Source organism: Leucopleurus acutus, assembly GCF_964270905.1.
Source record: "Leucopleurus acutus genome assembly, chromosome: 14".
In the NCBI taxonomy this organism is placed as follows: Eukaryota; Metazoa; Chordata; class Mammalia; order Artiodactyla; family Delphinidae; genus Leucopleurus; species Leucopleurus acutus.
The window spans coordinates 71,457,298-71,601,476 of record NC_139156.1 but is presented as its reverse complement, the minus strand read 5'-3'; the positions used below and the strand labels follow the sequence as shown (position 1 = coordinate 71,601,476).

General features: G+C 42.7%; 1 protein-coding gene across 5 annotated transcripts; it reads right to left on the bottom strand.

The window, feature by feature from the left end:
* Positions 1-23,676: 23,676 nt before the first annotated feature.
* Positions 23,677-138,500, bottom strand: RHOBTB1 (Rho related BTB domain containing 1). 5 transcript variants are annotated; one of them, XM_082854372.1, is made up of 11 exons: positions 138,405-138,490; positions 90,948-90,998; positions 62,087-62,288; positions 61,466-61,569; positions 44,902-45,087; positions 41,145-42,124; positions 39,329-39,447; positions 32,954-33,104; positions 29,145-29,233; positions 26,397-26,502; positions 23,677-25,855 (listed from the first exon to the last, which is right to left on the bottom strand). In XM_082854372.1, exons 3-11 carry the CDS (start codon positions 62,276-62,278, stop codon positions 25,686-25,688), a joined length of 2,097 nt encoding a protein of 698 aa, XP_082710498.1. In that variant the 5' UTR covers positions 62,279-62,288; positions 90,948-90,998; positions 138,405-138,490; the 3' UTR covers positions 23,677-25,685. The 5 variants fall into 5 exon arrangements, with proteins under 5 accessions (XP_082710498.1, XP_082710497.1, XP_082710499.1 ...); XM_082854371.1 differs by lacking the exon at positions 138,405-138,490 and adding an exon at positions 93,054-93,161; XM_082854373.1 differs by lacking the exon at positions 90,948-90,998 and having other exon boundaries at positions 138,405-138,500.
* Positions 138,501-144,179: the final 5,679 nt, after the last annotated feature.

The following is a 144,179-nucleotide window of genomic DNA, read 5'->3' as shown; positions in this document are numbered from 1 at the left end:
AAATATTTTTAAAAGGTAAGATACAATAACATTACAAAGTTTTAGAAAAACAACAACAAAAAAATTCGCTTATGATCTTACCAGCCTGCTACAAGAACTCATCTTTTTATAATCTTTTGTGGACATATGGTTTTCATATTGTTATGCAATTTTGTATCCTGTTCTTTTCTTCCTTATTACAAAATAAGTTTTTTCTTATGTTGCTACATCTTCCACATTTTAATTTAGAATTTCAGTGGTTACATGATATTCCTTCTAGGAGATGTGCCAAAATTCACTGTTTTTTGTAGGATGAAATATTTAGATTTTTTTTCCATTAAAAAAATGCAATGAATGTATAAAGTGCCCCTCCTTCATCTCTTGTCCTGGTTCCAGACTTTCAATTATTTCTAAGAAAAGGGATTAATGGGTAAAATGGTATAGGACATTTTCTTGGCTCTGAATAGTTATTGTTAAATTACTTTTCAAAAGGGTTGTTCCATTGAAATAAAACACTACAGTGTATCAAACCAGCACATTCATTATACTCACTAGCGTTTTGTCTTTTTTTCTTTCTAATTTAATAATAGCCATTTTTAATGTGTGTTTTTTCATTGTGAGCTAGAGCTAAATGTTTTTGCTTGCATTTATTTATTTTTTTATGTCCATTATGTATTTAGGGCTTAAAGATGTGAACCTAAATTCAATTGATGACAAATTTATTAAGTTTCTGAGAATTTGTTAGAAGACAGTAATTTACTCCCAAGTTAAGTGAAAAAATTTTTAGTTATATTTGAATTAAAAATGGAATGTTTCTAATGAAGTTTAATACTTTTAGATAACTGTTTTCTCTGGTTACCTCAGTCTCAGACTAATTTCTCTCAAAATATTAATAAGGATTCACTGAAGAAAAGAGTTCCGTGATCAAAAATGTTGGGAGAAAGCACTGAGGGGGATGGTAGGCAAAAAGAAGAAGGCTTTTTCTGAATAGTTTAGACAAATTGAATCATATAATCCCATATTCCCAGTTTGTAGGGTTCTCAATCTCTTCCAGGGGAACCAGGCTCCAGCCTCCTGGGGCTTTCCGAAGCATATTAGCATATTAACAGCTCTGGGAGGTCCTATGCTAAATATATATATATTTTTTAAAGAAGATGTTGGGGGTAGGAGTTTATTCATTAATTAATTAATTTTTGCTGTGTTGGGTCTTCGTTTCTGTGCGAGGGCTTTCTCTAGTTGTGGCGAGCGGGGGCCACTCTTCATCGCGGTACGCGGGCCTCTCCCTATGGCGGCCTCTCTTGCTGCGGAGCACGGGCTCCAGACGCGCAGGCTCAGTAGTTGTGGCTCACGGGCCTCGTTGCTCCGCGGCATGTGGGATCCTCCCAGACCAGGGCTCAAACCTGTGCCCCCTGCATTAGCAGGCAGATTCTCAACCACTGCACCACCAGGGAAGCCCTGGTGAATCTTTTTAACGAACACTTGATCATACTATTTACGTTTTTCGTGGGTGTGGTCTGGAGAGGTACCTATGACCTTCTATTCTTCAATCAGAGGCATTTCCCTCCTTTGACTCTGCCCCTTCCTACCAAAGCCAAATGAGTAGGCAGCGGGTGTCGGAGCAGGGGTTGCTTCTCTGGGTCCGAGGGAGAAGCCTTCATTTGCCCTGGATCTCCGTTTTCTCGCTCTTCTTTGTGGGAAGATCCGCAGCGGTCGTGGTGGCTGAGGACGCTTTGGGGTGCATGAGAACGTCCACTAGAGCTTTAGGAGAGCTTCATAGAACCTCTAATTATGTTTGTGTTTTTCATTTTATCTTTTGGATGTTTCTATTTCTGTGTATTTGATCACGTAGTGTTGCATATATTTATAATAAATACACATGTATGAGGGGTACACAACCGAATCTGGATACCAGTGATCTAAAATGGCTAAGAATAGCTTGTGAGTTTAAAAAGAAATGAAGAGGCTGTTCATTCATTTATTCAACATTATACTTCTTGAGCAAATATTGAGGGTCAAACCTACTAGGCACTGAGGATATTATAAGAAACAAGGGTCCCTACCTTCACAGAGCTTTTAGGACTCAGGCTGGAGGGACAGAAGTTCTAGTACCTCACATGTAATGAATGGGGCTCATTAGACAAGAACTTTGGGATTTGGAGCAAAGTTTTACCTAGAGTTTCCTTTCTGCACGTGTCCATCTTCAAACTGTGATGGCAAACTGTGATTCTCATTAAGAAATTGGGACTGCTATTACCTGGCCTTCTTTCTTGCTATGTGTTTCCATATTAAAGATAGGATGTACAGTATGCTTGATTCTAAAATCCATGATTCGCAAAACTGAGTGCACTTTAGAATTAGTCTAGCTAAGAGGTTCAACGTTATATGAATCGTCCAGGTGATTGATACCAACTTGGGGTCACGTGATGACATCAGTTTGCTAGGGCTGCTGTATGTAACAAAGTGCTACAAATGGAGCGGCTTAAAAAATTTTATTTTCTGGAGGCTAGAAGTCTGAAATCGGGGTGCTGACAGGTTTGGTTTGTTCTGAAGGCTCTGAGAGAGAATACGTACCATCCCTCTCTCCTAGCTTCTGGTGGTTCGCTGGCAATCTTTGGTGTTCCTTGACTTGTAGATGCATGCTTCCCCGCTCTGTTTTCATCTTCACATGGCATTCTTTCTGCATGTGTCTGTCTCTGTGTCCAAATTTCCTCTTTCTAGAAGAACACCAGTTATATTGGATTGTCTCACTCTAATGACCTCATCTTAACTCGATCATCTGCAAACACCCCATTGCCATATCAGATCACATTCACTGGTACCGGGGTTAGGACCTCAACATCTTTGGGGAGGGACACAATTCAACCCATAACAGATGGTTAGAATGTGCTGGCAGCTGGATCTGGAGTCCTACTCTGAACCTGCCCCTGTGGTGGGAACTCGGGCCACCCACCTAGCCTTTGTGGGTCTCGCTCTCCAGGGTGATGGATCCTATCCTTGTCATCCTGGCACTGGTTTCTATTGGAAAAAATGTGGTTACGTGAGACGGGGAACTGCAGAGGACTCTTGGCGCCTCTAGAGATTTGAGAAGCTTTGTGCTGATATTGAAAATGAGAGAGAAATGGAAAAGGTCATGAAAATATATTGCCACCATAAACACAGACGTGGCAGAAGACAGGACATATACGTAAGCGACAGTGATTTTTATCTTGGAGGGGATGCATTACCCAGTACTCTCTGAAATTATCCTCCGCCCTAAGGACTCTGTGGGGTATCCTGCTGTCTGTGACTAGGAGTCTCATTTCCTACCCTGTACTTCCCTTTATTACAGGTATTACTACAGTCTGTGCATTTGCTTATCTGCCTGTCTCTTTGCAAGACCGTGAGTCCCTCAGTACTTCATTTTTACACCCTTACCATTTGGCAGGGCACCTGGCATTGAGTAGGTGCTCAATAAACGTTTGCTAAATAAATGAAAGATTTAAGTCACTTTTTATTAAACCACGTGGTAAAGGTATCAAAAATTAAAAATAGTCAAAAAATCAAAACAAAAGAAATAGTCAACATTAGAGGCGTGGATAGATACATTATGACCAGAACCACACAACAGATTATGTTTTCAAAGAAAGTTTAATGACATGAGATAGTACATACTTAAGTTAAAGAGCAGTGTATAAAACTCTATGGTATCATTCCCATTTTATAAAGGATGTTCTATATCTTGGTGCATACGTATGTAAGGGCATAAAACATAATTATGTGTATATATTAGACATACAGGACTGAGGAAGGAAAGAAACAGACCCACATGTGATCTGTGATCATCTCTGCTTGGTGAACTAGTTTTTATTTTCTTTGAGAAAAATGTCTGCATTTATATTACAAATTTTCTACATGTATTTTTATGTTCTGCGAGAAATTGATGGACTGGGTTAAAAAAATAAAACGCAATCTAAGAAGCCTTCATGAAGAGTTGTGAAGGCTGTTTTCACGACGAATAAAAAGGGGAACAGCATCATTCATTACTCCAAGGGTAAATTCGAAATTTATCCTCAGGCCTTGAGCGCCTTAAAGGAACCCTCTGCTGTTTCATTTCTAAAAGCAACTCCCTGGAATAACCCCACCTGCCCCGGGACGACCGGGGTCAGCCTGGCAGGTGCCATGTGAGGCATGACAGCTGCTTGCAATTTTGCTGTTTTTCCCTGTTGCAGTCCAAGGTGCCTTTAGGACAAGAACTCTACACAGAACTGGCCCCTAGTGGTGGCCTCCCCTCTGTCCCGCCGAGGCTGACTCCTTCTGCAGGTGCACAGACAGCCTCAGAGGCCAGAGTGGCAAACACAGCACAGCCACGTGCCTCTGCAGAGCGGCTTGGCTGGCCACAGCTTAACACCTTCAGGTAGATAATTTCTTATTTAGAAAGAAAAAAAAATCATTGCAAGGATTCTCAAATGAGGGCTGTTGACACATTCTGGGACTAATTTAAGAAGGTGGCAGGGTTTCAGAATTGGCCCTGATAGAGGAAGATGAGGAAAGGACGGGAAGCTTCTGAAAGGAGAGGTAACCAAGGAGAACGGGAGACGAGGCTAAATTTATACTAGGCTCACGGGTCAGGCTGACCTGCTCGGGAGAGGGAAGTTGAGATTGGGGCTGAGCGTGCTGTGAGGCAAACGCAGAAATAGAAGTGGCTCAGGCCCGTGCTGCTCTGACTCTCACAGGCACACAAATCCCCCTGTCCCAACCCCCAGGGATCTGGTTAAAACGCGGCTTTTGATCCAGTCACTCTGGTTGGGGTCTGCATATCTAACAAGCTCCCAGGTGGTACCTACGCTGTCGGTCCACGGACCACACTTTGAGAAGTGAGGGCTTGGAAGGCAGAGGGGGCAAACGACGAGCTCTGAGGGGCCCAGAGGGGTGCAGTTCGCCTCACTGTCTGAGCTTGCAAGCTGTTGGGACTTTCGAGTGACAGGAGACATTGTTTCATCAAGTGGGAGGCCATCTGGTCACAGCCAGTCATATTTGGGAAGCTATGTGGTAAAAAGGAGGTCAGGGTTTTGAGTCTTGTTGACGCGGGTGTGAATCTTAGGGAGCTTAGTGTCTACCTTGTAGGGGATGGGGAAGCTTTGAGGGTTTAAGCTTCCACTGGTCAATTCCTTCCTTGACCTCCTGGCTAAGTGCCTCCTTTGTGCTTGAGACGTGGCCAGGTCTTCAGTGGAAATGGCCCGCTGCCACCATCCTGGCCAGACTGAGGGACGCCTCCCGCCCAGAGCCACTTGCCCAGAAAGGGAGAAAGGTTTGAAAGGCCAGACTTATAGCTGCGGTCAGGGTACACACTGGGCCCTCAGGGCCTCTTCTCACAACGAGGTTGGCTTCTTGGTTACCTGTTGTTGGTTACCTGTTACCTGTGCTTTATACCCTCTATACTCAAAGTCCGTTCCACGGCCCAGCTGGAGCTGCATTACCTCGTTAGAAACACAGAACCTTTGACTGCATCTCAGACCTTCTAAATCAGAGTCTGCATGGCAACAAGCTCCCCAGGTGATGTGGGTGCCCGTGAAAGCTTGAGAAGCGCCACCTCACATGACACGCCCCTTGGCACCCTTCTGTCCAGGAAAAGAAACTCAGTCCAGTAAACAAACGCTCGCATAGCCGTACGGTGGACTAGCAACGTTCTGAACACGTTTCAGATATGAGCTCTCTCAGAACCCATCAGTCGCACCGTTGCGCTCTTCTCTCACCTGCTGCCTGTGTCAGGGCCACCCGGAGGGCAGCAGGTGCCTTGTCCCATGGACCCCCATGCTGGCCAGGCCAGCGGGGGGTGACGGGAGCCTTTTTCTGGGGCCCATCCTAAGGCAGAGCATAGTGGGGGGCGCCCCTCTGGACCAGCCTTTTCCAGGCGCTGTGGGATCTTTCTGGATTCTGCCTGTGGCTGCATCTCAGACATGGGGTTGGTAGACTGGCTTCCATCCTCTCTCCAACCACTCTTCAACCTCTGGAGGGAAGGGGAAATGCTGTTTTAAACCTCAGGTCATGCCAATGGGGTGAATCTCTGGAAGGGGAGAACCTGAGATGGCGCTTCCGGCTTCTCACCCTCGAGGGTGGAGGCTTTGGCCGCACAGAGAAGTGGCTTCGGGTTTGGACTCTGAAGACAGACTTCTTGAGGGCAAATCTGCATCCTGTCCCTTACCAGGGGTATGGGCGTTGGATATTTGGCTTAACATCTCTGTGCCTCAGCTCCCCATCTGTAAGAGGGGGATATAAAGTACCTCCCTTATAGATGTGTGGTGAGGATGAAATGAATTAAGACTTGTCATGTACTTAGAAGCAACCAGCTAGTGTTACCTATTGTTGGGGCGGTTGTGTCCCACGTCAGACTTGACTTCTCTCCTTCGTCCAGGCACGTTGGGTTAGGGCCAGAGCCAAGCTGGAGGATTCCAGGGATGCTCCACGATGTGAGGAGGAGATTAGCAGGTCTTCCAGGGCGGACAGGGATGAGGGGCTGTATTCGTTTCCCATCGCTGCGGTAACGGATTACCGCAATTTAGTGGTTTAAGACAACACGAATTTAGTCACAATTCTGGAGGTCAGAAGTCTGAAATGAGTTTCACCAGGCTAAAGTCAAGGTATCCGCCCAGCAAAGAGCCTTCAGGAGGCTCTAGGAGAGAATGCATTTCTTTGCCTTTTCCATTTTCTAGAGGCTTCCTAGGTTCATGACCCCCTTCTTCAAGCCTCAAAGCCAGCAGCCTAGCATCTGCAAACCTCCCTTGCATCTCTCCCTTTGCTTCGGTTTTAACCTGTCCTTCTCTCTCACTTCCCTACCTTCGACTTTCACCTATAAGCACCCTGGTGATGACACTGGGCTCACCTGGGTAATCCAGGGGAGCCTCTTCATCTCACAATCCTTGATCACATCTGTGAAATCTCTTTTGCCGTGTAAGGTAGCATTCATAGGTTCCAGGGACTGGAACGTGGATATTTTGGGGAGAGAAGCATTATTTTACCTACCACAAGGGCTAAAAAGATTAAGCAGCAGTTTACTTTGCTAAGTAAAGGAAGAAAACCCATGTCAATGCTCAGATGAGGTTGGTAAGAAGCTCTTGGTAATCACAGGGCACTACCGTTGTTGGGCATTTCTACATGCCAAGCCCTGCTATAGGTGCTCCTGTGGTTTTTAGCATTTAATTTGCATACTAACCCAGTTTACAAATGAGGAAACAGAGGCTGGGAGAGATGGGTCCGTTCTCTGGTGGCAGGGCTGGTGTTTGAACTCCGGTGTGTCTGGTTGCAAAGCCCATCCTCTTCCCATCGCGCCATGATTTTTTTTCAGAGTAAATAGAGCCCAGCAAGGCAGGCTCATTCAGAAGGCTAAACATCGCCCTGGAATCCATGTTTACTAATACTGCTTGAATATTTCTACAGCTGGGAGCTGGCCAGAGCGGAACTTGGCAGTAGCCTTTGGAGTCTCATTACCCAGGGCGGGGGAGGGCTGGGGGAGCCCCTTAGGGAAGAGGTCTCCATTTGCTGTGGGCGCCCCCCACCTTGGACTTCATCTCAAAGCCCCGTGGTTTCCAAGGCAATGTGGCCCAGAAACCTAGTGCCCTGCACTGCCTGGCCCAGCCTGTTGCTTAGCCCAGGGTAGGCTCCTCTCACATAAATAGATGAGAAGATCTTATATATAGTGCGCAAACCACTCCACAAAATCAATTCGGCCCCTCTGGCAGCAAAGCTTTTGGCATTAAGACTACTGGAAGAGTTCATGAATAATGGAAATCACACTAAACGGCAGGAGAGAGAAACATGGTTTGGTGAGAGTGCTGTTTTCTTGGAGGCAGAATATTCAAGAGTGGAAACAAACTTGGACAAAGCCCCTCCCCGATGGGATGATGGCCAAGGGGAGGAGCCCCAGGAGTGACTGTGATGAAGGCGCTCTTGTACGGGCAGGGGGCCTGCTCCCTCCGTAGAAACTGGGGAGCATCTCTGTATGGCTTCTACTGGAAGCAGCTCTGGGAGATGCCAGTGACCAAATGGGTTCATGGGGGAAATGACAGAGAGGCAAACTTTGGCTTCATGTGGGAAAGAGCAACTAGAGCTGCCCATAGATGGAATGGGTCAATACAGAGAGCAGGGAGCTGTGTTCAGAATTATTTAAGGAGAAGATCTGATAGGAAGTCTGGAGAAGGAGTTTCTACCGTAACCTCCAAGTCCCTCACTTGTGGGTTTAAAGAAGGCGGCAATAGCCTCTAAGTCCACACTTGAAAAGTGTGTTCCACCTGTAGAAGCCTTCTGGGTTATTGCTGGAGTCCCCAGATGTTTTGTATATGCTCAGATCAGTTCTCCTATGGTTTTTTGTTTTAACTTTCCAAGGCAATTTTTATTTATTTTAATTTATTTTTTCCTTTTTATTTTTAAAAATTAAAAAAAATTTTTCTTGGAGTATAGTTGCTTTCCTATGTTGTGTTAGTTTCTGTTGTACAAAAAAGTGAATCCGCTATATGTATATATATATATATATCTCCTCTTTTTTTAGATTTCCTTTCCATTTAGGTCACCACAGAGCATTGAGTAGAGTTCCCTGTGCTAAACAATAGGTTCTCATTAGTTATCTATTTTATACATACTAGTATATATATGTCAATCCCAATCTCCCAATTTGTCCCACGCCCCTCTTCCCCGCTTGGTAACCGTAAGGTTGTTCTCTGCATCTGTGACTCTGTTTCTGCTTTGCCAATAAGTTCATCTGTACCATTTTTCTAGATTCCACATATAAGTGATACTATACTGTATACTATAAGTGATATTTGTTTTTCTCTTTCTGACTTCACTCTGTATGACAGGCTCTAGGTCCATCCACATCTCTGCAAATGGCGCTATTTCGTTCCTTTTGATGACTGAGTAATATTCCATTGTGTATATGTAACAAACCTTTTTTTTAAACATCTCTATTGGTGTATAATTGCTTTACATTGTTGTGTTAGTTGTTGCTGTATAACAAAGTGAGTCAGCTATATGTATACATATAGCCCCATATCTCCTCCCTCTTGCATCTCCCTTCTACCCTCCCTACCCCATCCCTCTAGGGGGTCACAAAGCACCGAACTGATCTCCCTGTGCTATGTGGCTGCTTCCCACTAGCTATTTTACATTTGGTAGTGTATATATGTCCATGCCACTCTCTCACTTCGTCCCAGCTTACCCTTCCCCCTCCCCATGTCCTCAAGTCCATTCTCTACATCTGCATCTTTATTCCTGTCCTGCCCCTAGGTTCTTCAGAACCTTTTTTTTTTTTTTTTTTAGATTCCATATATATGTGTTAGCATACGGTATGTGTTTTTCTCTTTCTGATGTACCACATCTTCTTTATCCATTCCTGTGTCAGTGAACGTTTAGGTTGCTTCCATGTCCTGGCTGTTGTAAATAGTGCTACAATGAACACTGGGGTGCATGCATCCTTTCGAATTATGGTTTTCTCTGGCTATGTGCCTTTCCTGTGCTCTTTTGAATCATCCTGCTTGTTGATGTCATCTGCCTGTGAGTTGCTAGAGGAGGGCCTCTCATGCCCATCACGACTCCGTCTGTGCAGCTGATTGCCAAATGCTTTATGTACCAAGTGCACTGTAGTCCCAAAGAACGGGAAGAAGGCAGGAGGGTGCTAGTAAATGTTTGGTCACGGGTTCTCCAGAAAAAAAGAAGAAAGTTTCTGAGTTATAGTATTTTTCACTTTCTGTGGTATAAATACTTCCACCACGGCTGATGGCAAGCTACCAACTCGTTGTCAGCTGGCTTGCGGAATTCCTGAGACGTTAACAGATGCAGGTCAGCCCCGGCACACCCCTGGAAAGAAGTTTTCATTGTTTCTCTTTGTCATTCAGAGCCCCTGCTTCTTGTGAACAGAATGCATTGTGAGAGCAGCCATCGAGTTTCTGCAGGTGGCACCCTTTCCTCGGGGGCTCAGTCTGAAGTTCTGGGACAGTCTAGGGGGTGGCATGCCGTCTTGTTTCTCATCCCCACGGCACAGTGTTTTCCTGGCTCTAGGCACAATCGGAACACACACTCACCATTTCAGGAGAGACCTTCCCACGTGTGCTAATAGTTCCCTCATGTGGTCTCTAGATCATCACCCTTCACTCTCAGTTTAAATCTAGCTGCTTCTGCAAAGTGGCCGATCATCAGAATTTAATGGCGGGCCATAACAAGTAGAATTCTGTGCTGCTCCTTTCTCCAGAGATTCTGATTTGGTAGATAAGGTCTGGAGCCTGGAAAATTGTAATTACCTGAAGTTCCCTGGGTGATTCTCTTGATGGGACAGGTTTGGAAGTCACCATGCGTCTTTGCTTTGGGAAGGAGTTTAGTTAGGGAGCATAGCCTTTAATAGCCTTTCCAGAAGAGTCAGCGCCATCACATCTGCTTCTCAATGGGAACGATGTCCTAAGAAGTGAAGCAGTGAATCCAAGGGATAAGACTGTATCTTCCTTCTGCCCGTAGCAGAGCAGGTTCAGAAAGCCACACCACAATCTGAGACAGCAGCTAAGTAGCAGAGTGAGGTGCCTAAGTCGCTCTGAACCATGTGTTATGCTTGTTTAATTGGAGTGTAGTTGCTTTACAATGTTGTGTTAGTTTCTGCTGTACAGCAAAGTGATTCAGTGTTATATATATTATATATATGTATATATATTATATATATATATATAGAGAGAGAGAGAGAGAGAGAGAGAGAATTTTTCATATTCTTTTCTGTTATGGTATATTATAGGTATTGAATATAGTAGTTCCCTGTGCTATACAGTAGGACTTTGTTGTTTATCTGTTTTATATATAGTAGTTTGTATCTGCTAATCCCAAACTCCTAGTTTATCCCTCCCTGACCCTTTCCCCTTTAGTAATCATGTTTATTTTCTATATCTGTGAGTCTGTTTCTGTTTTGTAAGTCTGTTCATTTGTACTATTTTTCTAGATTTCACATATAAGTGATATCATATGATATTTGTCTTTCTCTGTCTGCCTTACTTCACTTAGTATGATAATCTCTAGGTCCATCCATGTTGCCACAAATGGCATCATTTCATTCTTTTTGATGGCTGAGTAATATTCCATTGTGTATATGTGCCACATCTTCATTATCCGTTCCTCTGTTGATGGACACTTTAGGTTGCTTCCATGTCTTGGCTATTGTAAATACTGCTGCTATGAATATAGGGGTACATGTATCTTTTCAAATTATAGTTTTCTCTGGATATATGCCCAGGAGTGGGATTGCAGCATCATATGGCAACTCTATTTTTAGTTTTTTAAAGGAACCTCCATGCTGTTCTCCATAGTGGCTGTTATCAATTTACATTCCCACCAACAGTGCGGGAGGGTTCCCCTTTCTCTGCACCCTCTCCAGCATTTATTATTTGTAGACTTTCTGATGATGGCCATTCTGACCAGTGTGAGGTGACACCTCATTGCAGTTTTGATTTGCATTTCTCTAATAATTAGAGATGTTGAGCACCTTTTCATGTGCTTCTTGGTCATCTGTATGAACCAAGTGTTCCCAGTGACCGTCACCCAGTGCCGCTGGGCTGTGGCTGGACTTCCCCTCGGGCTCTGCTAGCCCTGCCCCCATCCCTCATCCTTTCTCCCTAAGTCTTCCTCGGCACCTTGCGTGCCTGCCGCACAGCTTGGATACTGCGTTTCTCCAGAGGGCAGAGGAGCTTTCTTCTCAGCCTGGCCTAAGAGAGAATGATATCAGACACAGGCAAAGAAGGTAGAAAGGGCAAAAGAACTAAGGGGGCTGTAGTGGGAAGAGACCGGGGTGAGGGGAGGTCTGAAACGTTTCAGAGTCCTCACCCAAAGCGACAACCCAGGCTACAGAGCCTGCTATGAGCAAGGTGGGTTAGAACAGCAAGGCTGTTTAGGGGAAGAAGGCTTAGGATTTATGGCTAGGGCTGGGGATAAATCATGAATGAAGCCTGGGTAAGACTCTCAGTAGCCATCTGTCTCTGCCTGTGGAACCTCGTTCCCTCTGCCTCTGATCTCGTCCTTCTCTGAACTGTAGCACATTCTGTGCTGTACACACCAGCGCTGATTACTAGGATTGCTTACCGGGTTCACACTGATGGCCTCCTTAAAGACCCACTAGCGTTTGGATTACATGACCTCACAGGGCCCTTCCAGCCTCCTAATTTCCAAATTTGCTGCCAGGACACTTGAGGGCAGGGAATAGGTTTTCTGTGTCATTGTTACCTCTCCCAATGAAGTGTCTCCTAAACAGGGGTTACCGGAGAAATACTGTGTCCAGCTGGCTTCCTACCTCTCCAGAGAACAAAGGTGCAACTGCAGAGCCCACGTCTGCCAGACTCGGGGCTCATCTGTTACCTGTAGCTGCAGATGACTGCTCTGGTGAACTGTGGATGACTTCAGAATCCCATCATAGGTTAAACTCTAGCCAACTAGCGAGGTGGAAAGGAGATGCGCATTTCATTCAAAGGATCCTGGAACCTAACACTGGATGCTGTGCACATAGGGATAAGAGGGCTTTGTAGGTGTGAGAGACAGTTTGCAGACGTGGCCTCAAGAAGAGAACAGGAGGGTTATGGGCAGTATTAGAAAGTCACGGGGGACAGCATATGGAAGTACCCAAGAGTGAGGTCAAAGAACCTGGCCTTACCCTCAGGAGTTTACACTAACCCCCTGTGGCCTGGGTTACGCCACTTACATTCTCTGGCTCTCAGGATAGAATTTTGATTTTATATAGTTGACACTATCAGTTGTTTCTTTTATTTCCTAAAGATTTGAACCAGACTCATAAATGTCATCCCACTCTCAGGAAATTCACCCAGCGTTTTGTATTAGTTCGCTCTAGTTATGTTTGTTTTATTTTACACTGAGATCTCTAAAGTTAAAAATGATGTGGAAGTATGGGTGTGTTTCATTTTTTCTTTGCAAATGGCTATCCAGGTGTCCCAACACCATGTATTAAAAATTCCATATCTTCCCCAGTCCTGTGAAGTACAACTTTAATCATAGGCTAAATACACTCTGCAGGTGTTTATTTCTAGACTTTCTATTGTATTCTATTTTTATGTCTGTTCTTGGACTGACATTAACTGTTCATTGTAAAGCCTCCTTAGACATTTTCATATCAGATAGGGCTGTCCATCTCCTATTTTTTTCTCCTTGTTTTTAGAGCTTTCATGGTGTTTCAGTCGTTCGGGCTGCTATAACAAAAATCATAGACTGGGTGACTTATAAACAACAGAAATTTATTTCTCACAGTTCTGCAAGCTGGGAAGTCCAGGATTAAGGCACCAGCGGACTCTGTGTCTGGTGAGAGCCCACTACCTGGTTCCTAGATGGCTGTCTTTTCTCTGTGTCCTCGCATGGCAGAAGGAGGGAGGGAACTCTCTGAGGTCCCTTTTACAAGGGCACTCATCCCACTCATGAGTGCTGTACCCTCATGACCTAATCGCCTCCCAAATGCCCTACTTCCTAGTACCATCACACTGGGGGGTAGGTTTCAACATATGAATTTGGGGGTGGGACACAAATATTCAGCCTATAGCACATGGCTATTGTTATCTGTCTCTAAGAACTTTAGAATAAATTTGTCTAACTCTAATAAAAAAGTAAATAAGTAAACAAACAAACGAAGGGTGCAAATGAGGTACTGAAGCGAGTTAAAATCCCTGTTCTGGTACTAAGTGTGGAAACTTGGTGAATTTTCCCGCCTCTCTGGGTCTGGTTTCCCATTTGTAAAACAAATAGGAAGATGTATTGCAGAGCACTATGAATTGTTGTGGGGACAGTGCAGTCTCTGAGTGAGTGGAAAGAAAAAAAGGTACTTGTGTGCCTGGGGAGTCATTTAGCCATCTCTTCTTGTCTGCAGGTTCTAACCACTAGAGGAAAGATATAAGCACCCAGAAGGCGATCCTTGTTAGCTACATGGTGTCACGTATGCAATAAGCCTGAATTTCAGGGTTTCCTGGTGACGTTGGACTGGAGACCAAGCAAGGGCTTCCTGCTGCTTCTCAAACCCAAGCCTTCGTCCCTGTCTGTGGGGAGCGCTGGGTGGCACAGTGGGCTCGGGGCATTCTTACCCAGTGGGCTTCAGCAGGGCGGCAGCCTGCTCACAGCATCCCTTGCTGGCGGAGAAAGGAAGGTCCTTGAGAGAATGGCGGTCCCCAGGCAGCCCCTTGAAGTCCTGACCCAGGTGTTCTCTCCGTTGGGGCAGGGAATAGAAAGGGTCCTTTCCCTTTCTGCACTTCCTGGAGGCAAGGGAGAGAGACTGGGCCATCCCATCCTCTGCAGCTCTGTGGGGAGGAACCACAGGGGTACAGAGAGGCTCCGGGACTTTTGCTCCAGGAACCCTCCACCGTGGAGAGGGCTGTGAAAACTCTGCGGAAGCATGGACAGGAGGCTGAGGGCTCCCGTCTAAGGTGGTTGTGCCTGCGGTGCTGAAAATAACAATTAGACTCTCATGAAGAGCTTGGGCTCGAGGTATTTGCAAGTCTGGCAGTTGGGTGGCACCAGGAAACCTATTGGATGAATACCCTTTCCGACACCTGTCTTAGATATAATCTGCCATGTGTCCATCCACCTTGCATGGTCTGAATATCAGTTCCTGTCGAAGTTTCTGAAAGCCAAGGGCAGAACAGCTGGGGCTTTAGAGTGCCAGATGCCCAGGAATACATAATGAGTTGGTGATTTTGAGAGAAAGAAACAGCATGTCTGTGGTTGGAAAGGGTACCCTGGGGGAAGGGGGACTTTTTCCCCCCCAACATGCCCATCCTCTGGCCCTCACTGCTATACTAGGACTTCCTAACCGGTCTCCCTGCTGGTCATTTCTTCGCCCTCCACTCTTTCTGCACCTGCGTTCGGCCTCCTTAGACCCAGAGGGAGGGGGAAGCCAGAGAGCAGCTGGGCTTGCAGCCAGGCCAGAGGGCTGGTTTGAAGGTAGAACAATGAGTTTACCTAGAAATCGTCAGCACTCTTTTCAGGCGTGTGGGAGACTGGGTTGCTGCTTCGTTGCACTGATGGTAACATTGACAAGCGAGCCGTGATGTGTGTAATTACGGAACTTCCAGGCTGAATTCTTTTCAACCCTAAGCTGAGATGGTTTCTTCTAGTTATCACGTGAGCCTCTTGGGCCTCCTTGAAGATGGTTATACCACTGGATAGAAACTCAATGAGGTTTATATGGTGGGACATCCAAGGAGCAAGAGGGGTGCTTCTTGAAGCTTTACGTTTCTGGCGCAGGTCCTTGAATCGAGGGGTGAGTCGAGCAGTTAACTGGGGAAAGAGCATCTGATGGCTGAGGGAAAAGCATGTACAAAGATCACAGGACAAGGACACAGCCTAGTAAAAGCTCGTCAAGAAGACCTGTTAGGGACTTCCCTGGTGGTCCAGTGGTTAAGACTCCACACTTCAACTGCAGGGGACCCGGGTTTGATCCCTGGTCAGGGTAAGATCAGGATGGCCCCCCCCAAAAAGAAAAAAAAGATGTGTTTGACTACATATAAAATAGATAACTAACAAGAACCTGCTGTATAGCACAGGGAACTCTACTCAATATTCTGTAATGACCTGCATGGGAAAAGAATTTTAAAAAGAGTGGATATATATACATGTGTAACTAGCACAACATTGTAAATCAACTACACTCCAATAAAATTTAATTAAAAAGAAAAAGAAGAAGAAGCCCTGTTGGGCTGAAGCACGGTAGGCAGGGGAAGCAGGGTCAGGAAGGGAGTCAGGACACATCAGATTGACAGAGCCGCTCAACCCCCACGCACATTGAATTGCCCGGAATGCTTTCAAAACACAGATATCCTGGCACCGTCCCCTCAGCCGTCTGAATTGACTTTTGGGCTGTCTGGTTCCTCCACTGAAAAGAATGTTATTGTTGTTTGTGAAGAAATATTTGTTCTCTGAACTTTTACTGAACAAAAGGCCGTTAGCTCAAGAAGGTCAGACCCTCTCTGAAGAGTTTGTGTGAGGATAAAGAGAGGACATAGCCTTTAAAGAGGTTGTGTCTTTCACGGGAGATCCAATAGGAAAATAGCTGGGCCTCCAGCTGAATAATTTTCAGACAGTTGAAGCTGCTGAAATACAGTAGCTGCCCCTCTTGGGGAGGTAACCATCTTTTTTTTTTTTTTTTTAAATTTTATTGAAGTATAGTTGATTTACAGTGTTGTGTTAATTTCTTCTGCCCAGCAAAGTGACTTAGTTATACACGTATGGATATATATATATTCTTTTCCATTATGGTTTGCCACAGAGTATTGAATATAATTCCATGTGCTATACAGTGTGACCTTGTTGTTTATCCATCCTATATATAAGTTTGCCTCTGCTAATCCCAAACTCCCAATCCTTCTCTCCCCCACCTCCCCTCCCCCACCTCCCCTCCCCCTTGGCAACCACAAATCTGTTCTCTGTGTCTGAGTCTGTTTTTGTTTCGTAGATACGTTGATTTGTATCGTATTTTAGATTCCACATATAAGTGATATCATATGGTATTTGTCTTTCTCTTTCTGACTTACTTCACTTAGTATGATAATCTCTAGGTCCATCCATGTTGCTGCACATGGCATTATTTCATTCTTTTTGATGGCCGAGTAATATTCCATTATATATATATACACACATATATATATACATACATACACACATATATGCCACATCTTCTTTATCCACTCCTCTGTTGATGGACATTTAGGTTGCTTCCATGTCTTGGCTATTGTAAGTAGTGCTGCTGTGAACACAGGGGTGCATGTATCTTTTCTAGTTTTCTCTGGGTATATGCCCAGGAGTGGGATTGCTAGATCACATGGCAGCTCTGTTTTGGGGGAGGTAACCATCTTGATGACCAGAAGCTTGGGTGAAGTGGGTGGAGTTCCTGTCAGTTAAGTGAACGTGCGTTAATGCAGAAATCGGGCAAGGAAGTACAGAGAGTGGTCCAGGCAGTAGCTTTCAAGAAAAAGAAGATGTCACATAATAAAGCAAGCAGTGGCAGAGCTTTTCTTCCTTGCTCTGAGCCCTGACTCCACCTCAGGCTCTCCTTTTCTCCCTTTGGTTAGCTCAGTAAAAATCAGGCAATGAATGCCGTGGAAATCAAGCAGTTGGTATTGAAATAAAAATTTTTAAAGACTTAAAATCTTTAGACTTTGATCATTTCCTCTGGACTGATTCTGGTGTGTGTAGGGAGATGGTGGGTGTGTTGAGAGAGAATCAGAATTGCCATCCTGGGCTTTTTTCCGAAATTGCTGTAAATCTAGAAAATGCTGTGTGGCAGAAATTTGTTGAGGTTCAACTAAATCGTTATTAAATTTGTTTTGCACAATCTAGGGGAAATTCAATGATACCCTTTCCAATAAGGTCTTGGGTACATTTTGGGGGAGGATGATGATGTTTGAGATTCGGTAATTTTGAAAAATTAATCCAAGATGAATTTCTCTTCTGATGCTCTTCAAGTTGATTTCTGAAGCTTTTTGACAGGAAGCAAAAGAGGATGCAATGTTTTGTCAGCACACAAGACTGCCATCAGTGTGCCCCATCAAACAGTCCAGGTTGTTTTTCAGAATTTCAGGATAGAGGTTAGTGGCCAGAGTAACCTGGCGCCGTTAGGTCCATTTCACTTTTCTGGGTGTCCCTCCCCAGCTTTTGTGTTCTGCTTACCTTTAACAGCCGACACCCATGACTCACCTCAGAGGATTTCCTACATGCTACTGGAGTCACTTTATTTTTTACAACTCATTTTAAAAAATTGAAGTATAGTTGATTTCCAATGTTGTGTTAATTTCTGCTGTACAGCAGTGATTCAGTTATATATGTTGACTATAGTTCCATCTGCTAGACAGTAGCACCTTGTTGTTTATATATACATAATAGCTTACATCCGCTAACCCCAACCTCCCACTCCAGCCCTCCCCCAACCCCCTCCCCCTTGGCAACCACCAGTCTGTTCTCTATGTGTGTGATTCTGTTTCTGTTTCATAGATAAGTTCATTTGTGTCATAGTTTAGATTCCACATATAAGTGATATCATATGATATCTGTCTTTCTCTTTCTGACTTACTTCACTTAGGATAATCTCTAGTTGCGTCCATGTTGCTGCAAATGGCATTATTTCACTCTATTTGCTGGCTGAAGAATATTCCATTGTATATATGTACCACATCTTTATCCATTCCTCTGCTGATGGACACTTTAGGTTGCTTCCATACCTTGGTTATTGTGAATAGTGCTGCTATGAACATTGGGGTGCATGTATCTTTTTTTTTCCACTCTGTAGATTTTTACTTGCACCCTGTGTGCATATATCTAGGGCACAGAGGACCACCAACATGCGCCAGTACAGTGTAGGAACCCTGCATTACATCCATTAACTTAAACCTATCTTTAAGATCCTGCTTTGAACAAAAGAGAAAGCTTAGAAGGCAATATGTTGAGTGGGAATAAACATTGAAATATAGCAATCATGTCTTCAACTTCTACAATTGTCTTTACGAGCCAACTAACATTTGTGCAGCCTCTTACAGGTACTTTACCGTGTAATTTAAGTTTTAGAAGCTTTGATAAAATCACTAGTGGTATATAACCATGCAGAAAACACGTCACGCTGACAGCACAGAGGCAAAGATTTTGCACAGCTTTCCACATTGTGCAGGTTACACACAATACAATATCAATCTTATTCCTAACAGATCCTAAAAAAGATATTTCAAGGCCTAGCTGTAAACTACAGTACTTTATATCTATATTCTTAATAAAAACAGAATCCACAAATCTTAAAAAGGAATTTTAAATGCAGGGCTATATTGAATGGGTAAACTGCAACACAAACTGGCGCAACAGAGGTAACTGAATAGCAGTCTCACTCTATATGATGCAAGCATGCTACCTTCCCACTAATTCTTTTTTTTTTTTAACATTTTTACTGGAGTATAATTGCTTTACAATGGTGTGTTAGTTTCTGCTGTATAACAAAGTGAATCAGCTATACATATACATATATCCCCATACCTCTTCCCTCTTGCGTATCCCTCCCTCCCACCCTCCCTATCCCACCCCTCTAGGTGGTCACAAAGCACCAGGCTGATCTCCCTGTGCTATGCGGCTGCTCCCACTAGCTATTGGTTTTACATTTGGTAGTGTATATATGTCCATACCACTCTCTCACTTCATCCCAGCTTATCCTTCCCTCTCCCCGTGTCCTCAAGTCCATTCTGTAGTAGGTCTGCATCTTTGGGGTGCATATATCTTTTTGAATTATTGTTTTTTCCAGATATATGCCCAGGAGTGGGATTGCTGGATCATATGTAATTCTACTTTTTGTTTTTTGAAGAACCTCCATACTGTTTTCCACAGTGGCCGCACCAACTTACATTCCCACCAACAGTGTAGGAGGGTTCCCTTTTCTCCACACTCTCCCCAGCATTTGCCTTTTGTAGACTTTTAAATGATGGCCATTCTGGCTGGTGCGAGGTGATACCTCATTGTAGTTTTGATTTGCATTTCTCTAATAATTAGTGATGTTGAGCATCTTTTCATGTGCCTGTTGGCCATCTGTATATCTTCTTTGGTGTAATGTCTATTTAGGTCTTCTGCCCACTTTTGGATAGGGTTGTTTTTTTTTTTTTGTTCAGTTGTATGAACTGTTTGTATATTTGGAAAGTAAGCCCTTGTTGTTTGCGTCATTTGCAAATATTTTCTCCCATTCTGTGGGTTATCTTTTCATTTTGTTTATGGTTTCCTTTGCTGTGCAAAAGCTTGTAAGTTTGATTAGGTCCCATTTGTTTATTTTTGTTTTTATTTGTATTGCCTTGGGAGACTGATCTAAGAAAACCTTGGTGTGATTTATGTCAGAGAATGTTTTGCCTATGTTCTCTTCTAGGAGTTTTATGATGTCATATCTTATGTTTAAGTCTTTAAGCCATTTGGAATTTATTCTTCTGTATGGTTGGAGCCACTTTTTTCAACTCGCCAACACAGGCCTAAAATGCTCAGAAATTTACACTAATCCCTTCCCCTGCCCAGAGCACTTAGCCTTTGACTATCTGTGCAGGAGTAGGAAAGCCAACTCCGGGGTGTAGTTTATACTGCAGGGCACACCTCAAGACCAGGCTGAGAGTGGGACTGTCTGAAACTGTGCCCCTGCTTGGTTTCTTACCTTTCTGCTTCCTTCTGCCTCCCACGTTGGTCTCACCTAAGGGCACTTCCTAAATAAATCACTCGCCTGTGACTCTCTGACTCAGGGTTAGCTTCTGGGGAACCCATCACCTTCCCCATAAGACAGTGTCATGAGAATTAAATGAGGTAAGTGCATGTAAAGCACTTATTGTTTGGCCCCAATATGTACTAAAAAATGTTAAACATTATTAGCTTGGTTCTCATCTCTGTGTTTTGGACTCTGATAGATTGGTGCCAAATTGGAACATCAATCCATTGGGTTGGGCGCTGTGAGGAAATAGTGGAATAAAACGGGAAGAGCATGTGAAAGTGCATCTTAGCCTCCCAAGGCCTCACCACCCTGGCTACCCATGCAAATGTCAGCAAAATGGGTGCAAGGGTACCCGCAGTACAGAATTTGCTGCGGAGAGAGTCTACCTTATTATTATTATTTTTTTAAAAGATTGGTAAGCCCATTTCTCTAAGAGTTGGAAATTTCAAATGTTTGGCCATTTACTATGACTACTTACTTTTAAAGAATTCTCTCCAATACAAAAATTGAAAGATACACTAGTGGTGGTCATGAGGTCCCAGCATCCCAGTGGGCGTGAGGCTGGGGGAGAAATCACAGCGGTCTGAACACCCATCTCATGAATTTCATGAATTAGGTAGTGTTGCTCTGTGGTTCACTACCCAGAATGGAAAACTAAGTTTTATATTCACGTTGATATGACTCACAGAATTCAAGAGGCTCTTTGAAAAATCTGTAGAATTTGTACTGGTAGGTTACTTTTTCTTTAGACTTCATATGTGAAATAAAATTAGAAGGCAACCTTCAATGCATATGCACAAGCTCTCTAGGGACGTATTTATTTTTTTGGAAAGGTTTATTGCAGGGCCAAGCAAGGAGAACATGTGGCTTGCGCTCAAAAACCCCGAGCTGTTGGATGGTTTGGGGGGAAATGTTTTTTCTCTCTCGGGTTTTTTTTAAAGGCAGAAAATCCAGCCCTTATTCTATGGAGAGAAGGGAGGAACAGTGAGGGCAGTGTCTTCTTGGAAAGAGCCATACTCTCCTCCGTCCTCCTACCACTTGCCTTTTCTCTTTCTATAGCTCTTGTTTTCTAACTCTTTAATCACTGTCCTGAAGAACTAAGCGGCAAGGCTGGCGCACAGCTTGAGAGATGCAGGCAAAGACAACACAAGAATTTTGTAATGTGCGGAGTTGTCCTCTCTCCTGGATTTCTTGCCTGGGTATTTCACATGCTGAGTACACAGGTTTATTTACTGAGTGATAACTATGTGTCAGGCACCGTTCCAAGTGCTTTATGTAAATCATCTCACTTAATCTGCACTAAAAACTCAGTGAAAGTTGTTTCCATTCTTTTCTGGATGACTAAAGCTTGGAGAAATAGTGTATCTTTTCCCACACCAGTTAAACTTAACATTCCATGGGTATTATCCCTCCATTGGAGACTACCGTGAATCATCAAATCAAAAGGATGTTTATTTTTATCCGATTGGGAGGAAACAAAAAAAAATGCCCAAACTTTGGTTGGCATCCAAGCAGAGAGAGATGAATCAAGTTCTTTTCTTATTGATTGCCTGCTCCGTCTAACCATTCTTGTCTTTGGGATTGAGAATGTATTCAGACTCAAAGAATTTAAATACTCCTTCCATGGGGCCACATTTGGGAATCACCCATTTCATCTACATTCTGGAAATGCATGTCACTTACATGTTCTGTTCCTGGAGAACTGGTGAGCAACAGGAGGGAGTTGCTGGCAAGTCACTTCATGTCTCCTACTGTTGTTTCTAACACTTTCACGTCTGTGGATGTGCAACTGTATGATTGATTTGTTTCCACCCAAGAGTTATCTGCTCCCAAATTATTTCCATATTTTGTAGACTATAGTCTGTAAATGTCTAACTGATGAGGCACCTGCACATGAACCCAGTGAAATATCCCGCATCTAAATGGCTTAAGTGAAAATACCCAACTTAAAGGCACTAGCAGCACAGGGTGAGATTTTCAAATGCAGCCAAAGGGAAGAGCATGGCTTCTCCTCTGACAGGAGGTCAGCAGTGTTGCCATGCCAGTGCATACATCACCTGCCTCCTAATTGGAAATTTAAGAGAGCAAACGCTTCATCTGAAAATTAAGTCATGAGATATGGAATAATCTCATAAATTAGCACTTTGGAAGAAAGAGGTGTATCCAAGGCTCACGGTGCTTAATTCAACTTCGGTGGCTCTGGTCAGTGCCCCTTCTCCCTCTTTATTTTTTAAAATTGTGTTTAGCCTTTTTTTTTTTTTCTCCCTTGTGTTGTTTCTTGATTACTTACACACATACGCACACACACAGAACACAAACACATTCTCCATGGCTAACTTTTAACTCTACCTCTTTTATGCAACAGTCACATTCTTCTAGAAAAGAGCAATTATTGCTGCTTGTCCACTGGCATCCAATTAGGGCATTCAATTAAAGAAATACCCCATATATTTCCGTAAGAAAAAGGCTGGTAAATCTTTAGCTTGCAGAAAAGCATCCATTTCAGAAATGCTGCCCTCATTAAGTTTCCAAATTCAGAATTCACTTTGTTTTTTCCTCTGACTAGCAGAATTTATTCTACTTAGCCAATGTCACAGTGATGAAAAACTGAATTTTGACAACTGATATACCATACAATGGAAGTCAGTGTGAAAAAAAATCTTAGAAGCATAGAATTCCTGCTTTTGAATGTCTATAATGAAAATACTGGAGTTCCCTCTAAACCAGTACAATTTGTGGTTCCCATAATGCTGATATAGGGTTGTTGAAATCCTTGATGGTTTGCCAGGCATTGCCACAGGAGAGAGTTAGACCAAGACTTTCTATATGTAAGACCCCCCCTGGTATGCGTTATGTAAAAGGTGTCTGATCTGGACCACCCACCTTTAAAAGGTGTGTAAATGCATTGGAAACTCACTGTCTTTTTCCTGCGGTTATTTTTTATAGTTGTCAACTCCTTTCCATGGAGTCATAGGGAATTTGCCGCTCAGAAAATCCCCCCCTGTGACCTCACTGGAGACCCTTCTTCCTTCTGAGCTTGGACAAATATTACACTACCTAGAAGTCCAGAAATTTTTAACAGATTTTTCCAAAGGCTTTTCTCAGATCTGCTTCTGAAGAGAAGACTGATCTTCATGAGTCCACCAATGCAAACTTTGACTTAACTGCTGGTGGAATCCCCCAAAATCCGGTTATAAGAAGTCCATTAGGGCAAAGACATCATTTTTGTTTTTTCCAGAACTGTACCACGTCTAATGACATAACCATATTAGCCAAGAGCCAAGATCCAGACCCCTCATTTACATCATGGCATTGCACCATGCTGGCAATACTGAAAACAAAGATGACGGTCATTCAAGCTGCCTGGTTCCTAGAGGACACACAGCCCCCGTGACCCAGCACCTTTAAAGTTTTGACAGTTTTTTTAAAAAGCAATGAAAATTACACACAGGATAATGATGGTAGTCCTTAAAGAAAAACTGGAGGCATTTTATAGCTAAACGATTTTACTGGCTTTTCGTGAAATAAAAAACACAAAACAAACCACCATGGTTAAAAGGCCATAATCAGCGTTAACCAAATGAACCAGCCACTTGGTTACAGTAGCTGATAACAAACACTAGTGGATATTATTGCTTATACCCAGGTTCATTTATATGTCCATTACATTTTGGCAAGATTACAATCACATGGGAGCTTTGGTTGTATAAATTCCATTCTGACTACTCATCGAAAACTCAACTTCTACCATTTTATGATGGGATATATGCCGATTCTTCCTCTCATTCTGTCTCCTTTCTCCTTCCATTAATGACTTACAACCTATTGACCCCAAATTAAAGTAGAGGCATTTACAATCATCCTATCCTTCCCTACTCTACTGCCCCCTCCTTTGTCATGAGAGGGTGATAAAGGAGCCTCTTTATGGCTGGGCCTCTCCCAGCTTTTGAATCTGGTGTGTATCCCCTGCCAGTCATAAATGTCCATCTGTAATCTGGATAGATTTTCAAATATATTTGGCTGTCAACATTGGAGTTTGGATTCAACTGTCTCTTTTCCAACTTCTGAAAGGTAGAAAAAAAAATCAACAGCTTTTAGCATCAGTAAATTGACTTCCTGAAAGAATAAGTCCCAGCCTCCACCATACAACATCCCTTGACAGGTATGGAAGTGTGGCCTGAAAATGCTCTGCGTGAGTGCTGTAACATTTTAATTTACAGAGAAGCAGTGATTGACGGCCTCTCAAAACTCCCCTGCTCAGTACTTTCTATTTTAACACTGAAAACTCAGAATGACAAAGGGTCAGAACTAACTCACGATAGCACCATTTCCTAGACTCTTGGAGTAAAATTCCCATCTTCGTTGGAGAATGCAGTGACCCTAGACGACCCAGCCTCCAGCTTCGTGCCTTCACAGGCCCCGCTGAATTTCAGCAGGGGTGGGTGGTCTGCCTTGGTATACTTCTGCAGCAACATGAGTTTTCCCTGGGAAGAGTTAAAAATATGGGTCTTACAAAGTGGAGTTGGCCGCAGGTGAGAGACCTGAGGAAGCCTGTTTCCAGTGGGGAGGTGTGACAAGCCTGCAGACGTTGGGACAGAGTCCGGGGACCCTTTCCCTTGCCCATCTCGATTCAAGTCAGTGGAGAATCTGCATGCAGAAACACGGCAAGATCAAGGAACACTGAGAGATGGACATCCTAATACAGCAATCCGAACACCAATGCTCTTACGGTATCTTCTGTATTCAGGTCCACCAGAGAGTCTGCCCTGGATAATGCTGGGATTTAATAAGCCCTTCTAATGATTATAAAGATTGTCCTCTTAAATCTAGATGTTTTATACAACAGAAGATGTGATATCACTATATTTTACATGGCACATATAACCATATAATTACTAGCACTTACATGGCAAATATCGTAAATATTACATATTCTTGGAGTGGACTTTGTAATTATGCCGATGCTATTCAGCAGAACAAAGATGAAACACTCCCTAACTTGCACTTTGGGGAATTTCATTCCAACCCTTTACTTCACGACAGAAGGATAACCCTCTAAGTAATAATGCTTGGTGATCACATGGGCAAAGAGAATCACAGGGCGACTTCATGGTTAATGTGTGGCTTGTAAAATAAAGTAATACACAGTATTTTCATTTACAAGAGACCATATAAAAATATTTTCCAATTTGGAATTCGAAACATGAGAGCTGGATTTTTTTTTTCCTTTGTATAAAAAGAAATGAGATAACGGACTAAAGTTTATTAAGCCTTCTAACAAAAAATATACAAGTTTAAGGAATGCAGTGGGCGTCAACTTCCCTTTTTGTCCAGGCTCATGGATGGTGAGCTTGTGCTTTGATCCCAACACAGATAAATGCATGAAAGTGGAGGAAGAGCGGTGCCTGCCACCTGAACTACACCTTATCTCTAATAGTAAGACCGATTTTACAGCAGTGCTTTGAAAAGTGGTGTGTCAGATTTCTCCTTTTTTTTTTTCTCTTCTGCCTCAGGCGACCGCTGGAGATGAATTCCAGAAGCACCACTTTCGTCTCGAGTGATGTTTATTTAGTGCAATATCTTCCTTCTCTCTTTCCCTTTTCACACGCTGGTAGTGGTCTTCTTCCTTCAGGTACCACACAGGGGGCCAGCGGTGCCGCTCAAAGTATTCTTGGTTGTCTGGGGAAGGAAAGATGCAGATGGTGATACCTGCTGTTCATTCATGGCCTCTTTGTGCCAGTAGGTTCTGTGCTTAGGCTTCTTATATATGATTATCGTGTGCTCATCCCACTACCCAATGGGCAGGGACTGTGGGTAGGGCCAGTGGCAGACTGTGACACCAGAGTTTTGAGAGGTGGAATCACTTGCCTAAAATCACACAGCTGGACACAGAGAGCCTGAACCCAGGACCCCTTCACTTCAGAGCGTAAGCTCGCTCCCAAGCACGCCTCCCTGGACAAGGGCGAGCCAGCAATCTCTGCTCGCTCCACAGCAGGGCATCCTGACCGCCCCCTCCGCCCAGATCCCCCCGGCCGTGGAGTTCTCCAGAGATGACTTCCAACCTCCAATTCCTTGGGTCACGTCACGTGAATCTGTGACTACCGCACAAGGAATTCTCCACGAGCTGGGGGCTGCCCGCGTTCCTTCTCGAGGGCAGTGAAGGTAAAGCCTTCAGTCACAGGTGAGGGGAACTGGACAGATGGGGACCGCACGGCCTCACCTGCAGATTTCGATTTGATCTCCTTGCGGAACTTGGAACAAACACTGTTGTAGTTGGTGCAGATGTGGTGCAAACACCAGGCGGCCAACTGGTGGGCGTTGTGAAACTGCAGGGAAGTGACCAAAAGGGGGTCAGACTCTGTTTTCTAAAGTGGGGCTACAAAGAAATAAAAAGCCACAGGACGGGTCAAAGAAATAAAGGGCCCAGATGACTAATTCGGAAACCTCTTGTTTTGACTACACGGTTTTGACTCTGCCCATGGTTCCGACGCCAGCCACGCGTAAGCGTTCGGCACACTCCCCCCCCCCCCCCCGGGATATGTGCGCTCAAAATAATCACTGTATCAGATCAGGAGTCTAAAGTATGCCTTGCCCTCCTCTTCTCCCCTTCCACCTGCCCTCTAACGGTAAGTGGCCGTGGCCTCTGGAAGGCACCAGACCACGGGAGAAAGCAGTGATGTCATCTCCGTTGAAGGAGCCTGGGCAACAGAAGCCTCCGTGTTGAATGTCGAAGCTCAGGTGGCTGGGGCCCGAGAGCTAAAACAGGAGCACGAAAGATCAGCGCAGGAGCACGCGGCATGTGTGCCTGTCCTCCACCTGTCCTCTGGTTACATAAGAAGAGCAGGCAGTGTGGGCGGGGATGGAGGGATCCAGACCCTCGATCCACCCTCTCCTTTCTGAGCAGACGCTCAGGATAGTGGCAGCTGAGGAAGCCGTGACTGCAAAACACCCGATGCTCAAAAATCCACAGTCCACTCCCCATTCCCTCCCCCACTTTGGCAGGTCCCCCATCCCTCACTCTTTCTGTCCAGGCCCCTTTCAGGCATCCATTCTGTTGTCTGTTGCTCTTGAAGTTTCTTTGAGCAGGTGAACCCCTGAAACCTACAGTGTGCTTCCTCCAGGGCCCCCGTCAGTGCCCTGAACAGAGGCCAAGAGAAAAGCCAACGCCCTCAGAAACTAACTCAAGGAACTCTCTGCAGATCACAAGCCCAACAGGACAGACAGTTCTAGCAGGTGCTTCCGACTTCTCTCGATAATAGACTTCCGTCTGCAAGTCAGAGCAGAGCAGTGCGGTACTGGCGTTGGCTTGTACCTGCTCGAGAGCATCACGGGGGGGCATCCCTTCTGGACTCGGAGCTCGGTGACTTCAAGTTGTTAAAGTTGGCCAGGTAGGGGTTTTTACACCCCAGAAACTGGAAAATGCAACAGATCAGCGCCCCACCTGTCCCCAAGCTGACTGTTAAATACTTACCCCTTGGGTTAGGGTCTAACAAATGAGCTAAGATGTGGGAGACTCTGTCCTAAACTCTTCCTGCCACGGCTTGTCAGAGATGAGCAGGAATCATATTATTTCTTTGCAGGGTGTATGTGTGGGCGGGGTCGGGGGAGGTCACGGGGTGGGAACACACAGCAAACAAATAGACACAACTGTAAATCATTACCTCAAGTGGGCTGGCCCTATATGAAGTTCTGGGTCATCTGATTGTTCTCGAGGAGGAATACTTACTGGAGAGGGCACAGGTCATAAGCTGTCCTCCAGGCCTGTTTCAAAACACCCCCAAATTCCCTTTTGGACAGTGTTGATGGGGGCTTGCTGATTTGACTTGTGATTGATGTCTGCTCTCAGTTTTAACTGGAACCTCTGTGAGGTTGTTTTTCACATTGGATTTTAATAAGTTGTGCTTGTGTCTGTTTCCCTCAGTGGCCTAGGACGGCCCCAAGGGCAGAGAATCTACCCTGTTTGTATCTCCATGTCCTCTCGTCTAGGGTGGTGCCTGGTACAGGGGGAGAAAATACCAAATCCTTGTTGAATGTTAAGTCAGAGTGAGCAGGTTGCTGTGAAGTCCTGGTCCACCGTTTTCCCTTCTGAGAAATCTGGATTGAAACTGCCTGACCTAAGACTTAGTGAACCACTGCCCTGAGAAAGGGAATGAAGAAAGCCAAACCTAATAGGCCACAGAAGAAACGAAAGAGTTTATTCTTAGTTCCTTCAGAGTATAAACTCATCGCCAGTAAGTCTAGGCCAGGGACTAGATAACTCTGCATACGTGCCTTGTATTACGAGAGGGCTTCCTCTCTTTGGTGCTCTTTCTGGAACATTCTCTCCCACCTGATTCTCAAAATAATCTGTAAGGTTGACAGGGTGTGAATTACCGTCCTTCTTTCCTACAGATGAGGAAACTGAGGCAGAGTTTAGCTTTGTGCATTAAGTAAGTTACGTAGTGACCAAGCCGAGGCTGGATCTCAGACCCTCTATGGAGGAAGGGGGCAAGTGTGTATGGGGATTATGGAAACACAATGTCAACAGTAACAAGTACTGATGTAAAAAAAAACCCAGGAGGGCTGCAGTGAGACGTGAGGCATCCAGCACTGGACTTCACGAAATTCTAGAAACTGTCTGATCTCGGCCAATCCGTGTCTGAGAATTCAAAGGAGAGAGAATGCCTTCTCCTCCCATGCCCTGAGTTGTTCTCCCACGTGTGAAGCTGGTGCCTCGGGGCAGGGGGAGGGGGGCACAAGGGGGCTGGCGTGTGGGTGGGGTCCTTGTTGTTTTATTCAAACAAAGCCCAGCAGGGTGAACCGTGCATGAAACGTAAAACTCTCAGATCTTCTCGTTGCACACAGTGGGGGGCCTCTGTGACTCGGTGGTGACATCTTTATTTAGACAGATGCAACAGCGGAATGTTGCATCAGCGTTAAACGAACTGGTTGAACACACTGAAAAGGTGAAAGGCAAACTGCTACAAACCTGGGCCAATTCCAAATAAGAGAGCACTTCCCCGTCGATGCCCACGCCACTCATGGCGGCCCTGGTCAGCTCCTGGACAGCGTGCTGCTCTGGGGAGGAGAGAGGGAGCGGGAGAAAGTTAGTGCCTGGAGGCCGTGGCCCGGGAGCAGCCACGAGGGGAGGAAGCACGGGTCACAGCTCCACGTGAACTAAACTCGGGGCCCGCTCTGCCGCGCGCCTTTCAGCACGGGGAGTCCTGGTCTCCAGCCAGTGCACCAGCGACTCCGGGGATACTTGTTCGCCTTCTGAAATATCTAGAGTGCTCCAGACCTTCTCTGTCCAAGATGGTAACTACTGGCCACCTGAAACTATTAAACTTAAATTAATAATTAAAAGTAAACCAAGTAAAAACTTCAGGTCCTCAGCCACGCAAGCCGCATTTCATGTGTATCGGCCCATGCGGACACAGGAAGTTTCCATCACTGCACATAGTTCTGTTGGAGCGTGCTCTGGACAGGCCAGTACCTGCCTAGAATCCTCTTTTTTTTTTTTTTTTTTTTTTTGCGGTACACGGGCCTCTCACCACTGTGGCCTCTCCCGTTGTGGAGCACAGGCTCCGGACGCGCAGGCTCAGTGGCCATGGCTCACGGGCCTAGCCGCTCCGCGGCATGTGGGATCTTCCCGGACCGGGGCACGGACCCGCGTCCCCTGCATCGGCAGGCGGAGTCTCAACCACTGCGCCGCCAGGGAAGCCCTAGAATCCTCTAGACTCCGTCATATCTTCCTGCTTGACAGTTTCCCCATTCACATCCCTCCAATTCTCAGTACTCTCTGACCGTGGAGAGACTAACCGGAATGAGTCCAAATGGGGAATTAAAATTGTGAATGTGTACGTGTGTCTCAGCAGCAGCAGACAAGGGACATGTTCAACCTCTCAGATTCCAAAGGCTGGGGGGGGAGCTTCAGCCAGAAGTCAGACAAGTCTAGATGGGAGAGCCATTTCTGCTTTGCGTTCCAGGCTTCTAAGATGAATTCAAACTGTGGTTCGGAGACTGAGCTGTGTCTTGCCTCCGTTAGGCTGTTGCCCTCCTCTGGCACTGACGTGTGGGTACAGTCTTGGCCCGGCATTTCTGGCTCCTTGATGCGGACGTATTCTTTTTTCATCTCTAGCACTGCATCTATTCTTCTAGTATATGGTCCAAATCATGCTTACTTTCTGCTCTGGTTCTATCGATACGTACTTACTTGTTAGTCAGTACGCCCCCATCTGGTCAACAGGGTATCAGGATTGGGATGGTTTCTTTGACACAAGCTTCCTCAGCTCGATTGACAAACAAAGAACTATTTGGAACTAAATCTCCCAGAGGAGTCACTGGGTTTTTTGTTTTTTTTAAAAAAATAAATTTATTTATTTTTGGCTGCATTGGGTCTTCATTGCTGCGCATGGGCTTTCTCTAGTTGCGGCGAGCAGGCTTCTCACTGCGGTGGCTTCTCCTGTCCTGGAGCAGGGGCTCTAGGCGCACGGGCTTCAGTAGTTGTGGCACGCGGCCTCAGTAGTTGTGGCACATGGGCTTCAGTAGTTGTGGCACGTGGGCTCAGTAGTTGTGGCACGTGGGCGTCAGTAGTTGTGGCACGTGGCCTCAGTAGTTGTGGCGCACGGGCTTAGTTGCTCCACGGCATGTGGGATCTGCCCGGACCAGGGCTCAAACCCATGTCTCCTGCACTGGCAGGCAGATTCTTAACCACTGCGCCACCAGGGAAGTCCAGTCACTGGGTTTTAAATTTTAGGGAACTGCAATATTTCTTGATATTCATTTAACACTTTGCCTTGCAAGGCATTTTCACTCCAGAAACCGACTTTTAAACACTATGGTCTAAACACTCTATACTACACACCAAACACTATATAAAGGATTAAAGGAATCACCTTAGGAAGCTATTTACTAAATAATCATAATAGTTAGTAGTAGCATTTAATAAGAAAAGTAAACATACATAGAAGTCTATAGTTCACACAAGAAGGTTTCTTTGGGTCAGTTTCTTCCATGGAGAAATCAGTCCCATATTTTCATCACCACACTTAATATTTAAGCAAAAATGGCACTACTTCAAGACTGATTGCAAACCTTGTTCAACAGATTTGCCTCCAAATTACTTTTGACTATTTAAAAAATTCAATTTGTTTTCAAAGGACAAATACTTGTAAAAACTGGATAGTCAAATGGCTTGGGACTCTTACTTCTGAAAAAAAGAATTGCCCGTTGCAGCCTCCTAGCAGCAATACTCATTTGAATCTGTGACTTCAGGTATATTGGTTAAAAACCGTTTAAAAAAATGAATAGCAATACTTCAACCGTCTCTTGTTATCCAACTGGTGAAGAAGGGAGGTAAGGAGAAAACTTTGATCTCCAGTTGGTTGAGTGTAGTAGAAACCTGGAATACAGAGAAGTAAATCTTTTCTCTAGAGACACTGGCAGAAAGTCAAGGGCAGGTATGACTGGTTGGTTTGTTCATACATTCATTTTCATTTAATGATTCAACAAATCTTTACTGAGAACCTCATATGCTCAGGCACTTTTCTGCGTGCAGGGGATAAGCCAGTGAGCAAAACAGGCACCATTCTGCTTTCACGGTTAACAGGAGTCAACTAAATGTAGCAATAAACACCCTTATTGCTAATCGAAACCTTTGGTGATGAAGCACAAGGTTTAAATTCAGGAGAAACAATATTCGAAAGCGTGTATCTTATTTTGACCTGCTTTGGCTCACCAGCTGAGCAAATCTAGAAATGACACATAAGATTCTGTGAAGTTAAAGCAAGTCTCCCTTTTTCCCAAAATGGTCTTGACAATGTCAGAACATTTTCTAAAATAGCTTTAAGAAAACCACTTACATAACGCTTACTAGGTGCCAGACACTGTTCCTAAGGCCTCTCTCTCTCTTTATATATATAATCTCTTAACTCATTTAATCTTCATAACTCTGTAGTAGAATATTATGATCCCCATTTTAAAGAGAGAGAAAGCTGAGACCCAGAGCAGTTAAATCAAGTAGGAAATCATCCAGCCCGTAAATAGTGGAGCCAGGATTTGAACCCAGGCAATCTGGATCTGTAGCCTATGTTCTTACCCACTGCCTCCTACTGCCTCTTTCTTTCTTTTGTTTTTTTCGTGGCTGCGTTGTGTCTTCGTTGCTGCGCGCGGGCTTTCTCTAGTTGAGGCGAGCAGGGGCTACTCTTCGTTGCAGTGCGTGGGTTTCTCACTGGGGTGGCTTCTCTTGTTGCGGAGCATGGGCTCTAGGCGTGTGGGCTTCAGTAGGTGCAGCATGCAGGCTCAGTAGTTGCGGCACTCAGGCTTAGTTGCTCCATGGCACGTGGGATCTTCCCGGACCAGGGATCGAACCTGTGTCCCCTGCACTGGCAGGCAGATTTTTAACCACCGGGGAAGTCCCCTGCCTCTTTCTTAGACACTGTATCTGAACACATATTATGGGGATACATGGACACAACAGCTTTATTTCCAATTCTGTGGTCCACCCACAAATGAGGCAGAGGGCATAGAGCATGGGCCTCAGAGGCAGGGGCCATGCATTACTCAGCTTTAACTGTGCATCAGCAGGACCTACTACAAAGTAGGTGCTGAAAAAATAGTTGCTGAATTGAACTGGGCTGTCTGATACCTTTGATCCGTTCATATCACCCTGTACCAGACAGTCCTATACTGGGTGATAAAAAATAAATTTTTATTCCCTGGAAATCTTATTTTTGCTTAAATGCGATTTTGATAAATATGACAGTCAGACACCGCATGGCCCTGAGTCATCAGCCTTACCTGCAAGCGCGACCAAGTGTGGCAGGCAAAATCTGTTTGCCAAAGCAATTAGTTCCAGTGGGTCCAGGTCCAAGTTAGGTGACAACTGCTTGGTATAAAGATAATCCAGTACCGCCTGCATTGACATCTTGTTTATATTCGGGAGATATACCTGAAATGTGATTTGAAAAGGTAAGTTCTGCTGAAGAAAGCAGTGGGCACGTTTTCAGGCTCTACTGCTTGTAAATATCCCCACTGTGTGATTCACTGTTAGTGAGTCTGGGACACCTTGCTTTGAGGCTGTGCAGAGAAGTCATTTACTATTTATGGCTTGAAACATAACCGTTTGATTTGTAGATGACAAAAAAGTGGGGCTGCCTGACATAGCCTGATTTGGAATTTTTAAATGGCTGTTTGGGCTTATAAATCAGACCAATGGGCTGTAAATGTATGACATTACAGGCCCTCCTTGCCAAGTACCTTATAATACTCGATTGTGGGGAAAGAAATCTCCTAGCAACATGACAGGTGTTGGGGGGAGCTGCACACTGCACTGTTGCTGACACATGACAGAGCCCAGCTCTCTAAGATGTCAAAACAAAGGATGAACAGCCACCCTAGTTGCCACAGTGACTGGCTTGATTCCAACCTTCTTTCACTAAATGCGAGCATGGAATCAACTCTATGTCAATAAAAAAAATTGAAAAGTATATGTTAGCATGACACACACACTTTATTTTTCCTATGGCATAGACATAGAACTACTGGAACATTATCAGGTATCAGCAGAGAATCCAGAGAAACCTGTGCTTGGGACATCTAGGGGAATGGCTGGGTATGGGGAAGTGTTCCCTGGAGGGTCCCCCTAATCTCCTTCCTGAGTACCTGTAGTTGTTGCCCATATTCCTACACGCTAGAGTTTGCTGGGGAGCCAGGGACTGCCTGGGAAGTAGAGTTCTGAATGTCTGCGCCTGGATCAACAAGGATATACACGTTATAGCAGGTATTCTTCACTTTAGGTTTCTAACGCCACGAGACGTACCCTGGCAAAACACAGAATGGTGCCCCTAGTGCTTGCTATTTGGAATGAGGATAAGAATTAACCTAATAGAAGGCCTCCTATGCACAAAGTACTGTGCTAAATAAGCTTTCCACATGCATTATCTATTTTGATCCTTATATCCTCCCTAGGAGGAAGAGACTATTATTTTTGCCATCTTACAGATAAAGGGATGGAGGTTCAGGGAGGTTAAGTCCAGCGCCCAGGGTCACAGAGCTAGGAGGCTGGGGCTGATATCTGAACCCAGGAAATATGATTCTAAAGTCTATGTTCAGAACTGCTGTGTAGGACTGGAAACCCTTCATGGTAAGGAAGAAAGCTACACTACAGCACCTTATTTCACTAACAGTTTTTTAGAATTAGATTTCTAAGTTGAAAAGGATGAACAGTCACACACTTCTTAATTCTGGTACTTAATAAACCTCTCTATACAGCATAGAAAAATATATATCTATATATGATTTATGAATTATATATGATTATATCTGTATATATGATTACATCTATACTATATATCTAATCTCTCTCCATATATTTGTATGTATGTGTGTATATATATATGTGTATATATATATACACACACACATACACACACACATAAAATGCCTCCACAATCTACAGGGGCCTTGTGGCCACTGCAGTCTTCTAGCGGTGTGGTTGCAGAACTGTTTAAGTTATAGCAACCATCTATATAATTTTCCTGCATAGACACCAGCCACTTCAGAGAGGGAATATCCTTTCAGACAGTTGGAGTTTCCCTAAGTGTATCAAAGAGGGCCCAGAAAAATTCCTAGAAATATTAAGAAAATTACCCCCTCCCCTCTCAGACGGAGCGAAAACAATTATGATTCTATTAATAAGCTGCATGGGTTACTACCATCAATGACTTGACAAGCGTGATCATTTCAAGTTTCTAGCACAACCTCTACAATAAATAAAACCTGGCAAGTAGAAACTATAACTTATATCATTTTGAAATAAAGAAGCTGTTGTATTGTAATTGCTATTCCAGTGAATCTAACACTGGTTATATTTGTGTGTCTATATGTTTATGTACACATGCGTTTATCTTATACAGACATGAATTTATTTATGGCAAATATGGCAAATGACATATGGCAAAATTTCATTTCTCTAGAATGGTGCTTGGATTAGTACATCTTTTAGATAACTGAAGGTTAATTAACTTGTGAAACTTTAAAATTTGGGCCATTGTGATAGTAAAAATATATACATTTTACAAAGTGCTAAGTGCTCTAAAGTGTTAGTGGTTATCAATATAAAAAAGTCCCAGAGTTTCCTATGAGCACCTGTTCTCTCAGGGATGGGGATGTCTGCTGTTTCTGAAAATAATGGCTTGGAGGACAGGGCAAGAGGCTGGGGCAGGCCCAGAGATGTGTTGTTAAAATGCTCTGTGACCTTTGACAGATCACCCTCTCTGAACCTCAGTTTCCTCATCCGTGACATGGGAGAGGTTTGGAATAGATGACATCTAAAGCTTCTCTTCACTGAGATGACGGATTTTGAAGTTACCCAGATGACTTCAGCAATTTCTGCTAAGAGTGTGTTCTAAGTCATGGCAAAATGGACATCCTAAATGGAAAGAAGTTGTTTCTGGCGGCCGGAGATGACAGTGGATTCCAGCAAGCAGCCCTGGCCCAACACTTCCACTGTCTTCAGAGCATTCTGACATTTGGAATCATCCATGACCTACTGTTTCCTTCTTGCTTAATATAACACTAACATTTTTTTTTTTAAAGCAATGGCTCTTTTGGGCAAATAATGTTAGGGACCCTCAGGAGTAACCAGCAAATGAGAAAAAAACGAAAACACTTTCAGAACATGCATTTGTTTCCCCCTCAATGCTGATTCTCTGTAAAAGGCTGTTTCTGTGATTTCAACATTTACAATGAACTGAACAGCAACAGAGCGACCGTTTTTATAGAACTTTAAAAAATAATACAGATACAAGAAATGGAATTAAAAATGTTGTGCCCTGCCTGCTGAATGTAGCTTTGAAAAATATAAGAATATGATGCTACCCTAAACAACGACCCATATTCCAGTTTAGTTGGTTTAAAATTTTAATTGCGAAGATCAGCTCAGACGATCAGGCTTATAATTAGAGATGGTCTCATAGAGAATGAGAGAGTGTTCTAGATCCACAGCATTGCTTCCTACAAGCCGGCCATGCATTTTTAATGAACCACTTGCTGAGTACCTCTGGGGAGAAAATTATGCTTACTGCTACATTAAAAGTAATGAGAAAAACAGAAGTAAATTACAGCGTCTTCTTAAATATTAAATGACAAAAAAAGTTAAAGGAACATCAGTGGGCATATTTTATTCCTTTCTGGATATGCATGTGAATTCTATTAATGCAAAAAAAAAAAAAAAAGAGGCTGGATTTTGTGGAGGATGTCAGATTTTCAGAAGACAAAGAGTTAAAAGGTGGCCTAGGAAGAAAAGGCCCGTGTGAATACGCGCCTCAATTAACCATTAAGCATTTATTGGGCCTTTAACCAAATGCCTCTTCTTACCCCCATAACCATCTCCACTACACTTCGCTAGTTTAGGAAGGGAACTGGGGGCTTGTTACCTGAAGGCTTTTGGGGGACAAAGATCTTGAGCTCCTCATGGAAACAATTTAACAAGAATCCTCCGGGATAACAGTCACTGACACTCCTTGAGCCTTTGCATGTTCTAGGCACCAAATCTGATGCTTTACACGCGTATCCTCGTGCCTTACCTGCCCTTTGAAAAAGGTTCTCTTGTGGTCCCCGTTTTAGAGATGAGGACACAGGTCTAAAGGGGGTCAGACTCTTGCCCAAGGTCAAGCTGAGACTAGAGTTCATAACTATGTAAATTACAGTCTACCCTGGAAATCACGAGAAAGGGCGGGAAAGGCTGGACATATCCACAGCTCATGCCATTCTTCGTATACGAGGTGCCCTGGCACAGACCTTCGGTTGCTTGGTTCCATGGCCTTTGTCTCTTGAGCTGGGTTGAATCTCTACATCCCTATCAGGCTCAGCTGCAGTTCTCAATGGTGAGTGACCTGGTCCTTAGGGGGTGGGGGGCAGGGTGAAGCCAAACAGGTGTCATCCCTGGGAGAGGCTGTGGCGCCGTGTACGCGTGTGGTTCACATCGGCTGACAAGTTTTTGTTTTGGTCACCTCTCCCGCACATTTTAATCTGGACACAATTACAGTCCATTCTGGGAAGGGATAAAGGGGATTAGCATTTGTGAGGTCAGCTCTGACAGTGTCCCTTTGTGGGACAATGGGCTCCTGACCTCGATCAACTTCTCTCTGCTGGGTGAAGAGCAGGCTATCTGCGGCACTCTTGGCACACACTTCAGAGAGCTGGAAAAAGAAGGGAAGCGAGCCTCTGGACTCTTTATCTCAGGAGATTACTGAAGTCGGCGACGTGCCAGTTGGATGAGGTTTTATGAATTGGTGTCTTCCCCCAATTTTCTTGGAAGTGAGAGGGAAGGAATATCATCAATGCTACCGGCATCCAAATAGGACTGAGGTCATCTTGCATTTAGCGCTTACGACGTGCTTTGCAAGTGTCAACTGTCACACCTCACAACCACGTTACGGGTTTACGATCGCCTTTTCCAGATGGGGAGGCTGGAGCCCAGCAAGGTGGTCACTTGCCCAAGGCCACTCAGCTTTTTATGTAGGGGAGTTGGGGGATCTGAGCCTCAAGCCCTTTCTTCACTGGGTGGCCCCTACCAGCTGCTGTCATCTCAGTAACGATGCTCCCAAACACCTTTGATGGCCCAGGAAAGACTTCATTTAGCTACAGGTGAGGACCTCCTGGTTTACAAAGGCTGGCAGACACCAGAAGAGGTCATCCGGATAATTCTAACATCTTTTCCCCCAACAGACAGTCTTTGGCTGGGGGTCGGTTTAGGAGCAGCTGTAGTTTTTTCTGGAAGCAGGAGGGTGGCCTAGTGACAGCTGGCCCTCCCGGCTTGTGATTCTAGGATTCTGCTTCCCTACTTGGGGATGCAAATGCAGGCGTCTGGGTCACAAAGGCAGTGCTCGGATTTCTGGTGTGAGGGCCCCCCCCACCTTGGAAAAGTTAGCTATTGTTTTCTGTATTTCTGTTAGAAGTTTGGAGAGATGCTGAGATAAGCATAACAAGCCTCTTAGGACAATAAGCTTGTGTCCCCAGGTTTTATTTTTTCTTAAAAAAGATGGTTAAGAAATACCTGCAAAACTCGACAGAAAAAATGCCTACCTCTAGACTAAAGTTAGAAACGCGTGAAGGGAATTTTTCTGTCTTTTCCAACAGTTCGTAAAAAGGTGGAGATACAGGGTCTCCAAGATACTGCTTGCTCTGCTGTAAGAATACCCCTCTTTTGGAGATAGGGCCAGCGTTTGACAGGTTACCCAGTGGCTTCTACTAGATGTAACAAGCACTCCAAGAGGCCTTTCAGAGGAGTCACCCTTTGCTCCATTACTGTTTCCCTAGAGTTGACAAACCCTAGAGCTGAGACAGATCAGGGCGCAGCCTCGGAGAGTTGCAGCTCCAGGCACCTTGAGCGTGACCTAGTGCATCCCCCGTCTTGCGGATAAGGAGACCGAGGCACAAGGAGGTGGCTTTTTAAGATTCCCCCGTCTGTTACTAGCAGAGCTGAGCCCAGGACATAAGTGACTAAAGACACTTTTCAGTCTCCACCGTCTGGAAGACGGTCTGCCCTGCTTCGATGTGATTTTGAGAGTACCCTGCCTGGTGACATTTGTTAAAAAATATAGCTGAGCATGTTTTCAGGGACAAGGAGAGCTGTGAGGATGGAAGGATACAGGAGCACATAGGGGCTCACACAGAACAAGTGAGCGACAACAGCTCCTCATAACGGCAGAATTAGGAAGACAGTGAAGGGGCTTCCCTGGTGGCGCAGTGGTTGAGAGTCCGCCTACCGATGCGGGGGACGCGGGTTCATGCCCCGGTCTGGGAATATCCCACATGCCGCGGAGCAGCTGGGCCCGTGAGCCATGGCCGCTGAGCCTGCGCGTCCGGAGCCTGTGCTCCGCAACGGGAGAGGCCACAACAGTGAGAGGCCCGCGTACCGCAAAAAAAAAAAAAAAAAAAAAAAAAAAGACGACGGTGACCTGACACTGAAGCACTGCCTAAAAAACTATTCCGGATTTCCCTGGCGGTCCAGTGGTTAGGACTCCAGTCTTCCACTGCAGGGAAACAAGCAAACCTATTCCAAGTTAGCAGTTAAAGAATCGAAGTCCTCTGGCCAGTTAAACACTTCCTAACATAAATACACATGCACGTTCATAAACATGCCGCTTGGGCTTTTCGGAAGGCACCTACCTCACTGTTGGCGCTTTCGACGAACGACCCCCCGAACATGGCAGCCATCCACTTGCAGCTGCAGATCAGCAGCGGTTTGTGGGCACTGATGGCTCCGTCGTCCAACTTAAATGTCACATCTGCCCAAGGATGGAGGAAGCACAAGTGTGAGCCAACCTCCCCGAGAAACTTCCACCCACGCGCCTCAGCCTACATCTCTCGTCTTCTCTCCTCCATACCTTTAAGCACTGATGTTGTGTCCACCCCTCCCCAACCTCCCCGGCACCCCCCGACCCTCCGCCTTGGGCACACCCAATTCTCACCGTGTCCTCCGAGGATTAAGGAGTAAGCAGTTAAAATTACACAAAGGGTCACAACACAAATTCTCTGAACCATAAAGTAACGTAAAGGAGAGGAATATTTTTTCAGCCTTATATTTGAAAAATTTCAAACATAGAGAACAGTGGAAAGAATAGTACAACGCCAACTTGCTTTTCACATGCTTAACATTTTGTCATGTTTGCCTTAGCGATATATATATTTATATATTTTACATTTATGTAGACTTTTTAACAGCATGATACTTCACTCCTAACTACTTTATTAATAAAGAATTTTCTAAAAATAAGAACATTCTCCTAGATAACCATACCATTATTATTTTTAGGAAAATTAGGAATAATTCCCTAATATCATCCATTATCTAGTTCATATTCAAATTTTTCTAATTACCCCCAATTGTATTTTATAGTTTGTTTGTTTGTTTTTTTAAACAGAATCCAATTGAAGCTCCCACACTGTATTTGGTTAATATACCTCTGTAGTAGGGAAAGGGAGATTTCATCACGTTCACTTAAGGTCTATGGTTTACTTTACTGTGGGTTTGTGACATTTCTTAACTTTCAAGACTGCTTCTGTACCATGACGGTCAGTGTCTGGAGTAAACATTACGCAAAGCTTCAAAATTAATGAACAGATTCAGCTACCCCCTATTACATGTATATTACCATGACAGGCATTATGAAAGAGAAAGAAAAATACAAGTATCCCTGTAAATAGAAGTCAGGAAGTCAAAGGTTTACAATGAAACATACACAGAGAGGACAATTACAGAACAAAAACGGCACAAGCCTGTAAGATAGGACAAGCATGGGCCAGTCGCCCGTCTTGGATACAGGCCACCAGGGTGCTTAAGCAATTACATAAGGGCGCTGTGGGCAGCCCTTGGCACAGTTATCAAAGACAACGAAGGGGCAGGAAGGATACAGATGAGCAGGGTAAAGGAGGGTGAGAAGTGAAAGGAGAGGGATTAGAGACAGATGACGCTTTCCAGGTGGGAATGCAGAGGGTCACCGAAATGGCCTCAAGGATTTCAGTGGCCTGGGGAACAAAGGCCACCGATTTTTGTCATGGGTGTGTGCCGAAGGGTCAAAACAGACTTGATCAGGGAAGGAATCCTGAAGGGCAGTTGTGAGCATCAAACCGACTGGCTGAGGCTCACGGGTAGCTCGACCTACCCTTGAGGAGCGCTGTGACAGCACGGGCCTTTAGGGGGCAGCTTGCGTTCAAATCCTGGCTCAGTCATTTACTACCTGTGCAACCGTGGGCCAGTTACCTAACCTCTGTCCCTCCGTTTCCCCACCTGCAAAACGGAGATCATCAGGTTTAACCCTCAAGTCTGTGAGAATGAAATAAGCAAAATACGTGGAACTTGGGTACGTGGGGGAAGAGTACTTACGTACGCTAGTGACGGTTACCCTTCCCCTCCTCGTGTCTGGCTAACGTTTGATCAAAGGCAACCAGAGGTATCGATGACTTTGCCATTGGACCCACTCACCTGAGAACGTCCCCTTGCTGAGACACTCTTTTATCCGGTTGGCTTTCCGGACGTGAAACGCTTTCGTAATCTCCTGGTTCATGAAGGCTTCCTTGTTCATGATGTTCTCCACCATCATCCTCAAATCAAACATCTCTAGGACCTCTGCGATCTGAGCCAGACCCACCAGATCCTTTTCCTTTTCATCCAGTTGCCCCGTATAGAGAAACTGGAGCAGGGTCCGGAAAGGGCCTGTCTGGACGGATGGGTCCATCCTGACCACAGTCATGGGGCCCACCCGCTTCGAAATGGGGTTGACCTGCATCTCCTTGTGCATGGCAACGAAGCCCTTACTCCAGCCTGACAGGGTCTGTGTCTCCGCCGCTGAGCCCTCGGCCTCCAGCCCCGGGGTCTCCTGCTGGGACAGGTTCTGGCTTGAGGACGTCCACTGATCGGCCTGAGGTGTCCTTGGGGTGCCCTCCTCCCTCTCCTCATCTGGATCAAGACTCAGGGGCCGCCCCTGGAAATCCCTGCTCTGCTTCTCTTGCTCACAGGCTCCTTCGCTCCAATGGGGGGTTTCTTCACATTCCATTAAAAAGAGATCATAAAATTTGGAAGAGGAGGTAGCGAGGTAAATCCGGTGTGCGAAGATCTGCTCCTGGTCCTGGAGGATGAACAGGACGTCAGCGCACAGAGGATTGTCCAGTAAACAGGCGGCTTCATTCGTCCCCGTGGAGGGACATTCTGGAACTTTGATGACCGGTGGAGGGGCTTTTGGAGGTAGGAATGGTGCCTGAAGTAAAGGTTTCTGGACTTTCTTTAGGTGGGATTTCCAGAACTGCAGGTGCCGGCGGGAAATGAGGGCGGCTCGGATTGCATTGTCAAACACATCCTTGATTCCGAACTGGTCAAATACGCTTGTTTCGTAGTAGGGTATGCCCAGTTCCTTTGCAACCTCTCGGCCTTTTTCTGGGGGCAAAATATCCCCTCTCTTTATGGGCCTGAAATAGAATACTTTAAAAATTAGAATCAGTCTTCTTTCAGGAAAGAAAATAGTAACCAGGGCCTATCTAAGCACCTACATGGATTATACATTTAAAATCCTATTCAGGCTTTTAACCAGACTCTTGAAAAATCTACCAACCTCAAGACTTGCAAATATAAAGGACTTACGACTGCAGGAAAAAAAAAAAAGTGCTTCTGGTAGTAACAACAGTAACTCAAGTATCAGCCATTTGCTAGCTATGTGATCCTGGACAAGTTACTTAACCTCTTTAAGCCTTGGTTTTCCCATCTGTAAAATAGGAAGAATAATAGTGAGTACTTGCATCTCAAAGGACGATTGGAAGGTTTAAATGAGATATTTGCCCAGCATAGTACCTGTTCCACAGTAAGCGCTTGAGACATGTCGGCTGTTATCATCATTGCCACCATCATCTGCATCATTTTCATTATTATCCCCTTATGCTTACATTTTGCTGTATACCTTAAAAATCAATCCATAGTCATTTTCTCACTTGAGTCTCAGAGCAACTCTATGGCTATTATATTTGTTCTACATTCTGAAGAAACTGAGGCAGAGAGGTTAAAGGGTTTACCTAAGGTCACATTTGCAAGTTGCTGAGAGACCTTTCGTAAGCAATGAGAGTCTAGAACTCCCTGGTTCTAGACTAAATGGTCCATGTCCGACAGCTCGTTAAGTCTCCTCTATTAGGTGTGTGAGCCTTATTTCATATCTCACCGCTTCTCTTTACTTCCACACCCTTCAGTCAGGCCCTCATCATCTTTTGCCTGGACTAGTACATAAGCCTCTGAACTCGTCTTTCTTCAGATTCTCCACATTTTCTCTCACAGTGCTCACTGTTGCACGAAAATTCCTCACATAATGCAAGTATGACTTAGCCGCAGTTCTTTAAAAAAACTTCCTCTGGTTCCACAGAGCCCATGGAATAAAGTCTACAGCCTTTAGACCGGCACACAAGGCCCGTTTACAATCTAATCGAAACCCAGGAAGCCAAATGTCTGGAAGCAGTACTGGCAGAAGAGTGCTGTAATTATGGCATTACCGTGGTCAAGACACAGATGGATTCCAGAATGTAGGCAAGATGGGATCTGTCGTTATACTCTTCACACACACATCCTTGGTTCTGAGACACACTCTTAGGAGATGATCTTCCTAAATAAATATTTGGCTTCCGAGACCAAGGGTGATGTGTGTGACAGGCACCGGCCTTAGGAACAATAAGAATACTGGGTAGAATTTGGATTTGAGGACCTAGATGGAAAACTGCAGCTTGTTGTAAAGGCGGAAGGGAAGTGCAGAGAGGGAGAAGGGTTAACTTCATCACAAACTGATGAATCTCTTTAAGGCTTAGCTCAGATGCCACCTCCTTCATCAAATCTCAGAACTGCCTATGGAAAGGACTGTCCCCTGGAGCTCTGTAACTCCCCAGGCCTCCGCACATCCACGGTGTGAGGCCCGACTATCCTAACCTTTGAAACAGAAAGTTCCGGGGCCAGGGGCTACTCTCTCATTTGCCCAGAGTCCTCTTTCCCTCTACGTGGCTTACGATATTCAATTCCTAGTCCTTGCATTTAAGAATAGAAGGAACATGAATTGTTTTCAGAACATTCATCCAAGACATACCTAGAACATCAGAAATTATCTCAACAAAGTATCATTTGCTTTTGCTGTGAGAGCATAAAAACTTGTATCTGTATAAAATTTTCTAACAACCCTATTAAGGCAAGTACCTGCCTCGAAGGAAGGTATTAATATCAACATTTTGGGAAAAGCTATGCTCACCAGCAAAAAACGGAGTTAAGCATAAAACGTATAAAATTATTTTTTAAAAGAGAATATTGAAGGAGCACAGCTTTTGGAAAAACTCTTATTCCATGCCCCCGCCACCAAGATTGGTATCCACATTTTATACAGACTGAAACAAACTCTCCTTCAAGTTGTAGTTTAAACGTGTGACGCTCTAAACATATCACCACTAGAGCCATTTGAAAAGCAGTTTTGCAAACATAGGTCTATGTAATTTTTTAAAACTTGACACTGCCAACTTGGGAATGAAATACTCTCAGAGGTTGGATGGAGGAAAATGAGAAGATTAAAAACACCTGGATAGGGCTTCCCTGGTGGCGCAGTGGTTGAGAGTCCGCCTGCCGATGCAGGGAACACGGGTTCGTGTCCCGGTCTGGGAAGATTCCACACGTCGCGGAGCGGCTGGGCCCGTGAGCCTTGGCCACTGAGCCTGCGCGTCCGGAGCCTGTGCTCCGCAACGGGAGAGGCCACAGCAGTGAGAGGCCCGCGTACCGCAAAACAAAACAAAACAAAACAAAACAAACACACACCTGGATATATGTGTTTGCATGAACCTGATGTTCCTGGGGGCAAGAATTGTGGCTGATGGCTCTGAATGTCAGTTAACTTTACTATAATATAATTTCCGGAAAGACATTATTATGAGTAGCTAACATTTTGTTTACTACTTTACAAAGTTCAAAGCACTTTTATACACTCCATATCATAATTAGAGAACTCACTTCAATCGCTGGTCAACCATTTTACAAAAATGGGTTCCTGCCTAAGAGGTGAGAGGGGTCAGGGACACACACCCCTTCCTCATGTTCAACAAGCAAACCTAAAGCATATGGCTGACCGATGGGGCCCCAGAGCCACTGAAGAACAGAACACAAGGCTACAGAGACATCTGCTACCTCTAAATTTTAATTTGGCCGGCACAGGGAAACACTGAGTCCCTCGGCTTACCTTGCTAAAGGGCGTCTGGCTCTATTAACAGCCTCGAGATCGGCATAGCGGAGATCTAGCTGGCAGCCAACTAGAACAACAGGTGTGCGAGGGCAAAAGTGCTTGATTTCTTGATACCACATCGTTTTCACATGATTTAGGGAATTGGGATTAGCGATCGAAAAACAGAGGACCACAACGTCGGACCTAAAAGGAAATCACACAAGAAGCTGTATTGTGCCTTTTAACTTGTATTTTCTCTTTTATCATTATGGTTCCTCCCCTCCCCCATCCATCTAATGCCATATCATGTCACAGTTTAAAAAAAAAAAAAGACCAGATATTAAAATACATCTTGGTGTCATGCAAACAGCCCATTAAGCCTCCACATTCCAGCACCCACACAGCCTGAGTTCATTTCCATGTTGCACTGCAGAAGGGTTTCCAATGACGTTATTTTACAGTACGGATGGGTTATCCAAACTAGACTCAGGTCTGGAACCACCACATGCTGAACTATTTCTGTTCATCACAAGAAATAGTTTCAAGATAAAAGAAAATAATAAAAAAATACCATTTACCACTGTAAACAGAAAGGTGATGATGACTCAATGAGATAAAGCAAACAGTTTACGCATTACAAAAAAATGTAACAGGTATTTGCTGTACAGGGTCGGCAAATACACAGAAGGATTTCTGCCCTTCTTCTCCCTTAAGCACACATGGAGAGAGCACAACCACTTATCTTTTTCTGAAAAGGAAAAGTCCTGAACTTGCAGGAATTTCGACTTTTTGCTAGGTGTAAGGCAAGAAGGTAGTATTTAACATAAAACTAGCCGGAGTTAGTCAGACGGCTAATAAGATGGATGAGAAAATGTTGGAAGCAGATTTCTCAAATGTGATACATGACACAGAGCAGATATATGGAAAAAAGGAAAATTGTTTTATAGTCAGTTGTGACATAAGGATCTTCCATGTTTTATATAACAACTTATCATTCTAGGAGCCAAAGAACTGTTTTACAAAACAGTTGTCAATTATGGTGTTTGACAGATAACTGCTAAAAGGTATCTTTAATAAGAATTATAAACCATCTTTCTAGGTTCAAATGTGCAGAATGATGACTGTGAAAACATGGAGGCAGAAGAATATAAAGAATAGAAAAAGTTATAACCAAGGATTCAAGACTATTTTGCAGCTATATTCAGAAATAAACTCACAATTTTATTAGATGTTAATTTATTGCCTTTATTGTTTATATAATGAGAAGAATCAAGTCGATGAATCAAAACACCATCTTTTTAAATCATTAATGAGCTTCTCTCCCTACATATCAATGAAGAGAAACAAATATATCCAGGCAACCGTAAAATTTCTAAAAATAATCATTTGCAATGCAGCAAACTGCAGGGTGCTTACATTAAATGTAATTCACAAGTTGAGTATTTAAATTTATATCCAAGAAAAACTGCACCAGACCACGACAAGTAGAGGGGAAAATCCTGACAGTAAAATATTTACTAATTATAAAAGAGGACCCTAGGACTCAAAGCAGATGAGTGTATTAATCTGCATGTTTAAAATGCCCTTGAAATAAAGATCTTATCAAAGATTCTTGGGTACTGGAAAATATAATGGGTGTAAAAATATGCATAACTATATAAATGAAAGGGAAGCATGTCTTGTCTTTGGGATTCTGATTTAGTTAGCAGAATATTCTGTGCACAGCCTCACTTCTAATCAGCATAAATAATAGTATCCAGTAAAGTCAAGAATGCTTTGAATGTTACATTTTTTAGGAGCTGAGTTTTCTATTATTCATAATCCTATTTATATAGGATATCTGATGCAGCTCTGCTGTAAGCTTCAGCCTGATCGTAAAATAAAGCTGCTAAGAATTCTGCACAGTGAGAATAATATGGCAGGATCTCAGGTTCCGAATCACAGGGAAGGAATTGAGAAAACTTATCCACCACCTAAATGTGGAACAGTACATATTGATATATGTATAAATTTTTTTCTGATTGGTGCCTTCTATTTCCATATTAAGGCACATGGCTATAAAGAAAATCATTCTCAGAGTTGAATTTATATGACAGACATGTAGCAAAATGTCAATTCTGCTATCTAATTTTATGATACAGCATGTGAGGTTCTGAAATCAGAACTAGCTCTGTTGCCAAGGTTACCGTGATAACACTCATGCCACTGAACCTATACTAGTTTCTCTCCAGATGACCCGTAAACAAGTACAGACAGGACCTTGGGGGCTGGAAAAAATGGCATCTCCTGATGATAGCAGCACAATGCCATTGCACAATACACGTCCGGAGGGCCCAACTTCTAACTATGGCACGTCAATATCTCAGTGCATGAAATGCTGTTGGAAAGCCAGAAAAATAATTCAATGCTCTGTAAATATTTTGCCTCAAAAGGATGATAGTTAAAGAGAAGAGGCTGTACTGAGAGCAACGCTACCTCTGCAGCGAAAATAACTTGAGTCAAAATTCTATTTGCATCCTTGGAATAAAGTTATTCTTTTTCCTTTTTTGAAATGCATGTTTAGATGCTATGGGAATCTGTCCCCATGATTTTACATTAAAAGTAGTTTAAAAATTAGATCATATTTTATCTACCAACCTGCTTAAATGTCTTTAACCCTTGTTGATTTAAATACAAATTCAAGTTAAGAAACATTATGTACAGAGGCCTGCCATACGAATGTAGTGTTCTAAACCTGATTTTAAGCAAAAGCCTGAGAATCAATGGCCATAGGGACAGAGCTATAGAAAGACGCTGCTTTGACATATTCCTTCGCATCCCAGCATTCTTTTCTAATTCCTAATTCTCAACACATCAGGATCCTCTGTGATATAAACACCTATATAATCAAGTAGCTATTTTGAGAATGCCATTTATTCCCTCTAGATTTTGAGCCATTTTTCTATCTGGTCAAAGAGGCACAAGACCTGCAGCTAAGAATACCTCCAGCTTTAGGCAGAATTCCAAGGAGCTAGAGATACTAAATAACTTTTAATCAAAACATTCATTCCTGGGTGGAGACTGTTCAATGTCTGACACAAGCTGGTGTTTAAAAATGCCATTCCTGTGAAAGATAAAAAGAAAAAGGCAAGTTCTAGCATTTCTGCTTCTCTGGGCTCTGTTACACTTTTTTACTTTGAAGAGTTGAGTTTAAAAATAATTGGGAGGGGGAGGTGTGATGAGGACATTCTCACAGATTAGGCAGCAGAGTTGGCCTAGAAGTGACCTCAGGGTTCCTATTTCAGCTGTAAAAAGAATCTGATGGGATTTAAGTGGAGTCCTACAGCCATTTGGAGTAGAAAGCACGAGAATTCGAGAATGCACAGGCAAAGCACGTAGGAGACAAAACTCTAAACTCCAGAACTTGAATACTGAGAAGGGTAGGAAAGGTTTGGATTTTTTTGGACTGGGCTAAGTGGCTTTATTAAAGAAAGCCAGGATTACAAAGGATTTTAGAGTGTTGCTGGCCTATGAATGTTTATTTTTTGGAGAAAAATGTGATTTATTGTTTCTAAGGGGAAAATATCAATATAAAAGTTTCACTAGGGTACAGACGCATCAAATAATGCCCATGAAATAATGTTTTGATTAGACAAGTGAAAAACAATCCAAAGTAAATCTATGTGTTGAAACAATTGCGGATCTCTAGCTTCATGGAGGGGTGGGACCAGAGAGAGACCTAGTCAGCCCCAAAATGCTTGAGCTGATAAAGCCAACCTCAGTTGTAGCAGTTCTTCTTCAGATATTAAACAAACAGAAAAGCATATTTTTTTCAGCTATCTTTCAAGGAGAACACTGGCCAAAGATAGCATGTGAAAGATTGGCAGAGATATTTGGATAACATAAGGTGTGCATGCAAAGTTGGGACCAATCTTTGTTGGAGGATTACAGAAAACAAAATCTGAAAATAGTGCATCATACCCACATACCTTGGCCCGGGATAGACATTTTAAAAAGTGTACTTTATTCATTACACTCTTTAGTATGTATGGCGATGGGCGTAGAGTGAAATTTTTTTTATGTGAAGTCTTTAAAGAATAGATTGAAATTAAATACATGGCGGATTTTCCTTTTAAGGTAATAATATGTGTATATATACATTTTTTTTTTCTTTTTCAAGCTAGACTTTAAACATTAAATGCCACATATTTTCATGGCCCGTCTTTATAATATCTACAGTCAAATTAGCAAACTTGGTGGGAAAAGATCAGGGAAGCAAACAGAAGCTAAGTTTATCCTTTGAAGAAGTGATTAAAAAGGGTAGATAGGGCTTCCCTGGTGGCGCAGTGGTTGGGAGTCTGCCTGCCGATGCAGGGGACACGCGTTCGTGCCCCGGTCCGGGAGGATCCCACACGCCGCGGAGCGGCTGGGCCCGTGAGCCATGGCCGCTGAGCCTGCGCGTCCGGAGCCTGTGCTCCGCAACGGGAGAGGCCACAACAGTGAGAGGCCCGCGTACGGCAAAAAATAAAAATAAAATTAAAAAAAAAAAGGTAGATAATCATTATCAAAAATTTGCTGTTAGGAATAAATTTTCTATGTTCTTTCCTATCATAAGCATCAAAAAGATGCTTTCCATCTTTTTAGTTTCTCTTCCCTTTTCTACTTTGCCATCACTGTCCAGCTAAGGAGCCATGGGTCTTGGGTTTTCTTATCTGCTTAGGTGAAAAAAATAATTGCTAAATTATCCTTTATCTAAGTAAGACCAGGCCAACGCGGGCAACATGAAGGATAGTGGATTCCATGCAGTCCTCCAGATAGCTGTGAGCAGGGCATCTGAGGCCCCTTCTCTGGTCTGCCAGTTTTGCTTGGGTCTCTTGCTGATGAATACTTGGTAACCAAGAGTAAGCTACCAATTCTATTTACCTGAGTCTTGCTTGGAAGTATCTCCTTTTTAACATATACTTTTAAGCCTTTCTATGTCACTACAGCCTATTATTATTTCTTTAGTAGACACTACCATATCCTTTATATATTGGTAGAGATCATGATCACATTTCAATGGGTTTCTTTGTCAAGGTACACAAGTCCTCCTCTGGCAAAGACTCAAGTAGGAGTCCCTGACCTCCTTCTCCCCACTGATAACCGGGGTAGCCTCTACGGAAACGTTTTCAAAACCATTCATGTCAGCAATACACCTTTCATGCATATAATCTGACAGCGCTGTGCAAACAGACAGATCAAAACAGCACAAAACAGCTGGGAGCATGGCAGAGAAAAGGAATGTGTAACACGTGGCTTTGGAAAATTTTAGTAGGGGAGCAGCCCGGTGTGTATGAGATGCGGAGGGAGTTGTCAGTGATGGTGAACATAACCACCTGGAGATGAATGGCTGTGTGAGCTCACACTCATGGAGAATGGAGAGGCCTGTAGGGGAGTGCCTGGCAGGGGATCTAGGGAGAGCAGGGCAGTACCATGCAGTGCCCTGGATGTGAGCAGAGAAATCAAGTCCATACTTTACCAATAGCAGTGAGGCTTCTTAAGTACAGATGTTATGTGGGGAAAACTGTGAAAACACCCTGAAATATATCCAGATTGGGGAGTGATTAGCATGCGTAACTATTTCTTCCAAGCCCGTAACTGCATGTTTAGTAGGAAGCAACATTTTAAACCAGACTTCCCCCACCCTCCAAAAATGGGACCAAGCGATGCACACTCTCAAGTGCAGGGAAGCCATGTCAACATCCCACCAAATCCTAAAATAGATAATACTCAAGTCTTAAAAATGGTTGGTTCTGCCATCATAGTGCAAATATCCCAGAAGGCAATGGCCTGACCATATAGAAAGCTGTGGGTTTTCATTTTTTGGAAACCAGCTTTTTTTTAACTTGATATCCCATTTTTCTATCTATGCTCCCTTTAGTGTACAAATCTTCTCTGACTTATAATGGGGTTATGTCCTGATAAACCCATCTAAATTGAAAATATCATAAATCAAAAATGCATTTAATATACTTAACTTACCAAACATCATAGCTTAGTCTCGCCTACCCTAAATGTGCTCAGAACACTTACATTAGCATACAGTTGGGCAACATCTAACAAAAAGCCTATTTTATAATCAAGTATTGCATATCTCATGTAGCTTATAGGACACTGTACTGAATGTGCAGAATGGCTGTCTGGGTACAGAGTGGTTGTAAATGTATCAGTTGTTTACCCTGGTGACTGCGTGGCTCCCTGCCAATGCGCAGCAGCATGAGAGCGTATAGTACCACATTTCGCTAGCCTGGGAAAAGATCAAAATTCAAAGTATGTTTGCTACTGAATGTGTATCGCTTTTGCACCATCGTAAAGTAGAAAAATTGTAAATAGGACTATTATAAGTCAGAGACTGTCTGTATTCTTACACCTCACACAATCATCAGAAGAAGTGGAGTGCATGTGAAATTGGGTGGAGCACAAGTAATTAATTAAAAGAAATAGCTTAAGCAATCTCATTTAACTCCTGATCAATGAAAGCAGGAAACACGGATACAGAGAAGGCTTCCTTGACAGGAGAAAGTGAAATTGTGGTAATAAATTCTCTGCCTAAACTCCACCTCATTCCCATTTCTCTTCGGCTTGCCCTGAAGCTACGTGACTGAGGAAATGCCTTCCTGCACTGTTTTCTCCTAAGAGCAAGACCAGCTGCACATGTAACAGTGCCCACATGTCAGCTAGATGGCCAGATGGGAGGGCTCTGGAACTAACCTCCTGACTCTTCTGAAACGAAACTGGGTGAACCAGCAAGATCATCCCACCACTCTTACCCAGGCTTCTCCCCAATCCTCTGTGAATCAATAAAGGTACGAGGACTTGCCAAGTCACTTATCCAGCATCAATAAGCAATCATTCAATCATTTCTCCCAGAAATATTAACTGATAACCTACTATGTGCCAGGTGCTCTTCCAGACATTTGTGTCTTTAACAAGTTAAAGATACAAATCACTGTTCTCATTGTGTTAACCCTCGTGATGCTTATATTCAACTGGAGAATAGAGACAAAAAGCAAGAAAAATAGGTAAGATATTTAGTATGCTAGGTGGTGACAAGTGCTAAGGAGGAGATATAGTGGGGAAGGGGGACAGAAATATTGGGGAGCATAAGCTGCTGCTGAAATGAGGTGGCCGTGGAGGGCCTTACTGAGAAGGTGACATTTCAGGAGAGACCTGAAGGAAGTGAAGGAGCTGACACGTTGATATCTGCGGGGAGAACACTGTGGAAGAGGGAACGGCTAGTGCAAAGGTCCTGAGGCAGGAGCATTCCTGGGGTGTTTTCCTGAGGGCGAGGGGGAAAACAGCAGGAGCTGAGCTCAGAGAGGCAATGCTGGGCTGAGGTACAGAGGGCCTAATGGGTGTCTGGCTCTTACTCGGAGTGAACTGGTAGACGATTAGGGGTTTTTGAGCAGAATGACTTAATTTATGTGTTAACAGGATCACCCCACTGCCATCACGAGAACTGACCAAATGGTGGTGGGGCGTGGGTTGTCAGGAGGGATAAGACAGAAGGAGAGGCCGGTTAAAAAATAATAATCCAGAGGGAGATGGTGGTGACTTCGGCCTGGGAGTGGTGCAGGTGGTGAGAAGTGGCTGCGTTCTTTATACACGTGGAAGCTAGAGCCACCGGGGTTTGCTGATGGAGCAGGTGTCAGATATGACCAAAAGGAGTCAAGAATGATGGTGGAATTTTTGCTCAGAGAAATTCTTTCTTCCCTGTTCCCGGTACTGACATCTTTAGCTCAGCGCTTTAACACTGAATTGTAACTCTTTAAAATGTTGCTGTCTTTCCCCACTACTCTTTGAGTCTCATTTTTAGGGATTTTGTTCTGTTCCTACTAGTTTCTCTCCCATTGTGCACAACACAGTGTTTGTAACAAAAGAAGCCCTCAGTGACTGTTTATCAAATAAAATGGCCTTATAGATATTGCAGGATGTAGATGCAAATATGTCTGCAGACTCCAAATCTAAACGAAATAAATTTGGGCCTAAAATAAGTCAGTTAGGGGATATGCTTAAAGTTTTAATGAAAAAATGATATGTGAGCTATTACATTTCTTCAGACAATTATGGCTGAAAGATAGCTATATAATATCTCTGGTATATAGCAGAGATTATCCACTAAAAATACATCTTTAAATTACTTGAATTTATCTTAAAAATCTATTTACCCATCTAATTGGATACTTTCATAATGGCAGAATAAAAATGGATTAATGATCTCTTCTAGGAAATAGACTGTATCCAGGAACAAAGGAAATATAAAGAAATGGGCAGGTTACTTTCAGGATTAATTCTGGGCTAGTTTCACAGAATTAAGGCTTAACATAACACCCTCTGTTTCACAGACCATCTTGTTTTTTAAAAAACATGCCGACTCTCCCGTCCCACCCCAAAAGTACTAAGATAGAAAGATAACCAAGGTGATAAGTTTAGAAGAGACTTTTGCTTCTTTGTTTTATCTTTTGGTAATTCAGTACTTTGTCCTTCTAACTATATTTTCTAGTCTGAGAGGCAGAGGAGTTCTGGGGAGAGAACAAAGTAGTGGAATAATTTTGGAAATCTAATAAATGGTCAAAATTTAAAGTTATTGATATGATTATTGTTAAGATTCACTAAGAAAAATATCTGTGAAAGTGGTCTGTAAACCATATGGTACCAATTATTGTCAGACAAATACGATTATGGGTTCAAAAGTCACCAAAGACATATCTTGTACATTGCAGCTAATAAGAATGGCAGGACATTCTCATCAAGAGATCTTTCCCTTTTGGCTGACTAGCTCATTGATATGGAATTGCTGAAAGATGGTAATAGAAGCATCCTCTGAGGACACTGCAGAATTACCCAGCAGCTGTCTCTTTCTTCTTACCACCTAATTTATAAGGGAAAACTGTACGGGCTGAAATATCTATTTCTTCATCAGATGATTCCAGTATAGAAACACCACAAAATGATGTTTTCTCTTTGTCCAAGGATGAAAAGTCAACAAACTTAGCTGTATTTGACCCAACTTGTCAAGCTTGCAGTTATTAAATAGTAACAGCAAAAAGGTAAAAAGAAGGCAGAACACGCGATGTTAATGTATTGAACAGTATATATGTTCCTTACTCTCCTTACCCATCTCAGTGGCCACGTTATTCATATGTCTGTGGCATCTTTTGGGTCCACAAATGCTTTTCTGGGCTCAACCATAACGGACTGTCTTTCCCAGTCATGTGACCAGTGTTTGGGCAGCAGCCAGCATCCTTCCAGGTCCCGCAACATGACTGACCCCAGTCATCAACCAAGCCCTGTTCCTGTCTCATTTGGCACTGCTGCTTCCCAAGGACAATTTCATCCCGGGAACAGGGCTGGGTTGCGCACAGGGATCCCAGCTCTTCTGATACTGTGTCTTCTGGTTACAGTACAAGATGTACCAGTTCACAGCAGGAAGGACAGTGGAGGACAGTAGGCTGGGGATGGCACAGAGCACGGCACAGACATATTTTCTCTGTGCCGGATGATTTGGCATGACTGCAATCCTATGCTTGAGTACTTTAGTACAGAATCCATAAATTTCCAGTACATTAAAAAAATTTAATTACTTGTATGCATTTAGTCTAACATATTTTTGTTTTGGATTAGCACAAAGCAGTAATAATCCACTTTCAACTGTTTCAGTTAATGCCCTCATCTATGGGTAAATGGAGTACCATAAGTATATAATTATTTTTTAAAATGATTCTTGTAAAGGTCTTGGAAATGATACCCAGAGGAGAAACAAACTATAGTTGGAAAAACATTAGTGTTAATACATGTAATTCTGTTTAAGAATACTCATTCAAACAAGGCATTCCCCCCCCCCGCCCCAATTTATAAATTCAAAAATTTGGCAAAAAAGGGGGAGGTTTGGGGTGGTGTGGCTTACTATGCTTCCCTCCTTTTTCTCTTGGTCTCGCACCATTCTCTAGTTCCAGAAAGGACCAACTACGAAAGAGAAAATTGTTACTATTTGATGGAGAAATGGAAAACTTTCAGGAATGTGGTGTCCTTTATTCAGTTATCATGGGGTGCCTGCTCAAATATATCTTCTCAGAAAAAGATACAAATAGGACCACAGCCAAAGACACAGGCCACTTGGGTGAATTACGATCCACACAGCTGAGGGCTCTGTCTCTGGGAAAGGGGATCCAGCATGATTTGGGGACAATCTGATAGTGTCCCATCATTAGCTTTGAGATGCCAGAACCATTCCATTTCCCATGTTCAGCTATTAAGGATCTCGTCTTATTTTTTTCGCCCCTAAGTTCATACAAATGATTTCTATTGATATTTTCAATGAGAACTAAGTTTAAGTTCTATAAATAATCAAAACATACATTGTCAGCCATGAAAATTTCCTCACATATCATAGACTACTTAGACGGCCCATAAAAATATTTTATTTAAAAAATTATTGAGCTACAATTGAAATGCACTAAACTTTGTATACTTAAGGCGCTCAATGTGATTAGCTTTGACATAGGTATACACTCTCCACACTGTCATCCCAGTCAATAAAACAAATATTTCCATCACCCTGAAAGTGTCCTTGTGTCCCTTGGTAATCCCTCCTTCCCTCCATCCTCTTTCCCAGGCAGCGAGTGTTCTCTTTTCTGTCAGTATAGATTACGCTGCATTTGCTAGAATTTTACAGCAAGGGATCCACACACAGTATGTGCTCTTTTTTCCCCGGTTTCCCTCACTCAGAAGCTCTCTCCAGCATTCATGAGATTCTTCCCGTCTGGCTGAGGTTCAGTAGAGAGTATTGTGATGTTTCCGTGACAGTGTTTAGCAAAGCGTGGCCTGAGGACTGGCTGCTTTCCGATCATCCAGGTACGGGCTAAAACATGCCGGTTCACCTCCCCCCAGATCTCTGACATCAGGTAACCGGTAGCTTCGGCATAATCAACTATGAGAAGTAGCAGTTTTAGTCGAACCTCTTAGGGAACAACTACTCCTGTCCCTTGGTCCAACTAGCTGCTCTTCTAATGTCTTTCTACTGTTTTCTATAACTTGGGCAAGTCTTAGTCCTTTATGCCACAGCAGGACGAAATACCTTTAGGAAACAAGCTGCAGTAGTTTTCCTAGATCCCTCTGGACCACACATTTAGAAGTGTGGTTTGGATGACTTTTCCATAAAGTACCCGCATTGGGAACTTTCCTCCCTTTGCTGATTTGTTACCCATTTATAAAGTCCACCTTCAGGGCCAGGACTTGGGTGAAGAGTGAAGCACTGGTCTCAGGTGCAAAATTTAAAGAGGTGCCCAAAACCTCAGTAATCCAGATGAACACTATTTTTTCAAAAATCAAAATTAAGGTAAAAAAAAAAAAATCCATGATGAGCAAAATACCAAAATTTTAAATAAGGTCAGGACCAGTAACATTTGCCACGCTGAGCCTGAGACAGAAAGAAAAGATCAGTTAACAGTGATCCTATCTTTTCTTTTCTTTTTTTTTTTTTTTTTGCGGTACGCGGGCCTCTCACTGTTGTGGCCTGTCCCCTTGCGGAGCACAGGCTCTGGACGCGCAGGCTCAGCGGCCATGGCTCACGGGCCCAGCCGCTCCGTGGCATGTGGGATCTTCCCGGACCGGGGCACGAACCCGCGTCCCCTGCATCGGCAGGCGGACTCTCAACCACCGCGCCAGCAGGGAAGCCCAGATCCTATCTTTTAAAAATTATTATGCTTTACATTTTACACCCAAGGTGAGTGCCTCACCCTCATCCTGGCCCTGGCCCTCTTCCACTTGATATGTTTTTCTGTCTGACAGGCTGTTTGCCATCCTGAAGTCATCATCAGAATGTTAGTTCTGGCCAGGCGTTTAGAAAGTGCCACGGACGAGAACTACTTCAAATACTTTATTGAGGCACATTCGTTGTTTCTTGCTTTTTTCCCATGCCATTAACCACAACTTCAGCCAATCCCAAACGAAGACATAAACACTGGTCACCCACAGTCCTGAATTTTTTAAAGGGCCTCAACCAGGCATTCAAGATGAGATGTATTCATGCTGTATCTGATTACATGTGCCTTCAACGTGAAACTAGAGCTGTCTTATCTAAACAGATACACAGAAACCATGGCTCTGATTGATGTTATCATTTAAAACATGTAGTGTACTTCTCATTGGACGTAAAAACACTTGAGAAAAATCAGTGTGTAAGAGTAATCTATATAATAAGAGTTCCAACTGTACTGAAAATATGCCTAGAAACTCTTCAGCGTAAGGGTAAATGCAGTGATTCTGCACGCTTACGTAAAATTGGGGGGAGAAAACAGGCCATAGGGAGTACCCAAGCGTCCCACTCACTCTCAGAAAGTTTGCTCGGTTGTAACATTTTTACTGGAAATGAAAGGACTCATGTTTAGTCACTCATGGATGCATATAGAGAATTAAGTCATTTGCTACGTATTAAAGAACTTAAGAGGAACAAATGGAATATTAGTTAGAGCTGGTGATAGATGGTGAACGCTGGTCTTCCATGTCCACACAGAATAGTGTAAGAATGAGACTGGACTGGGAATAAATGTAAAGTAAGTTGGCCATCAATCATCATCATCAACCTCAAAAGCCTGGGGGCAAGGGAAGAAGCAGGCTTTGGAGTCAGACAGAAGTACCAGGAGAAGCTCAGTACCACTCTCTCCTAGCCATCTGACCTTGGCCCCTTTCTGTACATGCCTGCTCAACTGTGAAATGAGCCTAGTTTACAGGGTCACCACAAGAATGACGTGACAACAAGATAACGTGGAGCCGTGAGCACAGGCCTGGCTCGTGGGGAGCCCTGATTAAATTGGAGCTGCTGTTATCACCACCTCCAGCCCCATAGGCTTTATGTCTTTGAAGGTTATGTGACCCCAAGACACAGCAATGGCGAAGGTTTTCAAGGAAAGTGAACAATAAAATGGGTACTCATTTATGTGTGGTGTGACTGTAGGATGGCGGCAGAGGGGCCCAGGTATTCTGTTGAAGGCAGAGCCCATCCTACTTGCCTACCTTTTCAGTGCCAGGTACCTAAGTGTACACACTTCCTTCATTTAATAGTTCTAGGGGAAAACTCTTGAGTGATATCCCTTTAAAAAGAAGTTATTTTTTTTTCTTGCCAGAAAAGAGCAGCTGATCACAGTCATGGCTACTATGTACAGTTTTGTTCTTGACATTTTAAAAGATCCAGGAAAGAGCTTCAAAAGTTCATGCGAAAATGGATAGAAAGTAGGTGGTAGGAAGAAGGAAGGCTACTAAAAGTTGGAGTCATTCGCTCCAGACAAAAGAGGGTTTGAAGTATTTCAAATGTGTTAGGTAAGTGTTAGGATGCTAATGCCACTCTGCTACCTTTCATGTCCATCGAACAGAAGGACTCCTATCACTACTTTTTCTTGGATGGGATGATCTCCCTTCCTGGAGAAAAGGGGTTGACCAGATGACTTTTTGAGATCTCTTCTCATTCTAAGCCACCACACAAATATAGAAGAGCAAACGGATACCCAGCTCATCAATGTGGGGTGGTGGTTTCAGTTGCATTCTGTTTAAAATGAGGTCAAGGTAGCTTGTCACAATGGAAAGAGTGGGAGCCAGGAGTCAGGCAGAGCTGGGTCTGAATCTACTTTTGAAACTCACTATTGGGCAGGTTATGGTAGTGAAAGAACTCAACTCTCTACTCAACTGCAGTAGAGATCATCTCTGCCTCCTAGGGTTCCTGGAAGGATGAACTAAACTAGTGTTGGCAAAGCGCCTAACAGTTTGATTGACACACTGTAGGGCTTTGATGAATTGGAGCTATTAATCTAGTTGGCTAAAAAAATGGGTTGAATAATTACCTTTAAATTATAACAAGAGCCTTGACATTCTGGTTGTAGTTATACCACGTGAGGAAAATCGCAAATTCGAGTCAGCAGACTGGTACCACCCTGGCCCACCCTGCAAACTAGAACGTGCCTGTGCCAAAGGAGGTTTGAGGGGGTAACTTGTCAACTAGCTTGGTGCTAAGACGCCGAGGAAACTGAAGGCGAGGTCTAAGGCATCTTGGTGTGAATCTGGTTTCTCTCACTGTCGCCGTAAGAATCAAATGAATTATTTTAAAAAGGTTCCAAATACACTTCCGAGTCTCAGGAATGTACCCCATCTCGCTGACTTGTAATTCATACCAAGTATAGTAAAAACATCAGTGAAAAAACAGGTTTGCAAACCAAACTGAATGTCAGAAACTGGAATTACGATTTTTCTCCGTAACGAATGATAGGGAGCTAAAAATGGAAGTTATACAGAAATTAAACAGCTCTCACGCAGCAGTGAGATCCAGTGGTTGGAGCCCTATACTGAGGAAAAGAAACTGCTACTACTACCAGACTTTTCCATACAATGTAACTTTTTGGTGCTATAGCAACGCGGTCTGACATAGTTAGCGTTTATAGACAGAGGCTGGAATCCGAGACAGAACAGCCCTGGTTTTTGTTCTTTACCAGTGGTGGGGTCTGTGGCAGGAAGCCTGGAGGCTGCGGAGAATCAGAAAAGACAGAGGAAATGCAAGGCCAGACGTGCACATAAAAGTGAGGCCCACAGAGAGCTCGGTCAGACACACGGGAGGGCTTCCTGAGCCCCTCTGTGTGGCTCAGGGAGTCAGACTTGGCTTGGAAGGCGCGTCCTGTTTCCACCAAAGGGGCGGGGGATGGCTACAGTTGACAGAGCAAAACACTGTCAGAGCCAGCACACTGCACTTTGAACTGATAGAGTCACATGAGAGACCAGCTTATTTCTGTTGGGAGGGACCAAGCACAGGCACGACATACATCAAGAAGCTGGACGAGGCCCAGTGTAGATGCCTGTCAGTATCAGACCTATGAAGGTCACTGTGCCATTAAATCACCCCTAAGCAGGAACCTCCCATGATAATGAGGCAGCCTTTCTATTACCACAAAACAAGTTTTACATGGTGGAACCAAGTTAAAATTCATCATCCCAAATACATAAATTTCAAGTGGCAATAAACCACTGAGCTGTTGAGACAGCATGTGGAAGCTAAACCCAATATCTCAGTAAGCTCATCTCTATTCACCACACCTTTTTCGAAGTTGGGTACAAACAGTCCTTTGAAATCTATTGTGCTGTCCTGACTTTGCTTCCAGTCATCATTTAATTATGCTTCCTTAAAACCACAGGTATTACAAAATCTGACGGCATAGTACTTACAAGCAGGTTCACTGACTCTTATTTCTGTGCGTGTGTAATAATGAGACAACAGAAAAAAACCCAAATGGCAACGAAGATAAGAATCAAGAACATCATGGAAAGGGGAAAAAAAAAAAAAAACCCAGGAAACTCAAGAAGAAACCTATCTGTAATGCTGGATATTAAGTTCAACAGTTCTCGTTGTTCAAGGGGACATTACAATCAGTTTTACTTCTACATGGCTCTTTCTGAGACCCCCGTGAACAAACGCCTAAATTGCAGATTCTTTCAGTGTGTGAACGACTTCTCAGGACTAGGGCAAACCCTTTCAGCGGTTTATTCAGTATTTTAGACCACTTGGATAAATGCCAATAGAAGTTCAGAGGCTTACGAGGGCTACTGGCTTGAAGAAAAGAGAGGTCCTTTCAGAAAAGCTTATCTCAATACAAAGGAGTAACTCGTTTGGAGTATCTAATCCAATCCTGTGAGGTAGCATGATGCTTGATGTTAACAGAGACCTAAATTCTAAACTTTCTAAACTTAAAAGGAAACGTCTTCATTTACTATTAAGGGGTAAGGAAATCTCCTCCTTATCTGGATTTTGATAGTTATAACAGATTCACTGAGAGGGACTTTAAGACCGCTGGAGTCCCCGAGACTCCTTTGGAGTTATAGTGACCAAGAGCAGTTGCTAAATATTTTACGGTACTTTGACCTTGTTCCCACTCATATTAATGTCCTAGATTTATCTTCCCTTTACTGGATTTTTCCTCCTCCTCCTTTTTTTTTTTTTTTAAATGAAAAGTAGACATGAATGCTTCAGTTCATTTTGGAAATGTGCCTTTATGAAGGACTTCAGAGCTATTTTTCTTTCTTTTTTAAAAATGACCTTCAAATAAAAACAATAGACTTTTCAGACAACAAAGCCCAAAGCAAGTAACATCAGACTGCAGTATGGTCACAAAAAGACCAAAGAGACCTTCTGAAGCGGGGTGGCCAAGTGCTAAAAAAACTTAAAACATTCTAAGAGAAGGTAAATTAAGTATTATTCAGGAAGACAACAATCAAAGCGGCCCAAGGTTGGAGAGCACAACAGAATCTGCATCCAGCAAACGTCCAGTTTAACTAGCACCGGTTGTTTTAAATAAAGTACTTCCTGGGAGGAACCACGTGGCCACGCAGAGTGCTTTTCTTGACATCAGGAAACAATGCTGTTTTGGGTTGCTCTTTTTTTTTGTCTTGTCTTTTCTTAGACACAGTGCAGAACCCAACACATCTCGAGGCCATATTATGTGATTTTTTGTTGATTTACGAAGCAGAGATGGGTTTGGGAAAGGAAATTGTACTGAAGTTGAACTGAACTGCACTAGTCTTGGTTTACCTGCCATATGCAAAACGCCTGTCTTTGTGATGATCGCCGAAAGTATCCCAAAGCCTGAGAGAAACGCTCACTTCGTCAACGACGTCCCGGGAACGCTCCAAGACCTGCGGGAGAGACAGCACCCATGCTCACCGGCAGTCAGAGGCTCCCCCTCAGAGCCCCCGGGACGCACTTGCATTTAGTGTTCTCCTTCTATCTAACAGGACTTAGCTAAGTCCTAATTCTGTTCCTGGAGCCACGTGCCTCAAAAGCCCTCCCTCAGGATACCATAGCCATGCTCCAAGTCGGCCTTCTGGCTTTTGTTTTCTCTTGTGACACTAAAAAGGTGAGTTTTGTCTCGAATATACAAGTTAACCCCTTCCCCTGCTTTTAAAAAATCAGACTGGCTGTATTCAATTGCCTGTGGTAAACTGTAATGGAAAAGACTATAAAAGAATGTATACATAGGTATACCTGAATCACTGTGCTGTACCGCAGAAACTAACACAACATTGTAAAGCAACTAGACTTCGATAAAAAAAAAAAATCAAGTAACTAGAAATCCAAAAAAATACATAAAAATCAGACTGGCAACAGCAATGATGTACCCTTAGGATTCTAAAGAAACGCCGTCTGTCTTACCTCCTGGCAGACCCGGTACTGGTCAATGGCCCACACTGTGGGGACGTGGGTGGCCAGCAGCTGGTACTGTGTCAGCGTCGTATTACACGCTCTGGCGCAGATCAAGCGCGTCTTCCCCACGGCGTTGTCTCCCACGACCACGCACTTGATGGTTTCCACGTTGGGTCTTTCGTAGTCCATGTCAGTGTCCATTTATAAGACTCTAGGAGAAGAGAGCGGACACCACATTCAAGACACTGGTGCTTTCCAGAGCGGTCAAAGATGGGAGGGGGCCAGGCGGTTTTCCCTTGGTCCAGGTACTTCTTTGGAGGTACCCAGGCAGAAGCCAGAAGTTTGGAAGTTCCTACTAAGCCAAACTGAAACTCAACTTTTCTTTTTATATCTCACACAAGTACAAAAACACCGGATTGTTATTTTGACCCCAAACGGTTGATTCCGGTGAACATGTTATTTTCTCCTTGGTTTTCTCTAAACACAACCTGCCTACTGCAGCTCCATCCAGGCGAGTCAGGGCTGCCTGCACACATTTCTAGCTCACTAGCTACTCACGTCAACCCGCTAAAGAGACTGGGCACCTGCAGGTTTAACCTTACACGTTCGGTCATAAGCAGCCTTTTCAGTATGAGTGTCCGTTACAATCTTCCAGTGATCCAAGATCTCTCATTAAAAAGCAATTTCCTGTAGGTTCTAAACTATCCTGGTGACTTAGGGGAGAATCCAAAGTGTGAGCAGAAAGGGACTACTTGACTTTAAAGAAGAGTGAACTGTAAGTGTGAGATTGGATACATTATTATTATTATTATTATTTTAATTAATTAATTTATTTTGGCTGAGGTGAGTCTTCCGTTGCTGTGTGCCGGCTTTCTTTAGTTGCGGCGGGTGGGGTTGCTCTTCGTTGCGGTGCGCAGGCTTCTCATTGCGGTGGCTTCTCTTGTTGCGGCGGAGCACGGGCTCTAGGCGTGCAGGCTCAGTAGTTGTGGCGCACGGGCTTAGTTGCTCTGTGGCATGTGGGATCTTCCCAGACCAGGGATTGAACCCGTGTCCCCTGCATTGGCAGGCGGATTCTCAACCACTGCGCCACCAGGGAAGTCCCTTGATACATTATTAAAATTAATTTATCCTTATACTCATTCATTAATCTTTATTAATCAAATTCATTAAAAGATATTCTTAAGAGGAGCACTATAAAGAAAGATTTTGAAAACAATTCCCTTCCTCTCTGTTTTCAGAGAAGAAATCTGGAGCATGTGGTAGAGAATGATTTTACCAGAATAAGAAGCTACTTTAGAATCTTCCTGAAACCATCAAAAAGGGTTAAAAGAGGGTTGCTGGGTGAGGGGTGAAGAGGCAGAGGAAAGTTGCTGGCAGCTCTGCTTCCCCAAAACAGGAACCCCACAAGCTGCAGAGCGGACTGCTTCCCGGTAGCAGCTGGATGGGTGGCCAACCATGCAAGATTTTGATGTATTATGATTGCTCTTCTGAGGAAGTCTATTGTTAAACTGAGAAAACTGTTGGATGGTCATTTTCTTAAAAAGAGTCCATAATGGTCTTAACAGCCATGGTAAAAAAAAAGCTCAGAGTAGGGCCTAATACATAATTGGGAATCAAAACATGTTAAAAAAATTTTTTTTAATAAATTTATTTATTTTTGGCTGCGTTGGGTCTTTGTTGCTGCACGCTGGCTTTCTCTAGTTGCAGCAAATGGGGGCTACTCTTCCTTGCGGTGCGCAGGCTTCTCATTGCGGTGGCTTCTCTTGTTGCGGAGCATGGGCTCTAGGCACATGGGCTTCAGTAGCTGTGGTGTGCGGGCTCAGTAGTTGTGGCTCGTGGGCTCTAGAGCGCAGGCTCAGTGGTGGTTGTGGCGCATGGGCTTAGTTGCTCCGCGGAATGTGGGATTTTCCTGGACCAGGGCTCGAACCCATGTCCCCTGCATTGGCAGGAGGATTCTTAACCACTGTGCCACCAGGCAAGTCCCTCAATACATGTTTAATTCAATTGACTTAAGAAAAATGATAATTTGGATAATATGAGATTAAGGGTATAGAGGGAGAGATAGAAGAAGAATGTTAAAGAAGAATGCTTTTGCACAGCTAGGACCATCTGAATGTGGATAACACCATCACAGGAGGTGTTAAACCCGAGGCTGGAGAGCTATCTGGCAGGAATTGAGTGGAGTGATTCAAGGAACAGATGTGTGGTGAGGTTAAGATCTGATCCTACACCCGTGAAGAGGCTTAAAATAGATACCTGTCCCCCACCTGGTAAATGCTGATTTTGAAGGTCTTGGGTGGGAAAAGAGTCTTTAAATATCTCCAATTCTGGTGATTAGCCAGGTGTGGTGATTCCAAAAATCAACCTCTTTAAAATCCAGCCTTAAAATTCTATGATTGTATTAGTTCTCGATTTAATAGTATAATGTGGCAAAAGCATTACTTTGGCATTAGATGGGTGGTGCTTAAATTCTAGAACATTTGGCAATGTCTGGAGGCATTTGGCAATGTCTGGAGGCATTTTTGGTTGTCACAATGGGTGTGGAGGAGGGCTACTGGCTTCAGGTAGGCAGAGGCCAGAGATGCTGCTAAACACACTACAATGTACAGGGCAGCTCCCACAACAAAGAATTATCTGGCCCCAAATACCATAGTGCGAGGTTGGGAAACCCTGCCTTGGATGGATGAGAGTTTGAATCCTGGTCTCTCTGCTTTCTAGTCATTCCTTTGACTTTAGGCAAGTCAGCGGCACTATCTGAGCCCTAGCTTCCTCGTCTGTTAGATGGGAATGATAGTACCCATCTCCTAATGCGGTGAGGGTTAGGTGAACTGATGTTTTCAGTCCCCAGGGCCGTACCTGACACACCGATGGCTTCAAAATTATAATCATCATGCTGAAATGAATACTTTTAGATGACAACCAAATTGAGTCAGGTGGAAGACCAGGATTAGATGCAAAAATCATAAACTTAATCATCATAAAGATCTATAAAAAGGATACATTTTAGTAGAGCAATTCAAGGGTAATTCATTGAAAACTGCAGCACATAAATACAAGATGGAGCACAGCTGACCTGATGCAAAGAAGGCAGAGAAAGTTCTGGGTGGGGAGAGGGAGAGAGGAAGGCGCAGTTAACTGAAGGATAACAGAGTTGCAAAGGTAGGTTAAACATATTTTTATGGGGCACTTCTAGATCCTAGAACAAAAGTGGTAGGACTTCACAACAGTCTTCGACAAGATTCTGGTGATATTGCCATGGGGTAGCCTATGTCAGAAAAAAACAGGTTCCATTTGGAGTCTCACAATAGACCTCTGGAACCTGAGGTCTATTACTTTGAATGTCCTAAGTGACATGAAAACTTTATACTTTTGAGTGAATTTTATTTTATTTTTTAGATAGATAGAAGTCAAAGAGAACCAATCCACAAAATTGGGGAGAATGTTTGGATTTAGTAAAAATTCAGACATGACACAAAAACCGTAACATTGGTTTTCTCGTTGGCTTGCAAACTTATTCTGATGGCATCCCCCCAAAGAGGAGTCCCCCAAATAATTTGGATAGTGGCAGCTCAGGTGGAATAGCTGTGTAGCTTTTACAGAAGATGACTTGGAGGGGGATAAAAGCCCTTCTGGTTTTATATGAAGGCCATGATTACAAAAATATCATCACTTTACTTATTTATAGACACATCTCATGCACAGTCCTAAAAAGAATTTCTGCATCAAAGGTGAGAATAACACCCGTTGGTCCTCTCATCTCTAGCAATCTGTGCAAAACCGAAGGGACTGCCAAAGGTTTTGAACTCTGTGCAAAGGTGACAGCGTATAAGGGAAGTGAAAGGCAGGCAGAGTTAAATTCTCATAGCCCGGATCATGCACTCTACATGGGGCACTTCCAGGAAGAGTTTGCTGGCTTTCCAAAATCCGAGGCTCCAAATCTTTCCTTTTGGGTAGAAATTTACTTAGTGGTAGTTTAAAAAGTACTTTAAGAGTATGACGTCACAGCCAAGGGTGTAAACTCCTGCTCTTCTTGTACTGTAGACCAAGTATTCATCTGTTACACATAAACCAATAAACATTACATTACGGTCTAATTATAAAAATATGCAATCGTATCCTCTTTTGCTTGTCATGGGCTCAAATTTACCCATATCTAGCACTCTTACGGTTGAATGCGCGCTTACGACCATCTGGATAATGACTCTCTGGTTTCTGATTTTTATTCACCGGGAAAAGAGAGTAATAAATATTCCTTTAACATTGTTAATAAATTTCGCCACCATAAATCCTGCTGATCTATGAAGATACCCTTTTGCCTTTAGATCCATATCTGGGGAGACAAGGAAGGTATAAAAGGGAAAGAATAGCTAGGCGGAAGTGATACTGGTAACCTGATACTGTGGCAGCTCTGTAACCTCACTCAAAACCGACTTGAACTTTATTTCGTACTTTCACTGAACCTTCAGGACATGGATGCTGACAGTTAAAATGCTGCCTGAAAAATCTACTTGTACACTCTCTAGAAGTCAGAAGTTTATTTAAAAACAGGTAAGTGATAAAAATAAGAAATGAAAGAGGAGAAATAATATCTGATACAGCAGAAATAAAAAAAAACCATAAGAGAATACTATTCCAACAAACTGGAGAACCTAGAAGAAACTGACAAGCTTATAGAAACATACAGCTCACCAAAACTGAATCAAGAAGATATAATCTGAACAGACCAACCACTAAAAATGAAATAGAATCTGTAATAAAAGAAAAAATTCCTTGCAAACAAAAGTCCAGGATGGGATGGCTTCACTGAAGAATTCTACCAAACATATAAAGGAGAACTTATACCAATCCTTCTCAAACTCTTCCAAAAAACTGAAGAGGAGGGAACACTCCCAAAGTCATTCTATGAAGCCACCATCGCCCTGATACCAAAACCAGACAAAGACACTACCAAAAAAATTATAGGCCAACATCCTTGATGAATATAGATGCAAAAATCTTCAACAACATATTAGCAAATTGAACCCAACCACACATAAAAAGGATCATACACCATGATCAAGTTGGATTCATGCTAGGGTCACAAGGCTGGTTCAACGTACGTAAAATCAATGTGATACACCACATCAACAACAGAAAAGACAAAAACCTCTGTTGATCATCTCAACAGATGCAGAAAAAGCATCTGATAAAATTCTACATCCATTCATGATAAAAACTCTCAGCCAAGTGTGTATAGAGGGAACATATCTCAACATAATAAAAGCTCTTTATGACAAACCCACAGTCAACATAATACTCAACAGTGAAAAGCTGAAAGCCTTCCCACTAAAATCTGCAACAAGACAAGGATGCCCAGTCTCACCACTTTTAGTTAACATAGTACTGGAAGTCCAAGCTACAGCAATCAGACAAAAAAAAAAAAAAGGAAATGTGTCCAAATTGGAAGGGAAGATGTAAAATTGTCTTTATGTGCAGATAACATGGTATTCTATACGAAAACCCTAAAGACTCCACACAAAAACTGTTAGAACTGATGAACGAATTCAGCAAGGCAGCAGGATACAAGATTAACATACAGAAATCTGTTGCATTTCTTTACACTAACAATGAAATATCAGAAAGAGAAAGTAAAAAAAAAAAAAAAAATCCCTTTTAAAATCATGTCCAAAAACAAGATACATAGGAATAAACCTGACCAAGGAGGTGAAAGACTTACGCACTGAGAACTATAAACATTGATAAAGGAAACTGAACATGACTGAAAGAGACGGAAAGATATTCCATGCTCTTGGATTGGAAGAATTAATATATATATTTTTAGCTTCATTTTTTATTGGAGTATAATTGCTTTACAATGTGATGTTAGTTTCTTCCGTACAATGAATCAGCTATACACATACCTATATCCCCTCCCTGTTGCACGTCCTTCCCCACCTCCCATCCCACCCATCTAGTTCATCACAGAGCACCAAGCTGAGCTTCCTGTGCTTTATAGCATGTTCCCGCTAGCTATTTTACGCATGGTAGTGTATATATGCCAATCCTAATCTCCCAATTCATCCCACCCTCCCCTTCCCTCCCTGTGTCCACATGTCCGTTCTGTACATCTATGTCTCTATTCCTACCCTGCAAATAGGTTCACCTGTACCATTTTTCTACATTTCACATGTATGTGTTAATATACGATATTTGTTTTTCTCTTTCTGGCTTCATTCTGTATGACAGACTCTGTGTCCCTCCACATCTCTACAAATGACCCAATTTCGTTCCTTTTTACAGCTGAGTAATACGCCATTGTGTATATGTATCACATCTTCTTTATCCATTCATCTGTTGTTGGACGTTTAGATAGTTTCCATGTCCTGACTCTTGTAAATAGTGGGGCAATGAACATTGGGGTACATGTGTCCTTTTGAATCATGGTTTTCTCAGGGTATATGCTCAGTAGTGGGATTGCTGGGTCATATGGTGGTTGGCAGAATTAATATTGTTAAAATGGCCATACTACCCAAAGCAATCTACAAATTTAATGCAATCCACATCAAATTTTCCACAGAACTAGAACAAATAATCCTAAACTTTATATGGAAGCACAAAAGACCCAGAATTGCCAAAACAATCCTGAGGAACAAGAACAAAGCTGGAGGCATAACCTTCTCAGACTTCAGAATCAAAGCAGCATGGTATTGGCACAAAACCAGACATACGGATCGATGGAACAGAATAGAGAGCCCAGAAATAAACCCACACACTTAGGCTCAGTTAATCTATGACAAAGCAGGCAAGAATATACAATGGAGAAAAGACAGTCTCTTTGACAAGTGGTGTTGGGAAGGCTGGAGAGCCGCATGTGAATCAATGAAGTTAGAACACTCCCTCACATGGTACACAAAAGTAAACTCAAAACGGCTTAAAGACTTAAATATAAGACATGACACCATAAAACTCCTAGAAGAGAACGTAAGCAAAACATTCTCTGACATAAATCGTAGCAATGTTTTCTTAGGTCAGTTTCCCAAGACAAAAGAAATAAAAGCAAAAATAAACCAAAGGAGCCTAAACTAACTTACAAGCTTTTGCACAGCAAAGGAAACCGTACAAAACAGAAAGACAACCTACGGAATGGGAGAAAATATTTGCAAACGATGCAACTGACAAGGGACTAATTTCCAAAATATACAAACAGCTCATACAACTCAATATCAAAAAAAACAAACAACCCAATCCAAAAATGGGCAGAAGACCTAAACAGACATTTCTCTAAAGAAGACATACAGATGGCCAACAGGCACATGAGAAGACGCTCAACATCACTAATTATTAGAAAAATGCAAATCAAAACTACAATGAGGTATCACCTCACACTGGTCAGAGTGGCCATCATCAAAAAGTCTACAAACAATAAATGCTGGAGAGGGTGTGAAGAAAAGGGAGCCCTCCTACAGTGTTGGTGGGAATGTAAATTGGTGCAGCCACTAGGGAGAGCAGTATGGAGGTTCCTTAAAAAACAAAAGAGAGTTACCATATGATCCAGCAATCCCTATTCTGGGCATATATCTCGAAAAGATGAAAACTGTAATTTGAAAAGATACATGCACCCCAGTGTTCATAGCAGCACCATTTACAATAGCCAAGACATGGAAGCAACCTAAATGTCTACTAACAGAGGAACGGATAAAGAAGACATGGTATATATATACAATGGAATATTACTAAGCCATAAAACATGAATGAAATAATGACATTTGCAGCAACATGGATGGACCTAGAGATTATCTTACTAAGTGAAGTAAGTCAGAGAAAGACAAATTTCATGCCATCATTTATATGCAGAATGTAAAAAATGTTACAAATGAACTTACTTATGAAACAGAAACAGACTCACAGACATAGAAAACAAACTTATGGCTACCAAAGAAGAAAGGGAGCGGGAGGGATAAATTAGGAGTTTGGGATTAACAGGTACACACTACTGTATATAAAAGAAACAACAAGGTCCTACTGTATAGCACAGGGAACTATATTCAATATCTTGTAATAACCTATAATGGAAGAGAATCTGAAAAAGAACATATATGTATGCATAACTGAATCACTGTGCTGTATACCTGAAACTAACACAGCAGTGTAAATCAGCTATACTTCAATTAAAAAAAAACTGGTAAGTGAACAAGATATTGTGGAGGTTGGGAAGTGAAGGACTTGGTGAGGTGCAGGGAGGCCACTGCTCTGGGTACCGGTGCCCTCCACAAGGCTGGCTTAGGACAGCGTGGTCCCGATCTTCTAGCTCTCAGGTTACGCCATCGGCTTGGTTATCCCGTATCTGCCCCCACCATTATTACTGCCATCTACTGGACTTCACGTCGCTCCTGCACATCCACCACCAACTCAGTCTTCTTGCCGCGTCCACAGGATGACGCACCCCACACCCAAGCCTCAGAGCTTCTTCGCCTCTTCAGTGCCAGTGACATTCACCACACCGTACTGGAGCTATTCGTACCTTTTGGCCGTGTGCTGGATGTCGCTGTCCTTCAGAAACATTTTACCTCTGAAATCTCCAATTCCAAAATCCTACTCTAAGAGCAAAAAATCCTGTCTTTACAGCCCAGTGCTGGGTGAAATATGGCCACGGCAGCGACTCCCATCAGGAGATGGAATCTATTTCCCTTCCTCTTGAATGTGAGTGACTTCCTGGCCCAACCCAAAAGAATGTGGTGAATGTGACGCTGTGTGAGTTCCGGAATGAAGGCCTCCACAGGCCCCGCAGCTCCACCTTCGTGCTACTGGAGCAACCTCAAGGCTGTCCTCTGAGGCCCGCCCAGCAGAAGATGAGGATTCAGTGAGGAAAACCGAGGCAGTCCGGCCGATGGCCATCACCAAATGCCACATAATGGGAGGCCATCTTGAATCCTCTAGGCCGGCCAACCCTCCAGCTGAATGTTGTTTTATGAGTGAACCGGCTGAAACCAGCTGAGGAATCACCCAGCCAACCTACAGAATCCTAAGAAATAATAAACTGTTGCTTTAGGCCACCAACTTTCGGGGTGGTTTGTTTCAGAGCGATAGTTAATTGAAACATATACATTATTCTTTAGGAAAATCTCCAGAACCTCGACTCCTCCATTAAAAAATAATATATACATTTCCATATCAGACGATAGGATGATCTTTTCTACCTAGGGTTGAGGAATCATGCCAACGCTTATCTACACCGTCACCCTCAACTTCTTGCACTGCACTGAGCAGTAGGCAAAACAACGGTCCCTCGAAGATGTCCATGTTCGAATCTCTGGGACCTGTGAATATGTTCTGTTACATGGCACGCGGGAATTAGGTAGCAAATGGGACTGAGGTTGCTAACCAGCTGACTTTACTATAAAGAGATTACCCTGGATTATCTGAGTAGGCCCAGTGTAATCACAAGAGTCCTTTACATGTGGAAGAAGGAGGCAAGAAGGAGGCAGAAGGTCAGAGTCGGAGAGAAATAAAGGACGACTCTGAAGATAGAGGGAAGGGCCCTAAACCAAGAAATGCAGGTAACCTCTGGGAGCTGGGACAGGTAGGGAAGCAGATTCTCCCCTGGGGCCTCCAGCAGGAACACAGCCTGCCAACACCTTGATTTTTACCCCGGTGAGACCCGTTTCAGGCTTCTGACCTCCAGAACTATAAGATAATACATCTGTTGGTTTAAGACATTTAACTTTGGGTAACTTGTTACAGCAGCAGTAGGAAACTAACACAGCTTGCTTTAGCCGCACAAAATGGCTTTCAAAATTCTAAACACTGGGGACTTCCCTGGCGGCCCACGGATTAAGACTCCGCACTCCCCATGCAGGGGGTGCGCGTTCCATCCCTGGTCAGGGAGCTAAGATCCCACGTGCTGCACGGCGTGGCCAAAAAAAAAAAAAAAATTCTAAACGTTGTGTGTACCTCCACAATTCTTCATCCGCCTGGTGAATTCTATTCATTCCCTAAAATCTTATTCAGATAATACCTCCTCTAAAAAGCTTTCATAACTGCCCCACCTCCCCACAGACTAAATTACTTGCTCCTCTGTACCAATAAATGGTTTTAGGAGAAGCAATCAAAACCATAGATACTCTCTTTCTCTTCCTCTCTCTCACAATCAGTTTTTCTTATATTAGCAAATCACTGAATGGTGGTCTGTGACCTTTTAATTTTTTTCCCTGCGGCTGTAACTTCAAAGTGCCCGTCTTGTTCACTGAATGAATCAGCAGCTGTTTCTGGGGTACTACTATATACGGAAGTGCTTGGAATATATGAACATACGATGCCCCTCTTCTATAAAGCTGTGTCATGGGTCCCTAATATACTCCTGGGCAAACCATGGGCAAAACAGTGATGGAGCCTAACATGACCCTAGCTGCCCTAGGCTGCTTTTCAAAGCATGTTCCTTCCTGTGATGGTTCCCCACACCCACCTTCAGTCCTTGAGATGATGGCCTTTGTGCTGTCCTGTTCTCTTAAGAAACAGGGTCTCAGGACGTCTCAGGCACGTTCGCTTCCTCAGTCACACGACAGCTAGGTGACCATCAGAGTCTTGTCTCCATAACTGAATAATTCAGAGGCACCGTGGCTTATAAAACTCTAGATGTTTCCGCTTGTCCCAGGTGGGTGCACATTAGGATAGGGCCACTATCTGAATTCAGGTAAGGGTGCAGATCTCTTCTAACACTAGAAATTCAGACATTAGAGCGGGTGGCAAGGAAAGATTTATCACTTGTCTAAGATGCCTCACTGAGCATCTCCTAATTCCTCCGCATCACCCCACTCTCGGAATATGCCGCCTCTTACTGTCACTTTTTCCGTATCTTTTGTTATATTTGCTACTGCAGTCAAGGCCAGGTGAGCAGTCTGCTTAAAGACAGAAATCTAAGGCCCATAGAGGGGCCTTTGTACTTTAAGCTCCATTCGGCTGCTACTAACAGTTTGAACAGGGCTCTTGCACAGCCACTAAACTTTCTTGTCCTTTAGAAAAGCATATACTCTGAACGTTAAGAAATAATTTAACTTGGTCATTAAAAATACTAGTGGAACAAATTTCAGCGTCTTTGAAGAGTTAACTTTGAAAGAAAAACTGAGAATTTTATATTATTGGCCGGAACAAAAGGGACATGTTAAGAGTTGCATAATAACTATAGCCAACAGCCAAGTTTCAACTGTGCAGATTTCATTATCCTGAGCTCTTAATCACCAGTCCTAGTCAGGCAGGAGCTGCCTTATGCATTATATAAACATCTCAGCTGGAATGGAGAATGGGTCCAGACCTGGGGAAAGAGACAGTCGGGGCTGGGCTGGGCTGGGCTGCGCTGGGCTTCCCTAAATCAAAACTTCACCGAAATGTATCTCCAGGATAATACTGCCTTTCATCATTCAAAGCAACAATATTTTTTCAATTGAAAGTTGTGATCAAAACAAAAAAGAGATTAAGTAACAGAAAAAGCACTGCAGAGAAGTCCAGGAATACGGATAATACAGGGACACTTTTAGAAACATTCACTCGTTCTCAGCAGAGCCCTGTGAAGACCTACCCCAGATCACGTTCCTTCCTTTTTAAAAACTCAGTGTCAGTGGGGAAGGGGGGCCAGGATTTGAAATAGACTTCTCCTTCTGTCTATCCACTGCCCTTAATACATGCTGTCTCCGTGAAAAACAACAAATCAGAAACAGCTTAAAAGGTGCACACAAATTCCAGGGTAGGTTTCAAAACCACCATAAGTAAAGTGTGGGCTACATGCCTACAAACATGCCAGGCAACCTCGCCTTTGATGTTGACTGTGCCATTATTTCTGCTCAAATGCCCTGATCCATCCGCTGAAATAGTTCTTAGGACTCGGGCTGTCATAGTTAAAGAAACAGAGGCCGCACTTAGTGAGTGCCAGGCCTCCAGGTGGACAGCAGCAGACAGGCCCGGGGTGGTGCCGGCCCTCAGGGACCCTCACAGTCAGGTGGGGAGAGACCACTAAACCTGGGGACATAACTGTACGTCTGATAAGCTCCCTGAGGAAGAACGAAAGGGGTTATGAGAGGAAATGATGGGTGGGAGGTCTCCACGAGGAGGTTCCATGTCCCTGCTCTCTGAAGAATGAGAAGGGCCCCGTCACGAGATGGGAACGAAGCAGGTGGGAAAAGCTCACGTGTAGGGAACCGGGGCAAGAGAGGGCTGCAAGGCAGGAAGGGGCCAGGTCACACACGGCCTTTTAGGCCACGGTCAGGAGTCTCGATGTTATTCTCAATGAAGTGAGAAGCCACTGAGGTGTTTTCAGCACGGGAATAACAGGTTCTGATTTGCTTTTTTTTTTAAAGGATCATTGGTTTCACCGAGACTGCCATGTGGAGAGCATGTGGGGGGATTCTGAGCAGTGGCCGAGGCCCAGCTAGGAAGCTCCTAAGTTCTCCAGGAGGGAAAGGGTGGCGGCTGGGACCAGGGTGGAATCAGCAGAGATGGAGCAAAGCAGACACATTCAAGTTCATTTTGGAACGAGAAGCACTTAGCACGTTCTCCCTTTATCCTGTCTCCTAGGGTATTTATCAAATTCTTGTTTTGTAATATTCACAGTTAGGCTCACCAAGATTATGCACTTTTGACAACAGAGACTCTTATTCACCTTTAAATCCTCAGATCCTTTCATGGTGCCTTGGCCGTATGTGGCTTGCCGTAAATATCTGTTCACTTGCATATACAAGCACGGTCATTCCACCTTCCTTAGGAAACCTTCCACCTGGGGCTGGCAGAGACCTGGCGCTCGGCTGTCTCTGGTGACTGATAATTAAGCCCATGGCCTCGAAAGCTGCGGCATGTTGCCAAGCCTGCAGAGGAACACGTTGAGGGACATCTGTGTGGCCCATCATGAGAGCTGTCTCTGACAGATGGCAGTGCACCAGCCATGGCTCCCCCAGCAGGAAGAGCATCAGTAACCATGGGAACCACCACGGACCAAGGTCCAGGCCCCTCCACCAAACGGGAAGGCAGAGGAGCCCCGATATAGGCAGATAAGAGTGGCTTCGGGCTGGACCTGATTTAGAAAAATAAAGGAATGTGGTCTTTCGCTGTGCTCTAGTGCCTATAGCCAATTTATGAATCTTGATAATATCTATGTATAAGGGACGTATAAAGTTCTCATCCACTTTTAGACTTTGACATCCTAATTCAAGGGATTCCCAACTCTCTTCACTGCTTGGCTGAAAAAGAAGAGGAAAAGGGAGGCATCCACTACATAGGGAGAAAGATTCATAACTGATACGAACATGAGTCTGGAAGACAGAGTTCACTCTATGCCTACAAGAGCCACATCACAAAAGGCAATTAGCTGGACTTAAGGCAAGTTAGCCATGAAAGCACAGATGCCTTGGACCCCCCTCTACCCATGTCTCACTAAAATTAACCTTATTCTGTACAGACAGCAGACTCCAAAACAGTACCAGAAACTAAGAGTAAGAAGTATCCATTCACCAGAAACTGCAAAGATCTCCACCCAGTTCACTTCCATGGAGCCAAATGAGAAGGTCACTCTTTTCCACGGGGAGAAGAGTTGGCCTGGAGGGAAGCAGGAGGCTCTTTGCCACAGATGCCTGTGATCTGGAGTGATACGAGCTGGACTCACTGGGACAGGGTGGAAAGAGGAGATAGTGGAGCCGCTGGAGAGCCATTAGGACGCCGGCAGGCTGCTGTCATTGCCCCTTCCTGAGGCTGGGCCAGGCAGACAGCACCGAGCATGGAGGAGACTGGTTTTTGCTTCCTTCAGCTGGCCCCGCCAGGCTGTTTCCGCTTTGACACTGCAAACAGAAGAGACTGAGCTTGCGATGTTGACGCCAGAGGGAGTGCGGTGAGGGCGTACAAGGCTGGACGTCGGTATATCCTCTGTGGTGACACTCCTCACGTTAGTCCTTATCTCACCCTCCTAAGTCCTCAACCCGAACCAAACTGAATAGCTTTGCTTGTCCGCTGGGGACTGGGTGGGTTCCTGGATCTCTACAGAGCCCTGCCTTGGTCCCTGAAAGCCTACGGTTATTCCAAGCCTTTGGAATGTAAATATACTTCAATCCTTGGCCAGCATAAATCCTTTTTTATATGGATGGACTAAACAGTGACCATTCAACATATGGTCTATTAAAAACCCGGACACAAAAAAATACATGCACCCCAGTGTTCATTGCGGCACTATTTACAATAGCCAGGACATGGAAGCAACCTAAATGTCCATCAATGGAGGAATGGATAAAGAAGATGTGGTACATATACACCATGGAATACTACTCAGCCATAGAAAAGAATGAAATAATGACATTTCCAGCGACATGGATGGACCTAGAGATTCTCATATTGAATGAAGTAAGTCAAACAGAGAAAGACAAATATCATATGATATTGCTTATATGTGGAATCTAAAAAAATGGTACAAATGAACCTATTTGCAAAACAGAAATAGAGTCACAGATGTAGAAAATAAACTTATGGTTACCAAAGGGGAAAGTGGGGGGGAAGGATAAATTGGGAGATTGGGATTGACGTGTACACACTACCATATACAAAATAGATAACTAATAAGAACCTACCGTATATCACAGGGAACTCTACTCAGTACTCTGTAAGGACCTATATGGGAAGAGAATCTTAAAAAGAGTGGAGGGACTTCCCTGGTGGCACAGTGGTTAAGAATCTACCTACCAATGCAGGGGACACGGGTCCGATCCCTGGTCCGGGAAGATCCCACATGCTGTGGAGCAACTAAGCCCGTGTGCCACAACTTCTGAGCCTGCGCTCTAGAGGCCACGAGCCACAGCTACTGAGCCCACATGCTGCAACTACTGAAGCCCGTGTGCCTAGAGCCTGTGCTCTGCAACAAGAGAAGCCACTGCAGTGAGAAGCCCGCGCACTGCAAATAGAGAAAGCCCGTGTGCAGCAACGAAGACCCAACGCAGCCAAACAAAAAAAAAAAGAGTGGATATATGTATGTGGATAACTGATTCACTTTTCTATACAGCAGGAACTAACACAACATTGTAAATCAACTATACTCCAATTAAAATTAATAAAAAAAGAAAAGTACAAGAAATTAGCTAAAGACACAGAGAACATTCTTCTACTGAAGTAGATATGCTCTAAGAAACATAAGAAAAAAAATCCTATCCATGTACTTGATCACGCAGAAGAAGATAATGCAGGTATACTAACAGCAGATGAGGCTATAAGTAGGCAATAGAACATGGTAAGTAAAGGCCATGTATAAATGGAATATGAGTCAGCCAAATTCAAAACCATACTGGCAACAGTCAATAGCAGCCTTGAAAGTGTAGTAAAATGAATTCGTGAGGTAGAGGCCAAACATGAGAAACTCTAAATACAGAAATAAGGCCCTCTGAAAATGACGTAACGGAAGATATCAGGTAAGAGGCTGTTGAAAAGCAATCCCATAGATAGTAGGGCTCTTGAAGAAATAAGGTTGCAAAATGTGATTGAATAGAACAAATTTTTCCCAGTACTAAAAGGAGGATGTAGCGGGGAGAAAAAGAAGGAGAAGATAAGAAGACTCCAAAGCTATACAGTTTTCAGCAAAAAATAATTGTATAATAATCCTGTAAGTATCTTAGCAAAACATCTTCTAAAACTAATGGCGAAAAACATTTCTATCAAGAAAGGATAATACAGATGACCATATACTTCACCAATACATTATTTTAATGCAGTAGAAACCACAGAGCTTTCAAAGGAAAAGGATATAATAACAAATAACAAAAGGATATAATAACAAAGGATATAATAACAAATAACAAATTTGTGAATCAGGTCAAATTAATATTGGTGTGAAGGCAACATAAAGTTATTTTTGGATATTAAAGACTCAGGGGGTGGGACTTCCCTGGTGGTCTAGTGGTAAAGAATCCACCTTCCAATGCAGGGGACGTGGGTTCGATCCCTGGTCGGGGAACTAAGATCCCACATGCCACATGCCGCGGGACAACTAAGCCCACGCGCCACAGCTACTGAGCTCGCGCGCCTCAACTAGAGAGAGAAAACCCACACGCCACAACTAGAGAGAAGACCACACGCTGCAATGAAAGATCCCGTGTACCGCAACTAAGACCCAATGCAGACCAAAAAAAAAAAGTCATCTGCATTACTAAAAAAAAAAAAAAGACTTGGGGGCAAAACCTCAAATGTCTTTAAGGAATTAAACTGCTCAAAGATACTTGCCAAAACACCCAGAGATAATTAAAAATGAAAAAAATGGACATTTCAGTTTCAAAGAACTGTGGAAACCAGAACCAGTCGAGAATATAAGACCAGCCTACAGTTATTTAGCCTTTGGTTTCAAATTCATATAGAAAAATTATCTGTAAAAGATAATTAGAAGGTAAAAAAGAGCAATTCATAGAAGCATAGCAGTAATAATGACCCTTGATAGATTAAAAGGCATGTAATAAAAAGGAAGACAAATTCTATAAGTAAAAAGAGAAGTTAATGCAAATAACTGACATGAGATGAATAATCAGAATCACCACCAGATGAAGAAAGCAAAAGTGAAATACAACACACGGAGGGCTTGAGTAGCATAAAAAGTGGCATTAAGTTAATAGGTAACCCACATTTAAAAAAAAATCTATAAGGGAGTGCTTTCTTTTCAAGTGTTCTTGGCACATTTATAAAAGTTGACTACATATGGATTGATCATAAAGACAAATATCCTTCAAAACATAAGTTATAGCAACCAAATTCTCTAGCCACAAAGAAAGAAATGAAAAAGTTAAGAGGAAAGGTTTTATGACAGCAACCAAGAAACTCAACCACTTGGAAATTTGAAAAATACCCATCTAAGAACTTTATAAATGGAAAATGTTTTAAAAGCAAATATATTTATCACATCTTTATTAAGAATAAGGAAAAATTGCAAACCACTTGTCTATGACAAGTCGGGGGATAATTATTTAAGGTACTTGGTATGTGATCTTGGGCAAATTACTTAATCTTTCTAAACCTCTATTTCCTTGTCTGTAAACTGGGGATAATGACTTCCCTCAGTGGTTGTTGTGAAGATGAAATTAGATAATGCTTGTAAAATATTTTAATCACTATGCCAGCCATCAAGAGAACATTCAGTAAGTCTGATCTGTTAAGATTATCATTATTTAAAATTATGTTTACATTAAGTTTGCAGTAACTGAGAGACGTGCTAATGTATCACTACAGAGGGGAAAGTGCAGGAGAGTCATCTGAAATATAGTCGACAAAAACTACATAAAATGAATATGTGTAACTCGAATAAATCAAGCCTCCTTGTTCTCTCCCTCTAAGTACCACCTTACCACAGTGACACATCTAAAAGGGACAAAAATGTGACTTTTAGAAAGCCTTGAAAACAATACAGGTATTGAAGAATAGAGAGATGTGGTTCACATAATGTATCAGGCATCTTGCAGCGAAACTTCTAAAAAGTCTCTTCGGGATGTTTCCCTGAAGAGTTCTGCCTCCATGGCAACTGCTCAAACCTGTCTTTTTGCCTCTCGGGACCCTAGAGCTTTTCCCTTCAGGTGTTGCTTCATCCCCTCTCACAGGGCTGGCCATGGCTCTCTGCCTCTCTCACGTGCATTCCTCTCAGCCAACGAACTGATCTTCCTTGGGGACCCGCCCTTTGTTTGGAGGGGAAGAGATGGGTGGGTTTTGATAAGTGAATACTTAAAATTTAATAAATTGTGCCCTTGCCATCTAAAGGGCAACAATACCAGTCTCCTCCTCCTGCAACAATACATGGAAAATAAATTGGAAGGAAGTACACTAAACAGATGCCAGTGATTGTGGCTGGATCATGGGGCTGTAACTTGTTGCCAGTTTTCTGCTTTCCTGTAGTTTCCAAAGTTTCTACAGTGAAAATATATTACCTCTTTTTGGTAAACTGCGATAAAATTCACATGCCATAAAACTCACCCTTTTAAAGTGTGCAATTCAGGTTTTTTTTTAATTATATTCACAAAGTTGTACACCTATTCCCACTATCTAATTCTAAAACATTTTCATCATCCCTAAAAGAAACCTTGTGCCCATTAGCAGACATTCTTGTTCCCTCCTCCCTCCAGCTCTGGAAACCATTAATTTACTTTCTGTTGCTATGGACTTTCCTACTCTGGACATTTCTTATAAATGGAACCATACAAGAGATGGCCTTTTGTGCCTGTCTTCTTCTACTTAGCATAATGTTTTCAAGTTCATCCATGTTGTAGCATGGATTAGTACCTCATTCCTTTTTATTGGCTGAATAATATTCTTAGATGTATTACTTCTATAATGGGAAAACTATTTTTAAAAAGTAATGAGTACATAAGCATAACCCTTGATTGTTAATTCTCCTGAGTACACTGGTACACTCCAGTAATAATAAAAAATGATTTTTGATGATAGATTAATTATTTTTCAAAATCATGTATTTAAAAAGCATAGTGAGCCTATTAAACCTGTTTTTTTCTGACTCAACCTCTCAACTAAAAAGAACATAGGAACCTAGGGCTTCCCTGGTGGCACAGTGGTTGAGAGTCCGCCTGCCGATGCAGGGGACACGGCTTCGTGCCCCGGTCCGGGAAGATCCCACGTGCCGCGGAGCGGCTGGGCCCGTGAGCCACGGCCGCTGCGCCCGCGCGTCCGGAGCCTGTGCTCCGCAACGGGAGGGGCCGCGGCGGTGGGAGGCCCGCGTACCGCAAAAAAAAAAAAAGAACATAGGAACCTAAATGATATCTTGCTGAATATCAGACATAGCAATTGAGCCAAAAGAGACAGCTGTGGACAACCAGGATACTTAATATACGATTCTATCTCAAAGAGATGAAAAATTCTTGGCTTTTAAATTTTGAGTGTTTAAAGGGAATACTTATGGTAACGAAAATGAGCAATTTTAAGAAATTGTTGGGAACTTAGCCCATGAACTATTCTGTGGCAATCAATTGTAGTTAAGATTTTTTTAAGTTGGATAATGTAGTATAATCAGCTTTATATTCATTAAGAAAAAAAGTTCCAAATTCGTTTGTATGCCTGTTGTGTATTTGTATACCTGCAAAGCACAAACACATAAATATTGCACACTCAGTGCATGAATTTAATGTTATAATTTTTACTCAGAAAGGCAGATTCTACATATTCTCAGTTACAAGGGAGATAGTTTGATCAAAGCTGACTGCAGCTAGCTCATATTAAGGAAGGGTTCAGTCAAAAATCAAATTCTGTAAATGAGTGACTTACCCAGGACATACAATTTGAAGCGGTTCAGACATACTGACAGTGCAGTGGGGTGGTGACCAGAAGTGGGGTTCTTGATCTAGGTGTTGGTTACAGATGTATGTTCCATTTGCAAAAATTCATCAAACTGTACACTTGTGATCTAGACACATTTCTCTATGCATGTTATACTTCAATATCCTTTTTTAAAGTCAAAAATATATATAAAGCAACAAAGGACACTATACATTGTTTTCAGAGGGCCTGTAGTCCTCACGTGGGTGAGCCTTAGCCAAAGGCTGGATCAGGAAGCTTTGTCAAGAATTGATAATTAAAATATTGGTCAAGTCTTTAAAGAGATGTCAAAGTGCTCGTTTGAGAAAGCTCATATCAAGTCTGCAGACTAGATGCCCTTAAAAATCCATCCTTGTATAGAGAAGTCTCTATAGTCCTCTGTCATAAATTGTTCATTCCAAGTATTCTCTAAAGATGTCACTTGGGTTAGCGTCTGTAGCACCAGAAAGACCACCTGCTGCGAAACCTTCAGATATGATGACAATCAAACAATTGCATTTAATCATTGATGAGACTATAACATGTCGGTTAGGATTAGCTTATGCTCTCATTCAGGCAAATGAAGAAAACTATGCCCCCCCCACCACCTGCCCCCCAGGATTTCTTAGCAACATTAGACCAGAAACACAAAAATGCTGGTAGACAAAAACCTTAAAAATCTCTTATTTTATTCGAGGTTATTGGCTGCCAGCAACGTGTGGATTCTAGCTGGTATTTTCAGAACATGTTCTTATACCCTCCAACTCTAGGTAGGAATTACTACATGAAAGATTGTACATTATTTAAAAGCAGGATGAGGCACTGTTAGTGGGAGTGGAAGATGGTATCATTATTTTGGAGTGCCACTGGCACTCAAAAGACTTTAAAATGTCCATAACTTTCATCCAGTTATAAGACTTTACTCCTAAAAAACTATTTAGGATTACAAAAAGATTCCATTAAAGGAGTGTTCATCATATTACTGTGGAAACAAAATATTGGAAACAATTTTAGAAATTCAACCACAGGGGAGGGATTTTTAAAAAGCGTCCATATAATGGGAGAGTATATAGCAGTTAAAAATATGTTATAGGAGTACATTTATTATTTCAGTTAGAGGTTCATGAGTAACACCATTCCTTAAAAATCACGTACCTAAAAAAAATTATGTACCTAAATATACACAAAAATATTTGGGATAGAGATACATTAAAATATTAATGCCAACTGGGATTATAACTGATTTAATTTTTCTTTTTTTCTTATCTACATACATATTCCATCTTTTCTATAGTGAACATGTGTTATTTTATAACAAAGACATTTTACAAAAAAGTGAGGTTGGGGAGGTAGGAAAACCAGGGACTATGATATTTATGTGTGTGGGAATACATTCTTCTTTCATTAAGTGGAATTAGTGTCTATTCTTTACTTTTTCTCTGCATATCACGAAAGCTGTAAGTGACGTTGCCTTTCATATGGCAGGAAACAGCCTTGCTGCTGTTGGCACCTTTCTTTCCATTCTGAGCACCCATCCTACTCCATCAACAGCATCATCTTGGAGCTCCTGGCCATTCAGCTCCCTTGACTTCTATCAAAGGAACTAATATCTCAATAGGCCCAAAGACACAAATTACACAGCCACTCAGCCTAGAACAACGCAGCAGGGCTACACCGGCTGCACACGAGGTGTAGAACAAGCCCACAGCAACACCTCCTTCTGTACTCTTTCCAGATCAAATCATGAGACTTTGAGAGATGTCAGTTCTCGTGTCAGAAGAGAGTCCCTGGTCTACTTCAAATAAATCAATTTTGAAAAATTTAGAATCGGAAATATTCCAAAGGTTTGCCGTTGATTTTGGTTTGATGCACACAAAGGGAAACAATTTCCCTTCCTTGAAGCCTCTTTCCAGGAGCCTTAACGCTCGGCTGCCAGATTTAGCCTTGGCTCCATCTCTACCATGTCTAATATTCCTCCGTGCTATTGATGTGAGGCCAAATCGCCTCTCTATTTAGAGTGCACAAGAGCGGATGTCTTGATGAAAGGGGGTGTTGGTGAAGCTATACTGAAAAGAGCCAGGAGAACGTGCTGTAATGAATGGAAGCACACAGCTTCACGGCCTAAGGTGTTAAAAGTACATTCACACGAAAGAAGCAATAGCTTTGGTCACATCGTATGAGAAATAAAAGACAGGAGGGGAAATGATAGAGGAGGCAGTCAAGAAATCAGCTGCTCATTCGAATCACGGGGGGAATTTGTTTCGTTTCAAATACTGCTGCCTGCGCAAGAATGTCCTTGGTAGCACTATTTGTAATAGTCAACAACTGGAAACAAACCGTCGACAGTATGATGGATATAGAAATAATAAATTGAGGCCTGTTCACCCGATGGAATATTATACAGCACTAAAAATGGATGAACTGGGACTTCCCTGCTGGTCCAGTGGGTAAGACTCCACGTTCCCAATGCAGGGGCCCAGGTTCGATCCCTGGACAGGGAACTAGATCCCACATGCATGCTGCAACTAAGAGCCCGCATGCCGCAACAAAGATCCCACGTGCTGCAACTAAGACCTGGTGCGGCCAAATAAATAGATAAAATAAAAATTTTAAAAAAGATAAAACTGAAGAGCTTCTTTAAAAAACAATGGATGAACTACGGCTGCATATATTATAATGAATCTTCCAAACATAAAATTGAGGGGAAGAGGCCAGACACAAAAGAGATTGCATTTATATAAAAGTTCACAACCAGGCAAAACTAATCCCTTGTATTAGAAGTCAAGGCAGTGGTTGGCTCAATTGGGTAGTGATTGAATAGGGGCTTAAGAAGAGATTCTGGGCACTGGTGATGTTCTGTTTCTATATTCAGGTGTTAGTTAGATTAGGTGAAGGTGTGTGGTCAGTTTGTGATGAATTCTTTAAGTTATATACTTATGATTTGTGTATTTTTCTTGAAATAAGATACAGTTCAATAAAAATGTTTAAAAAATCCAGATTCCTGGGCCCTGACATGAATTTACTAAAGCTGTAGGTTGTAAATTCCTGGGGGTACTCCAGTGTATAGCAAAGGCTGAGAATCACCGGGACCAGATGATGCAGATCCAGTGGTGCGCTGGAGCCAGCCTCTACGAGCCCACGACCCAACTGTTAAATGTTCAGGACTTTTGCAAACCCGTTAAAATACGGTCAGTATTGAAAAGTAAAGTAGATAAAGTTTCAATTCAATAAAGTATACTAAAAACAAAGGTACTAAATACTCAGAACTCACCCCTTTGTATTTATTTTACTGTTCTCTATATTTTGAGGTTATCTGTGCACATTTTACCTGTATGGTGGAAATGCTATATAACGGTGTGCTACTGTACCATCTCTTTCCAATTCCAGCTCAGTCACAATGATGGCTTCAAATTGGCCATGATGGGAGTATTTATACCAGTGAAACTGGCAACCGCTTCACATCAGGGCTTGCTTTATTGTTCTGTTGATTGTCTTGACTTAAGAAAGTGATTTTAAAATGTTAACAATGCAGATTAAACTTAAAAGTGTGTAATATGTTTAGCTGTTACATTATGAACAGGACATTTAAGGAAATATTATATTTAAAAGCTATTATCTGGTTCAGCAGTCATTCATATCTTTTTTTTTTTTTTCATTCATATTTTTTTTTTTTGCGGTACGCGGGCCTCTCACTGTTGTGGCCTCTCCCGTTGCGGAGCACAGGCTCCGGACGCGCAGGCTCAGCGGCCATGGCTCACGGGCCCAGCCGCTCCGCGGCATGTGGGATCTACCCGGACCGGGGCACGAACCCGTGTCCCCTGCATCGGCAGGCAGACTCTTAACCACTGAGCCACCAGGGAAGCCCCCATATCTTTGATGAATGCGTACAGTTCTGACATATGTCTTCGTTATTTCACTTTTATCTTACTCATTAACATAAGGGAAAGTATCAGACAACGTTTATATGGGAATTACACTCATCAGTTGTACCATAGGTGAGTTCTCAAAAAGCAACAAGTGTTTTGTGAGACTAACCAATTAGCTAGATGGAGTTCACAACAAAGAGTATTCTTTATTTTATTATTATTTATAAATTGTATGCTACACACATCCTTTGTCAGTAAAATTTTTAATCAACTTATGTATGCACATAAATGCATTCCTTTATTCCCCAGAGTGCTGGTTGATTTACTAGCATATCCCTTTCAAGTTTAAGATTCCATGACTCTCTATTATAATTTAAGAAAGAAGCAAACAAAATAAGATGGGAGCCTTACAGCCTCCAAGGCGTGAGTTTCAGCATCAGATAGAGTAATGACTATACTTTAGAGAGTACAGTATATTTCACTACTCAAAATGTGGTCCTCGGACCAGTAGCGCTGGCATCAGTGAGGAGCCCCTGGGAAACGCATCATCTCAGGTCTCATCCTAGAACTTCTGAATCAGAATCTGCTTTTTATCGAGATGCCTAGGTGATGTGTATGTACATTAAAGTTTGAGAAGCACTGCTTTAAAGCACTGCTTTAAAAATAAACTTCTTAGTACGAACTGAAACTTGTATAACCGATCAGTTGGTGATCTGTAAGCATCTCGCACCAGTTGAGCCACAGCACTGGGGAAAACAACGAATTGCTACACCTAAGCCTGAAGAAAAGGACATACATCTTGCCATTTGTCACATCTGTCAAATACTGAAAAGGGAAACTGAGCCACTAGGAAAATAAAGGCCATTCTAGGCCACTTGGATTCTTAATGTCAAAAACGGGGGGAAAGTACAAGTAAGAAAATAATCGTTATCAGTAGCTTTCCTGCATGTATATGATGAGTAGGACACATTGCCAAAGGCTTGGTTCCTAAAACCCAAAGCAGGGCAGCAAGGGCCACATGACAAAGTGTGGTAGCTGGAGAGAGGAGTGTGATGAAACACTTCCCAGGGATGCAATTTAGGCCAGGGTAGCTATTAAGTGCTGAGGGTGAAAGGGGGAAATTGTAGTGCTTATGTATTTCCCAGTCAATAAAGCAGTCGGCAACCCAGGGCAAAGAGAAAAGACAGGGCCAATGCACAGGAAAGATTCAATACTAGAGTTAATTGAAATGATGGGAGGAAGCTCTCACATGTTTTGAAATTGAAAGCAAAATTGTTTTACTGGCAACACTATTCTCTGGAAATATTTCTTAGTTATTTGGCTGAAAACATAGTGGATACTTTGAGATGCAAAGGTCTATGTGGAAAACACGTTAGATACTTAAACAGTGTCTGGAAGGAAATGAGAGCCACACATCTCCAAGAGGAGCTTGGTATTAGTCCGAGGCAGAAACCGAAGCAATAAAATAATTCAAGTAAACCCTGGCAACCCTAGACCATGAAGAAGACAAATGTAATTGTACCCAGGCGTGCCCACGTCACTGGTACTCAGAGATGCCACTGGTACTGAGACACGATTGGGCCCATTTCCACCCGAGAAAAAAGGTCACTGTAATCATCCCTTGCAATATCAGACTTCAGATGACTGAAGAACATTTAGCAGCAAAATGACGTGAATGCCCTTATGTGTTATAACATTTTCCGTTAAGATACTTTAGCACGGCTAGGAAGAGAACTCACCCTTATTGAGCACCTACTATCTGTTTTACATGTGTGATTTCATAGCATCCTCATAACCCTCTGACAGAGGTGATACTGTTAGCATTTTACAGACGAGCAAAATGAGGTTCAAAGAAGTATGTCACCCACATCACACAGTTAATAAAAAGCCAGAACTCCAGAGACAAAATTAAAAAGCTCCATACTTGATGAAAACAGGTATCTCAACAAAGGCAGCTTGGAAGGGATCAAGAGTATGGAGCTGTTATGGTTCGAATACGAGGCAAGACTGGTCTATATTGGTGTCAGTGAAGATAAGTGAGGCTTCTCCTAGAACCCACCTTATCTTTACATTGCTGGAATCCTCTTATCACCCACTTCTGGCTGTATATTAGGTTTCAGATGTATTTCAAACTTGATAGCTGTAATTTGGGCTAAGTTGGAGGCTTCTGAAGACTTGGCACGTTTCAGGCAGTGTTATGTAATAGAACTGAGTCCTGGGCTGGGCCTTGGAAACCTGGGTTCAGTTCCAGCTGTGCCACTTATGAACTGTAAGAGTGGTGAGTTACATTGCTTCTCTGGGTGGCAGATTTTTTTCACCTACATGAGGTTGGATTAAGTATCCCTAAGAACCTTTCTGGGTCCATGATTCAACCCTCCATGACTCAACTGCTTACAATTGTGACTTCCATCAAAATATATTAGAAATGACCTGAAGAGTTAACAAGTCTGTCCAGACAAGACTGCTGTGTGGTTCAAGTTACCAAATATAAAACAAAACAAAACAAAAAAACAAAAAAACCCCCAAAATTCAAAAAACCCTACAAGAATAATTACTTAACTCCTGTACTCTACCATCTGCAAGAATAACCTGGAATTTAATGCTTTTAAAGTGGTTTTTCCCCCCCAGGATATATTTAAAACAAATATATATTCAAGTTCTTAGATCTGGGTACAAATCCAAGCTCTACCTCTAATTAGTTCTCTGACTTAACATATCTGAGTTTCCCTTAGGCTTCTGTAAAATTGGAATTAATAATGAATATTAGCTGTAATGCAGTAAAGTGTCTGGCATCTAGTAGGAGCATAATAAGTACTGGTTATTGTTATTCCAGTGGTCATTAGGGGTCTGGACTACCACTGAGTAACAATTCAAAGGAAACTTCTCCACAGAGGGATGGAGCCTGAGACTGTACCTCATTAGCACTGGGAACTTGCCATTCATCTGTGTCTATGCAATAACAAACTCAGGTGCAGAGTGGAGAAATGTAATCATGCTTCTTCTGGACCTCCTGGCATCTATCTCTTTCTTTCTTTGTAAAACCTTCTAATTCACCCTCAGTGGATAAAACCTTATAAGAGAAATGCTGATGTATTTGACAGGACAGCTGGAGGTAGTGTCTGAAGACAGGAGTGTCCTGGGACATCTGGAAAGAGTGCCTGTCAGACCCACATTTCATTTTAGTGGCTTTTTTTTTTTTTTTTTTTTTTTTTTTTGCCTATTTCCCAGTTTCAGCCCAATGCGCACAAAGAACAAAAGATTCTAGGAGGAGGTGACTTGACTTTGCTTATAAGCCCCACCAAAAAAACCAAACAATTTTGATGCTGACATGTCAATAACCAATCCATGCACATCCCATCCGTTTGAGTGACTGCTTCTTGCCCTCCCTGCCAAAGCTCTCCCTTTCCCCATCCCCTCCCCCGGCACTCAAACACTCTCCCACCCCCTCCCCCTTTCTACATACGCCACACTTTTTGTGACTTATTTTTCCTTCCCCGTCCAAAGTTTGCTTTGGTGTTGCCAGGTTGGTGGGAAGCCTGGGTGAACAAAAGAAGATGAACACAAGAACCAGATTCCAATTGCCTGTACTCTTTGAACCCCATCCTTCACATAATGAGGTTGAACTGCCTGTTTTCTAAAAGGAAGACCAATAGAAAGGTTAAAGAAAAAAATCCTGTTTTCTACAGGTAAATTTCCTGAGCAAAAAAAACATAGTAAAGTGTCAAATATTTCCAGGCGTGTTTTAAGATAAGTCAAGTATATTAACCAAAGTCTCTGAAGTTCAAAAAAGCAAACAAATGATTGCTAATTAAATTACTACTAGAGATACCATGCTCATTCTGAAGCTTCTTTCGGTGCTAACATCATAGGATTCAGAGTATAATTTTACTCTTTAAGTAATTATAGGTTTATAGCTGTTATACGGATAATTTACGACATACCATGGTCATAGCTAAGCAAATATCAGTTGATAATGAGGCCTTAACCTGTAATGGGATCTTCCCAGTCTAACAGTGCTCTTATGATCTATTTTGTAATGATACACTATATAACAACTTTTACAGGACAAAGGTGTAATAGGACAGCTTATAACAACCCCTTAAATGCTTAAAAGTATCTCTTAACTAATTAAGCTTTTAGGGTTATTAGCTTGGGTTGGGGTTTTTCAGTACATTCAAAAAGATGATATAGTAAAGCTTTCTCTAGTAATCTATTCCCCATTTTATTTTTTATTATCCCTTTATATAATACCCTCTGAGAAGGATTAACAACTGTTACAAATTATTCTACAAAAAGTAGGAGGGGAGTATGAAAGGGGGGAAGGAGACGGTTGTCAACCCCGGCAAAAAGAAAATGTCCTGCTTAATCTTTAAATACTGGCCATTTTCAGAACTTTAGCTGGTATTTAACTATTAGGTATCCAAATCTATCTGCGTGGCACATATCAGACAAACTAAGGTTTCAGAAGGAATCCGGTATGCCAAATGGTAATGCTTTCTCATTGATGCTGTGAAGATTCAGACAGCTCACAATTTTGTTTCAACGCTTTTGAAGCAATAACACCTTGAGCTTGAGATACTGTAATTTAGCAGTTCTAAATGAATGCATGTCTCCCTCTTGGTTTGAAATTCTACAATTCTGTCTTCAATCTCTCACCCTTTTATTATCTATCCTGACAAAAACGTGCTTGGAAATTCTTTTCCATGCATACATAGAACTGCAAAGTAGTCCCACAGGGTGGAAAATGCTGAACTTCTCGTAGATGTACCATTGACCCTCAGTTCAAACTTCTGGCATGTATGATCTTGATTTATTTTCTCACTTTTCCTACATGAATGTTTAATATCTTGTCTTTTAAATCTGTTTGTGAGATCCTTAAAACCAGAGACCCCATGGTAAAAACTTTCTTAAATTTTTGACAGGGCCATGCCAGAAAGTACATATGAATACTTAATATTTTGCTGTTTTACAATACTTAAGAGAATGGAATTTATTCTTTTGTAACAGCTGTGCCACTGAATGTTACTACATAAGCTGTAATTACCAAGTTATCTCAGGCAAGTCGCTTAACCTTTCGTGGTCCCAGTTTCTCTACTGGAGATAAGATTTTTCCAATTAGAGAATTTAGGTTTTGGAGTAAGACAGCACTTGAAAAAAAATATTATTTCTTCCATTTACTAGAGAAGCAGGAATTGAACCTATTACCTAACCTCTCTGACCTTTCAATTCCTCACCTGTCCTTTGGCGGCCAAGGGAGTAGTTACACCCAACAGGGATTTTTTGGATGCAGATTGAGAACATAGTATAAAGAATGCGGCACGTTACCTGAACTTTGGTTCATACTCAAAAATGTCAAGTATTATAGTATCAATTTTCTTTCAGCTTTAGAGCGCTAAGATTAGCATAGATGTAAAATCTTAATTATCAAGCACCCAAATCCCCAGTATCTTCAGCTATTTTGGCGCCACTTGGATCCCCAAAGTGAAAATGAAAAGTCTTTAAAGAACATACTGATTCAAGGCCCATTTTAGTACCACTTTGCTCAGAGTAAATAGAATAATTTTAATAATCACTGAAACTGTGATATTCATAATTGAGTCAATAAAAACATGACAAAAACGAACCGTTTTAAGACAGATGACTAAGAAACTTGTTCTGAAATGCATGCTCAGAATTAGACACAGGATGTCAGCAATTTATGGTCATGGGTTTGCACAAAGAACACTGACCTGGCTTGCTGGAAGTGAAGAACAGAACACTCTGCTCACAGCTGGACTTACCTACACAAAAGAGAGAAATACTTTATAAATCCTACTGCTTGCTAGGAGCACATGGGGAGCCACCGACATTTTAAACATACATTGTTTTCCTTTTTTTCCCCCCAAAAGGGCAGAATCTGCTTTACTTCTGCCAAGTGTCAGTGTTAAAATGGCATTTCTTGGGGTAATATACATCCTGAAATGGCTAGGTTAACTTTTTGCAGCATTTCTGAAAGTCTGTTTCTGAGCCTTTGGGGATGATACAGAACAAAGCATGTAACCACAAACTCAGGAACAGGAACAAGGAAAACCTTACAGGCATTTAACAATATGGAAGTCAACGAAGTGGACACGCTATTCTTCCAAAATAGCATTTTTTGGACCATATTATCATAAGTAAAAGTCCAAATGATTCTGGTTTTTACTATTTGATTACATTTGTATAGTTAATAAGTTATGCTGTTGTGCCAGTGACATCAAACTACCTATGTTTCTATTTTCACCTCTGTGGTCACACATAGCCCCTATGCACTTAAATTTGAGCTCCTCTCAAAACAACAATCAATGGGGCAAGCTTAGAGTACTATGATTTCATTGCTTCCGACTGAGTTTTCAAAGTCTTCCACGCTGGGATGAACAAGTTAAATCCCCTTCCCACGAATACGTCCAAATACAATCCAGGTATCTCAGAGGAAACCCAGTTGAATAATAATTTGCTGCCCACTTCACCTGCGGAGCGGTGTGTAGACATTATTTACATTGAAAAGAGCTTGTGTTTCTTTTCTAGCAATCAGTGACCCTCTTGGGCATCTACAGAGTTACCGGAAATGAAATATAACTCCAAATTTCTGAAGAGTGTTTTTAAACAAACTTATCTGTATGTTTAGAAAAGCCTAGCGTTTGCTGCACACACAGCCTATTGGCTATTTATATCTGCTGATAGTGAGAGCACAGTTATACAGAGATGAAAACTACTGATAACATACTTCTGCAGCTTAGAGAGGATCCACAATACGGTGTAGAATATGCAGCACTGCCCCGGTTGGTGGTGGGGAGCCCCAAACTAGTGAAACCTCAAGCTGAGCGTCTGGCTGGGGTTCAACAGAGCTGCGTGAACAGCACGGGTTGGGGGAAGTTCAAAGTCAAGGCGACTCCTCCGGTCTTAACTTCCTAGGTCTTCCTAGGTCTGGGTGCCTTTGTGTATATACCGATCTTCGTACCTTTCCCCGCCCCCAACCCCAGCAAACGTGTGCAGTCAGCTCGAAAGGCACCGCTCGTGTGCTGACGTGCAAAACCAAGTCAGAACCCTGCGCCTGGCGCTCCCCTCTAAGTTTCTGGCTCCTCCAAGTCTAAATATTGACACTGCTCCTCGGTTGAGATGTTTGATACTGCTGAGGGTAGAAACGGCAGAGCGACAGTAGGATCGGGTGGTCCATTTTTACATAGCTGGGCCTTCCTTCCACTTCGTCTTCTGTAGTAGGGGTTGGATTCCCTGTCTGCATATCCCCACCCCCCGTTTTTCTCCCCGAAAGCTGAGCGCGCAGAGACAAGGTAAGGTGTTTTGCCAGCCCCTCATGGCAGCTCCTACTGTTGTCACAGCAACTCACAACAGACTCCATGGACACCGGCTGGTGGTGGGGAGCGCCGAACTCTGGGCTGACCGGTCAGGGGGGTGCAAGAGCCCAAGGGGCTCGGGTATCCCCCTCTGCAGTCCCACCACCGTCCTTCCAAGGAAAAGAGCCCTCTGGTCTGCGCGGCACCCTGCCCCGCCCGCCTGCAAAGGGTGCCTGTTGTGCATTTTCTCAGCTCCAAGTTAGGGGTGCGGCTGGACGGGCGCTCCTAGGAATCTCTTCTGCTTGCCTCTGATGGCGGGGCTCCCGGCCTCGCGAGACAGGCGAGGGCGGCTCCCAGAGCAGCTCGGTCCCACGACTCTCGCTCGGGACGCTGCCCGCCGCGTGGCGCGCGGCCCGGGGCTCCCACAGGCCACCCGCCGGGGCCGGGGCGGGTGGAGCGAGGCTCCGCGGCGGCCGCTCGGAGAAGTTTCACAGCATAGCGCACTCACGACACAGAACCTACCCTGAAGCCGAGCGAGACGCCAGCTCTCTCCGCCTTCAAGGGCTGGGGGAGCGGGGGGCGGGGGGGGGGGCGCTGGCCCCCGCCACTCAGCAGCAGCCACGACTGCGCGCGGTCGCGGGTGTGCGGGGCCCCTGCGCGCGGCGCGCCGCCCGCCGCCCAACTTTGCACAAAGGCAGCATGGCACTGCCTCGCCTCCCGGGCTCGCCCGGCGCCGCGGCCGCTCTTCCCGGTGCCGGGCCGGAGGGGCTCGCCCCTTTCCGCCGCCGCCCCCCAGCCCTCCCCTCTTCCTCCCGCCCCCACCCGGCTCTCAGGCTGGCTGGCCGGCCGGGCGGAACAGAGCGCTCGGCACCCAGCTCCGCCGCCTTGGCGGCCGCCGCTCGCTCCGTGACGTTAGCAGCCTTCGCGGCTATTTATAGCCACACGGTTGGATTTCATTCATGAAACCGGGGCCTGGTGTGTCTGTGCGCTGGGGCGCGGGTTGCAAAGGTGCCTCCGCTTGACGCGGACCCGGGGGGGCCCGGCCTCGGAGGCAGACTGCCCGGGGCTGACGTGCGCAGTACCTGGCAGACCCCAGCCCCACTCGCTAGCGGCCGGGCGGGGAGGGGCAGGACGACCAGGCCCCTCCCCCCACCTCCACCCCACCCCGTCCTCTGTCCCCAGCACTCCACCCATTCCCGTACAACTGCTGGCCCTTTGTCCCAGGCTCCGGAAAAGTAAGTTGGGCCACTAACCGGCTGGGCGGCATGGTTTTCTTCCCCCAAGGAGCTGACCGGCCGCGGACTCCGAGGGAGGACATGGGCTTTTGTTTCAAAACCGAGCCCAGCTGCTGACTAAGGGCTGCGTTAGCCCAGCCTGCTCCTCCCCTGGGCGCTGCACGTGTTGGCCGGCTCCCCCCTCTGGGTTACCTTCCTCTGTGACTTGGCTCGTGGGGGTCCCCGCAGGGGGCGGTAAGGTCACACGGGCTGCCCCCCCGAGTAAGTAGGCGATTTACAACCGCCTACAAATGGCTGAGTGAGGAAGTGAAATTGATTCTGGCCGCTCGTGGGTTGTCAAAATTCTTGGATGCCCACGACAGTCCGTCCTTCCTCGTGAACTCTTTCTTACTCTTCCAGGCTGACTTTGAGCTTTGAGGACAGGACCAGGGGCAGTTTTCATGCACGCACGTAAAAGGTACTTATTTAGTGTCTACATACAGTGTGTCAGGTACCCTGTCAAGCTCTAAGGAGGTGACAGCGAACACAGCCAACCTGGTGCCGGCCCTCAACGTGCTTTCAGTCAGCCTATTAAAATTACTGTGTTTTAAACCTCCTTATTCCCAGCTTATAAAGAGGCAATTAGGAGATAAAGGTATTGATGTGTTCAGCTACCTTAAGGGGCTTGTTCCTTTAATAAACCTTCACCGAGGAGGCTGTCAGTGTACTAAGGGCTGGGGATACAAAGATGGCAACAATGTCCTCAAGGAGTTCTCAGCTAATGGGTTCCTGAAGGTTTGCAGGGCTGGGAAAGAGGGACCCACATTCTACTGCAAAGGCTGTCTCTTTGTGTTATCCCTCAAGAAACAGAACATTAGAAAAAAATTATACATGCGAACATACCCCTCTCTCCCTCGGTTTCTTCCAAGGAACCATCTTCAGATTCCCAGATGGAATAGTTGCTCTCCCTTCGTAGGCTCCCCAGATGAGTTTTACTACATTGGATATTCCTACTCTTCCTCACTAGGTTATATTCCCTTTGGGGACCAAGTCTTGCCTGGTGCTCTCTGAATTTCCCAGAGACCCCAGAATATAGTGATAGTCAGTGTTTTTACAAGGAAGGTTATTAAGGGCAACCTGCTTTGTTTAAGCCATCCTCACTGAACTGTCTGTTGGGAATGGAATTATTAGTCCCTAATCTTTGATACCCAGAGAAGAGGATAATGAAAAGTCAAGTATGGGCGTCTACTCTAAGAACTTCAACACAGATACATGAGGGGGTGATCATTTACTTGGCACAAAACAGACTTTGCTTAGTCTATGTAAAAGTGACTCCATTTTGAAAGGTTTCATCAATATATTATACATTTTTTTCAGGAACACATTTCTTTCTTGGGAAAAGTTAATGAACCCTGCTCACTCCTATGGCCTTCACGTGCGGCAGGCAACGGGTTAGGCTAGGAGATTCCAAACACACTGTCTCAAGCCTCACAGCAGCGGATGAGGTAGATGCCATTGTTAACATAACCATTTTATAGATGAGGAAACTGAGGCACCCAGAGGCAGTTTCCTGAGATTTTGACAGCTGCATTTGCACCTGGGTCAGCCTGTGCTAAGGCCTTATTTTACCACTAATTGGCTTTTTGACATCCTGCCTCTTCTCAATTTCTTTCATTTCCCCAGTTATAAATGAAAAAGAATTAAATGGCTTGTTTAAGCAGCAGGTAGGTGGTAGGACCAGAAGGACACCTATACAAAGACCCCAGTTGGTAGGCAACTGTTCAGACGTTGCCCTCCACCCCTAGGGGGCACTGAGGCTCAGATAGGCCTTCCAAAGGATGCTTCTTCTCCAGGGGGCAAAGAATTAACCATCATTATGGAATTACCCAGTTGGATGCCTACATCTGAGGGAAAATGACCGGAAGAATGTCCAGGAAAATAAATTGGTGTAAACAATAATTCAGGTGCGGCAGAGGAAAGGTCATGACTTAAGGAAGTCCTTCCCAACCAGGGCAGTGATTTGAGAAAGAGGTTGCCACAGTGCTGCTATGTAGCCCCCAAATTTTACACATGAAACTCAGGATTCTAAAAAAGTTGGACAAAATGAGTACAGACTATATTTTGCCAACAGGAAAGGAAAAGAACAATAGCAAATAATCCTCTGAAGCACTGCCATGAATCTTGTTATTGCCCTGTTCTTGTTATTACCACAAAATAATCCACATGTGTATACTAAAATTGTGGCTTGCTAATAAAATCAATACCATTCACTTTTAATAAATATAAAAATTGGTGGGACTTCCCTGGTGGTGCAGCCATTAAGAATGCGCCTGCCAGTGCAGGGGACATGGATTTGAGCCCTGGACCAGGAAGATCCCACACGCCGCGGAGCAGCTAAGCCCGTGTGCCACAACTACAGAGCCTGCGCTCTAGAGCCTGCGAGCCACAACTACTGAGCCCACGTGCTGCAACTACTGAAGCCTGTGCACCATAACTACTGACCCCGTGTGCTGCAACTACTGAAGCCACACACCTAGAGCCCGCGCTCCACAATAAGAGAAGCCACCGCAATGAGAAGCCTGCGCATCACAACGAAGAGTAGCTCCCGCTCGCCGCGACTAGAGAAAGCCCAAGCGCAGCAACAAAGACCCAGTGCAGCCAAAAATAAAAGAAAAATTTGGTACTTAAGCTTAATTAAACCAACACTGTGTATTTAAACACTCAGGATTATACTGCACAAAAGTGGTGTAAAGACTTTTGACTACCTTTTATGGTAATTATTTACCGAAGTCACAGGATTAAAAAAAAAATCTCACAATCAAGATACAGAAGTTTCATCATCATAAAAGAACTCCTTCATGCTAAATCTTGGTATTTGCATCCCCCCACCAACCATTAATCTCTTCTCCATCTCTAGAATTTTGACATTTTGAGGCTTACTTTAATAAGAGCATACAGTATGTAACGTTTTGAGATTGAATGAAAAATTTGTTTTACTAGGCAGAATGCTCTTGAGGTTCATCCAGGGTGTTGCATATATCAGTAGCTCATTTCTTTTTATTGCTAAGTAAACTATTCGATGGATATACCAGAATTTGTTCATCCATTTTCCCATTGAGGAACTTTTGAGTGGCTTCCAGTATTTTGCCATTAAGAATAATACTTCTGTAAACATTGCATTGTAGGTATTTGTGTGAACTTAAGTTTTTTATTTCTTTGGGATGAATGCCCAAGAATGCCATTGCTGGGTCATATGCTAAGAAACTGGCAAACTATGTTCCAGAGTGGCTGTACCATTTTACATTCCCACCAGTAATGTATGAGAAATCTAGTTTCTCCAAGATCTCACCAGTATTTGGTATTATCAGTATTAAAAAAATATTTGTTTTCAATTGTACAGTAGCTTTGTAGGGACAAGTCATTGTGGTTTTAATCTGCATTTCCCTAATGACTAATGATGTTGAACATCTCATGTCCCATGTCTCTTTTTGCTGAAATATCTGTTCATCTCTTTGGCCTACTTTGTAATTGGATTTTTTTAACTACTGAGTTTTGAGATTTTTTTTTTTCCTTCAAAAATATATCCTGGAGCAGAAGCAAGAAGAACTACAATCCTGCAGCCTGTGGAACAAAAACCACATTCAAAGACAGATAGACAAGATGAAAAGGCAGAGGGCTATATACCAGATGAAGGAACAAGATAAAACCCCAGAAAAACAACTAACTGAAGTAGGCAACCTTCCAGAAAAAGAATTCAGAATAATGACAGAGAAGATGATCCAGGACCTTGGAAAAAGAATGGAGGCAAAGATGAAGAAGATGCAAGAAATGTTTAACAAAGGTCAAGAAGAATTAAAGAACAAACAAACAGAGATAAACAATACAGTAACCGAGATGAAAAATACGCTAGAAAATACGCTAGCAGAATAACTGAGGCAGAAGAACAGATAACTGACCTGGAAGACAGAATGGTGGAATTCACTGCTGCGGAACAGAATAAAGAAAAAAGAACGAAAAGAAATGAAGACAGCCTAAGAGACCTGTGAGACAACATTAAACGCAACAACATTCGCATTATAGGGGTCCCAGAAGGAGAAGAAAGAGAGAGAAAGGACCCGAGAAAATATTTGAAGAGATTATAGTCGAAAACTTCCCTAACATGGGAAACGAAATAGCCACCCAAGTCCAGGAAGTGCAGAGAGTCCCATACAGGATAAACCCGGGGGAAACACACCGAGACACATAGTAATCAGATTGGCAAAAATTAAAGACAAAGAAAAATTATGGAAAGCAGCAATGGAAAAATGACAAATAACATACAAGGGAACTCCCATAAGGTTAACAGCTGATTTCTCAGCAGAAACTCTACAAGCCAGAAGGGAGTGGCATGATATACGTAAAGTGATGAAAGGGAAGAACCTACAACCAAGATTACTCTACCCAGCAAGGATCTTATTCATATTCGATGGAGAAATCAAAAGCTTTACAGACAAGCAAAAGCTAAGAGAATTCAGCACCACCAAACCAGCTCTACAACAAATGCTAAAGGAACTTCTCTAAGTGGGAAATACAAGAGAAGAAAAGCACCTAGAAAAACAAACGCAAAACAATTAAGAAAATGGTAATAGGAACATACATATCGATAATTACCTTAAACGTGAATGGATTAAATGATCCAACCAAAAGACACCCGCTTGCTGAATGGATACAAAAGCAAGACCCATATATATGCTGTCTACAAGAGACCCACTTCAGACCTAGGGACACATACAGACTGAAACTGAGGGTATGGAAAAAGATATTCCATGCAAATGGAAATCCAAAGAAGGCTGGAGTGGCAATACTCATATCAGATAAAATAGACTTTAAAATAAAGAATGTTACAAGAGACAAGGAAGGACACTACGTAACAATCAAGGGATCAATCCAAGAAGAAGATATAACAATTATAAATATATATGCACCCAACATAGGAGCACCTCAATACATAAGGAAATGGCTAACAGCTCTAAAAGAGGAAATTGACAGTAACACAATAATAATGGGGGACTTGAACACGTCACTTACCCCAATGGACAGATCATCCAAACAGAAAATTAATAAGGAAACACAAGCTTTAAATGACACAATAGACCAGATAGATTTCATTGATATTTATAGGACATTCCATACAAAAACAGCAGATTACACTTTCTTCTCAAGTGTGCACAGAACATTCTCCAGGATAGATCACATCCTAGGTCACAAATCAAGCCTCAGTAAATTTAAGAAAATTGAAATCATATCAAGCATCTTTTCTGACCACAATGCTATGAGATTAGAAATCAATTACAGGGAACAAAACGTAAAATACACAAACAAATGGAGGCTAAACAAAACGTTACTAAATAAGCAAGAGGTCACTGAAGAAATCAAAGAGGAAATCAAAAAACACCTAGAGACAAATGACAATGAAAACACGATGATCCAAAACCTGTGGGATGCAGCAAAAGCAGTTCTAAGAGCGAAGTTGATAGCTATACAAGCCTACCTCAGGAAACAAGAAAAATCTCAAATAAACCATCTAACGTTACACCTAAAGGAACTAGAGAAGAAGAACAAACAAAACCCAAAGTTAGCAGAAGGAAAGACATCATAAAGATCAGAGCAGAAATAAATGAAATAGAAACAAAGAAAACAATAGCAAAGATCAATAAAACTAAAAGCTGGTTCTTTGAGAAGATAAACAATTTGATAAACCACTAGCCACACTCATCAAGAAAAAGAGGGAGAGGACTCAAATCACTAAAATTAGAAATGAAAAAGGAGAAGTTACAACAGACACTGCAGAAATACAAAGCATCCTAAGAGGCTACTACAAGCAACTCTATGCCAATAAAATGGACAACCTGGAAGAAATGGACAAATTCTTAGAAAGGTATAACCTTCCAAGACTGAACCAGGAAGAAATAGAAAATATGAACAGACCAGTCACAAGGAGTGTAATTGAAACTATGATTAAAATTCTTCCAACAAACAAAAGTCCAGGACCAGACGGCTTTACAGGTGAATTCTATCAAACATTTAGAGAAGAGCTAACACCCATCCTTCTCAAACTCTTCCAAAAAATTGCAGAGGAAGGTACACTCCCAAACTCATTCTACGACGCCACTATCACCCTGACACCAAAACCAGACAAAGATACTACAAAAAAAGAAAATTACAGACCAATATCACTGATGAAGATAGATGCAAAAATTCTCAACAAAATACTAGCAAACACAATCCAACAACACATTAAAAGGATCATACACCATGATCAAGTGGGATTTATCCCAGGGATGCAAGGATTCTTCAATATATGCCAATCAATCAATGTGATACACCATATTAACAAACTGAAGAATAAAAACCATATGATCATCTCAATAGATGCAGAAAAAGCTTCTGACAAAATTCAACACCCATTTATGATAGAAGCGCTCCAGAAAGTGGGCATAGACGGAACCTACTTCAACATAATACAGGCCATTTATGACAGACCCACAGCAAACATCATTCTCAATGGTGAAAAACTGACATCATTTCCTCTAAGATCAGGAACAAGACAAGGATATCCACTCTCACCACTATTATTCAAAATAGTTTTGGAAGTTCTAGCCATGGCAATCAGAGAAGAAAAAGAAATCAAAGGAATACAAATTGGAAAAGAAGAAGTAAACTGTCACTGTTTGCAGATGACATGATACTATACATAGAGAATCCTAAAGATGCCACCAGAAAACTACTAGAGCTAATCAATTAATTTGTTAAAGTTGCAGGATACAAAATTAATGTACTGAAATCCCTTGCATTCCTATACACTAATGATGAAAAATCTGAAAGAGAAATTAAGGAACCACTCCCATTTACCATTGCAACAAAAAGAATAAAATACCTAGGAATAAACCTACCTAGGGAGACCAAAGACCTGTATGCAGAAAATATAAGACACTGATGAAAGAAATTAAAGATGATACCAGCATATGGAGAGATATACCATGTTCTTGGATTGGAAGAATCAATATTGTGAAAATGACTATTCTACCCAAAGCAATCTACAGATTCAGTGCAATCCCTATCAAATTGCCAATGGCATTTTTTACAGAACTAGAAGAAAAAGTTTTAAAATTTGTATGGAGACACAAAAGACCCCGAATAGCCAAAGCAATCTTGAGAAAGAAAAATGGAGCTGGAGGAATCAGACTCCCTGACTTCAGACTATACTACAAAGCTACAGTAATCAAGACAATATGGTACTGGCACAAAAACAGAAATATAGATCAATGGAACAGGATAGAAAGCCCAGAGATAAACCCATGCCCCTATGGTCAACTAATCCATGACAAAGGAGACAAGGATATACAATGGAGAAAAGACAGTCTCTTCAATAAGTGGTGCTGGGAAAACTGGACAGCTACATGTAAAAGAATGAAATTAGAACACTCCCTAACACCATACACAAAAATAAACTCAAAATGGATTAGAGACCTAAATGTAAGACCGGGCACTATAAAACTCTTAGAGGAAAACATAGGAAGAACACACTTTGACATAAACCACAGCAAGATATTTTTTGATCCACCTCCTAGAGTAATGGAAATAAAAACAAAAATAAATGGGGGCTTCCCTGGTGGCGCAGTGGTTGAGAATCTGCCTGCCAATGCAGGGGACACGGGTTCGAGCCCTGGTCTGGGAAGATCCCACATGCTACGGAGCAACTGGGCCCGTGGGCCACAACTACTGAGCCTGCACGTCTGGAGCCTGTGCTCCGCAACGAGAGTGGCCGCGATAGTGAGAGGCCCGCACACCGCGATGAAGAGTGGCCCCCGCTTGCCACAACTGGAGAAAGCCCTCGCACAGAAACGAAGACCCAACACAGCCATAAATAAATAAATAATTTTTAAAAAATACATAAAAACAAATGGGACCTAATGAAACTTCAAAGCTTTTGCACAGCAAAGGAAACCATAAACAAGATGAAAAGACAACCCTTAGAATGGGAGAAATTATTTGTAAATGATATATATAATGTATATATATTATATATATAATATATATAAATAGCTATATATAAATATATATAAATACCAAAATATATAAATAACTCATGCAGCTCAATATCGAAAAAACAAACAACCCAATCCAAAAATGGGCAGAAGACCTAAATAGACATTTCTCCAAAGAAGACATACAGATGGCCAAGAAGCACAACATCACTAATTATTAGAGAAATGCAAATCAAAACTACAATGAGGTATCACCTCACACCAGTTAGAATGGGCATCATCAGAAAATCTACAAACAACAAATGCTGGAGAGGGTGTGGAGAAAAGGGAACCCTCTTGTACCGTTGGTGGGAATGTAAATTGATATAGCCACTATGGAGAACAGTATGGAGGTTCCTTAAAGAACTAAAAATAGAATTACCATATGACCCAGCAGTCCCACTACTGGGCATATACCCAGAGAAAACCATAATTCAAAAAGACACATGCACCCCAATGTTCATTGCAGCACTCTTTACAATAGCCGGGTCATGGAAGCAACCTAAATGCTCATCGACAGATAAATGGATAAAGATGAAGTGGTACATATACACAGTCGAATATTACTCAGCCATCAAACGGAAAGAAATTAGGTCATTTGTAGAGACGTGGATGGATCTAGAGACTGTCATACAGAGTGAAGTAAGTCAGAAAGAGAAAAACAAATATCGTAGATAAACGTATATATGTGGAACCTAGAAAATGGTACAGAGGAACCAGTTTGCCTAGCAGAAATTGAGACACAGAAGTAGAGAATAAACATATGGGGGAAAGTGGCAGGGGGTGGCGGTGGTGGTGTGCTGAATTGGGCGATTGGGATTGACATGTATACACTGATGTGTATAAAATGGGTGACTAATAGGAACAGATAAATAAAAATAAACATAAAAAATATTCTGGGATCACAGAATTTGCAGATGCAAATTAAATGCTACCTTAAGATTACTCCGTTTTCAGTTCAGTCACTATCGTTCAACACTTCTATTGCCATCCGTTTTATAGAGAATATTCTCAGGTGTTTACAGTAAGTATTCTCAAGTATTTACAAAAAACTCCTATAGAGAGGGTCTTTCAGGATTATTTAATTAACTTGGTTTTCAGCTGTCGGTAACCAACACGCAGAGCCCGCCCCACACGTGGCCGCAGCGCAAGTCGTGGACGTCTTGTCTCCGCGCAGTCGCAGACGCCTCTTCCGGCGATGTGTGTGCGTGCTCGTCGCAGCTACGCTTGCAGCAGAAGCCTGAGTGAGGCCGGCTTTGCTTCGTCTCTCTCCTTCTCCTTGAATGCCCGGTAGGATGCTGTACTTGGCTGTTGAGAGGATGTTATCCTGGGCGGCGGGTTCCAGGTGTTACGGAGACAAGCACTACCAGCGTTTGAAGACATGCCCCTGTTTTAAGGAGAGATGTGTTTGGTAGAACAATGTTGAAAAACAGCTATTGGAGCAGATTCCTGGTGTTAATGTGGAACAGCCGACAGCTCTGCGGTACTCTAAAGAGATGGTGGCTGGAAACCTAGTGAGTGGCATGCTGTCTCATGTATTCGGGTGTTCTGGCTTTTGAAGAAATGCTTCTGGACCAGAGAACAGAGTGAGGCCCGTGGGCCCCGGACTTCAGCGTTGGCTGAGGGGCGACTTCCTCGTCCCGTACAAATCGTCTTGCTCGCTGGCTGCCCAGGAGGACCGGGACTCTGGCTCCCACCTGCAGGCAGTGGTGTCTGTCTGGACCTAGCTGGCAGGAGGGGCTGTATGCGGCTCCAGCGAACGGTGGCAATAAGGTAAGACAGCCCCTGTTCGGGGTTCTAGATTAATGCAAAGTATTGCGGGATCTAAAAGAAAATGACCTGATCCTCCCGGGCCCTCTGTTTCTCCTGAAACTCTTTCTTGTATTCAGGACCTTTAGTACTTCTGCCGGAGTAGGTGCTTCTCCCAGATGTCAGACTGCTCTGGGGCCTGTCGAGCGTTGTGTCTGGGGCCCCCTCGCCAGCTCTCATGTCATTGATAGCCACATGGAATTACGTACCATCACGAACCCTTTCTGTCCCAAATACCACAGGCAGGCTTTGCCCAAATTGCTTTCACGTGGGTAGAGTGAAGACCCTTTAGCCCCAGGAGCCCAGCTGTGTGGGGTTTTGATTACTTGGGAATTTATCTCAGCTGTTACTCAAACCAGCCCTTGTGGTCCCTGAAGTTCCTATTTTCTGGGGAAATCCAAGCTAGTCTTGGCTGTGGGAATCAACTGAAGGAGGCTGTCCTTTACCTAAAAGCTACAAGTGTAAATTAACTATTCCTTCAATCTTGGCATTTCCTTGGTTACCCATTTAAAGACAGAAGTGCTAAATACAGTCAGTGTGCTTTTTAGTTGTCAGTTCTATGAAGGTGAAAATGCTTTTTACATTGGCGTTCCTGTATTACTGGGCACCAGTGTATATAGGCCATGTGTTGGAAATAGACAAAAAGGTATCCTTTGATTATAGCATGTTAAATGTATTTGTGCAGGTTTGCATAAAATCCTTTCTGTATGCATCCCTTCATTAGGTTTTCTGTTACGGTGGGGCAAGTTTGGTAAAAATGTGGTTTTGCGGGCTGGGCAATTCTAACTACATTCATTTTCCTGTCAGAATCTCTCTTACTAAGGTGGTGTTCCGCTGGTCTAGCTCAGCATGTGTAAGAGGAGGTAGCAAACAGCTTTTATGGGCCTCTGGCTGGCTTTGTTTAGCATGGCGTTGCTAATCGTAACCCTGGTATGTCACACCTCTAGAAAAGAAAAACACAGTAGCCTAATGCACATTATCTTTGCTTTTAAAAAAAAAGTAAAAATAGGGCTCTGTACTGGGAAAGAAGTCTGCATTTGAAAGGGACATTTGTTCAAAATCAGCTATGTTCCTAATATTACAAAAGGTGTTATATTAAGCTTCAACTTTACCTAATTACAAATAAATGACAAGGTTTATGTGTCATAGCATGTTTAAGGCTATCTTGCCCGACCAACTGTTTCATACAAAAAATACAAAACTGTATTTCTCTTCATGACATAAGTTAAAAAACAAAAAAAAAAACCCGAAAAACCCCAAACGGAGACACATTAAAGGGGGCATAGAGTAGTGGAAAGAGTAGGAAAATGGAATTGTGTTTTGGCCATCCCACTAACTAGTCATGTAATTCTGTGCTAGTTCCTTCATCCACTGCGTTTCAAATTTCCATATATAAGATGAAGATGAGAATAATAACTTTCTAAAAAGTTGTTAAGACTAAATGAAATAATGTTTGTGGAAAATGTCTTGTAAAATGTGAAGCTTTATACACACTGAAAGTGTAAAATGACTCATCCTGAAGCCATTTAAAAATCTTGTACAGCACAGTGTATCCTTGGATTTCGGAGTAGCAAAGATCAGTCTTATAGGAACTATATCATTCCCACAACTCAGCCCCAAATGCTGACTGTAAGTATTATACAGAATAGCCTACACCAAATTCTATCCATAAGGTAGAAGGTTTAGTTTTTGAGATTTGAGGTTTTTGCTGTGCCGTTGACTTGTAATTGCTGCATTTCCCTAGAAGTGAGGTAAACTACATGCGGAAACTAGAAAAATAAATGGACTACACACGCACACGCACACACACACAGAGCTCATGTCAGAAAACTAATTCCACCTATATTCATATCACATTTTTCTTCTTACCAAGCATCTCTAATATACATGTCACTTAATCTTCATGACAACCTTGAGAATTATTATCTCAAAATTCGAGAGATGGGGAAATGAAGTTTACTAGAGGGTAAGTGACTTGCTGTGTGTTAGCAGACGGGGAACCTGAATTCTATCTAACCCAGAATTCTAACCCAGATCTTCTGACCACACGAAAGTAAATATTCTGAAGTAATTGAGTGCATAGTACCCTAATTTATGTATAGATACCACATTAAAAGAAATACAAATTTTTTTAGAAACACCCATGACCTGGAAGGAGACCTACCAGTCAGTCCCCAGAAAAAAGCTGAATTGTGAGGCTTTTCCTAAATTGTCATCACTTCTGCTTTCATCATGGTTCCTTGTCTAAAAGCGCTGAGGATCTGACTCCTTGCTCTGGAGTCAAGACCATGTCTCGTGCACACAACTGCAATCGCTCCTTAGCTCTGTAAATATTATATTTATCTTACTATTTCACAGGACCTCTGATTTACTACTTGGTAAACTTCCCGCTTCATGAACAAGTAGTTAACTGAATCACACGTCGTGATCAACATTGCAGGAGTCTAGTCCTTTAGCTTGTAAACATAAGCCGATAACTCCTGGGGCCAGGGACAAAATCTTACTTCCCATCACAGATCCACTTTAGAGGAGCCTGGAGTTTTGGTGAAAGTGTCGTGTCTCTGTGGGCGAGAAAGCCCAGAGTAACAGGTTTATAATAAAGGTGAATGATAAAACTTTCACAAGTTTCCTTAGTTATAATTTGTTCTAGTTACTCATATATACAAGGCCACCTATGTGACTTAAGACAGAGCTGCAGTTTTAATGGAAAATTATCCTTTATGGCTTTATTTGTTCCACTGTAACCACTGCCAACATTACATTGATCATCCATGAAAGGGCACTTTGAGATCATGCAAATATTCTGCAAAGAGTAAAGTATAATAAACAGGTAAGGTACTAGTGTGCATGAATAATAGTAATAACTACCGTGATCACTACCTGACTTTCTTTTTGAGATATAATTATTTTAATTTATTTTAATTGAAGTGCAGTTAAATTACAGTGTTGTATTAATTATTGCTGTACAGCAAAGTAAATCAGTTATACATATATATATTCTTTTTCATATTCTTTTCCATTATGGTTTATCACAGGATAATGAATATAGTTCCCTGTGCTATACAGTTGGACCTTGTTGTTTATCCATCCTATATATAATAGTTAGCATCTGCTAATCTCAAACTCCCAATCCATCCCTCCCCCACCTCTCTCCCCCTTGGCAACCCCCAGACTATGTCTGTTCTCTATGTCCCTGATTCTACTTCTGTTTCATAGATGGGTTCATTTGTGTCATATTTTAGATTTCACATATGAGTGATATCATATGGTATATGTCTTTCTCTTTCTGACTTACTTCACTTAGTATGATAAACTCTAGTTGAATCCATGACCACCTGACTTTTTTAAAAAAGTTAATTAATTTATTTATGGATGTATTGCATCTTCTTTGCTGCACGTGCGCTTTCTCTAGCTGCAGCGGGCGGGAGCTATTCTTTGTTGCGGTGCACAGGCTTCTCATTGCAGTAGCTTCTCTTGTTGCAGAGCACGGGCTCTAGGCGCACAGGCTTCAGTAGTTGTGGCACGTGGACTCAGTAGCTGTGGCTTGTGGGCTCTAGAGCGCATGCTCATTAGTTGTAGCGCTCGGGCTTAGCTGCTCCGAGGCATGTGGGATCTTCCCGGACCAGGGCTCGAACCCGTGTCCCCTGCATTGGCAGGCGGATTCTTAACCACTGCGCCACAAGGGAAGCCCCCACCTGACTTTTTAATCTGTATTTATACTAGTTAATATTTAGGCAGCATCCACTATGTGTTGGGCGTGGTGCAGCATGTTTTCGATACCTCAGTCCAAATAATACCTCTTTTTAATAGTAAAGATGATATACCATCTATGCGTGTAAATAGTTCTTCTGCTTTCTATGGAAAGGAACCCATCACAACAGTTGTTCTTATAAGCATGACTTTCGTACTGTTTGATTATTGCTGGCCTTGATGTTTCTTCCCAGTAACACGTTTGAGGTGGCGAATGGATGGGAAAAAAGTGTGCATATCCTGAACGATAGTTTACGAATAGAAACACATAGGCACCCAAAAGATACCTGGAATTCTCTTTAAATTTGTACTCTTGCATACTATACAAAAATGGGGGACTGGGATACTGGGACATACTCATGTGCCTTATGAATGATAAAAATTTAAGGTATGTTCAGTATAATTTAAGCTTTAAATGTATTTTAATGTATTCAATTTTATTGTGATTTTATCAATTAAAATGGTAAACTTAGCTAACTCCATTATTCAGAACATTTATTAACCCGTTCGTCACCTTTTTTTTTAATTGGTATTTTCTGGCTCTACCAAATACAGTGTACAACAACGAAGACAGCCTGGTTGGGGGTTCAGACCATTGGCTGGAGAGTTAGGTAACGAGAACTCAAGACTGGCCGTTATCAACTCCTTGTGGGAGAATTTCCTTGGGCAAGTTAAGTCACTTCTCTCAGGGCCCAATTTCCTCATCTCTAAAATGGAAGTGCTCAGACTGGAGTACCAGAGTTCATGGCAGTCCAGAGTGAATACACTATTCATGTTGAAATTATGATAAAGAGACCAAAGACTTAGTGATCTCAAAAAGCGCTTCACACTTTTGTTATTGTGAAAGATTCAAAAAACATATTCAACGAACGTTGAATGAATTCTTCCCATGTACTTGTTACTAAATTAAGCTGACAGTTGCATTAATTACTGATGGCTCTCATTCGGCTTGGGGTCAGGGTTGCTAGATAAAATGCAGGACCCCCAATTACATTCAGCTGTCCCATGCAATGTTTGGGACATACATTAAAAAAGTTATTCATTGTTTTTCTGAAATTCAGATCTAACTGGGGATCCTGTATTTTCATTTGCTAAATCTGGCGATTTAGTGGGTCAGAAAGGGTGAGGAGAGGGGAGCAAAACTGAATTGAAGGAAAGTAGACCGAAGAACTTTTGGAATTATCTAGTGGTGAATTTACTAATAAACAGAAGGAGATGAAATGGTCAAATAGCATTTCCCAAAGTTGATTCTGTTGGACCAGCGCTGGGTGAAACTCTGTTAATGAAGGGGAAAAGTCCTTCTTTATAAACGGTAAAGTCAGTTGGAGAAATGCTTTACATTTTATCCTCCTCTTAAGCAAAGTTATTTTTCTTACTGCAAGACTTCTCAGGGCATTTATCGGTGAAAGTTAATTTCTCAGTGGGAAGTAGTCTATGTTGAGCTGCCCGTGCTTATTTGACCAGGATCCCTTCTTTGTGGTCTTAGAATACCTATCAACAATCCACAGTGTTCCTCAAACACACTTTGTGAACATCAACGTTAAGAATACCACAGCAGTGTACCGCGCGGATCAGTCGTTCTAAACGGCACGGAGGCTCCTCCCTGATTGGGCGGACGTGTGGGTCATTGTGGTTAGTTATTCAAGGAGTAACTGTCCTGGGTTACTCCAAACCACAGATAACTGCCAGCCATCATTACACAGCACAAATATATTCATCTAAAATGCCAGTTCAGTGCATACCAGCAATGCTGATTATAAAACACTGTAAGTAGTTAAGGTAGCATGGTAGCAGCAGACCCAGTATTGGAAAGCATTCTCAGTCTCTGTAACCTGTTAATGATAGATACTCAAAAGGGTCCAGCGTTTGATTGCAAAGGAAACAAAAACCCATGTGTACACCAAGCTTGTTTGTTGTTTGAAAAAAGAATGTCCCTACTTTGAAAATTAATATGTACTATCATGGTAGATGAGGTATCTTTTGTTTAAACTTGTTATTAAATTCATAACCATGTTTAGCCACTAACTTTTATCAGTGAACGCACTGAAATACTGTCATGTGGACCTCATCTGTTAATAGGCTGGTAATCCTCTTCGGAGTGACTACAGCTGTTCGCAAACAATTTGCTGCCGTGGCTTAACTGCCGCTAAGCCTTAGAAGTCAGTTCACCTTCCGTCCTTCTCCCATCCTCAAAACCAACCTGAATCAGATGATAGTTGATAATGAGAGTGCTACAGAGCAAGTCCACAGAAAAGTAAGGGGGTGGAGCCCGAGGTTTTAGGATAATCACAAACTTAGTAAATCTGTTTCTGAAAAACTGAAGGTATTCTTAACAGTTTGTCCACTGGTAATAACAATAACAACAACAACATGTACTGAATGTTTACTCCGTGCCTGACACACTCTGTTCAGTGCTTTGCAAGCTTTATCAGATCCTGTAATCCTCATGGCAGCCCTCTGAGGTTCTAGTCTCCTCTCCACTGTACGGATGAGAAAGCTGAGGTATAGAGAGCTAAGTCATTCGTGCAAGATCATATCCCTAGAAAGGGCAGTTCAAGGATTAAGATTCTAAGTCTAGATTCAAACCCCAATTCATAACCACTATACAATACCTCTGCAAAGTGGAAGGACTTACTGTGAGCAGACATCACTTGTGAGTGTATTTTCTCTGCCAGGACAGACACAGACCCCCACCGTTAATCGGATTACAAAGTCAGTCATTGGGTTCTCAGAACATGTGGTTGAAAGACTGAGTACAGGGCACGAGAAGGCTAATGCCAAATTTAGGGAGGTGGGAAAGTCAAGCACCTCTGAATGAGGAAATCACAGGGAACTTGATACCATTTTTATAAGCATACAGTCGAAGGCTGAAAACACTGAATTTTGAGCACAGTGTGTTGTAAAGAACACTAATGTGATTGTAAATTTTCTGAAGATTTGTCCAGTATAAAATTGCTAAACTCTCATTTCCTTTAGAAATCAACATTTATGAGCTGGTCTCTTGCAAAAGAAACCCAAAAGGTTTTAGTTCTTAAAGGGTTTGGGACCTTGATATTGCACAGGTCGGAGGAGCTAAGTTTTTTCTTTTTATTTGATGAGTAAGCATAACTGGATCTATAAGGCAAAACTTGGAATTAAACGATAGGAACTTCTAAATTTTTTTTCTGAAACATCTCAGAAAATATCAACCATCAACAGAGAGGAAAGAGTAGGAGTTTGAAGTAAAAATGACTTCAGTTTTACAATCGATATGGTGACGTCCTCATTGCGGTAGCATGTTACTTTGGTGGTCCCCCGTGGACCCCGCCTCTCAGTATTCCACAAGGGAGGTCCCTCGTGGAAGACTGGCCCTTGGATCTGCGTCAGCCAGTAAAGTGTGGTTGAATTTCTGGGCCTAAGCCTTAAGAAGGCCTGGCAGCTTCTGCTTGCAGACTTCGTAGGAAACTACTTACAATGTAAGAAGTTGGACTGCGCTGGGACTGCCGTTCTGAAAAAGCGTAGCCTAGCCACGTGGAGAGGCCCCACGTATCCATAAATAGGCAGGCCCTAGAAGACAACCTCAGCTGAGCTCCCAGCTGACAACCAGCGCCAACTTGCCGGCCAGCTGAATGAGACTGTCTTGGAAGCGGCTCCTCCAGCCCCAGCTGAGTCACCCCAAAACGATGCCATGCGGAGCAGGTACCCCTACAGAGTCCCACCTAAGCTGCAGAATGGGGAGCAAATAAGTGAAACAGTTGTTGTGTTATGCCTCCAAGTTTTGAGTTAATTTTTTTTTTTTTTTTTGTCTGCGCTGCACGGCATGTGGGACCTTAGCTCCCTGATCAGGGATTCAACCCGGGCCCCCTGCCGTGGAAGCACAGAGTCTTAACCACTGCACCGCCAGGGAAGTCCCTTGAGTTAATTTTTAATGCAACAGTACATAGACATAATTATACCAGATCTTTTCCCCTCCTCCCAAAATTGTTTTGGAGGAGACATTCATCTGTTTGTTTATTGGTTTTATAGAGTGGTAACAACTTTACCATATTATACTCTTTCCCTTCCCCCAGCTTTGTATTGGAGGAAGCATTCATTCTTTCAGTGTTTCCAAGTCCTCCTGTTGCATGCTGTTGGGCCCTAGATACCCAAAGATGAGAAGGAGACTCAGAAAATCATTTAGCCTAACAGAGGAGACAGAAACATTCACACACAGCATCTGTTTTGTGTGCTAGAACACTGTGTGCCTGGTGCAATGGCAGCACGGAGAAGGGATCAACTCATGTGCCAGTGGCTGGGCTGCGGGGGTGGGGTGGTGTCAGCATCTTCCAGGAAATGTCCTAGAAGGAACAGCGTTTGTGTTAAGCCTTGAAAGATGAAAGGAATTCTCCCAGGTGGAGAAAGAGTCGTATGGGGGTCATTCTGTGCCAGAGGAAGAGCAGTAGCAAAGTTCCGAGAGCGTGAAATAATGTGATGGTTAGAGCAAGCGAAGCCTTCTGCGGCCCTAGTGTAAGGTGCAGGAACAGTGGTTACCCAGCTGTCCAAGCAGACAGAAGCCTTGAAGGCCATTCTCATCAATTTGGCTTGAGGACAAGGTAAAGCCTTGTGAACGATTTTTTTAAATTGTACTTAAATGAGGTGTAATTTACACACAGTAAAATGTCTAACATCTTAAGTTCAATGACTTTTAATGTATACAAATACCTATGTGACCACCACTCGGACCAAGGTGAGGCCAGCGTAATATGAGAAACCCTGGCAAGGATGTCAGGAGCATAGAGCCATATGTCCTGAACAAAATATTAGAAAATGCAGCAACTGAACAAAGGATGATAGATACATCAAGACCAAGTGATCAAGAATGCAAGGTTGGTTTACTATTAAGGAAATCAATAATGTAAATCACCACATTAGTAGAATAGAAAACCACATGATCTCGATAGATGCAGATAAAACAACTGATAAAATTCAACATTCATTCATGATAAAAATTTTCATCCGAGTTATTGAATGCAAGGAAAAGCCATGGCTACATCTGTGCTGTTCAGAGTAGAAGGCTCTTTATGAAGCAGTCCCAGTTCTTGGTCCTTGAACAGGGAGCTACGGTATGACGTTCTCTGGGAAAAGTTGCCAGGGGTGTGGGAGAAAGCAAAATCCACAGATGGCCAACTCTACCATCGGAGGAACTATGCCAAGCGCTGACTCCAAGTGAGCAGGAAGTGAACTCCAGACCCCTTTAAGAGCTATGCAGGCAAGGAAGGACTCAGACAGAGTCCATTAAAAATGGGATTGCTCTACACATCACGGGCAGCCGTGCTAATGGACATTGCTTACATGTCTCTGAGCCTGGCTGCTCTGTGCTGAAACAGAAATGAAACAAATTAAAAGTTGAGTAGCTCAGGTCTTTAGTGATGGCTCATGGCAATAAAGGTAACCGATGGAAGCCTGAATCCTAGTTTTGTGTGCCACTCTCCAGCTGTGTGCCCTTTGGAAAGACAGGTTACCCCCCCACCCCGGGTTTGTTGCTGGATCTGTGAAATAAGTGGGTTAGATTAGATGGGCCTTGGTATGAGTCACATCTGGATTTCAGTCCTGGCTCTGTCCTTTACCATCTATGTGACTGGTGCCTCAGTTTCTACATCTGTATAATGGACAGAAACCGCCATGTGTTCCTCTGAAGATTAAGTGAGATCATGTAAGCAGAGCACTTAACACATTCACCGCACGTATTGAACACTAAATAAAGGTAGATGTTGTTAATGTTCTTAAGAATCAGCTATTAGGGTCTAAAATGCCATAATGATAAATAGTAGACTGGAAATACTAATTTTCTCTGACATGGAGATTGGTAAGTGTTGTGGAAAGCTTTGAAATTCTGCATGTCCCGCCTATCACAGGTGGTACCGTAAGAAGCTTGAATAATTTTAGCAGGAAGGAAAACAGAAGGGTAGATATTCTTTCATGATTTAATCTTGGTAATGTACCAGTGACTTCATTACTATGTGCAAAGAAACTCTGATGACATTTCCTATACTCTGATAAGTACTAAGTGAAAAATCTAATTAAATGATGCATCCATAGAATTTCCATAGAATGTAATTAATGAGACAGCCAGAACCCCTATTGATTACGCTGGTGAATTTAATCAAATAGTATGTTTATCTAAGTAACCCAACAAGAGTCTGACGTCCACAGTCAGGCATGTGGTTTTGCCAGTTGTAAATAAGCTGCCCACAGGAACAAAGTACCCCCTTAGAGAATGGGAAATTTAATGATCTGTGTTTGCAACATAGCACGTTGTATCAAATAAATGACTGCTTTTTCCGAAAGTCATATTCATAGTATCTGAGTTTGAACTATTCAGTTGGGCCAAATATTTAAACTGGAAATATTCATGAGAGAGTTGTAAATGATATTACTTTTGGACCATGTCCCCACCATCCATCCGACACGTTCTTACTTACGGGCAATCACAGCCCAAGTCGTGAAGCACTTGTAATGGCTACAGTGGGACTGCGTTTTCTGTGGCCTTCTGGGTAGTCCTGGAAGCTTAGCTAACCCCCGTCCCCCCACTGGCCTGCTGCACTGCTTACCACCTCTAATACCCTTGAACTTGTTATCACGGCTTCAGGAAGATGCTGTCCCCATCACGGCCACAGTGGTGAGAGCAGGCTTGTGGAGTCTTTTTCAAACTTCTTTCTACAGCTCTTCCGTATCTTTCGTGACTTGGGGTTGGGTTTGTGGGTAGGGGAGGGTCACTAACTCTGTTCTGTACTCAGAGTCAAGCGTGCTTTACTCAGACCCTCCTTTTCTTCTAACCCTTCAGCGAACCACAGGAACGGGAGGGGTGGCTGTCACTTTAAGAGGGCTAGGCTTCCGGGATTACTTCACTTGGTCCTCTGTTGATGTTTGGGAGGCGCCATGCCTTGCAAGTTACACCTTAAACAGAGGGCCCACCCCAACATCATTTGGAACGTGTAGAAAACCTCGGATTCAATGCAAATGTACAACCTCGAGGCAGAAGTCAGCACAGAACCGCCGACAGTTTTAGAATAGAACAGCTAGGCGAGTGTGAAAGCCCGGTCTAGGATAATAGCCGCCCTGGAAAGAAAGTGCTTTTCTGGCAAGCAGCGTGGCTTTGGAGTTGGACTCACCTGGTGTGTCCCTGGCTCCACGGCTCACTAGCTGTGTGATTCTCGATGCGTTTAGACTTGCTGGGGCTCTGCTTCCTCCTCTCTAAAAAGGAGACCTGTGCTTTGAGTGTGCTGCCCGCCACATGATAATAGCACTACGTTACGTCAGCTAGAAGTAGGCTGCCTTGTATGATAAAATGAATGCAATGATTGTAAATACTGACTCACTAGAATGTCACTTAGATCTAGACTCAAAGTGGGGGGTCTTTGCCCAAGAATGAGCTCAGCCATTTCCTAGCTATGCGACCTTGGGAAAGTCCCCCAAGTTCTCTGGAATGGATTTAACTACACCCACCTAGGATCAGCGTGAAGTTTAAATGAGTTGCCATGTGTGGAACTGCTTTTAATAAAGCTATAAAGTTAAACTTAAAAAAAAGCTATAAAAGTAAGATAGGGGGGTTTCCCTGGTGGCGCACTGGTTGAGAATCTGCCTGCCGATGCGGGGGACACGGGTTCGTGCCCCGGTCCGGGAGGATCCCACATGCCGCGGAGCGGCTGGGCTCGTGAGCCATGGCCGCTGAGCCTGCGCGTCCGGAGCCTGTGCTCCACAACGGGAGAGGCCACAACAGTGAGAGGCCCGCGTACCAAAAAAAAAGGTTATTCTATTAATATGTTATTGCAGTGCAATTAAATGTAGTGATTATTTATAATATTTTTAAAGGAACTGGTCATTTTTCTGCACCTGAGATCCAGTGGTAGGACTGTTATGAGCAGAAACTTTCAAAATGAGCCACATGGTAGAAGATGGCTGCGGATGAATTATTTGCAGTTAGTGATCTGTAGTTTTTGTTGGAACCAAATTAAAATCATCTGGCTATCTCTGACCTCCCATATAACCCTTCTGAACAGGAAAAGAGACACTTTTCTACAACAGATAATACATCAAAATACACACAATGGTTTTATTTTCCTTTTTTTTTTTTTTTGCGGTACACGGGCCTCTCACTGCTGGGGTCTCTCCCGTTGCAGAGCACAGGCTCTGGACGCGCAAGCTCAGCGGCCATGGCTCATGGGCCCAGCCGCTCCGGGGCAAGAACCCGTGTCCCCTGCATCGGCATGCGGATTCTCAACCACTGCGCCACCAGGGAAGCCCCTATTTTCCTTTGAAATATAGCACTCAGAATTGGTGGTGGAGAGAGAAATGATTAATGTCTAAGAGTAGCCATTTTATAGGCCCATCTCAAACTACAAACGCAAAATAGTCAGGAGGGCAAATTAGCTCTTATACCTGCTCTTTCTACAAACAATTTTTTTTTTTATTTAACCTTTTAGGGGAAATTTCCACATCTTCAGGAAGAAGCAAATTATATAGTGTTTTTTTTTCCCCTCATAAAATGTCTAGAGTAAATGTTTAAGTCTTTCTCAAACAGTCCTCATTTTCTGTTTTCTTCTAAAGAAGTTTTACACTTGCCAAGTACTTAGACACTCACACGTCCTTTGATGAAGATTTAAGGTTATTTACTGCAGCCCTGGAAATAAAATTTGGCTTAGTCAATTTTGGCCGAATAGAAATAATTTAAAAAATGCTATGGTTTCTTGTCCACTTGTAACAATTTTGTCCCCTTGCTGGGTTGGTCCTGGATTCCTAAACATAACCTGTACATAACTGACAGCGCTATGATTCTGCTACTTGCCCTCTTCAAAGCAATATCACTTAAGCTATCCACAGGTTTAATGTACTTACACAAATACGTCATTCCTAATCTAGAGTTGGACCATCATAAATGGTTAGTTAGACCGTCTGCTATATCGTTAGGACTGGAAGTCCATTTTCTAATGTCTCAAAGCCTTCGATTGTAGTGCAGACCATGGATTCAGATGTGATGGCAGAAGTCCCCCAGGAAGTATTGCAAATATGTGTAACTTCCAGCCAAAGCGGTCTGCATAAACAAGCAGTCACACAAACCACGTCATTTGGTTTGACCCAAAGTTATGGCAGGAATGTCCTCAGAGCCGCTCATTGCCATATAGGTAGACCGTTTTCATTACCCTCTGCTCATACAGAAAACCCAAATGGCTCAGCAAATATTGACTGAATTATAATTCTGACATCGTTAATCTTTTTCTTCACAGACTTGAGGTTTGCATCTTACTCTCAATTTCATAAAATGAAAGTGAATAAAGAAGTTTAATCAGCAAATAATCTGAATACAATAAAAAAGATCCCAGAAGATAAATTCCACAAGCATGATAAGAGGCTTTTAGGGCAGCCTTGCAAAAAGTCTCTTTTGAAAGTTGCACCCTTTGCGTAAAAATATCTATGAGCAGAATAAAATATTTAAACAAGCAATAGTAACTAAAAAAGAAAACCTCAGCATTAGAAAAGCGCACACACTCAGGCTCTCCCTTCCCATTTAGGAAGCTTCCTGTGTTTCGTCGTCACCTTTTAAATAGAAAGTTTTGTGCTCTGTTGGACTGGGCGAGGATTTCAGACCCATGGGCCTCCAAAAGAAATCCACACCATATGCTAGGGGAGCACATTGCTGCTAGCCGGGTACACTCCTGTGTCATCTTTCTCTGTATCATGTGATTTAGCATCGCTTTCTTACTTATAAGCTCCCTGCTGTAGTTGCTTTATTTCACACATTACCAAATGTAGCATCTAATATGATGGTTCTTACACGTAGGTAACTCCTGAGTGAATGAATGAATGAATAGGCATTCAGTAATAACTATGGATTGTTTCAAGCCAACTAAAGGAAAAAAACTTTCTTTGTCTTGACCCATCTTATTTTCCCCACAAATGTTTAACACCATTCTCTACTCCAAAATGCATGAAAATGCATAAAAAGGACCATCTAGGGTATGTGTGTGTGTGTGAAGTGATATACACAAACATAAAATAACAGTCTTCATATAATGTTCTTTCCTTCCAGTCTCTGTAAAAATATGCTCCATGCAACGTTCTTTTCTCGTATTTAATGATTTTACTGGTTAGGTGCTCAGAAATAAACATAGCACTGCCAGCCTGCTCACAGAAGGCAGAGCAGCGAGAGACAGTAAAGGGACTGCAGTGAAGGTTGTCACCAGAGGATGAGACTGACAGAAAATCCTTTCCTGTGTTTTGGGCCACCGCTGCCCTCTAGGGGACACATGGAAAATAAGCAAAGTCTCTCTTGCTTCTGCTAGAAATTTAAGACCTTGGAAAGTCATCTTGTCTGCCTGACGTTTATGAAGGAAAGCTTAATGAAAAGCTAATTAAAACTACTTCAACGCTAGCTGTATCATCCTAAGAAATCTCTACATCACGTGCTTTTCTAGGATCAGCTAATTTAGAGTCACTCTCAGCTGATAAGTTCTTCACTCTGCCTCTCCTGGCCTCCCCGCAGAATTTGAAACATGGTGTTTCTCGTCCTGTTAGGGAGCAGCTGCTTGTCGTGACTAACGTGTTAGTCACTGTTTGTACTTTTGCCTTTCAGTGCTCCAACGGGCAGAAAGCCCGGCTCTTTCAGCCTTTCGTTATAAAGTCCTTTTGTACCGAGGAAAATGTCCAAACATTTCCGAAGTTGCCAAATTGCTCCTTATTTCTAGACAAAAGAATTTGAAGTGAAGAGCAAAAATCAACTTGTGATTTTTACATGGGAGACACAACTTAAAATACCCTCAGGGCTTTCAAGCTTCTTTATATAAAACTTGAAAAACGAGGGGCAGTGTCTACTGTAATCCTACTGTACAGGCAGAAATTAATCTGCTTTCATTTCTAAATCTTAAAGGAGAACTTCAGTAATACTAGAGTGAGGTTTCTGGAAGTAAATATTCTGCCTTAAGAGAAAATTTCATGACTTTAGGGTGATACTGTGGAAGGGTCACTTATAAAAGATCTACTTGTTCATCCGTTTAACATTTGTTGAGTATTCCATCACTCAAAAGATACTATATTAGGGGCTCTAGGTGTGCAAAGAAACTTACCACTCGGTAGAAAAGTTAATATAGTATTACAGTATCACATTTTGTCCTGTATTAGATTTGATTTTATTCAATAAGTATTATCGAAATGCTTAGTTTTTATGTATATTATCTACTAGACTTCAAGCATCTTGAGAAAAGAGAATTTATTTTGCTCATCTTTATATCACCAGTACCTTGGATGATTTAACTTCTCAAGCCTAACAGTAGTCCTTTAAGTGTGTGTTGTTAGTCTTAGTTTCTAGATAAAGTAAATTATTCAGGAACTTATAAGTTAGAATGTAATTGAGATTTAAATCCAAGTGTGTCTGATCATTGATATTATGATTCCTCCCTGCTTATATGCCTAGCATAGTGCCTGGCACATAGTAGGTGTTCAATAAATATTTGTAGAAGAATTATTGGTGTGCTTTTCCCAAGCAGTATACTCTTTGCTTTCATTTTGGTATCTCAAGGGCTTCAAACAGGTCCCCAATAATTAAGTGTTGAATGAATGAATATAGATTTCTTAGGAAGTCTCTTTTGAGCATTTTTCCATTACCTTCATTCTTATGGTATATCCTTAATGGTAGAATAAAGTCTGAAGACTAAATGAGACAATATTTTATGACATATGGTATCGATGGTGGTCTCTAACCAGCTATCCTGGAATTCATTTTCAGCTAAACTCAGGACATCAGATAGGTCATTGACCTGCCTTCTTGGCAATTCCATTGTCCCAGAATTGGAGGAAATGAATGGAGGAACTGATAGTTCAAAAAAATCAAGTTCTGACTCATAAGGGAGAGCCAGTTGAGCAGGTGGAAGTAACAGGAATCTTAAAGAACGATAAAAATAGAGTTTTAAAAACTGTGATGGGGATAGAAGTTCTGAAAAATATCAGAGAAGTATGGTAAATTTATGAGAACAGATTTTAAAAGTTCAGGGAACAGATTAGAAGAATTCTATAGCATATAAATTTCAAAAGGAAAAATGCCTTGAAAAGATTGAGGAGCTTGCAAAAATTCTAAACATACCCTAAAGCTCTTAGCGTCATTTTTTTCGGTATTAGGATTATGAGTAATCTCTTTAAAATTTTACCTCTCCACATTTTTGTCTATGAAGTGGTTTTCAGATGGTCAGAGCAATTCTGATTATATTATCATCTAAAAAAATAAAACAAAAGTTACTTTAAAACAATTTCTGCCATGTAGCTGCACATCATTCTGCTGTGGTGGTTTTTATATGACCTTCTTTCCAGTGTCTCTGCATCTCTGCTCTAAATAATCCATTTATTGCTTCATTCATTAAGCGTATGTTTACCGAGAAACTTCCATGTAGCAGCAGTGTTCCAGGCGCTGGGACTCTGATACGAACAAGGTCACATCCTTGTTCTTAGAGGGCTGATATTCTAGTAGGGGAGAAAGACAGCAAACAAATAGAGCATGTCTTTAATTCTAGGCAGCAATCGTGCTTTTAAGAAAAATGAAGGAAGGTAAGAGGAGAGGGAACAACGTGGTGTCGTGGTTTCAGATGTGCTGGTTAAGGATGTCAGTCCTCTGAGAAGGGAGTGACTCTTTTTTTTAAATATTTATTTTTTTATTTGAATGCACCGGATCTTAGTTGCGGCATGCGGGATTTAGTTCCCTGGCCAGGATCGAACCTGGGTCCCCTGCAGTAGGAGCGGGGAGTCTTAGCCACTAGACCACCAGGGAAGTCCTTAGGGAGTGACTCTTGATGGGAGGCTTCCATGGTATGAATTGGCCTTGGGAAAATCCAGGTGAAGACTTGTGCAGACAAGGGAGTAGCAGACATAAAGGAAAACCCCCAGATGATCTGAGACCAGTTTAAAAAAAAAACAAACCTCAGGATACACATGGTTTTCTTTGTCTGCTCTTTAAGTTCCAGGAACACATTGTTCCAGTAAAAGATGGACCTGCAGCTTAGAGGGGATGGTAACATGGGTAGATGAGAAAGAGAGCAGATTTGTAAGATTTCTATTTTCTTTGTGTCTTTGGAATGGAAATGATAGTCTGCTGTCGCTAAGAGGGAAGAGTAGATGAAGAAAGAGAATGTAAGAGGGTGCCTACGTTCTAGATGCTTTCAAGGATTCCGCTTGGTGGGAATTTTGTCCCTTTTTTTTTTCCATCCCTTAGAAATGATTGCAATCTTGGGGCAAAGAGATGATGTTAGCATTCCTATAATTCTTTTGAATAATCTCAATGGCCAGGGCTTTACTGAAATCTGAGGTTTGGTCATCGTCATCTACTTGTTTTTAGAAGCTGTTCCTCCTGAAATTCTCTCTACCTTCTGGCTTAAATTTCCCTTAAGGGGTTGATGAAGGGAGAGGTGCGGGTTGGATTATACTAGTAGAAGAGGGGCCAGGTCCTAAGAGAATTTGTCCCTAGAGGAAAATAAAGAGAGAACAGAGGGACTCCAGTTGTGTGGGGCACAGAAGGGTGAGGCTTCAAGGGACCCAACTGGAAACCTGCATCCCTTTCTCCTCCTCCAGACCCCGACTTCACCTTCCTCTTGTGTTCTTTAATGCCCCCGCCCTTCGCTCTCCCTCCCAGCAAACAGTGCAAACTTGGCTCCATCTTAGCCCCAGCAGGAAAACTAGTGCCCCAAATGTTTCCAGATGAATTGCCAGAAATCATCTTTCTGGAAACCTGGGAAATGCCATTTACAAGCACAAGAAGAGAACTCAGAAGGGCGTTCAGTAGGTGTGCCCCGTGGTCAGGTGTGGGAGTGTTGCTTTGTCCAATCAAAATTCTAATGGGGCTTCCCTGGTGGCGCAGTGGTTGAGAGTCCGCCTGCCGATGCAGGGGACGCGGGTTCGTGCCCCGGTCCGGGAGGATCCCCCATGCCGCGGAGCGGCTGGGCCCGTGAGCCATGGCCGCTGAGCCTGCGCGTCTGGAGCCTGTGCTCCGCAACGGGAGAGGCCACAACAGTGAGAGGCCTGTGTACCGAAAAAAGAAAAAAAAAAAAAAAAAGGATGAAAAATCCAGATGAAGGAAGATGATTTAGTATTACATTGCTTGCAGAGAACATTTTGGGAGAGAACTGAGCTAGATATTAGGAAGAATTTATTCAAAGTGGGGAGGTATGGTAAACACTGAAATGAGTTCCTGTTTAGGTTATACAATTTCAGTCTTCGGTGATGATCTTTTTTTTTTAAAGAAAAGTTTCTAATATTTGAACTAGTTTAGGCAAAATTATTGGAAGTTGGAAAGATGACCTCATTAAATTAAATCAGAATGATTTAATAAATGACATTTGATACCTATCATTTTCTAAGATGAAAAAATAATCTCCAAAATTTTACGTCTATCTCCGTAACATGAAATACAGTCGTCCCTCAGTATTAGCAAGGGGATTGATTCCAGGACCCCACAGATACCAAAATCCAAGAATGCTCAAGTTCTTTTTATAAAATGGTATAGTATTTGCATATAACCTCTGCACATCTTCCTGTGTACTTTAAATCATCTCTAGATTACTTATAATACGTAATGCAGTGTAAATGCTGTGTAAATAGTTGTAAGTACAATGTAAATATTATGAAAATAGTTGCTGGCATGGCAAATTCCAGTTTTCTTTTTTGGAATTTTCTGGAATTCTTTTTTACTGAATATTTTCGATATGCGGTTGGTTGAATCATGTGGGGATGCAGGGTCTGTGGATTCGGAACCTGCAGATACAGAGGACTGACTATAAGACTCCTGATACCTAACGTGCGTGGTCAAAATCCAGAATATTTTATCTGTGCGTCACTAAGCTTATAATTAGTTAGTAGTAGCCTCACTCCTACCAGCTCCAATTAAACAGATTTAAGACCTTTTTTCGGATTAGTTTTAGGTAAATAATATAAATGTATACTTGGAAGCAAACAAATGTGATTAATTAACAAAATGTGATCACTGGAATTGGACTCATAACTAATTCTGTAGCCAGACCAAATAATGAGGTATGAATAGACAAGGAAAGACAGCTATGACACTGCTTGGTATAATAACTGTTGTTTCTCTTTGCCTTTCCAATTCCCTGATAAGGAGTGTACAATAAATTCTTAAGTTCACTACGAACACATGTCGTTGTGTTCACAGTGTTCAGTTTAAAATCAGATTCCAGGGACTTCCCTAGTGGCGCAGTGGTTAAGAATCCACCTGCCAATGCAGGGGACACAGGTCCCTGGTCTGGGAAGATCCCACATGCCACAGAGCAACTAAGCCCGTGCACCACAACTACTGAGCCCATGTGTCACAACTACTGAAGCCCGCGCACCTAGAGCCTGTGCTCTGCAACAAGAGAAGCCACTACAATGAGAAGCCCGCGCACCGCAAAGAAGAGTAGCCCCCGCTCGCCACAACTAGAGAAAGCCTGTGTGCAGCGACAAAGACCCAATGCAGCCAAAAATAAATAAATAAATAAATAAATAAAAAATCAGATTCCAAAATACACATACAGGTGAATGATCAGACAGGGTTTCTCCAAACGTCCACGGAGATAAGAGTACCACTTACAGCAGTGGTCCCCAGCCTTTTTGGCACCAGGGGCCGGTTGTGTGGAAGACAATTTTTCCATGGACTGGGGGTGGGGGATGGTTTCTGGATGATTCAAGCGCATTGCATTTATTGTGCACTTTGTTATTATTACATTGTAATATATAATGAAATAATTATACAACTCACCCTAATGCAGAATCAGTGGGAGCCCTGAGCTTGTTCTCCTGCAGCTAGATGGTCTCGCCTGGCAGTGACGGGAGACAGTGACACCTGACGTGTGTTGCTTATGTCCAGTCTACTGTGTGATCTTGTTTTGGTCGCTGTCACTGCAGGAAACCCTGCTTCACAGAGATAGCATGTTGGAAATGGAAGCAGGCTTTTCAGTGCTTTTGTGGCAATCTCAGGATATCCCACCTTGACTTTAATCGAGAATGTATAGAGATCTGAACTTGTCTCAGACAAACTTTTAAGGCCACCGTCATTTGCAATCTGAAGCAGTTGATCCTCGTCTAGCACGGACAAAGTCGATTCACCTGGCTTATTCACAAATGGGTCCGTGGATCCGTTCCTTCCCAGTTACGGCTCTTTTATGGTTGGGAAGTAATGCTCAAAGTCTTTTGAAAATTGGGATAGGTGGTCACGCACCAGCCGGGAGGAGGAAGGCCCTGGCTCAGTCTCTTTCAAAATCTCTGCTAATGTTTCAAACGTGTCAAAAATCCCAACGTTCACCCGTCACCCTCATAGTTCCAGTTTGGCTTTGAATTCAGCCACTTTGTCTGTGGACCTGAACACAGTTGTCATTCTCCCCTGAAGTGACAGATTGAGTTCACTGAGCAGGTCGAATGTGTCACACAAGTAAGCAAGCTTTGTGACCCATTCTGTGTCACTGAAATGTGTTGCCAGCGGTGACTGTTTTTCTAAAAGAAATCTCTGGAGTGGCTCTCGTAACTCAAAAACTCTGGCCAGTGATCTACCTCTAGAAGCCATCTCACTCCTGTGTGTAAGAGAAGATGTGTGTGCTCTGCGTCTGTCTCCTCACAGAGCTGCGTGAACAGACGTGAGTTAAGGCCGTGTACTCTAACGTGGTTGATAATTTTAATCACATCCTCCAAAACGCTAAGTTCGGGTGACATTTTTTGGCTAGCCAGCATTTCTCTATGGATGACACAGTGCGTAGGCTCACATTCAGAAGCGACCTCTTTGACCCAAGTAATGAAACCAGAAAGCCGTCCAGACAGATGGCAGCCGATCTGTCCGTGCATATACCTGCACAAAATGACCAGTTCGGTTTTCCTGATATGTAATCATTCAAAGACTTGAATAGTTCCGCAGCTGTGGGGTTGGTTGGCAACAAAAGTGCACATAACATATCTTTGTGCACAGCCTCCTGAAAAATACATCACACAGAATGAAGCCTTGGTGCCTTGTTGTCAACATCGGTAGACTCGTCAACCTGGATTGCATACCACGGTGACTCATTAATCCTCTCTAACGATTGTGTCTCATCCTCTGCTGCTGTTTCATCAATTCGTCTAGTTAGGGTGCTAGCCGAAAGAGGAACACGTGCCACCTTTTGAACTGCAGCCTCTCTTAAAAGTTCATGACAAATGTCCTTAGCAGCAGGCAGGATCGACTCTTCACCAATAGTAAAGGGCTTCTTAGCTTTAGCCATGTGGTCAGCCACTAAGAATGACGCTCTCAGTGCAGACGCATGTGATGAAGTGGTGGCCTTCAATAATTGCTTCTGTTCTCCGTGTTCACATTTTTTTCTTTTGAAAAACTCCACAAAGGCTTGTCGTTTAATGCAGGGTGCTTGGTCTCCACGTGGAGAAGCAGTTTTGAAGGTTTCATGGCTTCCTTGGGTAGCCGGTCACCACATATTATACAAAGCAGGCTTGGAGAATGTGAATCCCCTGTTGCAGTGAACCCGTAATTTAAGTAGGACTCTTGGTGTTTTCTTTTAAGTGCAGCTTCCTTTTTGTGGGCAGTCTTAGAGTCTTCTGCTGTCTCATCATTGGGTCTTTCCCCCTTTACAAAGAAGCTCTCCAGTGACGTTTGTTTTTTATTCATTTTGGCTAGGGTTAGCTTGTTGGCTTACCGTAACTGTGGCTGAGACAGTGCTCATTGCGGGAAAAAGGCGCAGACGGAAGTGGTAAATGAAATAATGGGCGGACTAAAATAAGTGTCGGATTCTGACTTAAAGCCTGCCACCAGATGCTGCTTAATTGCCACTTGCTACCCACTGATAGGGTGTTCATATGAGTCTGCAAGCAATTGATTTATTATGGTCTCTGTGCAGTCAAACCTCTCTGCTAATGATAATCTGTATTTGCAGCCGCTCGCCAGTGCTCGCATCACCGCCTCAGCTCCACCTCGGATCATCAGGCATTAGATTCTCATAAGGAGCAGGCAACCTAGATCCCTTGCATGCGCAGTTCACAGTAGGGTTCGCGCTCCTGTGAGAATTTAATGCCGCCGCTGATCTGACAGGAGGCGGAGCTCAGGCGGTAATGCCAGCAATGGGGAGTGGCTGTAAATACAGATGAAGCTTCGCTCGCCCGCCCGCCACTCACCACCTGCTGTGTGGCCTGGTTCCTAACAGGCCAGTACCAGTCCATGGCCCAGGGGCTGGGGACCCCTGACTTACAGAACACCCCCTGCTTGGGTGAGATCTGGGTTTAGAGTTGTTTAGAATAGCCCATAGGAGCAGTGTTCATTCTCCAGCAGACAGGGAACTTGTTGCTAGTAGTAGAAGGTAAGTAAGACATAAGTTTAGTTGAAAGGACATCTGTCAGACCCGAGTTTTTTTTCCTTGGCTGTGTTGGGTCTTCGTTGCTGCACACGGGCTTTCTCTAGTTGCGGTGCGCATGCTTCTCATTGCAGTGGCTTCCCTTGTTGCGGAGCACAGGCCCTAGGCGCGTGGGCTTCAGTAGTTGTGGCACGCAGGCTCAGCAGTTGTGGCTCACAGGTTCTAGAGTGCAGGCTCAGTAGTTGTGGCGCACGGGCTTAGTTGCTCCGTGGCACGTGGGATCTTCCCAGACCAGGGCTCGAACCTGTGTCCCCTACATTGGCAGGCGGATTCTTAACCACTGCGCCACCAGGGAGGTCCCAGACCTGAGTTTTATTCTCACCTCTGTTTACCTACTGGCTGGGTGAACCTGCACGAGGAGCTTTATTTCTCTCAGGACAGCGTTAGACTCACTGTCATTTCTTACAAGCATTAGTTCCCTTTCCTGTGGGGTGGGGAAGGCATTGTGATAGCAGGTACGGGAGTGGCTGTATTTTATAAACAAACATATGGGATGAGAAATGTCTATCTCCCTCTAGCCTCAAGTTCCAGAAGTGGAGCTTCTACCTCCGTATGTGTGGCCAAGAGTTACCTGACTTTAAAATGAGGTCATTGACAATATTCACGTTAATTAAAAAGCTTTTTACAGCAGAATGTCAATATATTACTTTAAGTAAGAAATAGATCTATCAGGCTAATGAGTTATATTGACTGCTGTATTTTCTCCCTGTAGGTACAGATAATAGATGTAGATATAAATATATGTGAAGAATTATTGTAATCAATGAACTGGTTACCGAGTGGATCTGACTTCAGAACCAGGGGAATAAGTTGGAAGGTGTAAATGGCTGATGATTCAAAGCCATGGAAACCTAAGGGATTTTGCTCTTTCTGGGGATCCATTTGCCACATGGTCTAGAGACCCATGTTCTTGGGCCGGGATCTTCTTGCCCTATTGGTGCTGGAAAGGCCCTGTCCATATTTGCCGCTTTGAATTTCCCTTTTCAGTGCTAACTTCTGATGGACAAGAATGTTTCCTTGTAAGAGTTTTTCAGCTCAGTGTACACTAAAGCTGAAATTTGAGGCTGAAATACCGTTTATTAGTTTGCATGGAAATGCTAGGTAATAATTGTGTAAATGCGGGGCTGACTTTATCTGGAACCAAGATTAAGTTTCAGCAACTTCTCCAAATGCACTTCCGAAAAATCAGGAATACCTGGTAAGTTCTCTTTTTGAAAAGGAACACAGTGCTTTTACTCAGCATGAACATTAGTTTTCAGTTTTTCCATAAAAGAATCCTTCCTCGAAATGGTTCTTTTTCACAGAAACTAACAGAATTATATAAAAAGATGACAATCAGTGAAAACAGAAATACCGTAATAGTGGGTCCTGGGGTTACAAGACTGAGAACCTGGGAATCAAGCCCAGTTCAACATTTACAGTAATGGGACGCACATTCGTGTCTCATGTTCTGTGAGGGGTGGTGGAGAATGAGCAGGTGTAAGGGAGTCTTACCTGGCTCTCCGCCCAGTTAGTCCATTGTTGAACCAGAAAGTGACGTAAATTCACGGCTCTCCTGTAAGGCTGTGTAAGGACATGGAGTTCTCAGAGGAAAATGATACGTCCAATTTAGAAGCGGCAATATGGATCAAATAAATGTAAATGGGAAGAATAACTGCTGTCGAGAAAGTCTTGGAGGCTTCCCTGGTGGTGCGGTGGTTAAGAATCTGCCTGCCAATGCAGGGGACGTGGGTTTGAGCCCTAGCCCCAGAAGATCCCACGTGCCGTGGAGCAACTAAGCCCGTGCACCACAACTACTGAGCCTGAGCTCTAGAGCCCACGAGCCACAACTACTGAAGCCTGTGTGCCCAGAGCCCGTGCTCCACAACAAGAGAAGCCACCGCAATGAGAAGCCCACACACTGCAACAAAGAGTAGCCCCTGCTCACCGCAACTAGAGAAAGCCCGCGTGCAGCAACGAAGACCCAATGCAGCCATAACTAAATAAATAACTAAAAAGTCTTGGACTGGAAAAAGCCTTGCGGTATTAGATATTGGAACTGCAGTATGTGAGGGAAGCTATAATGGCATTTCATTTGGGTATTTTATTAGTAGGAGGGATTTTTAGAAGGTTGAAATTTGTATACTCCATATATTACTCCCATATTTTGAAATGTTTCTTTTAATTGTATTTGTATTTTTTTCTATTTTTATAGCAGAGTAAGATGGCTAAAACCTCCCAATTTGTCTCTCTGTCTTCATTATATGAAAGTAATCCACAGTGTCCATTTAAAGGTCAACTGTATCTAAGTCTGAGTTAGAAACGTGCACACTGAGGTGCTGACTCCTTTTTTAACTGATGTCTAAGCAAGTAGCATGGGGATAATATTTCAGTGACATTCATCTGTAGTAATGCTCCTGTTGTTTAAAAAAATTCATTTTCAAAACTTCTATGCCTTGATTAAATAGGTACTGTACAATAGATCCCATAATGAATGACACAAATTTAAAAATATTACTTCATAATACACTGTCTTACTGGTAGATCTGATGTAATGGAGTTTATATTTCAGTAGGTACAACATTTTTAATAATAAAAATACTTGCATAATATTCATATCATAGCACTTCCTGAACCTTTAGGTGCTCTCTTAGTTTCAAAAATACATTTTAGGGGCTTCCGTGGTGGAGCAGTGGTTGAGAATCTGCCTGCCAATGCAGGGGACACGGGTTCGAGCCCTGGTCCGGGAAGATCCCACATGCCGTGGAGCAGCTAAGCCCGTGTGCCACAACTACTGAGCCTGCGTGCCGCAACTACTGAAGCCCGCGCGCCTAGAGCCCATGCTCCACAATGAGAAGCCACCACAATGAGAAGCCCATGTACTGCAACAAAGAGTAGCCCCCCCCCCCGGGCTTCCCTGGTGGCGCAGTCGTTGAGAGTCCTGTGAGCCATGGCCGTGAGCCTGTGGCCACTGAGCCTGCGCGTCCGGAGCCTGTGCTCCACAACGGGAGAGGCCACAACAGTGAGAGGCCCGCGTACCTCCCCCACAAAAAATAAAAAGAGTAGCCCCCACTCACCGCAACTAGAGAAAACCCACGCGCAGCAGCGAAGGCCCAGCGCAGCCAAAATCGAATAAATAAATTTATAAAAAGAAATACATTTTAATTTTGAAAGAGACAATTTCTGGGAAGATTTAAAATACCCAGCACACACAATGTGTTGTGAATCACCTGCCTCTGACAGCTAACATGCCAGTAGTTACACTTTATCAGAAACGTTTGCATGTGAAATTAGGGCAGGGACCCTCTGCAAGGAATTTTTTAGACTCTTAGTTTTATTGGCTAAATATAAGAGTTCTGAGATCAGTAAGTGAAGGAGAATTACATACTATAAATTATCATGAGAAGAAAGCACGTTTCTAATTAATTAAAATTTTTTGACTTACGATCAAATGACTGAACTTTGTGGTGTTTTGTCTTCTAAATTATAAGATAAGCGCGGCGAAATGATAGTCGAGGGGGTCTAGCTGAGTCAGTGCTTAGGAAGCTTTTTGAGAACCTTGGACTGTAAGTGCTGCACACATTGAGGGGGCAGTTACAGGAATAGTATAGTAGAGTGCATTATGGAGAAATAATGCAAACGATAGTGTTGCCAGAGATGTTTCCCTTTTTTATTAAACCTTTAATATATCACTTAGGTGTGATTAGTTTCTTCTCCATACAAGCAGCCACGACAGTCATCGCACTGATGGAAAAAATTGATAAAGAAGAGGAAAGGAAGAAATGAAGGCAGAAAAATAAAGACGGCAGAAGGAAGAGAGCCAGATAGAAGCCACACAGCCACAGTTGTTCCATGGGCACAAGTCACTGATCAGACGTGCTTGCTCTTCCACTCTTGCCGGATGTAGTTATAAGCCTTTAGGTTCTTTATTTTACAGTTAAGATTTTAAACTCTGAAAATCTCAGCATATCTTTTCGCTGTCACTGGACAGGTGCCATGTGGTCATTTTGTAGAAGGACCATTTATGACCCACACGGACCGGAGAGGGGAGAAAGGGGGATGGTTGATTTAAATACCCTAATGCAGAATTTACTGTGGATTTAAAGTCTCTGACTTAATGTTGCATTAACTACTGGTGGCTGCTTTACTGCCTTTAAAACACGCATATATAACTGGATACTGTAATGCTTTGAGGGTAAAATAAATACCAACTCACACTAAAATAAATACTCTGCACGGTGAAGTTCACGTAGACATAAATTAATCATTTACCAGTTAACCAATATGCACAGGAAAGAAATAGATGACTTATTAAAGGTTGCCTCATCTGTAAAATGGGGAAAAAATGCTGATATATTTTACAGTGGCGCTGTGAGGGAAAATATATGAAATTATTGCCAAGCAGTCTATAAACCATAAACTACAGTATGAACATTAAATTAATAATATTTATACTAATTCAGATTCAACACCCTCTGCCTTAAATACATCTCTTTGCCTATCTGAGTATGCACATAACCAAGCTGAGGCTTTTTATTTAATTTTTATTGGTGTCTTTGGAATTCTGCAGAGCATCGCAGAAGTGACTGGTTATGTTAGAAACTTTTCAGTCCCAACATTTCTGAGACAAAGTTCTTGGCTGTTCACATCCCCAATCCCATTTTTAAGGTTCTCTCCCGAAGGGACTTAGGTCTTTCACTTGCATAGACATAGTAGTTACGAAGGGGACATCGGTGTGAATTTTTCAATCAGGTGGAAGTGATGAACATGCTCTGGACTGAGATGGGGAAGCAATGTTAAATTAGCGGGGAGGTACGTTGGGTCTCTGCACATTGCATCGAACTCATCTGAGATGTAAACGTTCTGTGCCTCAGCAGCATGGCCTGAAGCAGCAGGGTTTCAAGGATATCATGCTGCTCCAAACGTTACAGGCTTTAGAGATAAATCAAGCTCCCGTTTCTCAGCTCAGGTTCAGAAATGTCATTCAAGGGCACAAGGGAGAACTAAGCAATATAAAACATATTTCCCTCACGCTTCTACCTTTTCTTCTTCTTTTTTAATGGAATCTTATCATTTAGAAGACCAACTTGTATGAAACCTGTAATCCATTCAGCACATTTTTAACATTGTCAAGTGTCCCTTTGACTCTCAATGATAAAACACATCAGGCATTTCTTCGCTCACTTCCTTTTTATAGCGGCCGTTAATACAGAAATACCTCCTCATCTTCCACTATGAAATGACAAATGGCTGACTGGAGAAGTCTGAAATATTGCCAGATCTCCTCTATGTATCATGTGTCATCAGCAATGATACACAGCGACTAATCTTTGGTCATGGACTATATTGATGGCTTTCTTGTCATCGGGAGGTATGTATTTGCTCGAATCAGGTTTAAGGCTCTAATATTTATGCTCGGAATGTGTGTGCTAGAAAAAGTCTACCTAGGTCCAAAGGGAAATAACCCTCACGTTTTCTTTCATTTAACTATTTTTAGCACTTGGCATTTTCATCAGTGTCTCTTTTTTGCATCACGATTCATCCAGGAGTGTTCTGATCAGGAATCTAATCTATCCCAGTCAATTTTCCCTTTTACTGATAACAGTCTCCTTGTCTAATAGGAAAAGTAAGAGGGAAAGGAACATGGCTAAAATGCATACTTATCCCAGTTGAAGCTTATCAGAGCTCAAAAGGAAACACAGTGAAACTGTTTCCTCCACTTCCTAAATCCAGCTCGGGGTTAGGGGCATTGAAGTTTTCCTAAAGGAACTATCATAAGGGCAGAGCACCAGAAGAAGAAGCCAGGGAGGGCAAAATTAAGGCTTCGAGGGAAACAAAATAAGGTCAGTAAGGCAACAGTTCTACTTCAGTTCAAGTTAACTAATATCAAGTGCGTGATACCAGCCCAAACTAACCAAAATCATTGCCCGCATAGAGCTTACATTCTAGTGGAGGGAGACAGACAATAAATAAATGAGCAATAAATGAGTCAGTTATATAATTTATCAGAGGGTGGCGATCATCATGGTGAGAAATACATCAGGGGAGAAAAATAGGAATTGGTGGGAAGGGGTTGCATTTTTAGAAGGGTGGTCAGTGAAGATCTTACTGAGAAGTTGACATTTGAGGGAAGACTTGAAGGAGATAAGAGAGCAGGTCATGTGGATTCCCTGGGAAGAGTGTCCCACATGGGACATAGCATGTGCAAAGACCCTGAGGCAGGAACATGCCTGCTGTGCTGGCAGAACTATAGCGAGCTGTAGTGATTGGGGTGGAGTAAGTGTGGGGATGGGGGAAGGAGGAGAGAGTGGTCAGACTGGGCTGAAACACAGATGGACTGAGGACCACTGTTAGGCTCTAGCTTTTACTCTGATTGTAACGGGGAACCACTGGAGAGTTTTGAGTCAGGGAACAAAATGACCTGACTTATACTTTATTGACAGATTGGGAGTTTGGGATTGGCATGTACAGACTGCTATATTTAAAACATAGATAACCAGCAAGGGCCTACTGTATAGCACAGGGAACGCTGCTCAATATTCTGTAATAACCTAAATGGGAAAATAATTTGAAAACCAATAGATACATGTATATATATAACTCAGTCACTTTGCTGTACACCTGAAACTAACACAACATTGTTAATCAGCTCTGCTCCAATATAAAATAAAAATTAAGAAAGAAAAGAAAAGAAAAGAGACGGTAGGGTGCAAGGGTGGAAGCAAGGAGATAATTAAAATGAAAAGTTCAGCTCTCCTCTCTGCATAAATTTAATGAATATGAGCCAGGAATTGGGAGACAATAGTTCAGAGTTATATGCAAAGACACTGAAGTTGTAACTACACAAAGCTAAAAGTGGTTGGAAGAGAGAGTTCAATAAAGCAGTCCATTTCCTCAGCACCAAATGTTAAGTCTGAAAACATTTTAAACTAAGTTGATGGATAACCAATGATAAAATTTTATGGCTTGGGAACTTTGCATATCTCTTGCTAAGGGATAGATTTAAAAAAAAAAATCTCCTTCCTTAACACAGGGTCTGGGTTGTGGAATCAAACAGATGCCTATTATGATGTTGAAATTGTCTCCTCAAGTACCTTTTGGTCCTGGAAACTGAAAAGAACAAAAAAACAAAAAAAATCAAGACCTTTCAGTTGGAAGCTGTGGAAACTTGAAGAGTTAAGAAGAATGCAGACCAGCAAGAAAAATGAAGGAAGCCATAATTTGGATTAATTGTGTTTTTATTTTCAAATTTAAAACATACGAATGATGGGAAGAAAAAAAATAGTTGAGTCTCCTTCAGGGAACAAAGAAATGGAGAAATAAAAATACTGACGAGGGCTTCCCTGGTGGCGCAGTGGTTGAGAGTCCACCTGCCGATGCAGGGGACTCGGGTTCGTGCCCCGGTCTGGGAGGATCCCACATGCCGCGGAGCGGCTGGGCCCGTGAGCCATGCCGCTGAGCCTGCGCGTCCGGAGCCTGTGCTCCACAGTGGGAGAGGCCACAGCAGTGAGAGGCCCGCGTACCGCAAAAAAAATTAATTAATTAAAAAAATAAATACTGACGAAAGGTGAATTCAGCCTTATAGGCTCCCTTCCTGGCAGTCTGAATTATTAGGTTATGCAACAGAGCTCTCCCCGTTTCTCCTGGGTGGTTTAGGTTTGGAACAAATTGGACCTGAAAAAGTGTCAAAATTCACAGTAGGATCGCCTACTCACATCACCATTTCTCTCTCTGAAGTAGGTTACTACATTCATCTAGGGAAATTTCTATTGAATTATAATTAGGTGGCTAATTAAAAAGTGGATTATCAACTGTATTAAAATATGAGAGAAAGATGTGCACATCATTTGTTCTTTAATTTAGGAAATCCACTGTTTCCTTTAAAATATTCTCACTGGAAAATTCCATGTATAATATGTATGTTTTCCTTTTTCATCTTAAATCAGTTTTATTGAAGCAAGTCTAAGATTTTGTTTATTGAGGTAATGGAAATAATTTGAGCTTCCTCTGTTAATTAAAAAAAGTACTTATATATCCTAGTTATCATTCTTTAGAATGAGAACTGATGGCCATGCAAAGCAATGCAAGGTTCCCAGAAGAAATAATAAGAATGAAAATAATAACTGCTGCCATTTATTCACTGCTAATATCCCTCAACAATCCTGTGAGGTAATTTTATGCCTATTAAACAGATGAGGAAACTGAGCTCAGAGAAGTTAGGCAAATTATTCAAAGTCACAGAGCTTGATGGTTATAAAGCTGAAATTCAAACTCAAGTCTTTTTGACCAAAATAATCTTGCATTAAGCAAGAGTTCCCCCACCCTCAAAGCTAAAACTGTATGGTTGCATTCAACTGGTTTTGAAATTGATCATGTTCACGTACCATATAAACAATTAATCAGGATCTTATATTAATCAGAAGACCATATTTCCTAGCTATTTGTCCAAACATCAGTTTATTTTATAAAGTAAATGATCGCCAGGAGACTCCTGAGCCATTCCTAACAGCAGAAGTTAAAAAGTAAAAGTCACCTGTGACTGTAAGTTATTATTTGTCTTTCCTATTTTCTTCGAATTTCTAAGAAGGTAAAAATTAAATGATAGCCCTCGAACTTTGGTACGATCCTGTTTATGAGCGTGCTACACTAGTCAAGTATTAAGTGGGTCAGTCTGTCCCTAAAAATTGGCCACCCCAAGTGGATGACGTGGCTGACAGGCACGACTGACTGTGCTGGGATGGGCTTCCCGAATTGCTTATTCAGTCCTGATACCAGGCAGGTTACTTGGAGTTCCTTCTCCAATAAATAATGACAGCAATAACAATGTAACTATACTAATATTTACTGTGGGCCTGTTGTGTGTCAGACACTGTGCCCGTTGCGTACACCACTTCACTCTGCTCCGGGCTTTCTCAGTCTTGGTACTACCGACCTTTTGGGCTGGATGACTTTTTGGAGTGGGGAGGGTTGTCCTGTGCATCTTAAGAAGATTTGGAACATCCCTGGCCTCTACTCCCCAGCTGCCAGTGGCGCACCCACCCCCTCCAGTTGTCACAGCCCAAACTATCTCCAGACGTTGCCAGAAGTCTCCTTGGAGGGCAAAATGGCCCCCAGTTGAGAGAGAACCTCTGTGTTACTTCCTCAACAACTCGAGGGAGGTCAGTACTATTAGATTAGTAATATCACTGTTGAGGAAACTGTGGCTCCAGGAGGGTGAAGTAAATGGCTGAGGTCTCACAGTTAGTAGATTACAGAGATGGAATGCACGTAGATCACCTGCCTCTAGAATGCTGTTGTTATTCCATGGTTGAAACTCATAAGTGAAGGAGTGCCCTCTTTCCCACCCTTTTCACTCTTTTTTTTTGCGGTACGTGGGCCTCTCACTGTTGTGGCCTCTCCCGTTGCGGAGCGCAGGCTCCGGACGCACAGGCCCAGCGGCCATGGCTCACGGGCCCAGCCACTCCGCGGCATGTGGGATCCTCCCGAACCGGGGCACGAACCCGCGTCCCCTGCATCGGCAGGCGGACTCTCAACCACTGCGCCACCAGGGAAGCCCCCTCTTCACTCTTACATTTCATCATGGGGTGGAGCATTGGGAAGGAAGAAAGGGTGTACAAGACATAGTACACAGAATTTCTATTGAATCATGGTCTTTTATTTGACAGATTAATTCCATTTTAATTGGAATTCTGAAAACTAATGAAAAAAATTAGAAGTGTTAGATGGTCTGTTCTCAGGGTTTTTGAGTCTGTCTGATTTAATTCTAACCAATTAGCATGCCATTAGGGAGGAGTATTACGTTGAGAATCAATATTACGCTAAACACTAATATTTTATTCAGTATTAAAAATCTGTACAAATGGTAATACAAGTGCTTTATTCCTACTTTCTCTAAATGAGAAGCACTTCCTTAGGGCAATTCTAGCTACAAAGAAAATGGTATCTTCTGAGGAGTCTATTGGTATTAAACTTAACATAGATCATTGCTTAAATGAATCAGTAAGATTTAATTGAATGACATTTGTTTATTTTATTGTGAAGTGTGTAAGTTTTTCAGGGTATCAAAAATTGTTTTCCTTTTTATACCTATAGTATAATCCCAGGTTAAGATGACAACAAAATTACATTATTGACCAATACTGCTAAACAGGACAAAATAACTGTCATATTCTGATTGTAGGATATCATTTCTTTCTTCCTTTTTTTCTATGGTATTTCTACACATTTTTTTATTCAGATATAATCTTAGGCTGGGATTGGAACCTATATCCAGATTCTGCATTTTATGTCTTCTTTGCAAAGAGGAATTAATAAACCCAGATAAACAGTAAACTAGATAAACATCTAATAAGCACCTAGAAATAGGTCACTGAGGCAAGATTTAACACCAGGATTTTAGGAATTCCCCGGCAGTCCAGCGGTTAGGACTCTGCGCTTTCACTGCTGGGGGACTGTGAGGGCACGGGTTCGACCCCTCGTTGGGGAACTAAGATCCCACACACCGTGAGGCACGGCCAAAAACAAACAAGCAAATAAAACCGGGATTTCAAATCTGCTTTCCATATTGTGCCCCTCTGTGCGTTTCCCGGCATCTGACCTTGCCACGTTCTTTCATTTTAGAGCCTGGGTCCACTGTGCGCGTCCTGTGGTTCTTCCTGGCCCCTGCTTTCATCTCGCCTGTCCTGCTGCTGCTTCTCCTCTCCTAACCTCAGTAGCTTTTTCAAGGTTCCAAGCTAGGGTAGCACCGCGAGATTACTATGGTTTGGATCTAATGAAGGCATTTACAATTTTTTTTTTATGACTTGTGTACTTTAATTCCCAACTTCTCAAATATTTGAAAACCTTAAGCAAACTATGCCTTTAAAAACATACCTAACTTTGTGAATTACTATACTTTGTCCTTCAGTATTAGAAAAGTGTTTCTCCATACTTTAGTGATCTCCCAGTTGGGTTGGCAAGATCAGTTAATATGCACAGACTTTGAAAAAGCTACTCTTTAGGAAAGGGATGCTTGTAATCCCATGGCATGATTAGAAGTTAAAAACTGCCATGCAGGACGAAAGCAGGACAAAAAAAAAATTGAATAAGTGAAACTAACCGAAAAATTAGAAATTGAAGGTATATTCAGCATGGCAATCACCATTACAAATAGGAAAATTTAAACTAAGAAAACAACATTTAATTGGTTGACTTCTCTAAAATATTGATTGGATTTCATTAATAAGCATTTTATGCATATGGCTATTCTGAAAGTTCCTTTAAAAATGAAAGACTAATGCCTTAATGAGAGGTATTATCACATGAACATATTTGAATCTGACTTATGAAAAACGGGACTTGAGAATTTAAAATGTGTGCATAAAATGCAAATGGATTTAATTAACTGAAAGCCCATAAGACAGAACTTCTTCAAATAAGCAATTACTTTGGGGACTAATCGTGTAAATAGGATCCTGATTCATTAGCACAAATACCCATATGAGAGAAATATCAGCAAATTTTATTCTTTAGATTATTTATGCACACATGGTAATATCTCATTAATTTAGGACTTCAGTGAATTTAAAATCTTTTGATAATTTGATCATGAGCTGGGCTGACGTTTACCTTTCTTTTGCAAACATTTTATTTATAGGTAGACGACATATGGTGTTTTAAACATTTTTTTCCAGTCTTATGTACTCTTTTAGACACAATAAGCTATTTTCAGTGAACCTCGGGCACTTTACAAGCTCCTACGTACACCCAATCTATATGCTAATAACAAAATGCTCATATGCTTTACTATAACAGGTCTCCTTAAGGATTTCTGTTTTATAATGTTTTGTTGAAGTTGCTATATGTAGTTTAGAGTAATAAAGCCACATTTGTTTAACAGCTATCTATAATTCATCCTTCTCACAAATTCAAATATGCCCACATCCCTAATTCATTAGAATAAATGTAATTTTGCAATATTCACATCTCTACATATAGAATTTTTCTTTTCAATATGCATTAGAACCTCTAAAGAAAAATAAAATACAACGAAGAGGGAAAATAAATGATTTTGTGAGTGTGGACAGAGGAGAGTGAACTGTTTCAGATCACTTTAAGTCCTTTAGGCACAATGCACTGGTGAAAACTCAATAATATAGCCCTTTACTCAAAAGCCAATTTCGCTCACTTCGGATGACTCAGTTCTAATCACTTGCAAAGTGGTAATAAGTTTTTCCAATTAAAGACAGTCAGTGTCCACACCAAAAGGGGTGGATGCTCCAAACTAGGACATCTGGGATGAAGACAAGTACCACTGCACAGCAATCTGGCCTTTTGAAATCTTTCTTACATGTGGCCATGACTTTTCAGAGTCCGCATGACAGTTTTCTGCACAGATGCCACTCACTAAGGAATCTCAAAAGTGCTTATAAAGTGAGTAGAAGAATTATGTTAATTTAATGATCAAAACTCATACGTAGGTCTACATATGAGTAGATCAAAATGACTAAAATTCTAAACCATGTAAAACATATTTAGCAGTGATAAAAACCACAACTGAACCAAAAACTTGAAATTCCCCTCTTTTATGAAACATTCTGAAGACAGATCTAGATATTGGAAGTTATGCCATGTTCACACAAGAAGTAGTTCCGTTTCTTTTTGAATATTGTGAGAGGATTAGAATTACCCATAGTAGTAGTTACTTACCCCATGAAGGGGAAGAATGAGCTTCAATTCCATTTTCATGACTTAATCAAGAATACTTGCTGAAAGAGGCCTCTTTCATGTGCTTCTGGGTAGTTATAAAAGCTGGGTAGGAGATACAAGCATGGAATGTTTTATCATCAAGAAGAAAAATTTACAAGGAATAATAGATTGTTATGTCAGTGATTGTTTCCCGTCTGAACGAGAGCTATCCCAGCCAACCATATGCTATTTACAGATCAACTCGGTGCCCACAAAAGTTTGAGCAAGAAAGGCTAAAATGACTACCGCCATTAAAGAAAGGAGACCGGGGGCCGTCCACATCCCATTTTGTATTTGTCTGGGTGAGGTGAAGGTCCTTAACTTCACCCAGGCTCAGTTCCTTCATCTCTCTTGTGGGAGTACTCACGCCAGCTATTCGATGGGCTGCTCTGATGAGCAGATGAGACAATGTGTAGAAGGACATTTAGTTAACAGTAAAACTATTTCACTTATTTATGCTCTGACTCTATCGTAAAGATTTGAGGTGGCTTTCAAAAAGAAAAACGAAGAAATATGAATAAAAATAAGAAAATAGGGTTGAGAGTAAAAAAGGAAGAAGTGTGTATACGACCGACGTTGGTCAATGCTTGAGATGACTGAAGTTACAATTTGGATTTGAATTTTTTGGTAATTTAGGAAAAAGGAAAACATAATTTCTTTTTACTCTCCTATTATTAGAAAGGAGAAAATACATCATTTCCCCCAAAGAAGCCAAGTATTTTATCCTCTTGATACGAAATTCATAGAAAATTCTTACAAGTAAAACACGATAGAGGGACCCTGAGATACAATGGGCTAATATCCCATTTGATAAGAGTAGAGCTGACTACCTACCATGACAACTGAAGGGCAAAAGAGTACTTTTGCTTGGAGGTAGTTATTACTGCTATGAAAATTGTATTACTCCTAGAGACAAACCTGAAGCTTGAATTAGGGAAATCCTAAATGTAAGCCCACCTCACTCCCAGTTAACAAATCATCCAGCTCTCCTCCCTCGCTGTGCCTTCCTAAGAAACACAGGAGCTCCATAAGTCATGTTGTCAGCAATGAGGATAGTTTCTGAAGGAAGTCACTGATTGCTCATGACTCTAGGCCGGTCGCTGTGCATGAATAAACAGGTGGTAGAGCTGCGAAGATAATGAACGCAGACGTGATACAGGACTGACCTCCGCACAGCCCATTTTGTGAGGCCATTCCAAAGGGAAAGGATGAGAAAGGGAAAAGATACAACCACATGATTATACTATAAACGAAACAAGTCACAGCATGGAGCTCTTCCTTGAAATCCACGTGTTTTCCTGACTTCCTTGAAACCTCACTTCCGATCTTACGGGAAACGCCTCTCAATTGTCCTCTTTTGGTTCTTCTTCCTCCCCTTAAATGTGGACCTTCCTGAAGGCTCTCCACTGGCAGCAATTTCATTCACACTCCCACCTTAAATTGTCTTTTTTGATGCTTCTCCATGCTGGATTCTCATCCCCATCCTCTCCTGAATTTGCTCTTCTTTTTTGTGCCTGACGTCAGTGGCATTGTCACCCTCTGTGGCTCGAACCCTTGGTGTCATCTTCATTCTTCTCCTCCATCACCGCACCTCCGCGCAAAACATTACCCGCCTGACTATGGCCACTTTGCACACAAACTTCACTTCCCTTTTACATGTCCAAGGCCGTTGGTGATCAAAAAACTCACCCAGCCTCCACCATCTCCCATCCAGGCAGTGGGCTCCAATCTCATGTACCCCTGCTTCCAGTCGCCATCATTTCGCAGATTTCGGGATGGATCATAGTTTTCTTCCTAAACCTCATGCTTCCCCACTTGCTTGAAAACTTCAAACAGCTCTCCAGTCCCTGTAGGATCAAGTCTAAACCTTCTCGGCAGAACTTGCCGATAGCTGAGATCAATACATTTACCACTTTTCACAGAACCTTTCTAGTCCTACTAAGGCATTTCCCCTCTTTGTGCCCCTCTCCCCAAAAGCTGTTTCCTGCCTCCTTGACTTTGGTTACTAGCTTTCTGCCGATGAAATGCTCCTCTCAACAACAGGTTCAAATACCACCTCTTTCAGGGATCTTCCTGAATTCTTGTGCAGTATCCATTGTACCCTCCTCTACAAACCCAAGGATGCTTAACTATACCCTCACTACAAGAATCACACTTATAGTACTCTGGCTTTATTTATTTACTTTATAGAGCAATTACAATATTTATTAAGTATCAAATTGTATTATACAATTCTATATTTCTGTCATCTGAATTATTTTTTTTCAAATCGAAATTGGTTTTGGGTTTTTCACTGCTAAGGAAATTTATATTCCCTTATGCTTAGTAGTAATTTAATAAGGACATGTCAGTTGAAAGCCTCACAGTCACCATCATGTGAAGTCCTATTTTCTCTTTCCCTATCACTTTATGGAGGGTCTTCGTCTTCCATTGGATTATTATTATTTTTTTTAACATCTTTATTGGAGTATAATTGCTTTACAATGGTGTGTTAGTTTCTGCTGTATAACAAAGTGAATCAGCTATACATATACATATATCCCCATATCTCTTCCCTCTTGTGTCTCCTTCCCACCCTCCCTATCCCACCCCTCTAGGTGGTCACAAGCACTGAGCTGATCTCCCTGTGCTATGCGGCCGCTTCCCACTAGCTATCTATTTTACATTTGGTAGTGTATATATGTCCATGCCACTCTCTCACTTCGTCCCAGCTTACCCTTCCGCCTCCCCATGTCCATTCTCTACATCTGCTGCTTTACTCCTGTCCTGCCCCTAGGTTCTTCAGAACCAATTTTTTCTTTTTTTTAGATTTTTAGATATATATCTGTTAGCATATGGTATTTCTTTTTCTCTTTCTGACTTACTTCAATCTGTATGGCAGACTCTAGGTCCATCCACCTTACTACAAATAACTCAACTTCATTTCTTTATATGGCTGAGTAATATTCCATTGTATATATGTGCCACATCTTCTTTATCCATTCATCTGTCGATGGACACTTAGGTTGCTTCCATGTCCTGGCTATTGTAAATAGAGCTGCAGTGAACATTGTGGTACATGACTCTTTTTGAATTATGGTTTTCTCAGGGTATATGCCCAGTAGTGGGCTTGCTGGGTCGTATGGTAGTTCTATTTGTAGTTTTTTAAGGAACCTCCATACTGTTCTCCATAGTGGCTGTATCCATTTACGTTCCCACCAACAGCACAAGAGGGTTCTCTTTCTCCACACCCTCTCCAGCATTTATTGTTTGTAGATTTTTTTTTTTTTTTTTTTTTTTTTTTGGTGGTACGCGGGCCTCTCACTGTTGTGGCCCCTCCCGGTCCGGAGCACAGGCTCCGGACACGCAGGCTCAGCGGCCGTGGCTCACGGGCCCAGCCGCTCCGCGGCATGTGGGATCTTCCCGGACCGGGGCACGAACCCGTGTCCCCTGCATCGGCAGGCGGACTCTCAACCACTGCGCCACCAGGGAAGCCCTGGCTTTACTTTTGATAGCTGTAAATACAGCATCGTGAAGAGCTCTCAGCTTATAATCTAGCTGGGGAAACCCTGCTTTATTCACATTTCTAACTGCCCTGGTGTAATATTTCATGCTTGAATATTGTGGGTACCGTATAAAAGGCGGTAAGATGGTTTTTTTTAAAGTCAAATGGCACCATGAAAAGCTCTGAACATGGGTTACGGACACCATTTTAGAAGATATTTTCTGAATAGGCGACAATAGCAAGACTGTCCAAATTTGGAAGACAAAAGTAATGAAAGGAGAGAAGATGAGAAAGAAACCCAAATAGCGGTAGAGTATTACTTTCCTCTCTTCATTATTTTGACAAATGTGTTTGATCAATTTATAAAAATCAAGTAAGTGTTTACATCTGATCTCCCATTAGGGATAGAAAATGTCTTCCTGGTGCTGTCCCGTTGCCCGACGCATATAAGATAGTTTCCTATTTGTTGAATGAATAAGTTGGTGACTCATCCACTCATTTCTCTCCAGTTGGCCTCCAATCTCTCTTCCCCTTTATAGCCGCACTGCTGTAAATAAGTTCCGACGCTCGTCTTTTTTTCTTACCTTCCGTCTGCAGCTCACACCACTTCAGTCTGACCTCTGCCTTACCACGGTGCTCACTGTGCTGAGATACAGCTTTCCACTCCTTGCCCTCTGGGTGGGCTCACACGTTGGTATTGTCCAGGGGCAGGGAGGGAAGTTGAGGCTGCAGCTCATGCCACAGAAGTTGCGGAGAATGTACTCTGCAGTGTCTCAGCCCATGGCCTCCTCCCCCACCACAGCAATGCTAGCAAGTGGGTGAGGCGAGTCAACACTGCTCCATGCACATTCGGTTTATTTACCCTGCTCACAAGAGCACCATCGGGCGGGTGAACAGGCAGCTCATAGAATTCCCTGGTGTCAGGGTCTGATTTTCTCTCCAGTTCACATCCCCAGAACCTCAGACTGTTCTGTGCACAGATTCCACCCAGTTCCACTCTCTCTCTAGTGGTTGCCAACAGGTCAAAATGGCTTTCCTCTCTATCACACTTTCTCCCAGCATCTTCTTAAGATATGTGTAAAATATGAACGTGTGAAATTGTCTCAAACATGCATGACCACATTCAGAACCAGTTATAGGTCTGTTTCCCAGACATATCATTTAGTGATTTCTCTTTTTTCTTTTTAGTCATCCTTTTTTTTTTTTTTCTTTTTTTCCTGTACGCGGGTCTCTCACTGTTGTGGCCTCTCCCATTGCGGAGCACAGGCTCCGGACGCGCAGGCTCAGCAGCCATGGCTCACGGGCCCAGCTGCTCCACAGCATGTGGGATCTTCCAGGACCGGGGCACGAACCCGCGTCCCCTGCATCGGCAGGCGGACTCTCAACCACTGCGCCACCAGGGAAGCCCGGCATTTTATTCTTTTTGTTGCAATGATAAATGGGAGTGTTTCCTTAATTTCTCTTTCAGATTTTTCATCATTAGTGTATAGGAATGCAAGGGATTTCTGTGCATTAATTTTGTAGCCTGCAACTTTACCAAATTCATTGATTAGCTGTAGTAGTTTTTTGGTGGCATCTTTAGGATTCTCTGTGTATAGTGTCATGTCATCTGCAAACAGTGACAGTTTTACTTCTTCTTTTCCAATTTGTATTCCTTTTATTGCTTTTTCTTCTCTGATTGCCGTGGCTAGGACTTCCAAAACTGTGTTGAATAATAGTGGCGAGAGTGGACATCCTTGTCTTGTTGCTCATGTTAGAGGAAATGCTTTCGGTTTTTCACCATTGAGAATGGTGAAAACCAGATGTTTGCTGTGGGTTTGTTGTATATGGCCTTTAGTATGTTGACGTAGGTTCCGTCTATGCCCACTTTCTGGAGAATTTTTATCATAAATGGGTGTTGAATTTTGTCAAAAGCTTTTTCTGCATCTATTGAGATGATCATATGGCTTTTACTCTTCAATTTGTTAATATGGTGTATCACATTGATTGATTTGCGTATATTGAAGAATCCATGCATCCCTGGGATAAACCCCACTTGATCATGGTGTATGATCCTTTTAATGTGTTGTTGGATTCTGTTTGCTAGTATTTTGTTGAGGATTTTTGCATCTATCTTCATCAGTGATATTGGTCTGTAATTTTCTTTTTTTGTAGTATCTTTGTCTGGTTTTGGTATCAGGGTGATGGTGGCCTTGTAGAATGAGTTTGGGAGTGTACCTTCCTCTGCAATTTTTTGGAAGAGTTTGAGAAGG

Coding starts and splice junctions, on each gene's coding strand:
- RHOBTB1 (XM_082854373.1), bottom strand. CDS start 62,278: ATGGACACTGACATGGACTACGAAAGACCCAACGTGGAAACCATCAAG. Junction 61,570..62,086: donor AGTACCGGGTCTGCCAGGAG/GTAAGACAGACG, acceptor TCTCTCCCGCAG/GTCTTGGAGCGTTCCCGGGA. Junction 33,105..39,328: donor TCGAAAGCGCCAACAGTGAG/GTAGGTGCCTTC, acceptor ATCACATTTCAG/GTATATCTCCCGAATATAAA.